Source organism: Rhipicephalus microplus, chromosome 5, assembly GCF_043290135.1.
Source record: "Rhipicephalus microplus isolate Deutch F79 chromosome 5, USDA_Rmic, whole genome shotgun sequence".
Classification (NCBI taxonomy): Eukaryota; Metazoa; Arthropoda; class Arachnida; order Ixodida; family Ixodidae; genus Rhipicephalus; species Rhipicephalus microplus.
Window position 1 is genome coordinate 105623231 of NC_134704.1, and position 144179 is coordinate 105767409.

The 144179-nt window shown below is 45.6% G+C and overlaps 1 protein-coding gene and 1 long non-coding RNA gene across 2 annotated transcripts; one reads left to right on the forward strand and one right to left on the reverse strand.

The window, feature by feature from the left end:
* Positions 1 to 22834: 22834 nt before the first annotated feature.
* On the forward strand, positions 22835 to 95922 carry LOC119173397 (uncharacterized). The gene is made up of 6 exons (XM_075895840.1): positions 22835 to 22978; positions 33795 to 33908; positions 43491 to 43548; positions 54074 to 54129; positions 85791 to 85851; positions 95743 to 95922. The coding sequence occupies exons 2-6, from the start codon at positions 33865 to 33867 to the stop codon at positions 95866 to 95868; spliced, it is 345 nt and encodes a 114-aa protein (XP_075751955.1). The 5' UTR covers positions 22835 to 22978; positions 33795 to 33864; the 3' UTR covers positions 95869 to 95922.
* A 7494-nt stretch (positions 95923 to 103416) lies between these two features.
* Positions 103417 to 108383, reverse strand: LOC142817340 (uncharacterized). Its single transcript, XR_012895180.1, has 3 exons — positions 108273 to 108383; positions 106732 to 106779; positions 103417 to 103606 (listed from the first exon to the last, which is right to left on the reverse strand). It is a non-coding gene; the product is annotated as an uncharacterized LOC142817340 (long non-coding RNA).
* Positions 108384 to 144179: the final 35796 nt, after the last annotated feature.

Below are 144179 nucleotides of genomic sequence, written 5' to 3' on the forward strand. Positions count from 1 at the left end.
CGCAAACCGCACCTAAGAAGCTTCAGAAGCTTCGAGGCTGCAGTAGATCGTTTTATTAAAAATACGCACGCTTCGTAAACATTGCAGATATTTCCGGAACATACGTCGCCGCTAGCGATACCGCCAGAATATTCGATGGCGAGGGTATAAATGCCGACACATTTCTCTGCTTGTAAGTTAATCGAAGGCCGACGCTCTGTTCACTGCTATTCGTTCCTGTGTGTATCGCTCTAATCTTACTTTTTGTTTGTTGACCACAAGTTCGGCCTGAATGAAGAGGTTCATCTGATCATCGAGCCTGCTGCGCTGGTCAGCGTCACGAACTCGTGACATCAGGTGAAGGTGCGGCTTTTTTGATGTGCCGGACGCCCCCGTCAAGCCGCGAACCCAGCCCAAGCGGCAAATAAGACGCCAACGCCGGTCAGTGTGCAAGCCGCAGGCAGCGGGTCTGCAGCCACAGTACATACCACTCCCCCCCCCCCCCCCCCCCAAAAAAAAGAACCAGGCAGCTTTGTATCACGAGAACGACGGCGGCTTTCATGACCAACCAGCGCATCCTGCCCCAATCGTTCTCCGGCAGTCTAAGAACCCGGAAAGGTCGCTCAAAGCATTCGGCTGAGTCACCGCTTTCAATGCTTGGACCACCGAAGATAAGCTTTGACACCTGTAATTCGCCTTGAAGGACGCACCTGGTTTGAAAACCAAATGTGAACGCGAACAGGGAAAATATTTTGCACCAAGTTTCTCGCACATTCACGAGCGTCGTCCGCAAGGAATTGATTGATTAATATGTGGGGTTTTACGTCCCAAAACTACCGTAAGATTATGAGAGACGCCGTAGTGGAGGACTCCGGAAATTTCGACCTCCTGGGGTGCTTAATCGGGCACCCACGTCTGAGTACACGGGCCTACAACTTTACCGCCTCCATCAAAAATGCAGCCGTTGCAGCCGGAGTTCGAACCCGCGACCTGCGGGTCAGCAGCCAACTACCTCAACCACTACACCACCGCGGTGGGGCAGATGGCCGAGGCACACCTAGAAACTCGTATCCAGCTGTCAAACAAAAGCATCACGCTATTCACTGAAGAAATGACGAAACTGTTACGCCATTCAGATCCAAATAATACCGAAGACAAGAAAGTCCACTTCCTCATGCGAGGAGTTAAGCAAGAGCTCTTTGCTGGGCTCTTGCTCCAAGAATTTGTCACGGAAGTGACGACGATTGAGAAGACGCTTGAAATGCGCACAAGAGAGTATAATCGGTAATTAACTCTAGACTTTGCAGCTGTTCAAGCCCTTGGCTCCGAAGACCTGCGCGAAACTGTCCGAGCCATCGTGCGAGAGGAGCTCCAAGAGCTGTCTTTGCCACAGCCAGGGGTGTCGTCGATTGCAGAAGCAGTACGTGAGGAGTATAAGCAGTCACTGGCTGTTCCTCAGCCAGAACAGCCGTAGACACCGGCTATAAGCTGCGCTGCTGCTGCCCACCGCTACCTCCCGCCGCCGCCACCACCACCGACGCCTTGCCGTTCTCCTCTAGGCCATCCTCTACACCGAGACAAACCAACGTTTGGTGCACACCGGACCACCGCCCACTGTGCTACCAATGCGGAGAAGCTGTCCACAACTACCGCCAGATGGGATTGCGTGGTTTTGTTATCGACGCGCCGGTTTCACAGTGAGGCGAAAGACCACGCAATATCGCCGATCACCTCGTGGGAGCACACTCCACACCCCGATGGCCCTATCGTTTGCCGTGGCCAGACTGCTACACCTGACCGCGTCACGATCAGTACACCAGTCCTGTTCGGGGCCGATATCAGATTGCTTACTCGGAAAACTAAGGGAAGCAACCGATGGAGGTGCGCTTGCTATACGACGAACTACTGAAAATCCTCCGCCGCCGCCGCTGACGACGCCACCGCGAAATCTAAAGCAACTGCTGCAATAAGAAAAGGGTCTTATTGTCGAACTTTCGCAGCCTGAAGAAGACGTCACGATGCAACGTGGAAGCAGCGGAGCAAGCAGACGTAGGTATCATCTGACGCCACGACCCAACCGCAACGCATGACCATGAACCATTAACCTCGACTTAATATTCGATGGCCATCCCGTCACTGCTCTTGTCCATACTGGAACCGACTATTCCATCGTCATTGAGTTTTTCGCGACGATGTTAAAAAAATGAGGACTGCATGGCGAGGCCCCGAAATCCGGACCGCTGTAGGTCCCTTATTACCGACTAGAGTCTTTGAGGCTAGAGTCACCATCAATAACCAGACTTATCCTGCGAGCTTTGTAATCTAACAACATTGCTCCTGGGATGTGATACTTGGAATGAACATTCGATGTCAGCATGGTGCTGTCAACGACCTGAGGTCTGGGTCAATCACACTCACCTCCGAAAACGCGCAGCCGACCCCTACAATGCCCAGTAATCACGCATTGAGTATGTTAGAACATCATGTGACCACGTCGCATTTCTCCGGTGTCATCATTTTTGTCGGCACTGAAAAAGCCAAAAACCTTGAAGGCATCGTCGAGGGTGATCAGCACCTTCTTCTGAACTGTCAGATATGCATTGCAAGAGGCATAGCTGAGCTACGTGACCGCAAAGCAAAGGTGGTGCTGACAAACTTCAGTAACGAATACAGACACAGCATACGTGGTATGACGGTCACCTACATCGATGAATTCGTGGAGGCCAGCAATTCATTCTTCCTCTTCGATGCTGCTGATGCTGCTTCAATGAACTAAGGTCCCGAACTAGATTTTGATGTCAGCTCGAGCCTTTCGAAGTGCAAGCAAGACCAGCTCAAGTTCCGGATCTTGCAATTCAAGAACTGCTTCTCGTCATCATGGCGAATTCGAAAAACCCCACTTGCGAGACATCGCATCGTAACAGAAGAATGTGCCCAACCTGTTCGACAAAGCCCGTACCGAGTCTAGATGCGCGAACGCCACGCTCTGAAGAAACAAATTGACGAAAAGCTACGTAATGACATTATTCAACCGTCCAAGAGTCCATGGGCGTCACCCATGGTATTAGTGAAGAAGAAGGACGGCACCTTACGTTTTTGCGTTGATTACCACCGCCTGAACAAAATCTCGAAGAAGCACATGTACGTTCTTCCACGTATAGACGACGCCCTGGACCAACTCCACAACGCGAGGTACTTTTACTCGATGGACATCAAAAAGGGCTATAGGAAAACTGAGGTTGACGAAAGATCGAGAAAAGACGGCCTTCATCACACTAGGCAGCCTCTTCGAGATTAAGGTCATGCCATTATGTCTTTGCTCAGCGTCTGTGCGTTCCAGCACGTTGTGAACACCGTTCCAGCTGCATTTAAATGGCAGACTCTCCTAGTGTACTTGGATGACGTCGTCGTGTTTTCCTCTAGCATCGACGAGCATCAGCGACGTCTTGAAGGGGTACTTGAAGCTGTCAGCTTCTTTGGACTAACCATGAAGCCAGAAAAGTGCCGCTTCACGTTCGAGGAGCTGTTGTTCCTGGGACACGTTATTAGCAAGTCTGGAGTCCATCCCGACTCACGAAAAAACAGCCGCCATCGCTGATTTCCCGCAGCCCACAGAGAAGAAGGCTGTACAACGACTCCTTGGATTGTGTGACTATTACAGGCATTTTGTCAAACGTTTTTTCCATAGATCGCCGAGCCTCTAACTCGCCTCTCAAAAACAACGTAAAATTAACGTGTGAAGGAGAACAAAAGGAAGTGATTCGGGTACTTAAACGACGCCTCCAGACACCACCGGTACTTGCGCATTTCGACGAATACGCCGAAACAGATGTATATGCTGACGCAAGCTGCGTAGGACTCGGCACCGTCCTTCAGCGGACTGACGGCGTGGAAAGGGTTATCAGTTACGCTAGCTGGTCGCTATCCAAGGCTGAAGCCAACTATTCCACAACAGAAAAGGAGTGCCTTGCCAACATGGGGGCAGCGTCAAAGTTTTGCCCCTACCTCTAAAGCAGGCCTTTCAAAGTTGGAAGCGACCACCGCGCCTTTTGTTGGCTAGGTAACTTGAAAAATTCTTCGGGTCGCCTCGCCCGGTGTTGCCTCAGACTTCAAGAGTTCAACGTGACCGTCGTTATAAGAGGGGAAGAAAAACTTTGACGCCAACTGCTTGTCTCGCGCCCCCGCAGAGCCACTGCTGCCCGACGGCCTGGATGAGGACAGCTTCTTAGGAATGATAACTTCCGACGTTTTGTGTGACACTATGATAACTTGCGATGACATCGCCTTGCAACGGTGAGCTGACCCGGAACTCAGAAGCCTTGTGGAATACCTTGAGGGTAACAGCGCGACTGTTCCGAATGTTTTCAAGAGAGGACTGCAGCCGTTCTTCTTGCGTAACGGAGTTACCTTAAAGAAGAACATCTCGCCCCTTTGAGCCGATCACTTTCTCGTGGTTCCTTCAGCGGTGAGACCAGAAGTACTCAAAGCTCTCAACGAGAACCCGATGGCTGGACACCTCGATGTTTCCTGTACGCTCACAAGAACACGAGAAAAGTACTACTAGCAACGGCTTGCCGCTGAAGTCACACGTTACGCTAGGACCTGGGGCGACTGTTAGCTACATAAGACACTACTGAGTAAGCCAGTGGGACTTCTCCAGCCCATCGAGCCACCTCACCGACCGTTCCAGCAAATCGGCATGAACCTACCGGGGCCATTCCCGACGTCAAACTCCGGTAACAGATGGATCGTCGCAGCTACTGACTACTTCACACGCTACGCCGAGACAAAGGCCCAGCACAAAGGCAGTGCTTAAGAGGTAGCAAGTTTCCTCGTCGAGAACATTGTTCTGCGTCAAGGAGCTCCACATGTCCTCTTTACTGATAGACGACTGGCCTCTACAGCGGACCTAACTCAGGCGATCCTGAGGTACAGCCAGGCAAATCACCGCTAGACCACTGCCTGCCATCCACAGACCAATGGTCTCACCGAACGTCATAAGAGCATCGCTGATATGCTGGCCATTAACTTTGATGTTGAGCACAAGACGTGGGATGAAATCCTCCCGTACGTGACCTTCGCATTGAATACGGCCGTTCAAGAAACGACGCGGATCGCACCGTACAAGCTGGTCTATGGAAGGATCCCGGCGACGGCGCTGGACGCTATGATTCGTAATGTCGCTGATGGAGAGAACCTCGACGTCACCACCTACAGTCAGCCCGCTGAAGAAGCTCGTCAACTCGCCAGCTTGCGCGTCAAGAATCAGCAGGCGATCGACAGCCGGCATTACAATCTTCGACGAAACTTCCTGGAGTACCAGCCCGGAAACATGTCTAGGTATGGACGTCAATACGCCGACGAGGTCTCAGTGAAAAACTTCTGCGACGGTACCTCGGACTGTACGGAGTAGTTCGACGTCTCTACCCACTACTACGAGGTTGTTCCACGCGGCATTACAAACTCGCAAGGGCGCCGTGCACGACCAGAGGTCGTCCATGTCGTGCGCTCCAAGCCATTTTATGCACGACCCGGACGACTGTATTTTGTGTTTGCTCTGTTTTATTGCTTGTATTAATTGTGTTTTGTCTTTATTATTGTATCTTCGTCGTTTGCTAAAGCATCTGGACGATGCCCTTTTCAGAGGGAAGAAATGCCACGTTCCTTTCTGAAGCTTTGTTATCGCCCATTACACTACGTTCAGCGCAAACTGCGCCTACGACGTTTGAGAAGCTTCGAGGATGTAGTTGATCGTTTTGTTAAAGTTAAGCCCACTTTGTGAACACAACAGATATTTCTAAAACATAGGTCGCCGCTAGAGATAACACTAGAATATTCAACGGCAATGGTATAAATGCCGACGCACGTTCGCCACTATCGGTGCCAGTGTGTATCGCTTTATTCTTACTCTTTGTTTGTTGGCCACAAGTTTGGCCCGAATAAAGTTTCATCTGATCATCGAGCCTGCAGCCTTGGACCATGCCATTACCTTACGACAATGTATATGAATATATATATATATATATATATATATATATATATATATATATATATATATATATATATATATATATATATATATATATATATATATATATATTGTCACAAGGACACTGGTACGCAGGTACAAAATACGGCGTTTACTTTCGTAACCCAAAGGCCAAAAACGCGAACACGAGAGCACGCGCAGCACACAGAACTACTTCGTTGTCCTCCTCAGAGGCTGGCTACTATAGTTGCCAGCCTACCTTGCGTCGATTCCCCCCTTTGAAGAGCGACCGTGTCGGTCGATTGACTGAGATGCTATAGATTGATTGATTGATATGTGGGGTTTAACGTCCCAAAACCACCATATGATTATGAGAAACGCCGTAGTGGAGGACTCCAGAAATTTCGACCACCTGGGGTTCTTCAACGTGCACCCAAATCTGAGCACACGGGCCTACAACATTTCCGCCTCCAACGTAAATGCATCCGTCGCAGCCGGGATTCGAACCCGCGACCTGCGGGTAAGCAGCCGAGTACCTTAGCCACTGGACCACCACGGCGGGGCGAGATGCTATAGAGGTGGCCATGAAAAGATATCAAGTCAACGAAAAAAAAGCCCACGCGGTTGTGGATAATAAAGAAAAAGTTAGAAGTGTTCATAACTCGCGGGCGTGGTACGGTTTCGTCCGTAATACATGGAATACTTCTGGACGTGGACGTCTTCGGTTTAAACTGGTGTCGGAGCTTTGGGGAACTACCTCGTAATTCACGTCACTGAGGCAGCGCACAACTTCGTACCGGCCAAAGTAGCGTCGCAATAGCTTCTCCGAAAGCCCATGATGTCGGACTGGTGTCCACACCCATACATATTCACCTGGTTGATAGTGAACGTTTCTTCGGCCTTGGTTGTAACGGCGAGCGTCGATATCTTGCTGCGCATGAATGCGGTTCCATGCAGGCTGGCGGGCTCCCTCGGCTTTCTCGACAAAGTCGTCAACGCTGTCATTTCCACTGTTGTCCCGGTCTACGGGGAACATAGCGTCTAACGGTGTTGTGACAAGACGGCCATAAACAAGCTTGAATTGTGTTCGGTCTGTAGTCTCTTGCACAGTGGTGTTATAAGCAAACGTGACGTACGGCAAAATTTCATCCCACGTTTTGCGCTCTACATCAACATCCATAGATAGCATGTCGGCCAGTGTTTTGTTTAACCTCTCCGTCAAGCCATTCGTTTGGGGATGATAAGCTGTTGTTTTCCGGTGGTTGGTGTGCGTCAGCTTGGTGACTTGTTGCAACAACTCTGCCGTAAATGCTGCTCCGCGATCGGTTATAAGAACAGCAGGTGCACCATGACGCGAAACAATGTCGTGGCCAAAGAATCTAGCGACTTCAACTGCAGTTCTCTTAGGCACAGCTTTGGTTTCTGCATAGCGAGTAAGATAGTCGTTTGCAACGATTATCCACTTATTTTCTGAGGATGACGTTGAAAAGGGAAGAAGATTCATTTCAACTTGCTGCAATGGTGCTCGAGGTGGATGTAAAGGTTGGAGGAAACCGGCGGGCTTTGCGGGTGGAACTTTACGCCTCTGACAGTCACGGCAGGTGCGGACATAGCGCTGAACGGACGAATACAGCTGTGGCCAGTAGTACTTCTGTAGGATGCGCGCTAATGTCCTAGCAAAGCCTAAGTGACCAGCCGAAGGTTCGTCGTGGCACGCCTGCAAAACTTCCTCACGCAGTGCCGTTGGAACGACGAGGAGAAAAGTTTCCTGGCTGGTCTCAAGATTTCTCTTGTAGAGAACATTGTTCCGCAGGCAATACGTTGTTAAACCACGTGAGAGCTGGCATGGGACAATAACGTCTTCTCCTTGAAGATGCTGAATGAAGCGAAGTAGCTCAGTGTCTTCACGTTGAAGCTCAGCCATCCGCACCACATCGACGATGCCAAGAAACAATAAGTCTTGTTCTATGTCAGATGACGTAGGAGAAATAGGAGCACGAGACAGGTAGTCAGCATCTGTATGCTTATGTCCTGAACGGTAGACCACCATTATGTCGTACTCTTGAAGGCGGAGGCTCCAGTGGGCGAGGCGGCCTGATGGATCCCGAAGATTGAAAAGCCAACAGAGCGAATGGTGGTCACTGACCGCTCGAAATGGCCGGCCGTATAGGTAGGGTCAAAACTTGCTATTGGCCCAAACGACTGCTAGGCACTCTTTTTCGGTGGTAGAGTAATTAGCCTCTGCTTTTGAGAGACTGCGGCTCGCGTAAGCGATCACAGGCTCTGCGCCGTTCTGCCATTGAACTAGAATGCCTCCGATGCCTACGTTGCTGGCGTATGGGTGGATCTCGGTGTCGGCAGTGTCGTTGAATTGTGCCAGCACTAGCGCGGTCTGCAGTCAATTGCGCAGCTCTACGAAGGCTTGTTGTTGCTCTTCCATTCATACGAAAGGTACATCTGGCCGTGTCAGTCTTGTAAGAGGTTCCGAAATTTTGAAAATCCTTCGACAAAACGGCGGTAGTACGCACAGAGTTCGAGGATTCGCTGAACAACCTTTTTGTCTCCAGGACGAGGGAAATCGGCAACGGCAGCCAACTTCTCCGGATCTCGTCGAACACCCGGCGGGCTCACCACGTGGCCGAGAAACTTGAGTTCCTAATAGCCGAAGTAGCACTTTTTGGGCTTGATAGTAAGGTTTGCTCTCCTAATTGCAGTGAGAACACTTTTTAGCCTTGAAAGATGCTCGTCAAACGTGCTTTAAAATACAACGACAGCATCCAAGTATACAAGACACGTCTGCCACTTTAGTCCAGCTAGTACAGTGTCCATCATGCGTTGAAACGTTGTGGGAGCGGAACAGAGACCGAAAGGCAGCACTTTAAATTCGTAGAGCCCGTCAGGCGTCACGAACGTGGTTTTCTCACGGTCGCCCTCGTCAACTTCAATTTGCCAGTACCCTGACTTGAGATCTAATAATGTAAAGAACTGGGCGTGGCGTAGACGGTCTAAGGCGTCATCAATCTGTGGCAGGGGGTAAACGTCGCGTTTTGTGACTTCGTTAAGCCGTCGATAGTCGACGCAGAAGCGTAGTGTGTTGTCTTTTTTCTTTACTGAGACAACAGTTGACGTCCACGGACTTGTCGAGGGTTGAAAGACGTCATCATTCACCAATTTTTACTTGACGCTTAATTACCTCTCTTTCCTTTAAGGACACACATATGGATGTTGGCGAAGAGGCCGCGCCAACTCCTCGGTAACAATGCGGTGTTTTGTAACGGTGGTACGCTGCACATTGGATGCTGTGGAGAAGCAGTCCGAGAATCCCCTCACAAGGTTTAGCAGCCGCTCTTTTCGTGAATCTGGCAAGTCTGGATTAACGTGAATGTGGCTTTCCAGGTCAGTACAAGCTTTTGCAGGCGGTGAAGTCGTATCCAATGTGCCGATATCGAAAAAGTCGGCATTTTACTGAGGAAAGCGACAGTAGTCCCTCTAGGGACGTGTTGGAACTCATTGCTGAAGTTGGTCAGCAGAACTTGAGAGCGTTTATTCTCTAACCAAACAAGGCATCGGGCTATGCATATGTTTTGTTTCAGCTGAAGCGGTATATTTGCCTCTGAAATACCTTCATAGTCGTTGAATTCATCAAAAACGTCGCAAGCTACCAAAGTGAACTTGCTACTTTTCAGCGGTAACGTGGTGTCATCGTCAACAATTCTCAAAGCATTGACGGTACTGCCGTGAGGATTGCGCGCTAAAGCTTGCGCCGTAGAAAGCGTCACCTGCGACTCTTGCGAATCAATCACGGCTCCATTATCACGCAGAAAGTTCAGTCCAGGAATTAGGTCGCTCGAGCAACTCAGCAGTATTACAAAATCTCCGTGATACGTAAATCCGTGAATACTGACTCGCGCTGTGCGCCTCCCCACCAAAGTGAGAAGATGGCCTCCTGTCGTACGTATCTGCGACCCAGCCCACTGAGTAGAAACCTTCTTCAGCCTGCAGGCAAAACCCATGCTCATAACGGAAGTGTCTGCTCCAGTGTCAGTTAGCGCCATTACTTCTTCGTCGTCCACATTTACCTCAATGTTTGATGTCACCACTCTTCGTACCACGTTTGACTACGTCTGTACATCTTTTTTCTGCCGTCACTGTCGTCGTAGTGGAGGATCTTCCGTAGAGTCAGCGTCAGCGACCTCACCTCCGGAGGTCGCTGAACTCAATTTTCCCGACTTGCAGGACTAGGTGAATGGCATGGCGGAGCGCCGTAAAAAAATAAATCCTAAAGTCCCTTGGATGAATCACACTCTACTGCATACATCACGTCGCGTTCGTCGTTTGTGGCGCCAAAAAATACGCAATATCCTGACAGTATCGTTCGATTTATAATAACGTGATGCAACTACGTACCGCATTGCAAAAAGCTAAATACTTTTATTCTGAAGTTGAGCTTCCAAGATTACTTCAATCTAACGCACGCAAGTTTTGCACTTCCATGTCACCAACTAAAACTCATACCATATCGTTTTTGCTAGACGGTAAAGCTATTTCAGACCCACTTGAAATAGCTAACGCTTTCAATGTCTACTTTCAGTCTGTATTCACACATGACAACAGTTCTTTCCCAGTATTCAGAAGCCCTAATCCTGAGCTCGCTATTGATGATGTGTTGATTAACGAGAACGGCATCCTTAACATGATACTTAAGTTAGACACAAAAAAGTGCACTGGTCCCGACGACATTCCAAACAGCTTTCTCGTACGATACTCTCTGTGGTGTGCACGTTATTCGTCAATCAATTTCTAAAATCCGTATTTTCAAGGACTGTCCACCAGTCCTTGAAACTAGCCTAAATCTTGCCCTTGTATATCTCCAGTAACAAGCAACTCCTGTCCAACTACAGACTGATATCACTTTTTTCATATTCCGGTAAACTGCTTGAGCATGTCATTCACAATAATATAACGGAATATCTTGAGTCAAATAACCTACTCTCGAACATTCAGCATGGCTTTCGTCGTGGTTTCAGCACACTAACACAACTGGTCGAATTGGCGCATGACATATCCAGCAATCTTGACATTGGCAATCAGATTGATGCGTTATTCATAGACTTTGCCAAGGCCTTCGGCACCGTTATACACAATATGCTGCTAAGTAAAATTTATGCTATTTTAAACAACCCTCGATTAACCAACTGGATAGCTGGCTTAAATCTCGATCTCAATATGTGTCATTCCACTCCACTTCGTCTTCAACTGTCGATGTAACTTCGGGTGTTCCACAGGGATCCGTTCTAGGACATTTATTATTTTTAGTATTTATAAATGACCTTCCGAACAATTTGAAGTCTCAGGTTCGTCTTTATGCCAACGACTGCGTCTTATATCAGGTAATTTCTTCTCCTAGCGATCATGTCTTACTTCAGGATTCCTTCACCAGCTTTTGCACATGGTACAGGCTTTGGCAGATGCGCATTAACTTTCAGAAAACTGTAGTGGTATCATTCACTAACAGCCATTCTCCGTTGCCTCATTATTACACTTCCGAGAACACAATAATTCCCCGGGCACAAGAGTATAAATACCTTGGGCTTATGTTATCACACAACTTACATTGGTCGCGGCATAATAATTACATCACATCCAAAGCACTGAAAAAATTAGGTTACCTGCGTCGTACGTCATCTAAATCTCCAAAATGCACCAAGTTACTACTGTGTAAAACGCTCATACGCCCTATACTAAAATATGCTTCATGTGTCTGGAACCCGCATATAACATGCGACGTCAACAAAATTGAATCTGTTTAAAGGAAGGCAGTTTGTTTTATTTGCCATTGCTACGATCATAACTTTTCAACTTAATCAGCAATGACTTCCTTCAAACTTCCTCTCCTATCCACCAGACGTGATACCGATTCTTTGAAGCTATTGCATTCATTTCGTCACTCATCTTCTCGACTATCTTCTGATGATTGCCTCTCATATGCTGGTACTCTTTCAACTAGATGTTACCACAGCCTCAACACAAAGCCTTTCTTTACATACGCGAACATTTTCAAGAACAGTTTTTTTCCTAAAGTTATTGAAATGTGGAATGACTTACCCGGTAGTATCCGTGAATTATCGTTGTCGGAAGTTGTAGACGCACTGTTATAATAATATTTGTCAACCTTGTAATCAGTGTATTTTGTTCATGCAAATGTACCCCACTCCTGCAATATCCCTGTATTGGGCTGCAGTATTTAAAAATAAAATAAATAAATCAAATATATAAGCTGGGTTCGGCGACCTGTAGCGAGCAGGCGACGACGAGCGAGGCTCTTGCGACCGATGTTCGATACTGCGACGCTTAGAGATGAAACTCTCTATTTCCTGTGATCGCTCGCCAGGTCGTAGACGAGAGCATTAGGCGAAAATCCACGGAGACCCACACGACGGTATGGACATGTTCGGTAGACGTGTCCGGCTTCTCCGCAGCGGAAACAAAGGGGCCTGTGGTCGGGTGTGCGCCAGATGTCACTCTTTCTCGGTCTTTCGTCCTCGCGAGCTGCGAGGACGAAAGCCTACATCCATTTGCTGAGCGTGTTGCTCATTGGGGTAAAATACGCTGGTTGAGCTGCACGATGGAGGACGTGGCACTGCTTCCGCATAGCTCATCTTGACGCTGTGCCTCTGTTGTGGTGCCTCGGAAGGTTGGAGAGCGTGAACGGCTTGCCGTAGCTCGGCGCGTACCATCTCCGCAAGGAAGAGCTGCTCTACAGGTGAAGCAGTCACCTGCATCTTTTGCAGCTCTTCCTTAATGAGAGCTCTGATAAGCTCTCGCAACGCGCTCATGTCATTGCCAAGAGTGACAGAAGTGCCCTCACTTGGGTGTACACTACGGTTATACTGCCTGTCACGCTGTTGAAGGGCCCTCTCCATGGCAGTGGCTTCGTCATGGAACTCCGCAAGTGTCGCAGGCGGGTTTCGAATCAGGCCGGCAAAAATTACTTCTTTAATACCCCGCATTAGGTGGCGAGCATTCTTGGATTCGGGCATAGAGGGCTCCGCACGCCTGAAAAGCCTATTCATGCCCTCTACGTAAGTCGTCATCCTTTCGTTAGAGCCTTGAACCCTTGCCTCTATAGCACGCTCCGCTGTCTCTTTCCTGTGCTCTCGGGCAAATGCCTTGAGAAACTGCCGGTGAGACTCATCCCATGATGTAAGCGCTGCTTCATGGTTCTCAAACCACCTTTTCGCGGAGTCCTCCAGGAAGCAGTACACATAGCGTAGCTTAGGCTCTGGGGTCCAATCGTTGATGACAGCGACCCGGTCGAAATGCTCGAGCCAGTCGTCGGCATCTTCAAAAGCAGCTCTGTGAAATGTCTTCGGCGTCTGGGGCTGGTTGATAACCAGGTGGGCTGGTGCTAGCGCGGTGACGTTAGGCGGTGTTTGATTCATAGTCCTCTGACGTTCAGGTAGCAAACCGGGCTGTGGCTCGAGTCCCTGGAGATGACGGCTGGAACGTACCTGCACAGGGGTAAGGTCGGCTGAGCTACTCGATGGACTTGCATCAGGGGTGCTCTCAAGGGACCGTATCATCTACCGTACCCCGCACTTCCACCAGAAAATGTCAAAATGACGCAGGTACACAGGTGCAAAGGGCGTTTAGTTTCGTAACCCTAGGGCCAAAAACGTGAACACGAGAGCACGCGCACGCAGAACTACTTCGTTGTCCTCCTCAGAGGCTGGCTACCATAGTTGCCAGCCTACCTTGCGTCAATATGAGATCCAAGAGACAGTAATGCTCGAGTGTACTAGAACTTTTGAGTGGTGCGACAGAAACGCTTTCCCCTTGCTTTCTTCATCTCCAACTTGTGGCGGAGTAGCCGCGGCGCTGCCATCGCCCAATCTTCCCACTTGGTTTACTCGGCTGGCTCGGCGGCATGGCCGGCATCTCGGTTTTAGTCGCGAAATGACGAAGAAGTAGCGTCTAAACCATTGTTACGCGCTAAGTTGCACAACTGGATATCCGCGTCTTTCAAAAACAAAAGATGGTTTGACCGCTTGCTCAGCACACATTTTTGTTTTTTGGTAGTATTATTTTAAGCTACCTTTTCAGATTGGCTTCATTTTCAGTTTAGTTTCATTTAAGTATCCTGCCGCCCGGTTCTTGGCCCATCCCCCTTTGTGGGTAAGCGCCATCCATCAAAGGTCATCAGCATCAGCATCAGCATATCCGCGTGTGCAACAAAGTCGGAAGTTATCACTTTTCAAGGCCCCGAAAGACGAAGAACGACGACTTCTTTGCGAGTGGAAGCTCCATCGGCTTGACAAGCCGTTTGACGCCGATTGTGCTATGTGCGATTTACATTTCAAACCGCATTTCATTGTTAGAGACTACGTACACGTTATCAATGGTGTTCAAGTCCGAATTTCGAGGGGAACGCCGACACTTGCCCCTGATGCTGTCCCGACGATCTTGCCCAACCTACCTGCATATTTGTCGCTCAAAACTCCGGCACCGCGGACCCAAACAAAGCGGCGTCATCAGTGTGTGCCGGCTGAAAATGACAACAGAAAACGGCGACGCATTAGCACTCCTGCACAGCTCCTTGTGAATACCAACGGCGCAACTTCTGCAGATGGCGACGAAGCTGACGAGGCAAGCTCAAGTTCCTCGTCTGACGCGGTTGTCACTCTCGGTGACCTTCGTGGTCTTGTCCTACCATCAAAGTCATGGGCGCTGCACGAGTTTCCTGGATTTGCCGGCGTGTCGTACGTAGCGTGCTCACTGAATCCTAGCACTCATGAACTTTGCATTCAACGAGACGTATACTTCACCTGTGCAGACAATAGAATCGTGCAATGTGAAGCATACGTGCAAGAGAAACTAATCTGCAAGTCCAGTTTAGTAACTGTTCGAGAAGCCTCAGATGCTCTGCAGCTTGTTGAAAGCGTCCCACTCTGTTGTGGAGCAGCAGAAACTTCATTTTTGCCACCATCGGACCTTACCCACGGTCTACACGCGCAAATGAAGTCAAGATGAGAAATCTTCTACAGTGTCAAAAGCGCACAGAAGCACCTAAAACTGAGTAGGCTATAAATTGCTACAGTGGCGTAAAAAGGATGTCATTTTTCGTGCATAATTTCTTACACTCTTAATTTTTTGACGGTACACCAAGAAGAAAAACAATTTTTCCTAGAAAAGGCTTGTAAGCGAGAGAACGTGCAAATAATGACGCGAAGTCTCAAAATAAATCTTTGATCTTGAATCTTTTTGTATTAAACCTGTGATGGTAAATTTAGCAGCATTAGGGATCTCGGTGCATAATTCATCGATCTAAGCCAATTCATTGTTGCACTTCAGTGTCTCTTCAAACGATCTTTCGACCATAACATCTTTTTTTAAAAATGCATTTTGGAAAGACAACCTTAACTCTGTCGTTCTGTTTCCTTTGCTTTATGTTATCTTTTGTATCCTGGCTCTATATTTTACGTTTTTACAATTTACCTAATTGCAAATGTATTGTTTTATAAATATGTAAACCTTGCATATTATGTTATCAATTATGATTAACATTAATTACGACTCTGCTTTGCAGTGTTGTTCCGTTTTTTAAACTCTTTAAATCTTCCACTACTATGTTTCACCTAAGACATTCTTTTGCAGTATTACGTATTTGCATTTCTGTGGGTGCTACAACAATGAATCTATTCCCATATTTCAAAACCAAAGGGAGGTTTGAAAAAACTCTGCTGTTCTTCAAATATATCAATAAGGCGTACTTTTTTGTCGTGTGTGCACGCAGCCACAAGCAATGAGCCTTTTATTTGAGTCCAGTTTTGGTGTTTTACGTGGAATGAACCAACAGTTCCTCGTTTCGTGTGCACAATATTCCTTTTTTTTTGGGGGGGGGGGCGCTTCCGGTGAGTACCGGCCAGCTGGTTTCTCATCTAAAATGTGTACACTTTAAAAACTTAAAAAAAACGCGCTCGTTATATTGTACAATGTGCTATGCTGCTTCGGGCTGCAGTGCGGTCAGCAGCAACTTCAATAACAATAATGTCAAATAACCTTTATTTGCACGAAAAAGGGGAGTTATGTGAATAAGAAAAAAAAGAGGGAGATCATCTTCACACTTGGCTCGACAGAGAGGTACCAACACGTACGCGGAACGCCTGCCAGCCATCCGCCCGGGTAGATTGGTCGACGCCAGCGCCACCGCATCATTCCACGCCGAAACGGCTGCTCCCAGGCAGCTGCTCGCGCCACTCAAAAGCTTCTAGTTCACTCTAGTAATGCCAAGGAATGTATAGGAGAAGTTATTAGAGCCAATGAATTGTAAATCTGAAGAAAGAAAAGTGGATGAAAAAATAACCAACCTGCTCACGGCTGGTTATTTTTCACCGTATATATATATATATATATATATATATATATATATATATATATATATATATATATATATATATATATATATATATATATATATATATATATATGTATATATATATATATATACGTATTGTCACGTTACTCCCGACAAACTTGATACAATGGGCTCGTTGAGGCGGCTAGCCAAGCAGCGGCACAGAGAGATCGTCTTTGTGCTCTTTCATTCTTCGATCTCACCCAAGCAAACGATGTGGCAATAGCTCCCCCCTACCCTTTGAAGCATCGACTCGATGCTTGTAAATAAAAAAAATGAAGGCATACACACGCAGATATAGAGAACCAAAAGAGGGAGAGTGCCAATACTCGCAGCGCAAGTGAGGGTTTCATCAACGCTTGCGCCAAGCGCAAAAAGAAAAGGCATAAAAACACAGGAGAACACAAACAGCAGCGGAAACGCAAAGTCACGGCATGTCGTAGCACGTGAAACCACAAGGGCTACTGTGTGAAGTAGGGCTTCAGCCGAACGACATGCACGGTTTCAGGCCGAAGCTGTCAACGAGAAGACGCTGCGCCGTCCGGAAATACCTCGTAGGTAACATCTGTGACTCGTCTAAGAACCTTGTACGGTTCAAAATAACGGCTTAGGAGTTTTTTGGATAAACCTGGTTGCCGGACAGAGATCCACACCCACACTTGGTCCCCAAGGTGGTAGGGGACAATTCGATGATGAAGGTTGTAACGTCGTGCGTCTGCATATTGTTGGTGACTGGTGTTTATGCGAGCTATTTGACGAGCTTCTTCGGCGTATTGAGTGTATTGCTCAGCGTCTTGAGCAAGTTCATTGCTTTGGTTACACGGAAGCACAGCATCGAGCATGGTTCGCACGTTGCGTCCGTAAACAAGTCGGAAAGGCGGAAATCGCGTTGTTTCTTGCGTTGCCGTATTGCAAGCAAACGTGATGTATGGAAGAATCTCGTCCCAGGTTTTGTGTTGTAAGTCCACGTACATTGACAGCATGTCTGCTATGGTCTTGTAAAGCCTCTCTGTCAGTCCATTGAATTGCGGGTGATCAGCTGTTGTTTTTCGATGACTTGTGCAGCTCAGTTTAAAAATGTCCTCCATCATTCGTGCTGTAAACGACGTCCCTCTGTCCGTAATCACGTATGACGGGGCACCATGCCGTAGGACTATTTGGTGTACGAAGAACTGCGCGACTTCAGATGCCTTGCCCCGGGGTAACGCTTTTGTTTCAGCACAACGAGTAAGATAATCTGTCGCAACTATAATCCATTTGTTCCCAGAGAACGACAAAGGGAAGGGCCTCAGAAGGTCCCTTCCCACGAGCTCAAACGGTGTCCGTGGTGGGGCGATCGGCTGGAGCAGGCCCGCGGGTCTCACATGCGGAGTCTTGCGGCGCTGGCACTCACGGCAGCCTTTCACATATCGATGTACACTAGTTGATAGTCGCGGTCAGTAACACTGTTGGCGTACTCTGGCGAGAGTTCGCGAATAGCCCAAATGTCCTGACGTAGGCTCGTCGTGGCACGCAGGGAGGATCTCATCACGCATATCTGTAGGAACAACGAGTAGGAAGGCTTTGTCGCTACCACGAGCATTTTTCTTGTATAGAATGCCTCTTCTTAGACAAAAAGAGGACAGTTCACGAGCAATGTGTTGAGGGACCTGAAAGTTGCGGCCTTCCAGGGAATCAATGTGGGCGTAATTCGACGTCTGCCCGCTGCTTTGACATCAATTCGAAGTCGCTAACTGCTTCGAGAAAGGCATCTTCATCTTCGGAGCCCCTGACAGCGTTCCCCACAGGCGCTCGAGAAAGCGCGTCGGCGCCTTCGTGTTTGCGCCCCGACCTGTACATAATCGTAATATCGAACTCCTGCAAACGCAAACTCCACCGTGCGAGACGGCCGGATGGATCTCTGAGATTTGCCAGCCAGCAGAGCGAGTGGTGGTCAATCACCACTTCGAAGGGACGACCGTAGAGGTAAGGCCGAAATTTGGTCGTCGCCCGCACGACTGCGAGGCATTCTTTTTCTGACGTAGAATAGTTGGTCTCGGCTCGAGAAAAAGTGCGACTGGCGTAAGCTATCACGTGCTCAACGCCGCCGTTTCGTTGTACAAGGACAGCGCCAAGTCCGACGTTGCTGGCATATGTATGAATTTCTGTAGCAGCTTCCTCACCAAGATGGGCAAGAACAGGGGCTGTTTGCATTCTCTGTCGTAACTCTGTGAACGCTGTATCTTGTTCTGCGCCCAAAGTAAAGGGCACGTTATCTCGGGTGAATCACGTAAGAGGTTCAGCTATCTTCGCGAAGTCGGCGATGAATCGGCGATAATACGCGCACAAGCAGTGGAAACGGCGTACTGCTCTTGTATCTGATGGAACAGGGAAGGCGGCGACAGCAGCAGTTTTGTCTGGATCAGGTCGCACTCTATCCGCATTAATGACATGTCCCAGAAAATTCAGCTCTTCATAGCCGAACTGGAATTTTTGAGGTTTCAGCGTGAGTTCAGCTGTGCGAATGGCTTCAAGAACCTTTCTCAGACGCTTGAAATGTTCTTCGAAGCTCTCGGGACAAATGACCACATCATCGATATAGACAAGGCAGCTTTGCCACTTCAAGCCAGCGAGTACTGTGTTCATCATCCTCTGAAAAGTGGCTGGTTCAGAACAGAGGCCGAAGGGAAGAACTCGGAATTCATAAAGTCCGTCTGGAGTTACAAACGTGTTTTTTTTCTCTGTCTCGTTCATCCACTTCAATTTGCCCTTAGCCACCCTTTAGATCGATGAACGAAAAATACTTCGTGCGTCGTAACCTGTCGAGGGAGTCGTCGACCCGTCGAAGCGGGTAGACGTCTTTTTTGTGGCGCTACTAAGCTTCCTGTAGTCAATACAGAATCACAGCGTTCCGTCTTTTTTCTTCACTAGAATGACTGGCGAGGACCAAGCGCTGCTGGATGGTTGAATAGTCCCGTCATCGAGCATCTCTTTTACTTGTGTCTGAATAGCCTCGCGTCTTTTGGTAGAAACGCGATAAGGCTGCTGCCGGATGGGGCGGACGTCATCGTCGGTAATAATTTAATGCTTCGTGAGGTGTGTTTGACGCACTTCAGAAGAAGAGGCGAAGCAAGATCAAAACTCCCTTAAAAGGTCATGAAGTGCAGCTTTTCTCTCGTCTGACAGCGTCGAATTAATGTCGATGCGGTCTAGAAATTTCTCATCCTCATGCGTTTCCTCGGACGCGAAGCCCTCCGTGACATCGGCAACAGGGTCTCCATAAGCTAGGGTGGTTCCGCGGAAATGATGCCGGTGCTCGTAATTGAAGTTCGTAACTAGTATCGTTGACAGCCTGTCACGGACGCGCACAGCACTTCGAGCTGCGCACACACCTTGGAGCAGCAGAAGTGATAGGTTGCTTTCAGCCACCATGTCGCCGTCTTGGAAGTCTTCACAAGTGACTTTGATGGGAACAGTTGCTCGAGGTGGCAGCGTCACACAGTCGTCAGCAACACGCAGCGCAGGTCTACGACAATTATCAGCGTCTAAATCTGCTGCGCCTTGTGTCGAAAAGGTCACGATGCACTCACGGAGATTTATGATGACACCGTATTCCCGAAGGAAGTTCATGCCGATAATCAGCTGACGCGAACAGTCGCGAAGAACGAGGCAGCTGAGCACAAACGTTGACGCACGAATTCTCACTCTTGCGGTACAGCGACCCAGCGGTGATACAACGTGTCCTCCAGCTGTTCGAATTCGCGTTCCATTCCACGGCGTGATCACTTTCCTGAGATCTTTCGCTGGCCTCCCGCTGATAATCGAATTGTCTGCACCGGTGTCTACCAATGCACTGACCTGAAGATCGTCAATCAGCACAGGTATGTCGAGTGACACGCGGTCACTAGGTTCAGATGTGGATGTCGGTGTTTCTTCGGTACTGCGATTATTCTCTGACGAAATGCCTTCGCAGTTGCGTGCAAGCGTCGATGGGAAGTCTTCCGCTCTTTACGTCCCCGCGACCTTGCCCCCGAAGGCCGCTGCTTTCAGGTTTCGCGACGACGGCTCGGGGAGCGTTCCCGCACCGTCACCCCGAAACGTGGCCTAGTGGCTGCGGGTCTCCTCGGAGATGGTGACCACGATCGCCGTCGTGTAAAGCGTTCACACTGTTGCGCGAGATTCTTTTCGATATCTCTTGGCCTATGACCGATTTGGGGACGAGGGGAATTGCCGGAAAATCCGCGCAGCCCAAGTTGCCGGTATGGGAATTCGCGGTAAATGTGACCAGCCTCACCGCAATGATGGCAGAGGGGTCGTCTGTCTGGCGTACGCCAGAGATCTGACTTGCGCGTTGGTGCACGGCGACTATAGATGTCCAAATCAGCGTGCGCTGACTGAATCGCGACTAACGGCATCATTGTCTTGAGCGTGACGTATGGCATTGTCTGGGTCGGGACGTGCGGCACTGTCTGGGTCGGGACTGCTTGGCCAGAAAGAGGCGTGGCAGATCGCAAGGCTTCTGCGTGCGTACGACGGTGACTGTCAGTAGACACAGGAGCGATTTCCGAATCAACCGACATGGGCGCAAAATGACGGGCGTGCAGCACCTGCTGGTCCTCGTCATGGATGACACTGGTGATAGAACCAACATCGATTTGCCTTGTCCCGTACATCTTTTCCATTTCTTCCCGGACGACAGATCGGATGATCTCACGAATCCATTCGAGGCTCTTGCTCAAAGGGGTGGCGAAAAATTCGGGAGTTGAGGCAGCATTCACTTGACGGTCAAACAGGGCAGACCATTGGTGCAGTACTCGCTCTATTGCTGCCGCTCCAGTAAGGAACTCAGCAACACTTTTGGGGGGACTGCGCACCAAACCAGCAAAAAGTTGTTCCTTCACACCACGCATTAGATGGCTCAACTTTTTTCTTCTGCCATAGCAGGATCCGCTCGCTTGAAAAGCCGTGCCATGCCCTCGACGTATATCGAGATGGTCTCGTTGGGCATCTGGATGCGTGATTGTAGTGCATGCTCCGCCCGTTCGCGCCGGTCGGGACTCCTGTAGGTCTCCAGGAGGCGACGCTGGAACTCGCGCCAAGATGTCAGAACATCATCCCTGTTCAAAAGCCACGTCTAGGCACCGTCTTTTAAGCAAGCGTACACATTCCGGAGCTTCGCGGCATCATCCCAGTAAGTGATCGCTGCGACACGTTCTAGCTAACTCAGCCAGTCGTCAACTTCTTCATGCTGCTCTCCGTGAAAGGGGCTAAGCATGAGCGGGTTCTGGACACTGCAGTAGATCGGCCTGGAAGGTGTCAGAGCTTGCACGGGATCTGGTGTCGAAGTCATAGTCGCTGCGTCAGTGGTTGGTGTCTCAGGCGGTAGGCCTCGTTGGCGGCAGCCTAATCTATGAACAGGAGTGTTCACGGGTGCAGGGCTTGTGTTCCGGCTGCTGGGTGGGGTCTTGGGCATCGGGTGGATCATGAGACGTTGTACCCAGCAACTCCATCAGTCTTGTCACTTTACTCAAGACAAACTTGATACAATACGCTCGTTGAGTCGACTAGCCAAACAGCGGCTCAGAAAGAACGTCTTTGCCCTCTTTCACTCTTCGATCTCACCCAAGCAAATCATGTGGCAATATATATAGATATATACATATATATATATATATATATATATATATATATATATATATATATATATATATATATATATATATATCCTGCCTGACCAGTGACGTAGGTTATTCGCCCCCCCACTCGCAAAATGTTGGTACGTCACCGATAGGTGTTAGATTTGTCATCTCGCTTACAGGCGATAGACTAGTACTTTAGGCAGGACATAAGCGTAGCCTTTTCAGATTGTCGATTAGGAGGAGTGACGATACGGCTCCACGAAATAACCTTAGCGTTGTATTTCACGTATGCTGCCATTTCTGCATGGCTATCACTCATGTCGAAGCTTCTTGCACATATAGGCTCGTCATATTAGGCTATGTAAGTGTAGTTATGTTGACCTTCACATATCCAGCTTCAAGGAATTCGGGCACTTCAGCACTGCATGACGTCACTGATAGGTGTTTTGGTAGCGTTCGTGTGTCAGATGTTTCGACTGGTAATTTCTAACTTTGACGCTTTGACTCTGAGTTCTGAACTGTTTTGTTGTTATGATGGTTGGAAGATTCTCTTTAATTAATTCAGCCTATGCTTAATTACCTATGCGTTGTATAACTATTGCGTCTTGGCTAATGAGATCGCAAGTTTTTCAATCTGCCATTTCTGCCTCACTCCAAGGAGTGCTTCGGAACAGATTCCGAGAACTGCAAAGGTGATATTTCAAGCTTTGCAATTCTTTACTGATTTTTTCTTTGTGGCATTTCGCTCCCGAAACTCGATATACTTCTTGCATTAAGTGGTTTCCACCATTCTTAACGTAGGATGCAATAAAAAGGGTCTGTTCATGACACTGACTTTATTTGTTACGGAGGTGCAGCTTCTTATCGGAGGCCAATCACGATTGTCAGAAGCCTAAGTACTACTTCACCTTTTGTACGTTTGTCTTGGGCGCCAGTTTAGGTCTTCTATAGGTCAAAGAAGCTGCTCTCTTCGCCTTGGTAAGGTCTTTGATATTTTACACTATACATTTAATGCCCATGCATTTGCCTATACATCTAATGTCCCTTTTAATGCCCATACTTCCCAATTATTTGCTAAATACAAAATAATCGAATTAAACCTGCTCTACGAATATTCTTTAGCAGTATCTTTTAGATCTGATTCTATAAAAAGTCGTGGCTATACACGTAGTTTAGCTAACTTGCAATTAAATCCTTCAACACGCCTAAACCAATACTCTGAATATTCGCATGTGCCGAGACCGCGCACAAATTATTGGTTTTAGACATTGAGTTATTGCTTGCCGAATATACTAAATAAATTAGGAATTAATTATGAAAATGTTCATGTGCTCTCTAATATTTTTATCTGAAATATGCTTTATTATTTTTGTGTGTAGAATTACTTTCTGTTTGATTACTTCTTTCTTTCGATGTATAGCATGTGCGTTTTCGGTTAGTATAGTTTATTTAAATTTTTTGCTCTGATGCAAAGCATATGCATTGCTGGTTTGAACTGTCCTGTGTTTAACTTGATTTTGCCATTTTCGTTGCCACAATTGCCATGGCGATATGGGGCTTTGTCAAGCTGTTTCATACAGCTTGTTTCTTTTGTCCCAGCCACTTACTGTACAATTGTACGTGGTAAAAAAACTAAACTCAAACTCAAACTCATTTGTGCAACCAAGAGGCCATCATTTTCCCACCTACGCGACTCGACAATTCCTGACTAGGAGTGGTAAGGCTCAAAGATACCCAATGCCGGGGCTCGTAGCGACGCACTCACCAAACACCTGGCGAAGCAGATACCCCTGCTAGAAGATAACGTGTTAAGTACTGATTTTTTCAAATCAAAATAAATGCGACTGAAATTGGCGCACCAGAATAGCATTATAGAACGGTCGCTTTTGAAACGGGGAACAAAGTCTCCCAGCGCAGTAACTTCATCGACTGACCTAGTGAGGAGGCTATGAGTAAATAGCATCATTACAAATGGATGAACATTTCATATCACGTCGATACAAAAGTGGATAATGAATCTTGTGAGATTACGCAATGACAAAGCAGAGCTACTTGAAGAACGATTGCCATCGAGCCGTTGGTAGAAGAAAGCTGCCAATAAAAAAGTATGTCTTTTTTGCTGAGAAAAAGCCTTTGATTTACAGGAGAAGCGTGTCAAGTCGCAGCTTCTGCCAAGCGTTCAATGCCTTTCTGGCGTGGTCGCTCCACCTTTCGTCTACGTTGTACAACTGATTATACTTACCCAGAGCCAATATCATTCACTCAGTGCATTATTTCACTTGTGTGCTGCTTAAGTCTTCAACGTTTTCAATTCGCGGAGGTACCTCTTCCAAAAGATGCTGGTCCCACATTCGAAGCACCAATGAGGTAAACTTCTTTGTCAACGAAGAAACTTTTTATTCTGATTGAATATGCTTTGTAATATAGCTATTTCCTAAAAATGCGTAGTCAATATTTTCTCTTGATCGCCTTTTAGGTGCTTGCATTGCCACTGGACAGGATTTATCTCACAAGACTAGTTACACAAAGCATTTTTATTCATACCCTTTGGCATACGATGGAAGGGCTAACGCATGTTATCTAGGAACTCTGCAGGGTTTCTCTTTATTCCCTTCACATGGGGTCTCATTCTCTGCAAAGTTTATAGATATGGACTTCTTCGTAGCGCGTAACGCAAGTTACTTGTTTAAAGAGAACATGCGCGCAGCTGCGACTGTCCAGTTTAACACGATCAGGGGTCACCTATCAGAAGCGGTCTGTAAAAGTGTCCTTTTGATATAGCGATGTTTCAAGGCACCCAGCCTTAAAGTTGCTACAAAATTCTGTCGTGTGGTAATTTATGCGTGCCATTGTAATCAATTCATGTTATTTATAAAAATAAAATAACTATTTATTATTAAGAAAACACCTAAAACAGTGATTGTGTCGAGCAGGTGTTTCGACAAGCAGACTTTGCTTTCTCAAGACTAGACAAGAAGAGTTCCGTTCTAGCCTTGTGCAGGACAAGGTAAATAGTCTAAATGTTGGCTCACCTCAATTCTTTTTTACTTATTTTTTCGTCAGACACTTCCATAATACCCTTTCTGCTGGTGCTTATGAAGTAAATCCAAGTTCTAATTCAGCATAATTAAAATGTGATGTGTAGTGCGAATTGCATTTTGGTTCTGTTCATTTCTTGCTGAACTGATTGGGCTTATTACGTTGATCGCAGGAAGCGGCACATTGAATGAATTGTAAAACGGGGTTGTACTTTCAGCAAAAAGATAATATGTAACAGTACACTTTGAAGTGTAGTTAAGTGAACACAACTTTAATATGAGGTGAGAGTTAGGGGGTTCGAACATATATCTTAGTTCTTTTTTAGATACTGTATTGTTACAAATGATAAGACCAAATTGTATACGAATTGTGTGCATACCACCACAAAAGGTTCATTGTACAGAAGCGTAAGTGAGATTGGAAACTTAGGTGTCGGTCATTATACATTTCGAGCGACGAAGAAAACGTACTTACGTACTTAGGGTTGTCCACAAAACGTATTTATTTTTCATTCAAGCACTTTACCAGAGTGACAAAGTTTTGCAAAGGTGAACTTTACAATGACCCTATGATAGTCGATGTGTTTTTCGTCAAATTCCCGTTAAAGGGAACCTTGTGTATATGCGAAGCAGAGGGCCCTAATGCTTACACTGGCGGTGACATAGAGGTTAGTATTCATTGTTGCGTTGCGTCTTAGAGAAACCTCAAGAGGCGCAAAGCACGCACTTATGAACCGGTGTTTCCTACTGGAACATGTGAATCGCTGCTAATGGGGAATGAGATACAAAAGACTCCGTTTGGACGCAAAGACCCACAGTCCGCTTTTAAGTGACGCGGACGCTGTGCATTTACATTGTTGAACAACGTAAAGTAGAGATCATCTACCTGCAGCCGCTTGAAGGTCAAGATACAGCGCCAATATATAAACACCATTCAGTCGAATTTTAGAGTGTGAGTGCAGTGCAAGAACGGAATGCCTAGCGGAGAATAAATGCAATAATTTTCGGGGTCAGTCAAAATGGAACGTGACGACCGCGTTTCCTTGCCCGGGTGAGTGGTTGGATTTCCGCAAGGATACACCGGGACGCGTGCGCGCAACTGTTTTCGACGTCCCCTATCGGCCAACGTCCGCACACGTAGGACGGACTAGTGCCAGCAACGCAGCACTCTCTAGTCAGCTGAAGGTGCCTATACGGGGTGGCCAGTGAGTGGTTGTGCAGCGCGAGCAGTCGGTTTTAAATGCGAAGCATTTCTCAGTGAACTTGGGCGATTTCAAGCGTATCTATCTATCTATCTATCTATCTATCTATCTATCTATCTATCTATCTATCTATCTATCTATCTATCTATCTATCAATCTATCTATCTATCTATCTATCTATCTATCTATCTATCTGCCTACGAAGTATAGCTCTACTGGCCGTTTCGTTAATAATATCGATACCAGATTATATATGGCATAACATGACTGTATGACGAGCATTATTGACTAGTCATAACATGACTATAAAGACATGTATGTAATGACTGTGATGGTATATATTTCATGGTCTTGCTGCTCTCACGGTGGTTTTGTTCACAAGACATGTTGCAAAACTGGTATGGCATGACTTATGACTGCATGGCGAACACAAGTGACAGGCCCAGACTTGGAAATAATGACATTCATGTCATCTAAGTCATGAGTCATGACTACATGCTACGCTGATGATGCACTTGCAGTCATTTTATTAGCGGTTTTTATTACTTACTTTTGCACATTGTACAATTACAATACTGTGCATAAACAGTACATACAGAGGTAACGAACAGAATTGTTACTTAGTGACTGGAATTTTTTCATACGGACAAAAGACTCAATAAGTTTGAGCCACACTGGAATGGGGTCTTTAGTTTTAGACTCTTCAATAAACTTCGTGATCATTTGGCGGAAATATTCACGAATGGGCAGTGTATTGGTGTCGGCATGGAGTACTGCTATATACTTTTCCCACATGCTGTGAAGGCCGAGCAACATAACAGTATCATGGGTGCTCCATCGTCTTCTTCATTAGAGAGTAAAAACCTGATCACATAGGCACCCACCGTTAAACATTTTTTGATAGTTCTCTGCAGAATGTCACAGAAGTACCCCTCTTACCAACAGTCCAGAAAGACCTTTCGTGGTTTCACGTTTACGAGAGAGAAAACAGTGCATTCTCTACGGTACAAACAGTCTCCTTCTTTGCATCCACAATTTAACTTCTGGAGTCCCTGTATGGAGCTTAAAAATCATTTTGAACTAGATGGGACAGCCATTTTTTTTTACTTAGGCCTGTACATTTTGGCCACGTCCAGCAGGATGCAAGCTCCTGTATCTTGGTACTGGTAAAGCAACGTCGAGAATGTCTCTATACAACCTTTTTCGTTTTACTCCGCTAGATATTCGCTGGAGAAGCGTGTCAATAAAAATTGATTGCACCAACTACTTCTTTTAGATAACCATAAAGCGCTCCATGCACATAGTCCGAGGTTACAACGAGTGAAGATAAAACTCTTCCGCATCCTAAAATTTAATATTACGGGACGTGAATGCATGATGAAGCTAGGTATATGACTGATGCAAGCATGATAATCATCTCATGGGTGTGATATAAGAACATGACAACATACAGCGGCCATGATGCGCTCGTTGTCGTTTCACTAGCTTCACAAATACCAAATTTGTTACTACGTGACGTGTGTGAATAACGAAGGTAAATGACACTTCCAAAAATGATAGTTATGAAATGCATGTCGTGTAACAACATGAATACATGCCACGCTCATGAGGCGCTTGCGGCCGTTTCACTAGCTTCACATATACAAAATTCGGTAATACAGGAAGTGAATGGATGACGAAGGTTCGTGACTGGTGAAAATAAGATAACCATAAAATGCGTGTCATGAACGAACAAGATTATGTGTCACGCTTATCATGCGCTAGCGACCATTTCGCTAGCTCACATATACCAAATGTGGTATCATGTGACGCGAATGGTCGAAGGAGGTAAATGACGTGTTCAAACATCATAATTAGGACATGCGTGACAGGTAAAACATGAATACTGGCTATGCTCATAGCGTGCTTGCGGCCGCTTCGCTAGCTCAACACATACCATATTTATTATCATGTGTCGTGAATAGACGATGAAGGTAAATGACATGTCCAAACATATTATTCATGACAAGGAAGTCATGTATAGCATTAATTCCGCCCGACTAGTAACGGTATGCTGATATTCAAGTGGTGCTTATATCAACCGTCCTCATTCGTGCTTCGCATATAATCTATTCTCACTGTACGTGGGATTTGCAATTTTTTTTAAATTATTTACTCGCTAGCAGACGCTGCCTGCGTCGGCGTTCCAAGACGAGAGATGGGGCAGCATAGGACAGGAGAGAGAAAGGAAAGTGACGCACATGCAAAATGAGGGTGAAAACACCGCAGGGAGGAATGCATAGAGGAGAGCAAGGCAGCGAGTGTCGGTCAGCAAACACTCGCTGCGTCGGCGTTGCGATGTGAAATAGGGTGAGAGTAGGAGAGGTGAAAGAGAGCGACAGATAAGGTGGGCGTACGCGCATGTGTAGTCAGGGTGCTCACACCACACACAGAATTGAGCTCGACCCTAACGTGCTTTACATCTGAAAAATGAAGAATGTTGCACTGACCATGAAAGATTTGAAACAGTGAAGCTGGTCAATCCTCTGGCGCTTCTTAGCTTAAGGTGAGCTTAAATTTTGTTGACGCAAAGTCTCAACCTGGCTGGTACCTTGTGTGAGGCCTGCTGTTACTAAGATTGCCATGCTGCGAATGTGGGTAGATTTTAACTGGCGACTTTGAGCATATCTATCTATCTATCTATCTATCTATCTATCTATCTATATATCTATCTATCTATCTATCTATCTGTCTATCTATCTATCTAGCCGCCTACGACTTTTAGCTCTCCTGGCCGTTATATTGGTATAGATACCAAACTTGGTGTGGCATAACATGACTGTATGAAAAATATATATGACAAGTGATAACATGAAAATCGTGACATTTATGGCATGAATATTATGGCATGAATAATATGGCATGAATTATTATGGCATGAAATATTATGGCATGAAATTATGGCATGAATATTATGATTTGCATTTCATGGTCCTGCTGTTCTTGCGGTGGTCTCGTTCACATGACATGTTGCAAAACTGGTATGGTATGACATGATTGCACGCGAACTCAAAAACAGACCCTAACATGAAAATTATGATATGCGTGTGATGTAGCAACATGGCTACGTGCCACGGTCATGATGCGCTCGTGACCAATTCGCTAGTGTCAAATATGCAAAATTTTGTATTACGGTACGTGAATGAATGAACGAGGTATGTGACTGGTGCAGACATGATAAGCATGAGATTCGTGTCTTGTAACAACGTGACAACATGCCACGCTCAAGATGCGCTGGCGGCCGTTTCGCTACCTTCACTTATACCAAATTTGGTGTTACGGTACGTAAATGGATGACGAATGTATGAGACTTGGGAAAACATGGTAAACATGAGATGCGTGTCATGTAACAACATGATTACAATCTATGCTTATAATGTGTCGCGGCCGTTTTACTAGCTTCGCATGTACGAAATACGGTATTACGTGACGCGAACGGACGACATAGGTGAATTGTTCATCCAAACATGATAATCACGACATGCGTGTCATGTAACAACATCACCACTTGCCACGCTCATGGTGCGCTCGCGGCCCTTTCATTAGCAGTATGATGGAAAGGTGGGCTAGCTGGTATTTCATGATGGTTCAGCGAACTGGGAGCGAGGGGGTAAACACAGACACAAAGCAAAGAGGAGGCACACAGCACGTGCTGTGCCGTGTGCCAGAGGATGAAGAAGGTATGTGACTGGTGCAAACATGAAAATCATGAGATGCGTGTCATGTCAGAATATGCCGCAGTCAAGGCGCCATTACATTTTGACGTAACTTGATGCGTGTGCTCGCCAGCGTTTTTTTCGTCGCGTCGTGCCTGCGTTGCCACACCAGGTGTTGGTCCTTCCACATACTCGCAGGCACGTGCCGCACTGCGTTTTTTTTACGCATCTGCGTTTCAGTACGTCCGGCATCCCTCCGTTATGAAAAGAAGGAGACGCAGTGTTGTCTCGGTAATGCCTAGTTCACACTGAAAGATCCGCTTTCTACAGCGACCGAAATTCCCCTACCGCCGAAATGCAGCGTCGTTCGCACTGGACGCGCCCCGCGCCGCCGAATATGCCATCTACTACGGGGCGAACGCGGGATGGATGCGCTGTCACACGGTTGTTGTCGCGGCTCGCAAACTTTACTACGCCATCCGGTGGTGTATACTTCGACGATTCTCGTACGCAAGAAGCAAGAAAAGACATTACTGCTTACTTTGCTGGCAAGTGGCTTTCTTGTAATGCACGAAAAGCAGAAAAACCACCGACGCCAGTGGCGTCAGTGGGTTCGTTCTGTTTTGCAAGACCGCAACAAGCTCGGTCACGCCAACAGCAAGCTTGGTCACCTCTTTCACGAAATACGGAGGCGAAGTAGGCACAGAGTAGGTTAAACTCCCGTTGGTTTAAACATTCAGTTCCGTGCACTGCGGCATAACAAGTGAGTAGCCACCATTTCACTGCGGCATAACAAGTGAGGAGCTTAGCCACCATTTTTCAAAATTCCTTGACTCGCGCTCCTATTGGTCCGCGGTGACCGATTCGGCGGCAGACGCCGCAAAAATCGGTCCGAGAGCGATCGGCGCGGAGAGGGCCCTTTCGGCGGATCTCACCGCCGCCGAACCGGATTCGGAGCACTTTCCGCGGCCGGAATGTTCAGTGTGAACGCGGCCTTAAGTATCGGCGCGAAATCTGGCATCTTGCCGTTCGCGGTGGTTGCCGTCGGCCCACGCCGACGGACGCTGGTCGCGCCTGGTGTAAGACTGTACAGTGCTCGCGTTTTGCTAACATAGTGTCATTGTGCCCAACGTGTGCACACGTCAACGCTACATTGAAGTATATTGTGCCCTTTATGATGCGCCCGCGGCCGTTTTACTAGCTCAACATACACCAATTTTGGTGTTACGGGACGTCCAAGGATGACGAAATATATTACTGGTGGAAAAATGATAATCCTGACACGCCTGTCATGTAGAAACATGACAACATACCACGCTCATAGTGTATACTCGTGACCGTTTCGGTATCGTCCCATATACTAAATTTTGTATCACGAGACGTGAATAGATGATGACGGTAAACGACACATTCAAACATGATAATCATAACGCGGAAGTTGTGTACGGCGTAATTTACTTCCTCCTGATAACGTTGTGGTGATTTGAAAGGAACATATCAACCTTCCTCATCCGTGCCTCGCATACCATTTAATTTCACTGTACGTGGAATCTGCCATTTTTTTATTCGCACACAATGGCCAAAGAATCGACCAGATTGTTTGTTTGAAGTCTTGCGTGGTCACTGCAAGATTATTCATTTTAGGAAACTTTACATAGTTCTTGACCTTGCAATGATCGGTCCAAGGCATTTAAATGAACATTCCGACTAGCTATGAGGACTAAGTATTTCCGTCGTTGACGGCTACTTGGCCCATGTAGGCCACGTATTTATGACAATAGCACTTGCAAAGTGGTTCCACTAGTAAATCTCAAGCAGTCTCTACACAGCTGCTGCGCAGTGCTAGCAGAGAATGTGTTGCTAGAAACATCATGCAATTTTTCTTCGCACAATTTTATTATTGCTCAGATTGTTTATTTATTGAGCAGCAGCTTCTAAAATAGGCTGTCATTTAGACAACGTCGGCTCAACGTCAAAACAAGGCTCCGAAATGACTTGTCACCCAGGATATATATGGTTGTGTCGTGACATAGGGTAAGAGCGCATAGCACAAAGACTGAGAAGAAGCTTGAATAAATACCAGTGCAGTGCTTGTAAGTCTCATTTCTCTGCTCAGTCCCGGTCTTATGCGCTTTAACCTTGTACTATGTCAAACTAACAATTCAAAACAGCTACCCCGGAGATGTTTCATTTACCTCTAAAAGCTGTAACATTTATCAATAGGGTACGGCTACGGCCTCCGCAATTATTCTATCACAGCATCAGGTGCATCATCACAGAGGCCAGTCTCTGCTTGTGAGAAATCCTTAGCTTTTTCTCACTGTGTCGGTGACCAGTGGCGTATCCTTTCATAGTGTAGCACAGAGGTATTCCTTTATCTTTAGAAAGCGATGAGCCCTTTTTTGAGAAAAAAGTAACGAGACATCCCTGTCCTGTGAAGTATCGCAATATAGAAGAAGCATATTTAAAGCGTTTTTCTACAGAGATACAAATGCATTTTGGAACGTATCACGATACAGACATACGGATTCCAAAAAACGCCAGGCCTGCGCGGCAGGCGCAGCAGAGTCACTTCAAAAGCTAGAAGAGTGGCCTTTCAGAGCTTTTTCAAAACACTCATTGAGCCACTACAGCAAGCACACTTGCTTGGTACCCACTAGGGCATTATTAATAAGCTTTTGGGTAGTAAGCTGGCTTTCGCCATGCTGTTTTTCGTCATTCTTCTCAGAAGCGTGGTATTCGCTAAACACTTGCAAGGAATTTTCTGCCTATTGTACATGCAGGTGCTGGCAAAGATGAGAAGTTTAGGCTCAAGTGGGTATGCGCCACAGTTAAAAGAGAAACAAGAACAAGACTTTGTAATAGGTATGAGCATTACACGGCCCACTCGTTACAGCATTAGCATTGTGTGACGACTGGTTGTTCTTTCACTGTTGTAGAACGCTTTATAAGTCATATTAACGCAATTGCTTTCCTGACATCAAGCCTGCCTCAGGCAAGTTTGGCAAACGTTTCAAGCACCGCTGTAGGTGAGTGGTAGAATACTGGGCTGGCACCCAGTGGACCCTAGTTCTAGCCCCACTGTGCCATTGGTGCTAGGTCAAGCCTGCCCTAAGGCAAGTTTGACAAGTTACAAGCACCGGTGCAAGATTTTTCTCATTTCATGTGATGTGGTTGCGAACACCGGCGGTGGCGGACAAAGATGCAACTGCGCCTGACCCAAAAAGTGATCTCATAACAGCTTTCGCTGTAAAATGGGCGTGACACAAATACAGATGCAAGCATTCGAAGGCGTGCTCAGATTTGGGTTGACGTATAAGAACCATAGGCGGTCGAAATTTCCGGAGCCTTCCACGTCAGTTTAGAACGTTAAACCCCACATATTATTCAGGAATTCGAAGGAGGAGGAACGCAGAGTGCAACGTTGAGTGCTTTGCAGAATAGCCAAGAAGAATGTTTAGGACCCATGTGAGACAGCGAACAGACAAAATTGTGGTATTCAGGTGTGGGTACTTCTTCGTCTACTCGATGGTGATGATATATTGTCAGTGCATGTACGGCTTGGTGCTAAAACAGTGATAAGGTAACCATTTCTCTGCGCATCTGCCCTTTTCATGATTTAACTAACAGCTTTTCTCTGAAAATAAGCTAAGGCTGCAGAGAATGAACACGACAAACTAAAATGAACGTAATGAGAACTACCAATAGACACCTCACACACTCTACTTCCGTTTATCAATAAGGCAAGTGAATGAACTGTCAATCAATAGTGAGTGACTGAACTTAAGTATGAATTGCTTGTGAATGAAATGACTCGAATTTTAGTGTTTTGTTTAATATTGTATAAATCTTTTTGCAGGTTAAGCCAATAAATTGACGTCTAAAACCCCCGATATCTGCCAACCTGTGGAAATCGCGTACCATTCATAATGAAAGCTGTATTATCTTTCACATTTATAAGCATTGTCTTGCGGTATGTATTCACGCAAATGGTCTTAAAAATCTGAATACAATGTTTGCCAACTGGGCTCATGTAGACGTCTGTGTGAACTTTGTTATCTGCCTCAAAAAAGATGACCTTTGAAGTATGCGCTAGTGCAATTACTTTTTTTTATGTAAAGGAAACGTTCAGAACAAAAATGTTAATCATTATCAACATCGTCATCGTCATCATCAGCTTGAGTGCGCCAACTACACGGCAAATGTCTCTCCCACGTTCCGCCAGCAATCGGGTTTTGCGCTTTCTGCTCATTTGAAAATGTCGTGCACCCACGCGTTGGCCTTTCGTTGAAGTCCGATCAGTTATCCTATATGAGGAGTGGATATCACGCCTATGTGATGCGTGGCCGGCCCATGTTCACTTTGCTGCATCTTTTGAGCGAGCTTGATCCGGTGGCATCCACGCTCCACTGCGCATGCGTCTACTTCTCATCCCTCTCTCGTCTTGCAATGCAGACGCAGGCAGCGTCTTCTGGTCATCGCTCACTCTCCCTCTCTCTCCTCTAGACATTCCTCCCAGAGGCTTTATACGTTCAATGCGAATGCTCGTTTCCTCCTTCTCTTCTACATTCACCACTCACTGATTGCGGGTAAGAGGAAGTAGTTTTGTATAGGGTTATAAAAACAAAAGTGCACCCCGAAACTGTCTCTGCATGAAAGGAAATGTTATCAGTAGTGCACAGGCGTAGGGGTGTGAAGAGTGATCGACATGTAAAGAGAGAAAAGGTAAGAGATTGAAAATTGGCCCCGTATCTGGATGTTACACTGCAGATGTCGTCGAAATACGATAGACTTGCATCTGGAGAGAGAGAGAAAACTTTTATTTGATGTCCTGCGCAAGAAAATTGGTAAATAGTATTCTCGAGGCACTGCGTTACAGTGCATCGAGCGCGCAGTAGAGGCGAACTAGCGCTTCAAGTCGCGTCACACGTGAGACATGAGCGCTATCTAGCAGTTATCTTAAAAAACAAAGCGCGCACGCCCTGCGTGCCCGTCTCAAAGGTGATAAGGTGGAGAAAGCAAGCGACAGCTCGGTGCCACCACCATGTCGTCTTAGCAAAGCGTTGGAAACACTTGCCTTTTCGTGCTAGCGTTGCTTGGTCAGCGCAACGTGATAAACGCTACAGTCTTCAGAAGTATTAAGTATGCCTTTCCTAGTGAGAGACACACCTACAGAATATTGAGCGGTTCTTATGGCGCCTCAGATGTGCACAATCATTGTTTTTAATTGACCATCGCACAAGTATGTACGCTGAATCATGAGCAATATTGGTTGGCGCTGCGGGTGGTTTCGGCCGTTTGGTGTATAGTTTGGGCGCTTTGGTGCCATTTACAATACCATTAAGGGCGGACAAACAGACTCATCCAAAGACAGATAGATAGACAGACAGGAAGACTAAATTTTTTCCGTCGAAGGTCCCCCAGAAAGACTATCATCTTTAAAAAGAAAGGGACCAATCATCCTTATGCACGGTTGAGTTGCAACGCACCGAATGCAGCTGAATGGAAGGCTCCGAGTAGGCCAAGAAAAATATTTGTCGAAGAAGAAGCACATTGGGACAGCGTGGCACGTTACAAAAACAGCAGTGTGCGAAGCACGTGCCTGAGTGCGTAGCACTGGTCCATCTGACTCTGCAAGACAGTTCATTCAAAAGCAGCCGCAGATGACGACACCATGCCGGGTTGACGACGAAGTCTGGTGGATGTGAAGAAGGGGTGGAGGTGGTCATAGGACTCAAGGAGGCGGCGTGCGCACTTGAGGAACGGTGCAAGGTGGGTGATTTGGCGGCTACCGGCGACAGCGTCGCGGAAAGAGAGGACCTTAAGAACAGCTGCACCACCCCGCTTGTTGGTGTTATTTACTGAAGTGTCGACACACTCCAGCGCTTGGCAGCGGGTCATGGAGCCATCTGACGAGGCGAGAACAACGGCGGCTTTGTGCTTGGCCTACCAGGAGGGGGAGCGCGGCTCGTTGCTGCGTGATTGCCACTTCAGTTCAGACAGCGCTGTGAAGTCGTAGTACAAGGTCCCTTACGGTGACTGCCACCATAGCCGAGGTGGTGGTGGTAAAAAACATTTATTTAAAAAAAAATCTACTAGAGAGTGCCGACGTGGCCCATCGGCCTGCTAGAGTGGCAAGACCCTATTCCGGGACGCCAGTGAAGCTGGAAGCTTCCCATGCACGCTCCACAAAGGAGCGTTGTGCAGCCAAGGTAGAGCAGCCGAGCAGGTGCTCCTCCCAAGCCTCTCTATTTGGGATAGCAAAAGGGGATGAAAAAGAGACTGGATTAACTGGGCACGATCCTACGACGTGATATGTGTCGGCGAGGACATGACAGGTCGAGCAGGTGCCATTGATTTTCGGCAAAAAGTGCCTGGCGCCCGCCGGACTGATAAAGGTGTTCGTCTGCAGGCGGCGTAGCAGTCGTTCGTCCGCTTTCTCCAAACCGCGTGCGGGGTCCGGGTAGAGGTGGCGCGAAGCCCGGTAATAAGCCGGGCTTCGCGCCCGGCTTATTACCGCGAAAGCGCGTCAGGTTGGTATTGCCAGATTTCGTCTCGGGACATGGAGGGGCAATGGCCCGGACAGGAGAAGCGCGGGCAGCGGCATTTGCCGCCTCGTTGCCGGGCAGGTCCGAGTGGCCTGGGGTCCAGACTATACGAATGGGATGAGGGTTAAAGCACCAAGAGGCTGCCTGTAGTAGGCTAGCCGCCAGCGGGGCTATGGAACCCTGAAGGTACTGAGAACAGGCCGAGCGCGAGACCGTCAGGATGGTGCGTGAGGCAGGGTGAGAGGCGGCCAAAGCTATGGCAACCTCTTCAACGTGCGTTACTGTGTCTGCTCGAAAGGAGAGGCCATCGACGTGTTTGCCCTCTGTAATAACGGCAGCCGTGAAGTGACCCGAGCGGGAGGGACCCGAGACGTCCACGTAGAAAACACCAGGACGATTGGAGTGTCGCGTGTGAAGGGCCGCGGTGCGTGCTAGTCTACGACCAGGATGGAGGTGGGGGTTCATATTACGGGGTAGAGGTTCCACCCATAGATTTTGACGCCAGAGCTCTGGTACCGGCTGCAGAGGGTCTTGGTCAGATATCAGGTTAAGGCCAAGTCTGTGTAGAAGACGGCGCCCTGAAGGCGTCTGCGACAGTCGATTGATTTGGTTAACGCGATGAGCTTCGCGCATCTCTGCAAAGGTGCTGTGTACCCCAGAGCCCCGAATCGGCTGTTGGAAGTTGAAATAGGTAGGTCCAGAGCGCGTTTGTATACTGAACGAAGAAGGACGTCCAGCTGGTGCTCGTGTCGACGACGCAGGCGAAGGTAAGGCAAGGCGTAGAGAACGCGACTGGTCACAAACGCGTAGACCAATCGGAGGGACTGAGACCCGCGGAGGCCACCGCGCTTGGTAGAAACTCGCCGTATCATGCGGCTCACCTGTTCGCTGGTGCGTCTGAGGCCTGCTATTGTGCCCTTTGGATCCAAGGACGATGTGAGGTGAAGGCCAAGAACCCGAATATTTTGCACTGACGGGACGGGCACGGACGGAAGAAAAATTTGAGGCGGCGGTAGCGGAGAGACTGAAAGAAGAGCCGATTTAGCTGGAGAGCACTCCAGGCCGCATGAACCAGCGTAGGTGTCCACCAGAAGGGCAGCCTTTTGCAGGCGTTCTTCGATTTGCGCTAAGGAGCCGGTGTTGGTCCAGATTGTGATATCGTCCGCATATAGTGCGTGTTGTATTCCCTCGACCTCGCTTAGAAGAGAGCGGAGGTTCATAATCGCCAGGTTAAAAAGCAGAGGAGACAGGACTGCCCCTTATTGTCAAACAATAAAAATTGGCAGATCCCACGTACAGTGGGACTTGATGATATGCGAAGCACGAATGAGAAATGTTGTACTTTAAAATGAGTACAACATTAAGAAGTGGAGGTAAATGATGCCGTACTTGACTTCCGTGCCACGATTACCATGTTTGTTAGAGTCTTTTATCTTCGTCATCTATTCACGTCATGTCATACCAAATTTAGTATATGTGGAGCTAGCAAAGTGGCCGCGAGCACGCTATGAGAGTGGTATGTTGTTGTGTTCCTGCATGAAACGCGTGTCAAGATTATCATGTTTGCACCAGCCATATATTTCGTCATCCATTAACGACACGTAACACCAAAGTTACGTAACACCAAAGTTAGTGGAGCTAGCAAAACGGCAGGGAGCGCATCATGAAGGGCCAAATATACTCAAATATAGCGGCGACGCGCGTGCACGCTGGGCACAGCGACGCTACATGTGCAAAACGCGAGCATTTATAGTGTGACGCTAGGTGCGACCGGCGTCCGTCGGCGCAGCCCGACGGCAATCGGCGGGAGAAGGCGACATTCGCTGCATTTCGCGCCGATTTGTTAGGCAGACAACACTGAGTTTCTCCGTTTCGTGACAGAGGGACACCGGACGAACTGAAACGCGCATCCGTCTAAGCAATGTAGCGCAGTGCGCGCCTGCGAGCATACGGCAGGACCGGCGCCTGGCGTGGCAACGCCGGCGCGACGCGACAAAATGAACGCCGGAGTCTGGCCGGCGTGCACGTGCACCGCGTCACGTCGAAATGTATTGGCGTCTTGACTTTGGCATGACGTCATGTACTCACGTGACACGCATCTCATGATCATGTTTGCACATGTCACCTACTTTCGTCATCCATTGGCATCGCGTAATACCGAGTTTGCTACATATGGAGCTATCGGAACGGCCGTGAGCGCATCATGAGTGTAGCATGTAGTAATGTTTTACATTACACGCATCTCATGTTTGTCAATTTAACACCAGTATCATACCTTCGTCATTCACTCTCGTCCCGTAGTACCGAATTTGGTATATGTGAAGCTAGCTAAACGGCCGCAAGCGCATCATGAGCGTGGCAGGTTCACATGTTAGTACATGACACGCATGCCATGATTACAATGTTTGCAACATTTACATCCCTTCGCCATTCTTTCACGTACCATAATACCGAATTTAGTATATGTGACGCAAGCGAAACGGCCGCGAGCGCGTCAAGAGCGCGTAACGTAGTCATGTTGTTACATGACACGCATGTCATGATTTTTAAGAAAGGGTCTGTCACTTGTGTTCGCCATGCAATCAAGTCATACCATACCAGTTTTGCAGCATGCCATGTGAACGGAACCACCGCAAGAGCTGCAGGACCATGGAATGTAAATAATGACACTTATGACACAAATTTCATGATTTTTTTGTTATGACTTGTCATGAATGTTTTACATACAGTCATGTTATTTCATACCAAGTTTGGTATCGATATCATTATCAGAACGGCCAGGAGAGCTAAAAGTCGTAGGCGGCTAGATAGATAGATAGATAGATAGATAGATAGATAGATAGATAGATAGATAGATAGATAGATAGATAGATAGGCTCAATGTCGCCGAAGTTCGCTAAGAAATGCTTCGGATTCTAAATTAGCAGCATGCGCGTTAACTAAATATGGACTGTGGATCTGTGTGTCCAAGCGGAGTATTCTCTTTCTCATTGCCTATTAGTAGCGATTGGCATGTTCGAGTAGCAAACACAGGTCCATCACTGAGTTCTTCGCCCCTCCTTAGGTTTTCCTCCTGCGCGACGCTGCGATGAGCACCAGCGTGAACGCCACCACCAGTGTCAGCGTTAGCGTCCACTGCTTCGCATCTACACATGGATTGCTGTAGCTGAAGATGATGCAATTCTTGTGCTTTTGATTTCAGCTGTGATATCCTCAAACCGCGTTGTCCCCTGACTCGCTATTCTTTCTTCCTGTCACTTAAGGTAACAAATTTTCTTAACATAGTGAGTGGGACAATCATAGCTCATGTTGAACCAGTTCCGTTTCCGGCGTCTCATGTAACTGTCAGCAAGATGCACATGAACCTCTTCAAAGATAATGCACTTCATAATGGGACGGCAGTACAGCCACACACGTACAGAGGAAATGACATACATGAAACAGGCTTTCTCCGAATGAGAGCCCTATTCAGGATTTGGCTAACAGGTGCACTTTCCTAACACCTTGATCTGTTCATGTGCTAACAGGTGCACTGTCCTAACACCTTGATCTGTAACACCTTGATCTAACAGGTGCACTGTCCTAACACCTTGATCTCCACAATCGATCAGACTAATATTATCATTCAAGTATAAAGAAATAGGTATAAGTCACACAGGTCCCGTTAATTAGGGAGGCATCATTTAGGGAGGCATCTACGGCATCATTTACCTCAACCTCGAAAAGTTGTGCTGATTTGTTTGTTTGTTTGTCTGTTTGTTAGTTTGTTTGTTTGTAGCCTCTAGTCCATAGCGCATACCCAGTCTGGGAGATTGTGCAAGAGAATATATAGTCTCATATGGACGATAACTGCACTATTTCGTACAAGAAAAAAAAGAAATATTTGTAGAATGAAGACAGTATAATGAAGAGACTATTTTAACTATTTCAAAAATTATTTGAAAAAATTATTTTATTGTGACTTATCTACCTGTGTCATCCGTGCTTCGCATATCATTGATACCCACCGTAAGTGCGATCTGCCATTTTTTCCGCTAGGTGTCACGGGCACCGTTAATTCAGGAGGCGATCGCCGGGCCGATTCCAAGGGCCGAGGTATCGGCCCCCCGAACCGCACCACGAAAGCGTGGACAATTTAGAAGTGGTCCTATTTGGTGCGCCAGCGGACGCCGGCTGTGGCCCAAAGAACAAGTCAGAGCCGAGAGTTGGTAAACAAACGAAATTATATTTTCAATAATGGCAGATCAAAACAACACACAAGTATGCACACTCCACAATGGTTGAGTACACTATGTCACCAAACAAACAACGTACTACAGTACATTCAGCCACACTCGAAACAACGGACACAGACAACAATACGCACTACAATGCAGTCGCATACATTGAACAACCAAGGCATTTAAAGACTAAAAAATTAAAAAAAATGTCTTTAAAGACATTTAAAGACATTTAAAGACCTTTTCAGTCGAAAGTTTTTGGAACAAATGTCTGGATGATACTCGTCCCAGAATCACTCACTCAAAGTCCAGCGTTGTTGTCGTTCCGCTGCCCTCAAAGTTTCTCTTCCAGGAAACCTCGCCGAAGTTTCTCTTCCAGGAAACCTCGCGTCTTCAAGTGGCCACTCTTCAAGCTTCCAACTTTTTTGCCGGAAACACGTCGGCTTCACACACGCAGCTGTTGCCACGCGTCTTCGCTCGATAGTCGTAAACACACACTCTTGCCTGTAGCTCGAGTCGTCACCCCTCAGGTGCAAATCATCTTCTTCTCCTGCGTTGTCTCTACGGACAAAACCTTCGCCGACTACATGGCGGAATTTCTACGCGCTCTGGCGCTAACTTCCGTCTTCTCCTGATCTCTCACCTCGGCTGCCCCTATAAATACCTTCCGCGCGAGATTCCAGAAAGTTCTCCTCATTTCGTCGGCGCGATACGCAGCGAAGGCTGGGGAGAGGGCGAGATGGTTCGAATGCCGCCCGCGACGGATGACTCAACCCGGCAGCACCACGCCCCTTTCCATCTAGAAAGTTCCAGTGCTTGCTCGGCGCCGATGAGAGGAGGTTCGTCGGCGAACCCACGCTTCCGAGGCGAGAAGGACGCGCGTGCCCGGGGAGTCCCTGTATGCTTTTTTTCTTTCTATTTTTTCGTTGACCTCGCGGCGTCTCTCCCGCGCGTTATCGCGAGAATTTGGCGGCGCGCCCTTTTTGAGAGCTCGTTTTGTGAGAGTGTACTACAACCTACTCATCTACAAGCTTTTGCCCTACGAGACGATCATATCTTAGAATATGGCTTTGTGGCATGGTTCCCATCCACCTAAAATCAGATTGCTATTATTGAGGATTTGCAACAAAAAGCTATGCGTTTTATCTCTATCAGATGCAGACGCACCGACTAGCTCATGCAGATGCTATCAGTGCTGAATGGTAATACAATAACTAGTCGTGTAGTGCTATTCCGACTCAAATTTTAAGTACCTCATCATGCATAACAAAAATGAAGTAGATTCAAATGGCTTGATTTTCTACAACAGTTCCAACGAAACCCGTCATAAGGAGCACTTCAAACTCCCAGACTACGTTTGCTCCAACAATGCGCTTAGCTTCTTGTCCTTTCTGCGAATGTTAGGGAGTGGAACGTCTTATCCGAAACGGCGGTTACAGAGCCCCCTGTTTAAAAATTTGCGGAACTTGCTGGTGAAGCCGTTCTATCAACACCTAAGCTACGCTGTATTTATTGTGTTCATCATTGTCTTTCTGATCTGCTTGTGTAATGGTGGTGATGCAAACTGATAGTTATTTTTGTATCATATGTTTGTCTTTTTTTCAAATTTTAATCTATTATTACGCTGATTATGAAACTGAGACAATGTTATTGCGTTAACTTTTCGTATTGTTTAACAAATAGAGGGATAATGATGTAACGCCTTACTGTTAGTTTTGTAACCCTATAGATGCAATTTAAACCTTTCTGCGTAAGCAGCACTACGTTTGTATTTTCGCAAAACCACTCCTGTGGAATCCTAGACGGGATTAAAAAATCCCTAAACAAGTTATAAAACAAATAACTTAATATAATTTGTGAAGGTAATTGATTCGGTCGATGTACAAGCAGTCATGGACACACATTGGATTCAGGCCGTCCACGAAAGACATAAAAATACAGCGAAAGAATCCAAGAATGTATGAACAACCACCGAAGTTTTTTTTTTCATTTAAGAAAGTGACAAAATCCTAATAAAGAGTTTAAGGCAAAGAGACGTGGTCTCAAAAATTCTACCAACCGCATGTTTACGAGTTTTGAGGGCTCTAGAGAGGGAAGAGTAAGAGATAGGAGCGAATGGAGAGTACTTTTGCAAATTGCAGTGCACCGATGACAATGAATTGATGAGCAACTGAGGAGATGAAATACAAGTCATGGTAACTGCATTAGATATAAAAAGCAGAAAAAGAGACCTCAGAATAATTACGCATAAAACTGTAGTAACCAGGAACAGTCTCGCGAGAGAACTGCGCTTTGCGATACGTTGCAAAACACTAAAGTTCGTAGAAGAATATGTTTGTTTAATTCAGTTAGTATCCGTTGTGCTTAACCATTGCAGTGAAGTATCATAAATAAAGGCGTAATAGACGAATATTTCATAAAATAAATGCTTGAATACCAAGGAGCCCAGATATCAGCGGTCGTAGCCGGAAATATTATAATCATTTCGTATTTTTTTTAACAAAATTGACACACATGGAAGCCACTAGTATAAGGGAACTACAAGACTTAACCAAAAGCGCATTCACATTCAACATGACAAACAACAATGATGGACGCCTGTGAAAGTTTGGGGATCAGGAGAACAAAAGTCATGATTTGTTTCATCACTGGGAAAATTTTGGGGATTGTTGCTTTTGAATTGCGGAACATTACTTCGAGAATGAACATGTACTTTTTACGAAGAGCACTTTTAGTGGGAAAACGAATTCAAGACATTTTTGGTGAAAGCACTTTTTTCCGTCACAGATGCCTCTTGTTGGTTGGGGACGATAAAAGTGCGATTGTTGCAGCCAGTAATTGCGAGGTGAGTAGATAACAGTGTTGTTGTTTTTTGTCCCAGCCTGTCGGCATGCATCATCCTTCCTGTGGTGCCGTGACGTCGATTTACATGAGCGCAGCAAGACAGAGTACACCTTGTCCCACCAAGAAATAAGTTCGCTCTCTCTCACTCTCTCGACTCAACGCTCGATGCGTTGCCAGAGACTGGAACGGTGCTCGTCCACTATAGTTACGTTCCATCACCCACGTGAGACTACACACTGCACAACCTTTTACCATCCACCCCGTATATATAGGCACAGGATGCTGACATTCAGTGTAGTGCTAGTGGAATAGTTTTTGTGCGTAGTTGAACAATATGAATCCACAGCGTGTGCGTACGACGTCCTTAGGACGTCTTTATTCATTCATCCCCAGGTGTAAGGTCAATGGTGGGGTGACATTCCCGACATGCTTTCCCGACATGCTTCGCACCTCCCTAGTTTCGTAGCTCGCGCTCTGCTCGTGCAGCTGGCCGACTCGGCGTGGCTGCTGCGGGGCTTGTGCCAATCGGCGAAAGTAGATGAGAAGCCAAAGCTTTGGATAAGCCAGGCTCGGCTGTTTTAATGTTTGTTTCTTGATGAGCAAAGCTGCAAACAACTCATACCGGTTGTTGGATACACAAATTACTCAGTGAGTGAGAACGTGTGTGGCTAATATTTATAGTTGCTGCTGTTTCGGTTACTCTTAAACTGCCGCGAACCTATTAACTCTTTGCCACCTATTACTGGGTTTTTCTCAACAAAGTTTTAAAGTATTCGTATACGGGAAGCAGATATGTCGATGCCACAGCATACTTTATATTGGGCAGGGTTCTCTAACACTGGCCTATACAAGGTACATGATTGAGTTAGCACTTCGCCGCTGCGGTAATCGGTCTACCGTCACCTGCTACTCAACATGCGACCATGCTTAGCTATGTGGCATTTTAACTGCGGAACTGCCAAGTCGAGCAAGTTAATGTGCTATGAGAACTTTGGCATAAGTTGACCTACCAAAAAGCAATTAGAAACTAATATAAGCTCATCACATCACAGCATTTTTGCGTTTCGTTGTCTGTGTTCTTCAAACGCTTTCGTGCATTGCGTACTTCATTCTCTGAATGGTGTTGGAATTTAACAAAAACACCCAAGAAGTCTATACTGAGTGCATAAACACAGATGTAAACAGATAGCTCCAAAAAATATCCTGCTAGACTCATTCTGGTTTTGGACAAAATATATAGCAAAGCAAAAGTCGGTGCTGCAGCCGGCAAAAAAAGCAACTCTGAGCCGTATCAGGCACTCCTTCAGCTGGACTTCCCTTAGAACTGGAATTTTCTCATCGCCTGATCTGACTAAGACTTTTTTATGGCGTAGATCGGCACATGTGCGTGCATATTAAGCGGCAATCATGTTCGGACATTATAGATGCGGTAATAAGGGTTTTCTGCGGCGGCTGCGTTTCCTATGGAGGCGGAAACGTTGTAGACCTGTGTGCTCAGATTTGGGCGCACGTTAAAGAACCCCAGGTGGTCAAAATTTCCGGAGCCCTCCACTAAGGCGTCTCTCATGATCATATGGTGGTTTTGGGACGTTAATCCCCACATATAAATACGGCTTCTTTACCAGCACGTCATGAGGTGTCTCTGCATGTCAGAGTTATTGAAGTAATTGCTCGGGGCTTTATGTTTCTAACTCATGATTTGACTCTGAGGAACGCTGTACAGGCGGCCAACGCAAATTTTCACTATATTCTGTTCTTTAACGCGCACTTAAATCGAACTAGTTTAGATCATATCATATCTCCACCGTTAAATCGAAATACTGTAACCTTCCGTGAGCAGTCGAGCACGCGAACCGCTAAATCTACGTGGTGGTTAATATGTAAGCGTTAAAGACTTCGCTTGGATGTCGACCTCTGCATCGTTCTTAGTTACTTTTTTTGTAGTGTGTGGCTTCTTTGCATTTTTTCATTCAGTAGAGTTACTGAACGAAACCATAAGTGGGAAAATCGTGACAGTCACTCTTTCTTCGCACCTCTGAGTTGATATTACGAGATGCCTCCTAGACTTGCGCATTCGCAGACAGTCCTTCCCAATTCCAAGTTTATCTAACCGTAGTCAATGTTACCCGCTCATGATTGATTATTCGACTCTGTTGTTGAGCTGCCACAAACTTGTAAATTTTAAAGCTGTGAAAAAGGTGTCACTAAATATACATTTTCGACAAATATTGCAGTGTAATTCACCAGCGATTCACCTGCCAAGCATTCATCAATATTCTGCTTCTTTGGACGAAGATTTATCTATCTATCTATCTATCTATCTATCTATCTATCTATCTATCTATCTATCTATCTATCTATATATATATATATCTATCTATCTATCTATCTAGCCACCTACGACTCTTAGATCTCCTGGCTGTTTAGATAATGGTATCTATACCAAACTTGGTATGGCATAACGTGACTACATGATGAGCATATTTGACTAGTCATAACATGAATATCACGAAATGTATATCATGAATGTCATAATTTACATTTCATGTTCCTGCTGCTCTTGCGGTGGTTTCGTTCACATGAAGTTGCAAAACTGGTGTGGATAGACATAATTGCATGACGAACACAAGCGACAGACTCTAACAAGAAAATCATGACTTGCGTGTCATGTGAGAACATGACTACATGCCACGCTCATGATGAGCTTGCGGCTGTTTTGCTAGCGTCAAATACACCAAATTTGGCATTACGGTACGTGAATAGATGCGTAGGTATGTGACCGCTGCAAACATGATAATCATGAGATGCGTTGTCATGTAAAGACATGACTACATGCCACGCTCATGATGCGCTGGTGGCCGTTTCGCTAGCGCCACATATACCGAATTCGGTATTACGGTACCTGAATGGATGACAACGGCATTTGACTGGTCAAAACATGATAATCATGAATTGCGTGTCATGTAACAACATGACAACTTGCTACGCTCATGATGTGCTCGCGGCCGATTCGCTAGCTTCACATGTACCTAATTTGGTATTACGTGACACGAACGTAAGACAGAGGTAAATGACACATCCAATTTTATATAAACACAACAAGCGTGTCACGTAACAATATGGCTACATGCAGCACTCATGATGCGCTCGCGACCGTTTCGCTAGATTCAAATATGTCAAATTTGGCATTAAGTGATGTCAATAGATGACGAAGGATTGTGACGGGGTGCAAACATGATAATCATCAGGTGCGTGTCATGCGAGAACATGACATCATGCCAAAGTCAAGACGCCAATACATTTTGGCGTTCATTTCGTCGCGCCACGCCGGCGTCGCGCCAGTTGCCGGTCCTGCCATATACTTGCAGGCGTACGCCACTCTGCGTTGCTTTGACGCATGCATGTTTCAGCGCGTCCAGCGTCCCTCCATCACGAAAAGAGGCCGACTCCGTGCTGTCTGGGTAACGCATCTGTGCGAAGTGCAGCATGTCGCATTCCGCGCCGGTTGCAATCGGGCGGTGCCGGTGGACGCTAGTCGCGCCTGGCAAGAGACTACAGAGTTCTCGCGTTTAACTAACGTATAACGTCGCTGTGCCCAGCTTGCGCCCACGTCAACGTCACGTTAGAGTATATTGGGCCCTTCATGATGCACTCGCGGTCATTTCGTGAGCTCCACATATACCAAATTGAGTGTTACGTGACGTTAATGAATGACGAAGGTATATCACTGGTGCAAACATGATAATCATGCCACGCGTGTCATGCAGGAACATGACAACATACCACGTTTATAGCGTGCTCGCCGCCGTTTCGCTAGCTTCACATACACTAAATTTGGCATCACGTGACGTGAATAAATGACGAAGGTATACGACACATCCAAGCATGATAACGATGACACGGAAGTAGTGTACGGCATAATTTACCTCCACCTCGTAGCGTTTGGTGATTTTAAAGTGGCATGTCAACCTTCCTCATTCGTGCTTTGCATATCATCGATTCCTACTTTACATAAGATCTGCCTAATTTTTAGTGTTCTTTAGTTAGTGTTTCTGTACAATAGTATGAATGGGGGAATATACAAAGGTGGGTCTGTATAAATAAATATTTAAAGATGGAATTCCGCATAGCGATTCAGCAAATGTCTGTTCAAAATGTCTTGTTGCACACCATGCAGGTACCAAAGAAACTTAAGGTACTTAAAGTTTGCGCCGTATACAAGAATTCGTGTGTTCGTGTCGTATGCAGAAACTTACATATAGGCAGCAGGGTCTTAAAATATCTAGATGGGGCCCTGAATTGACGCTGCCGCCAGTGTGTCCGCCGCTTCATTTCGTGTTAGTGCAGTGTGACTCGGCACTCAAACCAAACGAACAAGAAGAACTTGATTGGATATATCTGTATAAAATTGTACTGAACAAGGCGATGTCATCGGTACTCTCAGAGCAGTGCAAACAAACAAAAAACGGTTAGTGTAACACGGTTAGTGAAGAGATATAAGCTGAGAGCTTGCGTATGGTCAGACTCACTGCCATTAATTCTGCCTGGAATACCAGCGTAAGTTTGGGTAGTCACAGTGAATAAGACCGATTGATAGCTGTGAATAGATGCCTTCTCCTGCTTTCTTGGCATTATCGGAAGCATTTGTGGCTATAACTGAACTTATCAGGGGGCTATCAAGGTGGTCTTCGAGCAACTCATTCAATGATTTGATCAGCAAAAGTTTGCCATGAGCCCACCCGCGATCGTCATTCTCCTCTATTCCCCCCGATCAGCACTTGCTGTCGCCGCTCTTATACTGTCCTGTCCCTTTCGACGAAAGTGGAGAAAGTCTGGTGATGCGGTAGCTGCAAGCCCTGGCCACGACGGACCGCACGTGGCACACAACACAACATGCCAGCTCAGTCAATCCACGCAGAGGGGCCAACTCCACCACCACCCAACGATGGAGGCACACCGAACTCGCTCAGGTTGACAAACATAGTCGTCGGAGATAGCATAACATAACGGCGATGCTTATGGTGCAGCGTTAGTCCATACAAGTCTTAAACTGTTGTGTCGTTTCTGTTGTAGCTCTCCAGACAGGTTGCGTATCGGTGGTGGTTATTCTTTAATGTGGCAGTTGTCGAACGCTTGAAATCAGCTGCGTGTTCACGCTCTTTCTGTGTGTGTCTTCTTCTTGTGGTGTTTTTTACGCGTCTAGAAGTTCCCTAAGTTTGAATGCTTTTCTTCAAGGAAACACTCACTCAAATTTTAGCGCTTGTTGTTGACCCATTGCACCTAAGGCTTCTCTTCCAGGAAACTTTCGCGTCGTAAATCTCGGCACTTCACTAACGACACTTCTTCGCCGTAGCACGTCGGCCACTCAAGTACTGCGACTGCAGATCACGTTTTCACCCACGGGTGTGAAGACAAACACTTTTCTCCAGCTTGTAATAAAAGGATTCACCCGCGAGTAGAAAACATTTTCATTTTTTTCGCACGCTGGCACGAAACTCATCTCCTGATCACCGTCATCAGCTGCTCACTTATATATACAGTTCTCTTGGGTTGTGGAAGTTTTGTTGGTGCACTGCACAGCAAACGCTAGAAAAGGGGCAAGACTTTTCTCGAACCTTCTGCGACCCGTGACACAACCAGGCAATGACTCGCGTCTTCCTTCTCTATGTTCATGGAGTTCGCTTGGCGATAGGTGAAAGAAGGTTGTTCGCTGTAGAGGCGGCGCCTTCGGCAAAGAGAGAAGGCACGCACGTGATGCCTTTGATGCTTGTTTCATCATTGTGCCACCTTCTGTCGGTGCGGAATGGCGCCCGGTATTGTCCCAGCCGCTAGCACTCAGCGGCGCGCACTTTTTGTAGTCGTTTGCGACCACCTCACCACCACTTCGCTTGTCTTCACGAAGGGCCGCCCAGGAGGACGAGCTTGCCACGTCCTCCAATGCCTGCACGGGTAGCCTGACGCCGATGAAAGGAGCGACATATTGCATCGCGACTGAGACGTGCCACATCTCCTCGGGCATCATCGCCGTGGTGTAATAAAGGCCCCGAAGTATCTGAAGCAGCCGGTGCAGCCAATACTGGTCGCTAGTTACGAAGCGGGATATCGAGGCAGGCCGACTCTAGTTGTCAGAGCTCCTTGCAGCCGCTATATATACGAAGGGGCTAATAACGGGAGCTGAGTAGAACTGCCTGATGGATGTCGAGGAGCACACTTTGGAGCCGCGTCCTTATTGTCGGGCTCAATGTCCATGGCCCGGGGGCGGGGAACTTTCCGTTCGGCACCAAATTTAGGGGTTTCGAGGCGGCTCGGCCCGGAACCTGTAGGAAAGACGAGGAGCCAGACCAGGAACCTTGTTCACTCCTCTAAGCTTCTGGCCCAACTGCCCGCTGCCAGCGGCAGTCACGTGTCACGAGCGCACCCGCGGTCATTGTTTTTCTGTTTTACCTTTGATCGGCATGCACGCAGTCGCCGCTCCCATATTTTGTTTTTTAATGCGACAGGTATTAAATGGACACTCTCGGCTGGATTTTCCCACTGGCGACCGCGTCGACGTCATCCACCCTATATGTATGCGTATATATATATATATATATATATATATATATATATATATATATATATATATATATATATATATGAAAACACAAGAAAGAAAAAAATCCAGATACAAAAATTGGCAGATCCCACGTACAGTTGAAATCGATGCTATTCGAAGCACAAATTAGGAAGGTTCTTATGTCACTTCAAAATCACAACAACGCTACGAGGTGGAGGTAAATTATGCCGTACAAGACTTCCGTGTCGTGATTATCATGTTCAGGTGCGTCGTTCACTTTCGTCATCTATTCACGTAACGTGATGCCAAAGTGTGTGTATTTAAAGCTAGCGAAACGGCCGCGGGCACGATATCAACGTGATATGTTGTCATGTTCTTGCATGACACGCGTGTCATGATTATTATGTTTGCACCAGTGATATACCTTCGTCATACATTAACATCACGTAACACCAATTTTGCTATATGTGGAGTTGGCGAAACAGCCGTGATTGCATAATGAAGGGCCCAATTTACTCCGATGCGACGTTGACGCGCGTGCACGCAGGGAACAGTGACACTATACGTTAGCAAAACGCGAGAACTCCATAGTCTCACGCCAGGCGCGACCGACGCGACCACTGTCAATCGAAGCGGTCCGATGTGAACCAGTGCGGAATGCTACATGCTGCAATTCACACTGATGCGTTCCTCAGACTGCACTACGTCTGTCTCCCTTTGTGACGGAGGGACGTCGGACGCGCTGAAACGTGCATGCGTCAAAGCAACGCAGTGCGGCGCACGCCTTCGAGTATTTGGCAGGAGCAGCGCCTGACGTGGCAACACCAGCGTGACGCTACGAAACAAACGCCGGCGCGCACGCGCATCGTGTCACATCGCAGTGTATTGGAACCTTGACTGTGGTATGTAGTCATGTTGTCACACGACACGCATCTCAAGATTATCATGTTTGCACCAGGCACATACCTTCGTCATCCCTTGACGTCACGTAATACCGAATTTGGCATGTGTTGACGTCACGTAATACCAGTCACTGATAACACCTAATACCGAATTTGGCACGGCTGCTAGCGCATCGTGAGTATGGCATTTATTCATGTTGTTACATGACACGCACGTCGTGATTATCCTGTTTGGATGTGTTATTCATCTACGCTAGCCATTCGCGTCACGTAATTCCAAATCTGGTACATGTGAAGCTAGTGAAATGGCCGTGAGAGCATTATGAGCGTAGTATGAAGTCATGTTTTTACATGACACGCATGACAATTTTATTATGTTTGCATCACTCTCATACTTTCGTCACCCATTCACGTCCCGCAATACCAAATTTGGTATCAGTGAAGCTAGTGTAACGGCCGCAAGCGCATCATGAGCATGGCATGTAGTCATGGTGTTCCATGACACCCATCTCATGATTGACATGTTTGCACCCATCACACACTTTTGTCATTTATTCACGTACTGCAATACCAATTTTTGTATATGTGACACTAGCGAAATAGGTGTGAGCGCATCATGAGTGTGACTTGAATGTAAACATTCGACAGAAGTCTGTCTGGTTGGGTACGAAAGTGAGAGATTAGTAGGGGCGAGGCACCCGTTTGTCCATCGTTGTCCAAGTGTATAACAATTGTTACATTTTGACCTCCAAGGTGGTGCTGGTGGGAGATTTTTTCTTTGCGTTGCCGAATAATAAAAAATAATGCTGAATGTACATGCCAATGGCTGCTAATGGGGAATGAGAGACAGGAGCATTAGGCTTTTAGTTAACGCGCATACTGCGATCCCCATTAGCAGCCATAGGCATGTGAATTGAGCACTATCTTTCAAAAAAAGATTGCTACGTTGTACTCGCTGGGTGTAACCTTCTTGGTTTTAGAAAGGTTCAACGAGCGTTGAGCCGCAGTGCCATGAATACAGTGAACTAGTACATACCATAAAGTCGAGGTGGTTAAAGGTGGGAAGTAGAAACGAAGCGCAAGCCATAAGAAAGTAAAAGCCGAATTCTCCTGTATCTCATTTCCCATTAGCAGCCATTGGCATGTACATTGAGCACTATCTGACAGGAAAAGGTTGCTACGTTATACTCGCTGGGCGTAACCTCCTTGGTTTTAGAAAGATTTAGTGAGCGTTGGGCCGCAGTGCCGTGAATACAGTGAACTAGTATATACCTAAAACTCGAGGTGGTTAAAGAGGGAAGTAGACCCGAAGCGCAAGCCGTAAGAAAGTGTACGTGTGGCACCTCTCAATTAGCCCTTGGAACGTCCGCTGGATGGCGGTGTTTCTATATGGGGAATATATGATGAAAAGATGCGAGATGGTGGTACTTAGAGTGTTGAATAAATGGACGAACGGACCCACAGACAGATGCATGGATGGACGTATGAATGGACGCAGGGGCGGATGCATAGGCGAACGCAGAATGGTCGCATGAACAGACGCATGCACGGACGGGCGGATGGACGAATGGACGGTCTCACAGATGGACGCATGGACGGCCGGAAGCAAGAACGATTGGACGGACGAATGCTTCGCCCCACTCTCCATCATTCACTCCGTGGAGATGCTGCCAATTTTTTATACTCCAAACAAAAGCTTTGGGTGTGGCATGTAGTCATGTTGTTGCATGACACGCATGTCATAATTTTTATTTTAGGATCTTTCATTGGTGTTCGCCATGCAATCATGTCATACCACACTTGTTTTGCGACACGTCATGTCAACGAGGCCACCGCTAGAGCAGCAAGACCATGAAATGTATATGATGATGTTCATGACATACATGTCATTATTTTAATGTATGACTGGTCAAGTATGCCCTTCATGCAGTCATATATGCCGTAGCAAGTTTGGTATCGATACCATTGTTCAAACGGTCTGTAGAGTCGTAGGCGGCTAGATAGGTAGATAGATAGTCACGCTCAAAGTTGCCGAAGTTCGCAAAGTAATGCTTCGCATTTAAAAAAACAATCTGGCGCGCGCAATCGAACGTCCGACCTCTACGTCTTGAAGTTGAGGGGTTAACCACTGAGCCATCCCGGAGCACACCTTTCACCATTCTAATGGCAAGCTATTTTTATCTACCACTCACCGCTTTTCACGAGTATCTCGGGGGCGAATTGCTCTTTCAGCATTACCAGCAAAATGGCGCAAAGAGCGCGCGTCGCGACATCGCGCTTCGACGCGTGCTCTATTCTCCTACGCGTACTTTGCCCGGAGAGATAAATGGGCGTGAGGGAGTCGCATCTCACGGGTTCTTATCTCGCAGCAGTGAGAAGGGGAATGTCGTATGCCTTGGCTGGCCTTGGGTTATAGTTGGAACAATTCTGCTGTAGTTACCGGGTGCACAAATGTCACTGCAATCATTGCAGTTTTCGTTTGCGAAAAGCGCACGCTTTTCAGACACAGCAAAGTATCAAATAAGACATTCATTTGCTTGCATCCGTACCTGTGAGTACGTTTTGTCAGTCATTTGTGCGTGAGGAACACGGAGCATGTTTCGATCTGCTTTCAAATCTGCGCGTGACCTTCCAATGTGTTGCTATCGCCTTCATTGCTTTGCTTTTCTGGCAATGCTGTGAGTTTTTCTCTATTAGTCAAGTGTTTTTTCTCTCCCGCTCTCTCATTACTCGTGCTCTCACTCATCAAAGTCACTGCACCTAATGCCTTACAAGTAGGCGCATGTGTCTTGGGAGTGCAGTCGAAGCGGAGTTGCTGAAGGGACCTTGCTGACTCATCATTATACTTATTTTGGTTCACTCATGATAGACTAATGATGAGTTTAAACAGCTCTGGCGATAAACAGCCATGAATCTGAGTGGCTGCTGTTTGATCTCCACATTGAATGCAGTCTAACAAGAGAGACAAATTTTAGCTACATACACAAAACTACTGTGTCCATCACAAAACATGTTCAAAACATGCATGTCTGCAAGTTCTCACAGAGCCTTTTTCCACTGTCTTACAGCACAAAGGATTGAAAATTGTAGATCAACTTGTGCAACTACAAAATCAGTCAGTAAGGTGAGTTATGGTTGAGCTGTTAACAAATTGATGCTCACTGTGATTATTTGTTAGCCAAGAAAAGATTACATCTATCTATCTATCTATCTATCTATCTATAAATCTATCTATCTATCTATTTATCTATCTATCTATCTATTTATCTATCTATTTATATATATCTCCGCCAGTGACTTTTATGTTCTTCTGGCTACTTTGATAGCTTAAACTATAGAAAACCTTCAGTGCATCTTTTGAAGTTATGAAGAACCTAAACGACATGCTACAGCAACAAAACCAAGAAAGGCATGCCGTGTAAAACATAATTTTTGTCTACTTCTTGGGGAACTCGTGTGCATTTCAAAGAGAATGTGTGCCGAAAGTTTTGTAGCGTAGTTCACACAAATGAGAACGACAAACCATGGACGAGTTGACTACAATTGTGCTAAGTATGTCTGATAATTTATGATCTAGCCGCTTCTACCTTTTGGCTGTCACGGCTGTTTGATAAACTTTATACATTCGACTATAAAACGCGTATAGCATGCAAGCTGCCTATAAGCAGCATGAATGTCATTTCTTTAAAAACGTATGACATACATGGCACACAGTTCAATATTGAGGTTGTCGTCAGCACCTTCTTGCTGCTGTGGCCCTTTTAAACATAGTGTATGCATAAAGAATAGCGTGACTGGAGCGTACAAAGCACACGCATCGTGAAGTGATATTGACCATCATTGCACAAAAATTTAACTTGCCTTTTGTGTCTGTTTGCTCTAATAGTCATTTCAGTAACTTGAAGTTCCAAACTAAATTTGCATATCATGGCATCAACGTATGAGCAGCGTGACCGATAGGTCGTGACAGGGATGATTCATTATGCATGGCATGTAACAAGTAGTTTGGTCGCCTGCGCCTTGTCGCTCACGTACCTTATTGTGGACTTAATGTATACCAAGCTTCCTTTATCAGGATATGAAAGCGTGAAAGACATGAATTACAATTGATAGCATCGCGTGTAAATCGCCGTCTATCTCACTGCTTCTACGTGCTTCCTGACCATTTCTTCAGCGTGAATGTGAAAGATTCGGTCCCTACCCGTAATATGATAATGCGTGTTATCCGAAGCATGTGAAGTGAAGCGCTTGTGTAATAATTTTGTACTGAGTGAAATGTTATGAAATGGAGCTAAACATATTGTAAGCAGATTTCAGGCACTTCATTGCTCTCACTTGTACATACCAATCATCATCGTCTCTTCTCTTGTACGAATCAATGCACAGACATATGTTAACTATCGTATATATTTTATATAACCAGTTGTTCACAAATATGCGCAATGATATTCACTACACCATTCGTATTCACAACACCTGGAGTGGTAAGCTGATATGTAGCACTTGTGCTGGCAAGCATGATGGCCCTCGACACTGCTTCCTAAAGCGAATTGATTGGATGGTGCTTTGCTACAAATAACGTTAAAGCAACAGGGCTGTATCACAGGAGTACACATGCATTGTTAATAAAATGGTATAAACATCCCTGCAAGCAAAATGTCATATCACGGACATTAGCGTTCACTCCAAAGGCACTTCGGATACCTAGCATAGCTCTGTGGTAGAACACTTGATTGCTGCGCGGAATGCTGGGGTTTGGTTCCTGCTGGAATTCTGATATTTATTAATTGCATTGGTTGGTTCAGTTGTTCCAATTCCCACTTTTGCTGAAGACTCTTGCATCAAAACTACAAATGCTTGTTCTCACTGACCCGCGGTAGATATATGCTTCCACTTCCTCGCGGCACACATCTGCATGCCTGCGGCACATGTCCCCCGTGACATGCGTGTATGTGCCACACATATCTGGTGATAAGGATGTGACACTAATGCGACGGGATTCTATGAATATTTATCTCATAACAATTGAGTCGTATTTGTCAAGCAATATTACCCTTTTCTACTTTTTTTTTTGATTACCCATTGTTAAGGGGGTCGTCACAAGAGCATTCAGGCGATGGCGGCAAACTAGATAGATAGATAGATAGATAGATAGATAGATAGATAGATAGATAGATGACTTGGCGTAATTAGCTTGGTCATAGCATGTCCTGCCCTAACTACCGTATACTGCCCAGCCAAAAAGCCAATTAGCCGGCCGCACGTGCTCGGGTGCCCAGCAGGTTATGACAACATAGACGACACGTGCACCGGCCGAGCAGTGCGCTTGAAGTACAAGCTGATACCTGGCTTCGCTTGAATGTACAGACTGACACGTGGCCTCGGATTTAGCTGTGATCGTGATGTTGTAAGATGCTCGGCCAGTACTGATCTTAGAGGCCACCGTGCTGATTATCTAAAATAGACTTAGTGCAAGCATTACAAGCTTCAAAATATTTGTAGGCACCCCTGCCTCTAAAAATATCATCACGAAAATTTCGGACACAATTATTGCATAGGTGCACTTCTGCAGTCAGTGGAGCGACAAACAAATGAACGAAGATGCCTCTGGTTTGAAAACATCACCCGACTTAGTCGACCGTGCTTGACACGATGACTGGTTTCATGGTAACCAATGAAACTCAGTGCACTAAGAGGTCGATTTGACTTTTCGTCCTGTTGGCTCGTTCATAGGGGGGTGTCGCCAGAGCTCGTAAATATTTCGAGTTTCGCGAAACTTGGCAAATCTTGCATAGGGCGTCTGGTTGTGAAACGAAAGAATAACCAAAATAACAACGCAGCACCACTGTTTCATAGGGAATATTTGAGTTATGGGACAACAACCGACTTGCTTAGTGTAAATATACTGCACCGTTCAGGATCGACAGACAGACAGAAGGAAGGACGAAGAAAGCCGTGGCATGATTTATTTATTTATTTCATACTCTCAGTGCTATGGGCATTATATAGAGGAGTGGTGTAACTACAATACATCACTAATCGCAATTTTTATGCTGGCAGGCTCTTCGTTTGCAACAAACGAAGCAGGAAGGGGGTTTCAGTCACTACTTGTTGGCGGCAAAAAATAAGCATAACAAGTGTTAGTGTGGTGTAAGGGAACTTTAACATTAAGATGATGGTCAAAACGTGGGGAACCGTAAGCTGGGGCAGGAAAAAGCTCAATTCTGGTGTTGGATTTGTGTAAATAATTCTGTGAAAGAGGTTTAAGTGGTAGAACTTACGACGCTATTTAAATTTTTGTTGACCTAAGGTACCTTTTATTGTGGAAACACTGGCACAGCGGCAATATTAGGAAGCATCGAACGACGTGCACGATTCTGAACGGACTCAAGGGCTGGGGTTGAGATGGAACTAGATGGATCCCATATAGAAGGGTCTAGATCGATCTGCTCAAGCTAGCTGCTCTGTTCTCCCTGGAATATCTGATCATCAGGCTGTGCTACTTACGCTTTCTGATGTTGTTTTAAAGAAAAATTGCAAGAGGGTCTCATTCCCAAACTTTTCACGTGCAGATGATACTTCAATAATGGACTTACTGTCTTTTGAATTTGATTCTTTTTCGCGTTGCACTGCTCATATTCATTATTTGTGTGAGCGTTTCAAGGAACTTATAAATGTGTGTATTGAACGATTTGTACCACGCATTGTAAAAAAATCGAAAGGAAAGAACCCCTGGATTTCTCGGGAAACGTTGCAGTTGCAAAGACGGCTCAAACATATAAAAAATCAGAGACGGTACTTTAAAGACGTAGGTATTCTCCAACAAAAAGTTTCTGAACTCGCATCTTAAATAAAAGCAAACGTATTGTCTGACAAGGAACGCTATTACGGCCAACAACTCCCGGGTCTCATGTCTTCGTCTCCCGAGAGGTTCTGGAGTTTAATTTCGCCTAATCTTGTGACTACTGATGTTTTTGAAATTGACGGTGTGGAAACTAGTGATTCTTCTGTTATTTCTAATGCTTTCAATGATAATTTTTAGTCTGTTTTACGAAGTATAATGGAGTCCTGGAATCATTTGATGTGGCAGGCCCACCGCTATCGGATATTGTCATAAGTGGAGAGGGAGTTTTTAATTTACTTTTGAAGCTTGATGTTAAAAAATTTGATGAAGTACCGAAAGATTTCTTAAAATGCTATGCACAATAGGTTTCAAAGTACCTAACAATTCTTTTTTCTAAATCTCTGAAAGATGGTCAAGTTCCGGATGTCTGGGTAACTGATAAAGTCAAGCCCCTACATAAGAGTGGAAATCCCCATTCTGTTATTACCTATCAGCCGATCTTATTAATTTCAACTTCCTGTAAACTACTTGAGCATATAATACATAAGCATATTTAAGAATTCCTACATAAGCAGAATATTTTGTCAGGTTCACAACACGGATTCAGGAAAGGATTTTCTACTTGTACTCAGCTGGTAACTACAGTTCTTGACTTCGCACTATCTATAAATTCCGGAAAACAGGTAGATGCAATTTTTATAGATTTTGCTAAAGCTTTCGATACGGTCTCACAAAATAAATTACTCTTCAAATTGAATTTAATTTTTAAGAATACTCAGCTTCTAAATTGAATTTCCGGTTATCTTTCGAATCGAAAACAGTACGTCTTTTTCAATGACCATTGTTCTCGTACAGTACCGGTTGACTCGGGTGTTCCCCAAGGCTCTGTGCTCAGACCCCTCCTCTTATTATTGATTTTAAGTGATATATCACATCATATACCTGTAAAAGTTAAGGTATATGCGGATGATTGCATCCTGTACTCGGAAATAGAAAACCGTACTGATCAAATTCATTTAAACGATGCATTTCAAAAGGTCATTCGTTGGTGCGATAAATGGCAGATGTCAGTTAATTTTAAAAGGACCGTTTTTATGAAAATTTCTCGCAAACGTAACACTCTTCATTTTGCATATTCAGCCAATAATGTTTTTTGCAGGAGGTACAACACTACAAGTACCTTGGTCTTTGGATTTCGAATGACCTTAACTGGGCGAGACATATTAACACTGTAATAAGCTCGTGCAATTACAAAATATTTTATCTTAGACGAGCTCTTAAGCACGCCACTCCCGCCGTTCGCCTTGTTGCATTTAATGCAATTTTACAACCTACCTTGGATTATGCATCCATAATTTGGTACCCTTACACCAGAAAAAAATATCAGCGAAATGGGAAAAATTCAAAAGAAAGCTGTTAGGTTTATTTATAGCAGTTTTGGTCGTACTTGAATAACATGTTTATTAGCAAAAGCTAACCTCCCAACACCTACACAAAGATATAAAGTATTGAGATTGAAATGTTTTGTTTCAGTTAATTAAAGGTTATTTTAAGTTAGACTTATTACATATACTTCATTTGTCCACAGGATATACCACAAGGCAGAGGCATGTTTTTAGAATAACCCCATTTTCCACCCGTAATAACACGTTCAAGTATTCGTTCTTCACTATGACAATTACCGAATGAGATAACCTTAGTAACGAAGTTGTTTCCCAGTCATCCTTGAAACCTTTTGCTGCGTAGCTCTAGCAGTGAGAGTCTAAATTCTATGACATGTGCTCCTGTTGTTTATTTCAATCACCGCAACCATTCTCCACTTGTGATCACCTTGATTCTAGCGCTCATTTATCTATATATTCTTAGGCCGGTTTTTACAAAGCACTGTTCTTTTTTTTTGTTCTGAAAGTGTGTAAATGCCTTACCTGTTTATTTGTTTGCCGATTTGTAAATTTATCAAATGTATATCTACCCTGCCAAAACCCTAAGTTAGGGTTGCAGGATTCAAAAATAAAAATAAAATAAATAAGAGGCGTGTTCCAATTTAGATCTAACGAGTATTGTGCACAGTTTAAGCCTGATATATAGAGGAACGGATGAAAATTTACGGCAAAAAGTAGTGGCTAGCATGCGATGAGCGTTAATTATTACATGGTGAACGTGCACACTTCAAGAGAGGTTGTGGGTCATATGCACGGCAAGATAACGATAACTGGCTACGGAAATAAAAAAACGTTAATGGTGCAAGAAAAGTTGTTATTAGCTCTATTAACATGTATTGCTCTCATTACTTCACACTTGCTAATGTTCAGTTTATTGAGCCGCTTGTCGCACCTGTTAAAAACAGTATCGATGTCTGACTGTAAATAGAAACATAATGCGTCTTATACATGACACAATACAGCACGCAATTGTCAGCGACAAGTCTGTACTAGAATTAGTTGCTACAGTTATATCAATAACATAAATTGGAGAACGTAATCAGCGTAAAATAAAATCCTGTGCTACGCCTGATGGAACAGGAACGGTAGGAGAGTTATAACTATTAGCATGAACATAATATAAGCGGTTAGTTAGAAAACAGTGAATCCATTCCAGGATGTTAGGGCCTATACTGAGCTTCCTCATTTTATAAAAGAGCAGAGTATGTGAAACCGCGTTGAAGGCTTTAGGGTAATATAACAATATTTAGTCGGAAATAAATTATTGTCAAAAGCACGAAAAGGATCGTTGGTAAAAATGAGTAACAGCGTAATATTAAAGGTATATCTTTTATGCCACTGTTGAGTGAGTGTCGGTGTTTTCGCGTGTCATTGAAGGGAAGAGCGAATACCCCATGGCAAGCCGCACAAAATTTAGTTGTGTTGAAACTATGCAGGAGTACAAGAGGGGAGACGCTGCGACCGCCGAGGCGAGCGGACGCGTCCGCTACGGCTCCGTCTTTTGCGATTGTTTCCGCAGCATTTTATTGCGATAGCAATTATATGAACACTCTCGGCTGGATTTTGCCGCCGGCGTCGGCGTCGATGTCATTCACCGTATCTGTACGTATCTATATAGATGAAAACGCAACAAAGAAATGAAATTCAGAAAAAACCACAACGGCGCACGGAATCAAACACGGGACCTCTGCGTCGTGAGAGCGAGGTGTTAACCAGTGAGTTACCCCGGAGGACGTTTCTCACCGTTCAAACGTTAAGCTATTTATTTCTACCCCTTACAGTTGCTGCGTTTTTGGCATTAGGAAAAAAATGGCGGAATGAGCGCACGTTGCCACATCACGCAGCGGCACCCGCTCTAATCTCCAGCGCGTACTTTTCCCGGCTTGGAGAAGGGGATCGACGCTACCTCACGCGCTCTAGTCTCGCGGTGGTGAATAGGGGAGGATCGTACACCTTGGCTGGCTTCGGGCTTTACGTGGATTAATTTTGCTGCAGTTACCGGGCATAGATATTTCCAAAATTAACTGGAGGGCACTCTGGCGCTGCGATCGCTCAGCGACCATGGGAATGATGGATAGTACACACATTTGCCTAGTCTTCGTACTTGTGGGTGGCGAATCGTACTTGCGGCTTTGTTTATTACTGGTTACGGTTTTGTTTTGAAAGAAAGAACAAACGCTTTCGAACTTAGGTTTTTGATTCGAAATAGTAAGCTTAAAAAAATAAGGTTGTGAAGCGCAAATGGTGAACATTTGCTAATTTATGTTTTCGTGAAAAAATAGCTCCAAGCCACACGAACACACACGGAGCCAGAAGCAGGCCAGAAGTACAAAAATAGACAAATGTGTGTACTACCCATCATTCACATGCTCACTGAAGCGTCGTGTGTTGCAACTCCCATAGACACTAGCGCCAGAGTTCCCTCTAGTAGTATTGTGGGAAACTCTATGTTACCGGGCCCACAAAGTTCAGTGCAATCAGTGCAGTCTCCATTCGCAAAAAGCGCGCACGTTTCAGACTCCGCGAACATATGAGACGCTTATTCGCGTGAATCTGTACCTGTGAGTACGTTATTTGCATAATTTGTGAGCGAGAAACGCGGGGCACGTATAGGTCTGCTTTTCATTCTGCGCGTGATCTTTCAAATTGTTGCTATCGTGTTCATTGCTTCGCCTTTGCGGCAAAGCTGTGATTTTTTGTCACTGTGTTGTGCATATATGAGATCATCCGATCCGTGAAGAGACAGTACTCGGCTGATACCAAACTTTGGGGTGGGCCGGTGCTCCTGACGAAGACGAAGAAGTGTGTTTTGAATAGGAGCTACTTCTGCTAACTCCGGCGTATTTCTGTTGTAATTTAAGTCTGCTGATCAGTTTTCGCACCTCCCTTAGAGGGAGGTGCGAAAACTGATCAGCAGACTTAAATTACAACAGACCACCCCGGGTGCCTGCCGGCACCAGCGGCGTCAGCGGCGGCCGCCTCCAGGAAGCGGATGGGACAAGCGAGTGACAGCGACAGTGAAGATACTATTGCTTACTATCTAGGCAGTGAGGACTTTTCAGATGACGGTTTCCAACCTGTGCTGAGCCGCAAAGCGAAGAGGAGGAACATGAGGACATCCTCATCTTCAAATATTCAAACTGTAAGTGAAGCGCCAAAATCGAACACTTATACCATCCTGTTTCTGCCTGCACTTCCTACCGTCAGCATGAAACGCCTTAACAGACAGTCTGTGTCGAGGTCTCTGGGAACGCTCGTGCCAAATGAGATCACGGACATAAGAGTGAACGCCAGAAAGAATATACTGGCTGTGGACGTTTTGCACGCAAGTGCATTGGGCGTTCTGCGCAGTGTAACTGACTTGGACGGCAACCAGGTGCGCTCTCATGTTCCCTTGGGATGTGATGTAGTAACCGGCGTGATCTACGACATAGATGTGGCTATTTGCAATAATGACTTACAATTTCTTATCAAGTCAACAACTCATACTCCGATTGTTGATGTCACCCGGCTAGGCAAGTCTCGCTGTGTGAAGATTGCGTTTAAGAGCACATCACTCTCCCCTCATAAGAAGGTGGGGTACTTCAGACATGCTGTGCGGCCTTTCATTCCAAAGCCTCTCCAGTGCCGTAAATGCATGAAACTTGGACATGTGAGCAGCGCCTGCGAGAACTCGGTGGTATGCCACTGCTGCGCCGAGCCCCATGAAGCGGATAAGTGCGTCGCAACTGTCAAGAAATGCTCTGATTGCAATGGATCCCATGAAGCCACATCGAAGGACTGCCCGCGGATTCAGAAGGAAATTGCCATCTTGAAGGAGATGGTGCGCGATCACTCATCTCATTGAGAAGCCGTAGCTAAAGTCAGAAGGCGTCGTTCACGTCGACGTTGGTCTTCAAGGACGCCCTCTACCTCCTTGACACGTTTGCCAGATCCCTCATCAGTACCACCTCCTTTGCCTCCCAGACCACATGCCGTGGGAAAGGCTGTAAAGGACAAAGCCAGTGAGCACACCCTAACTGCGACAAAGTGGCCCGCACTTCAAAGGGAAGCAGCATCAAGCGAACCGAAGGAGTTTCATGACGGCCAGTCCGCGATCCCGGTTTGAGATCTTTTTAACCAAGACAAGCAAGTGACTGCAATGGTGCAATCATTATTTGCCACGATTCACACGCTACTGAGCAGCATACAATCTCCGTCTGCAAAGAGTGCACTGCAAATACTGGATGCACTGAATCCAGTTTTTGCTAACGTCGTATAAGCACAATGGCTCAACAAAATCTTATCTTCCGCACTGAAGTTAAAAGTGCGTCGATTTTTCAGTGGAATGCCAGAGGCATGAAGTCCCGTATCTCAGGCTTTCGCCAATTTGTTCGGGCCAATCAATTCCCCATACTTGTCATATGTGAACCAAACGTATCAACGCCTTATAGATTGTCCGGTTATGAAGCTTTTTGTTCAGCCGCTTGCGAAGAACAAAGCAAAGTAATTGTTTACCATCGCACAGGCTTGACTTATCTTTCGCACCCAATAAGTTCAAATGACGACAATCAGTACGTGTGTCTTCGTGTAAAGAAGAATGCAGTTTCGTTCACGCTTATTGGTGGATATATATCTCCGTCATCGCGATTTGACTGCGACAGATTAAAAGACATCCTAATAAGGACCGATGGGTCTTGGATCATCACCGGTGACTTCAACGCCCATAGCATGCTTTGGGGGAGCACTAGGATGAATGCCAGAGGCAGGAACATTATTACATTCGCTTCCAATTACGACCTTTCTATCATGAACGATGGTACCCCCACATATCTGCGGGGTCTCACGTATGGCAGTTGCCTTGACCTGACATTGGTGTCACGGTGCTTCTCTCAGAAAGTTAAATGATTTCGCGATATTGAGATTCATGGGAGTGATCACATACCCACCTACGTGACGATCGATGGTATCATAAAAAACTTCTCTTCCGGTGTTGTATTTGGCACTGACTAGTCGATGTTTACATCGCGTGTTGAGGACGCTTGCCAAGAAGGCCTCGCCTGCAGCCTCGAAAATACCATAGCGGATGCTATGCAAGCGTCCAAATGTAAATTACCATTTTCGTCTAAAATAACAAAGTTTGACATCGAACTGGAAAGATTAGGAGCTATACGAAGGCGTGCTGAACGAGGATACAGACGCACAAGATCAATTTACGATCTGAGGGAAGAAAGGCGGCTCTAGAAAAAGATTCAACGACGCATTTACAAGCTAGAGAGCGAACGCTGGAAAGCATTCTGCGAATCTCTAGACCCTCATAAACGACTGTCATATATCTGGAGAACAGTTAATGGTCTTCGCTCCTTTCCGCAACAACGGCACCCTTTGAAAGCTTTGGCACTCCATCTTGGAAAAACAGAACTCGAGGTGGCTGAAGATTTTGGCACGAGAGTTGCCGGGAATATTATGAACGAGAGCATCGACGCTGTGGTCGTTCCTGAGACGCGATTACCAGAAATGGACATTCCATTCACCACGGAAGAACTGGAAGGTGCGTTAGTCGCTTCTAAGCGCATGTCATCGCCAGGTCCTGATGGTATTACTTATAGTGCGTTGGGACACCTTAGACAAAAAGCCAGAAAAGAACCTTTAACATGCTTCAACAACTCTTGGCTCAGCGGCAGTGTTCCCCGAGAATGGAAAATAAGCCGATTAATACCACTTTTGAAATCGGGAAAATCACCATTGGATTTGACAGCGTATCGCCCTATTGCCCTCGCAAGCTGCCTCGAAAAAGTGATGGAAAAAATGGTTCTATTTCGTCTCGAGTGGTACTTAGAACGATACACCAAATACCCTTCTTGCATGGCAGGCTTTCGTCGGGCCGCTCCTCCATCGACTGTGTCCTTGACTTATCGACATTTGTTCAACAAGAAAAAAGTCGCAAGCGCATATCAGTGGCACTCTTTCTTGACGTGAAGGGTGCCTATGATATTGTAGCTCACGATGCCATCCTCACTTCTCTCGCAGCAATGGGCATTGGTGGACGAATATTTCAATGTATAAAAGATTATATAAAACTGGCAGGGGTTTCCTTGTGCAAACATATCAGGGTACAACTGCTTAACATTACACCTACTGCGGAGTACCTCAGGGAGGTGTTTTAAGCCCAACATTGTTCAATGTTGCCCTCATTGGTCTGGTGAAGGTTCTGCCAAAGTCGGTGTGCTTATCCATACACGCCGATGATATTTGCCTCTGGAGTGCTGCAGTTACTCGCCCTCAGGTGCGTGCACGAACACAGTGGGCAGCAACCCTCACAACAGCCTACCTTCAGAAACAAGGCCTAACTATATATATTGTGAAGTGCGCGTTGATGGCGTTTACACGCAAACCAATGACGCCATACCCTGTTTACATCAATGGGCAGAGTGTCAAATATGCACGGACGCATCGTTTCCTGGGCGTAACAATCGACAGAAGTCTTTCGTGGAGCCCACATTGTGCGTACTTGAAGAAGAGACTGCTATCTATTGTGCATATAATGAAACTCATGTGCGGGAAAGCATGGGGAACTTCTGTGGCCTCCATGCTACAGCTGTACAGGGCCTTATTTCTGGGTCTATTGCGCTACAGCTTGCCGGTACTGACTAACACTTGCAAATACAATACTCAATCAATGCAATGTTTGCAGGGTCAGGCACTGCGTATCTGCCTAGGACTGCCCCGATTCGCTTCTACTTATGCCACAATCGTGCTTGCCAAAGACCTTCCGGTCAGGACATATAGAGTTGTGGATTGCCTCACAGCGCACATTCGACATGCTAGCCGTGTCCCCGACCACCACTTGGCCCTTATACCCTCCGGAAGACCACGTGCTACGTTTTCAGACGTCATAGCCAAGCACCTAAACAGCATTCCATCAGGATATACGCCAGCTGCGAGAATGGCATGTCCTTTGTGGTGCCTCGACCAGCCGCAAGTACGTCTAACAATTCCGGGAATCAAAAAGAAAACAATCACTCCAGAGTAGCATTGAAGCAAGCAACACTGCTATTATTACATGAGTTGTACTTAGACCGAACGCAGATATACACCGATGGGTCCGTCTCGTTCAGCAGCTTATCAGATGCCGCTGTAATTCCGGCTGCAGCAATGACAGTCAAGTTTAAGTTGTCGCATATGACTACATCTACGGCATGAGAGCTTGCTGCTATAAGGGCTGCTTTACAATATCTCGTTCAAGAACGTCCAGGAAAAGGGGTCATATTCTGTGATTGGAAGGCAACGCTTCAGAATTTGCAGTCTGCCATGCGTAGGAGGAGTCATGACCAATTGGTACAAGAAATAAGACATTGCCATCATGAAGCTCTAGCACGAGGGCATGATATTATATATCAATGGCTGCCTGGACATATCGGTATTACCGGAAATCAATTAGCCGATGATGCAGCCCGCTCAGCCCATGAAGGAACCCGTGTAGTCCCGATTTCTCTATCAAGGAATGATGCAGCAAGATAACTTTACCTGCTGGCTCGAGATATCACAAGCACGTTCTGGTCGTCTACAAGCTTACAAAGGTGTCAATTTTATTACAAAGGTGTACAAAGGTGTACTGGATCCTTCGCTGACGCTAAAGCTACCATCACAACTTTCCCGCTCCGATTCGACACTGTTATGCCGCCTTTGGTTGGGTGTTGCATTTACAAAGGTGCACACCTTTTGCATTGTTATGGCAGACACTCCTACATGCGACTACTGCGGAGCTCAAGAGACCATCGAACACGTCCTGTGCAGCTGCGCTTGCTACGACACACAGCGATGCTAGCACCGGATGGTTTTGAATCAACTTGACCCCGGACCATTTTGTGTGCAGAAGATACTAGGACCTTGGGCAACTGCCTCAGTTGCGCAGAAAGCAACTAAAACACTGCTACTTTACCTAAAGTCAACAAACCTGAGCGACCGCCTGTAGACTGTGTGTGCTCCCCGAGTGTGCTCGTGATTGTGTGTACCTTCTCATCACTCTGCAACCTCTTTTCTCCCCTTTATCCCTTCCCCAGTGCAGGGTAGCAAACCGGATGTGTGTCTGGTTAACCTCCCTGCCTTTCCTTGCATCTTTATCTATCTCTCTCTTGGGGTGGGCCACTGCTTTTCTGGACATTATCTCAACTTTTGTGCTGCCGTCATGTTGATCAAGCGCTCGGCACAGTGTCTGGCAGCTCCACCTGACAGGATGCTCGCGTCTGGCAAGGCAGCTATGCAATTAGGAGGAGAATTGCTGTCGGCAAAAGAATTTACCGAAGATCTAGGATGGCGGACGGTGTCCAACTGAAAATGAAGACTTCCGACAAAGCCTGCACGAGGTGATTATGGTTCACAGGGCGAGCTGGCTGAACGACGGGGCACAGATAGACGATACAGAGGCTTCGCAATTAAACAACGCATTGTGAAAGCGTTTGGAATGCCACCGATACCAAAAGAGCATGTTACGATTACGATTCGCTCATGGGGTGAAGTGAATTCGGAGAAAGTCGGTTGCACAACTGTAGGCAAGGCTATCGTCGAGGTGGCAGGCCTCACTACTGAGCAGGTTAAAGAACACGTTATTTGCCCCAACTTCAAACAACGAAATCGGGGGAACCTTAAGCTTCGCCTTTAAGAGTTGAACGCGATAGCGAAATCCGGCCCCTAGTGCTCTCTTCAACAGCTAAGTGCATACTTCTAATATGTTTTGTTACATACACACGCACGCACTCAAACACGCACATAGTAGATTGGACCAGCGCGCTATTATCGCTAAACGAGCTCGTTTTAGTCATCACACCTGTCGAACAAAATGCGTTAAAGGAGCCCTGAAACACTTTATCAAGTAACCATGGAATCAATTCATTAGAAGAGCTTATTGCCTCACTAATAAACGCTGAGAAAATTATAAGAATCCGGCTGGTGCGAGTGAAGTTAAAAAAGCTTGTCGCATCCTGCAATTGCAATTCCTCTTCTCTCGTTCCGACGAAAGCGCTGGAGGCTTAGCAGGGAGGAGTGGCAGGGCAAAGAAACTACCGCGCCTCGCGACCTTGAACAGTTTTTTTCTTTGATTCTGCAGTTCTTTCAGTGTGATGTCGCGTGCACACGTAGAAAAGAAGGGGATTCCCGCTGCCTTATTGGCAACCTGATTTTTCCGTCACAGACGCACAGACAATTTTTCGCTCACAACTGACGGGATCCATGCCAGTGGCGGGTTTTGTGCGATACGAGCTCCCTAATACTATCATATTAAACTATCTCGGTGGCTAGTACGCCAGAAAGGAGCAACGTCGAACGGTATGCCAAAATTAATTCAGCAAGATTGGCGGACAAGGATTAAAGTCAGAGCACACGAGACTGCCCCCCACTCTACGTTTAAAGAAGCCTTTCGCCATGTGCACATTATAGATGGACCTGCTGCACTTGAGCGGAACATCGTTAATGATCGCAATCTACTAACACTGGCCGTCAAAAAAATGAAGAATACTTGATTGTGCTCGACGGCTTAAGAATCCCAATGTTTGTAAGGTATGGGCCAACTTTGGTTCATTGTTACTTGTGCCGCAAGTGAATCGACGTATGCTACGTGTGTGGGAAGCTTGGACACCGGGTGGATGTCTTTCCTGCACCTGATTGCCTTGAGTGTCATGAATGCGGTGCCCGGAATCCTGCAGAGGACCATAACTGTGAGCCTTGCAAGCTTTGTGAGGGTGACACCTGACGTCGGATAAACAATGCAGACGAAGGTACCAGGTTTCCTACGTCGTGCGTGCTCGCCGACAGGAGAGAGACAGGGTGGAACTCTGTGTCGTGAAGGCGAAGCGTTAGCCACTTAGCGACCCCGGAGCACTCCAGGGTGGAGTAGCAGTGGAACAAGAAGCAATAGAGGCGGTGCAGCCAGCAAGCGTCTCTCAACACTTTGGGAAACGCTCGCGCTCTCGGAGCCGTTTGAAGTCGGCACGACGGTCATTGTATGAGAGTCCAGCCTCATGAACCACTCTGCCTCTATTGGTTGAGGCGGCAGTGCAGCTGAAAGGTGGATCATCTGGGCTGACAAGGTCAAGGGTGGACCCATCACTGGCCGAATACGCAAGAAGAACCAAGAGCGTGTGTGTTGTAATCGGAATAAGGACAGGATTGCACAATTGAAGAAAGAAAATCATAGCTTAAAATAGCCATTGAAGGTCTTGTAAAAGAGGTAGCTGACCTTGAGAAAAATTTACAGTCCGGTAACAACACTAGCCAGGGTAGCAAACCTAATAGTCCGGTTGATGTACCAAGGTCTGTGGAGGTTCCCAAAGAGAACGTGACTGACGAAAAGATACCGGCTCCTAAAAAGAGGTTGCTCTCCATTGCGCTGGCCCAGGCCAATGTTGATTCTGAGCTTAAACAAATGATTGGGACATTGTAGGTAAGTATCAATTAGATCATTATTAGATTGGAGCGGATAGAAGAGAGAGAAAACTTCACAATAAGACATTACATAAAATTGAAGTATACCTTAACAAGACGGAGGTTCCTGCTATGGAGCGGGAATGCCCTCAGCCGCTGGCCCAGCAGGACAAGTCCCCTAGTGTAAATAAACTCAACGTGTCTAAAACAAACCCACACAGTCAATATGGCGGCTTCATTAAATAGCTCATTCAGTATTTGGCAGTCAAATAATCGGGGGTTCAATCATAAGAAGGCGTCGTTGCAGCAGTTTATTAGAACGGGCAATGTGAAACCTCGGGTTATCATGTTGCAGGAAACTCTGACATCTAGCGTAACCTTAACTGGTTTCAAAGCGGAGGTTAAAGATAATAAGAAAAGCAGAGGGCTCGCAACACTCATCAGCAAAAGGTTGGCGTACGTTAGGCATGATCTTCACATGGTGGATTGTAGGATTGAATATAGTATGGTCGAGGTGATTTTAGGTGGGCAATGAAAAAGTCAGATGAGCGTTTACCTGCTTAACTTGTACAGCAGCCTCAACAACACGAAGCAGAGTTTCAAAGGTCTCTTGAGAAAGGTAGCCAATCTCGCTAAGGATACACCGTTGCTTGTTGGAGGGGATTTTAATGCACCCTATGATGCGTGAAAGTATGTCTATAGCACAACAAAAAGTGAGAGACTAGGGCAACAGGCTCTAGACATAAACTAACCTCTCATTACAGTCCCTTCGTATTCTACTGGTTGCGGCACGTCGATATGTAAATATTCGACACCAGATCTTACTTTTGTTGGTGGGCTGGTGGATTCATCCTGGTAAAAGTTTTATTCATATTTTAGCGTCGATCACTACATATGTTTAATTTAGAGGTGGCTCCTATAAGGGAGCGAACATTTAATCTTGTTGACTGGGATGCATTTGGGAAACGGAGAGAACAGAGAAACGGAGGTCAGGGGAAAGAGTTGATCTTGGAACAGTGTACTAGTCAGCTCAAGAGTGACGTTGAGGCAACCACTAAGGAACTTAAGAGATATATTGACACGAATAAAATGGATAGTCGTCTGGCACACTTGTTGAAAGCAAGGCAGTCACTGTTGGTGAGATGGAAGGGTGACGGGCTGAACAGAAGGCTTAAAAAGCTTATCGCAATGAATAATCAAGAAATTGAAGACCACTGTCGGGTATTGTGCAAGCAGCAATAGGATAAGGTATGTCATTCTGTGGCTGGTGGTAATAAAGAGGGGGGGGGGCGCCTGAAACTTACTCAGACATTTGCTGAATGAGGCTAATCATATGTCTAATCAGAGGATGGTTATAGGTAAGCTGGTCTATGAGGCGTGCCGAAGTTCATCAGAGGAAGAGGTGCTGACGAATTTGGCTGAGAGATACCTTCCACTGCAAACCTGGCAGGACATACCTGACGTTCATGTGGATTATTGTGGGGATGAGAATATATTTATGAATAAGGAACTTACTGAAAGTGATATAGGAATGTCATTGCAGGATCTTAATAGTGGAATGACATGATGACTGCATGACATTTCTAATGAAATTTTCGGAATTTAGACAAGGGGTCTACTGGGTTTCTTACACGGGAGATAAATAGCCGATAAAAGGAAAGATCTTTCCCAGAAGAGTGGAAACTTTTGGCTACTGTTCTCATACTAACACCGGGCAAGAGCGTAGGGCTGGAAAATCTTAGACCACTTTCACTAACATCATGTTTGGGAAGAGTCGCTGAGCATGTGATTTTTAATAGGCTAACGCGTTATGTTGAGAAAAATGGGCTCTTCTTACAATCGATGATATCTTTTCGTCCCGGCCTGTCTGCTCAGAATGCCATGGTTAGGGTTAAACATCCCCTATTTGACCGACAGACAAGAGATACTAATGTACTACTTGCTCTTGATGTGAAAAAAGCATTCGAAAATTTCCAAAACTTCTTCATTCTACAGGTGGTGTCAGACTTGAATGTGGCGCAATTGCCCTTTTTCTTTGTTAATGATTTCCTTGAGGTTAAAAGGACATGTCTCAGGTTGGGCGAAATCAACTCTTTACTCTTCAAATTAAATTGTCGTGGTACACCACAAGGATCCGTAATATCGCCAATGTTGTTCAATCTGGCGATGTCAAAGTTAGCTAACGTACTGGACACTGTCGAGGGTATTGGCTATTCTATCTACGCGGACGACGTCACGATGTAGAGTGTCGGTGGTAGTGACGGAGAGCTTGAGGTTAGACTTCAGTAAGTGGTAACGTTTACGGAAAACTGTTTGGCTCGTATGGGACTCAAGTGCTTCTCTGAAAAGTCAGAGTTGTTATTTTTCGAATCCAAGAAGTTAGGTCATAGGCCGAAGACTTCGGTATCGGAAGTTAAGACGCAGTTCGTACTAAAAATGGATTATTGGTACCAAAGGCCGATGCTATTACGGTCCTTGGTTTTGTATTTAAAGCAAATGGATCGAATGATATAAATATTCAGTGCATTAACAAGAAGAGACCCGAGGCCATAATACTTATCCGGAGGATCTCTCACCGGCATAGAGGATGATGAGAATAAGGTGCGATGTGCTCGGCTCCCGCATTTATTTTGTGCCATTTTTTGTGCGTAGCTGCTGTGCTAAGTTCAAAACAGGAGAGAAAGACAAATTGGGAGCTTTCATTCGAAAATTCGTTAACGCGGCGCTCGGTTTGCCTGTTAGTACATGAAATGATATGTTGTTGCGGCTGGGCTTGCATAATACTTTTGATAAAAGTGCCGAGGATCAGTGTACAGCACAGAGTGAGCGATTGCTGGGTACGCCAGCTGGTAGGTATGTCTTAGAGTCAATCGCAGAATTGGTGGCGACTCGTGATGGTGCCCGCCTATACGAGTTTACAGTGAACATCAGGGCTAATATCGTGGTTTAACCGTTTCCGCAAAATGTGCGCCCTGTGCATAAGGTAGGGAGGAAGATGGCGAGAGCTATGGCTTTGTTGCGCAAGGCCAAGGATCAGGAGGGAGAGTCTGCGTTTGTTGACGCAGCTTGGATTAACAGGAACGATGCTTACTCGGTGGTGGTGGTAGATGGGAGGGGAGAGTTCGAAATGCCGCATCTGTTTATACGAAAAATGTGGAAGTCGCTGGGCAGGGGGTTATTGCCCTAGCACTCATTGAATCAGTAAGAGATTTTGCATTAAGGGACTCTCGCTCTGCAAGCGAGGCCTTCTTGAGGGAAGTTATAGCGGACTGGCTTACAAATTGCTGCAGGGTAAGGACATCACTCCGCATACGATTACTTGGTTTCTGGCGCACATAGGTTCAGTGAAGAAGCCCCACGTAACCTCAATGAGGTAGCGCACAGGGAGGCACGAGGGTTAGTGTGCCATGCAATCCCTGAAGCAGCGGAATTTCTCGCTTCGGAGTTTAGGGACCAGCTGTTAATGTACAAAGATATAACCAAACATTACTACTTAGAGCACGGGGGATTCCTCTTGCCACATGCACAGTGCAAACAGTGCACAGGCTGTCACACTGGGACCTTCAGACGTGAACGTGCCTCAACCTGGTCGTCAAGAATAAAATTATTACTTATCGTGGAGTTTCAATTTATTGTAGTAAGTGTGGGGGCTTGCCTGATTCTAAACACATGCTCTGACGCTGCTCGGTAATGGCCGGTGCAGCTTCTCACGGCGAATAGCCATGGCAGCGAATGCTGCACAGTGACGCGCTGGCGGACCAACTCAGGGCTGTTCAGAGGGCCCGCGTGGCGGCAGGGGGGCTTGACCTCTTTGTTGCGATGTGAGAGCAGCCAGCATCAGTCCTGGACTGATCCTCAAGCCTTCAATAAAATTCTCGATACCGTCCCACACAAGAGTCTACAGGGAACGCGTTCGTCCACTTGTATGTCTACCTCCATAAATGCCGTTCCTCAGCGACCAAGGTGAAAGGGCCGGAACGCGAACATCTGCCAACACAGAAAGACGGGAACGCGAGCGCCTGTTGGTGGTTTGCGGGCTTGGCGTTAATCGCGACGAATGCGGCGATGGCTTCGGAAACCAATAAAATGGAAACAGTGAATACTTGCTGGACCACATTTTCGACTAGTCATATAACTCGATTGCGAACTGCGCTTCGACTACGAGGATAAACAAGCATACTAAAGTTAGCCAACTTGCGCTCACATAACCAGGTGTAGCTGAATGAAGCTTGACCCATTTTTAGGGGCGAAGCTCCTTATAGCAGCACCCGTTCGCTCCTCGTAGTCGTAGTAGTAGTGTGTAACCAGTCTTACATTTTGACCTCCAAGGAGGTGCAGTGGGAGATTTATTCTTTGCATTGTTGAAAAATAAAAAATTCGCAGCGTGCGCGTTAGCTTAAAGCCGAATTCTCCTGTCTCTCATTCCCCCTTAGCAACCATTGGCAAGTACATTGAGCACTATCTGACAAGAAAGCGTTGCTACGTTATACTCCCTGGGCGAGACCTCCTTGGTTTTAGAAATGTTTATCGAGCGTTGGGCCGCAGCATTGGGCCGCAGGGCCATGAATACAGTCAACTAGTATGTACCATGAGCTCGAGGTGGTTAAAGGTGGGAATAGACACGAAGTGCAAGCCTAAGAAATTGTGCGTGTGCCTCGTCTAGTTCAGTCGTTGAAATGTCCGCTGGATGGCGGTGCTTCATTATGAGGAATATATGATGAAAAGATGCAAGATGGTGGTACTTGGAGTGTTGAATGGGTGGATGAACGGGCACGCAGACAGATGCATGAACGGACGCACGGATGGCTGTTTGGACGGATGGACGCATGGACGGACGCAGGAGCGGATGCATGGACGAACGCAGGGACTGACGCACAGATGGACGTGCGGACGAACGAACAGACGAACGCACGGACGGGCGGATGGACGCACGGGTGGCAACACAGACACACGCACGGACGGACGGAAGCAAGAAGAAATGGACGGACGGATGCTTCGCCCCACTCTCCATCATTCACTCCGTGAATATGCTGCTATTTTTTTTACTATGCAAGTTGTCGTGTTCACTTTGCTCTCAACTGCTTTTCATCGCATGACTAATTCAGCCATTTTATTAAATATGCGGTTACATACTCCAACCATTCGCAATACAACAGGTACTCACCTCATAACACGGGGCGAAGTAGTCCGCTCCAAGCAATCTCGCTTCACTTCCAGCGTTTCCGTTGGCTAGAGCAGGTCGGGAAGCGGGACCTTCACCAGAAGTTTTGTAGTGCTGCATGCAGCACCCTGCCATTTACGCTATAAAATGCTCTAAAGCTCTTCTAGGCGCGCTTAGCCCGAGGATGGTGTCTTACCGGAAGCTAGGTCTACAGTGTAGTCAAACGCAGCTCGTATACCGCAGCTATCACACCAGCGCCAACAAGCAGCTGGTGCAATGCGGCACAGCAAGAATGCCTGGCCGCGAGAACCAACACGGCGCTTGTTTCCATGGAAGCCGGGACTGGCAACATTATGTTTTAGCGGGTGGCGGCAAGTGGTGGGTCAAAAACTGACACCAAACTAAAACACGAATACGCGTGCACATGAAGGCTCCCTTCGGGAGCCGCAACACGTGGTGCTTCAGAGAGCATGGGAATTATGGGGATGACAAAAGTTCGCCCTGTCTTCGTACTATACGATTGTTCAAGTTGCTTTGTTACAAAAAAAAACAATCGGCAATTGTTCGGTAGTTACGCTTCACTACTTTAATATTTTAGGCTTAGAACTTCAAATGGGGTCACGAAGTGAAAAACGGCTTCTTACGTTTGAAGCAAAACCGAAACACAGCAACAAACGAAGCCACAAGTGCTACGCACCACCCCAAGCACGAAGACTAGACAAATCCATATCATACCCATAATTCTCATGGTCGCTTAACTATAGCAGCGGCAGTGTCTCCTCTGACTACTTTTTGGAAACTCTATGCCTTTAACCAGTAGTGGGGCACTACCCAACATCATTGTCCCGCCACTCGTTGAAAGCAACGCTTCTCCTTTATTGAATAAATGAGACTAATAAAGAAATAAAGACGGTATAACAAATAGGCATTCCCAAACCATTCCCACTACGCAACATTGTCACGATACTCCTCTCTGCGACGCATTTACTCTAGTTCGCCCCGTGAAAAGAGGGGGGCGGCTTTTAAATGGGTAGCAATTCTTAGCGAACGTCGGCGACATTGGGCGTATTTATCTATCCATCGATCTATCCAGCCGCCTACGACTTTCAGGTGTACTGGCCGTTTCGATAATGGTATCGATACCAAACTTAAAATGGTATAACATGATTGTAAGAGGAACCTATTCGGCTAGTCATAACATAAAATTATGAAATATATATCTTGAATGTCATGATTTACATTTCATGGTCCTGCAGCTGTTGTGTTGATTTCGTTCTAATGGCATGTTGAAAAACTGGTATGGTATGTCATATTTGCATGGCAAACACAAGCGACAGACCCTAACATGAAAATCATGACATGTGCATCATGTAACATCATGACTACATGCCACGCTCATGATGTGCTCGCGGCAATTGCGCTAGCGTCACATATACCGAATTCAGTATTACAATACGTGAATGGATGACGAAGGTATGTGACTAGTGCGAACACGATAATCTTGAGATACGTGTCATGTAACCAAATAACTACATTTCACGCTCATGATGCGCTGGTGGCCGTTTCGCTAGCTTCACTTGTGCCAAATTTGGTGTTGCGTGGCGCCAATGGAGGACGAAGGTATGTGACTGGCGCAAACATGACAGTCATGAGATGCGTGTCATGTGAGAACACGACAACATGCCACAGTCAAGCCGCCAATACATTTCGACATGACACAGCGCGCATGCTCGCCGGCGTTCATTTCGTCGCAACACGCCAGTTTCGCCATGCCAGGCGCCGGTCCTGCAATATACTGGCAGGCGCGCGCCGCGCTGCATTGTTTTTACGCATGCGCGTTTCAGCGCGTCCGGCATCCCCCCGTCACGAAAAGAGGGAGATGCTGTGTTGTCTGGATGGTGGTGAAATATTTAATAACCATTAATTGGTTTCAGAGAGGTGATTGGGTTGGGGCCTTATTGGCCTCCTACCCTCGCAGCACTAGGTGGAACCCATATTCCGGATCTCCATTGGCAAACAACGCCGCCCGCGCCCGTTGAACCAGGGCCTTTAGGGCCTTCAGATCTTCGCAGCCGAGCAGGGCCACCTCCCAGTGCTCTCTCGCGGGGTTGAGGTTGGGGGAGATACATGGATTAGACTGGCACGCCCAGATGATGGGGAAAGTGTCAGCCACCTCAACACAGAACTGGCACATGCCATCAAAAGATGAATTGAAGTGTTTCAGCACCGCCGGGCACAGTACAGTATTGGTAAGCAGTTTTAAAAGGAGGCGCTCGTAAGCGTAATGCAGTTCCTTACAAGGGTCTGGATAGCACCGGTGCTCCTCCTTGTAGTACTTGGTAATATCTTTGAATGAAAGGGCCGAGTTGTCTGATTGGGAGTAGACTTCCAAAGACAGGGAAAGCCCGGGAAGAGAGTGCGCGGGTGGCCTGATCGGCCTGTTTGTTACCCCTGAGTTCTTCGTGACCGGGTACCCAAGCCAGATTTCACGGAGTTGGATTAACGTATCGGCAGCTAGGTTTCAGTATGCGCTGAACGAACGGCGAAGCCCACCCTAGCTGATAGTTCCGACAGGCCCCTCGTGAGTCGGTGATGGTATGTTTAGAAGAGGGATAGGCGAGAGCCAGAGCGATGGCATTCTCCTCCGCGTGTGTTGCGCTGTAGGATTTGAAAGTGAGCCCATTTACGGTGTTTGTATTGTGTACGACTGCGGCCGTATGCGACCCCCCATGGTGCGGGCCGGCAACGTCCACGAAGCACACGTGTTCCTCTTGACCAAAGTGTCGCTGCAACGCTTCCGCGCGCGCCTGGCGGCAACCACTGTGGTTTTCTTTGGACATGTTGAGGAGAAGGGGTCGGACCCGGAGGGCGCGTCTCCAAGGTTTTGGCACTCTCACCCTTTTCTCAATATAGTAATCGTGTTTGATGTCTGTTCGGTCCAAGAGGCGGCGACCGGAATGGGTCTGTGCAAGGCGCGTGTTTTGGTTAACGGGGTGGGCTTCTCGAAGTTCCCGGTAGGTATTCATCACGCCTAGGGCCAGAAGTCTCTGGTTGGACGTGGTGATAGGGAGGTTGAGAGCCCGCTTGGTAACTTTGTGGTGGATGACCTCGAGTTGTTCATCCTCGTGTTTGCGTAGGTGCAAGTAGGGAGTCGAGTATAGTATTCTACTCGTTACGATAGCATGGGCAAGCCGCATTGCATCCCTGCTTCGCAATCCGCCCCGCTTGTTGGAGACCCGGTGGACAATACGGTCCCTCTGGTCTCCCACCGTGCGAAGTTTGGCTATTGTGGTGTCAGCCTTGCGTTGGTGGTGTATGAAGAGGCCAAGGACGCGGATCTCCTTGGCCTCACGGATCGGTCCCGAGGGAAGATTGATATGGAGCCGAGTTGTGTCCTGAGAGGAGGGACGTACGTGCACAAATTCTGACTTAGCCGGGGCACACTGGAGTCCGCAGTAGGTTGGGTAGTCGTCGACTACAGTTGCTGCTGCTTGCAGACATGACTCCATGTGACCCAGGTTACCTTGCGAGGCCCACATCGTGATATCATCCGCGTAAAGAGCGTCATATATCCCTGGTAGAGAAGCCAATTTGGGGGGAAGATGAAGGATGGCTATATTGAATAGGAGGGGAGAGAGGACCGCGCTTTGAGAAGTTCCCTTCGAGCCGATGACGTAAGACCCATGTTCCTCATCTTGTATGCGTATGTAGGCTTGACAGTCTGTGAGAAACTTTTCATTTTAATTGAATGTTTTATAACCATAGTTGGTCTGACTGAGATGGTCAAGGATTACTTCAAGCTTCAGGTTGTCGAATGACCCTTTAAGATCCAAGCCCACAGGACTACCTTGTCATTGTGGATGCATTCACAAGGATCTAATATGTCATGGTGGAGCAGTAGAAGTATATCCTGGGCTGCCTTCTGAGGGCGGAAACCAAACATGGTGTCCGCAAAAGTGTGATGTGTTTCTAGAAGCTCGTGAGTCTGTCGCGCACCATCGTTTCCATCAGCTTGCCGACACAAGACGCGAGGAAGATGGGGCGAAAGTTCTCCACGTCAAAAGGTTTACCTGCCTTCGGGATGAAGGTCACGAGAGCTGATTTCTATTCAAGAGGGAGAGGAGTTTCTCCGTCCCGAATGATATTGATGTATTTGAGGAGCGTGGCGTAGGCTGCGTTGGGAAGTTTGGCCAACAGTTGGACCGTAACCTGGTCCCGCCCGGGTGCAGTGTCACGCTTCATCTTGCGTAAGGCCGCCTGGAGGTCGTGAAGCTGGAACGGGGTGTCCAACTGCGTGTTCTTTTTGCCTGCGTAAGATTATATGGCCGTCCGGGGGTCCTTGGTGGTGCACAGGTATCGGTCCCTGAGAGTGTGTGCCAGCTGTGTTGCGTTCCTGTAAAGTTGTGCATGACTTTATGTAAGTGACGTTGAGTTTCCGTGCGTGTTTGTGTTGGATCAATGAGAGCGCGAAACAGGCGCCACGTGTTGCAACCAGACATCTGGCGTGCAGCCGTGTTGCACCTGTCCACACAATTAGTGTCGGCTAGCTGAGGAGCATACTCCGCAGCTTCCTCCGTGAGTTCTAGGATGCGTTTCTTGAGGCGTCTGTTATGTTTCTGTTTTTTCCATCGTTTTGTGAGGCTGTGGTGGGCCTGCCAAAGATGAAGGAGGTGGTTGTCCACGTCAGTTTGAGTTTCCGTCAGCTGTTTTAGCCGTTTTTGTTGTTTCAGTGTAGACGTCACTGATTTAGACCAGGTGTCGTATCCCGACTGGAGAGGGTCTACAATAGGTAGAGTGGTAAGGAAAGTTGTGCAGTCTGGGATATGAGCTTGTGTAAGTGGGCGTTTTAAGGGACGCATGTACACGGTTGTGTTTAATACACAATGATCCCTACCGAGAGTGTCCTGGTGTTCAGCTAGTCGGCATGGCGTATGTTGCGTGTAATTGTGAGGTCCGGGCAAGTATCTCTTTGAACAGAGTTGCCTACACGTATTGGGCTGGCGGGATCAGTGTGGAGGGTGAGTCCAAGTGTAGAAAGAAGTTCCGCAAGCTTCCTTCCACGCGTGTCCTCTGGTGGGTAACCCCATAACCTGCTTGGGGCATTGAAGTTGCCGACGATCAGGAGGGGGTCTCTTCCTGCCACCTGCATACCTTGAGTGAAAGTTGCGCTGAACGTGATGTTCTTAAGCTTTGGTGGACAGTAAATGTTTAAAATATGAACAGGTGAGTCAGATAGCCTCATAGGCAGCATTGACACCATCGTGTATGGGAAAGGCGTTGTTTTGGGGAGTGTGACTTCCTGGGCGGTATATTGCTTGTGAACAAGTATACATGTCTCCGGGTTGTGTTGAAAGGTAGTGTATTTTGTGAGTTTGACGTCCGTGCCAGGTTCCTGAAAGGCAACCACAGCAACGAGGAACTCAAATGTCTAAAGATAGAGGCGGAACTGAGCCCACTTCTTGCGGTTCTTGAGACCTCTGCGGTTCCATTGTGTTAGTAACAACGGCTGACTTGCTCTGGCTCGCGACCTATGGTTGGGGGCCATTTTTGGAGATGGAAAGTGGGGTTGTGTTGTTAAGATTACTCAGTTCACTAGCACCCCGTGCTGACGTGCTAGAGTCTTCAGAAAAGTCAGACTCATTAGGAGTGACTCTGTTAAGTTTTGTGAGGCGATTAACGTCCCTAATGGGCCCTACGCACTTAAGGACGCGTTGATTGTATTGTATCCACTTTTGGATAATGTGAGTTACAGTTTGTGTCACCTGTGCGATGACAGTCTCCATCTGACGCCCGATGGTGTCGTGGATAATTTCGGGGAGGTCAGCCAATTGTGTTTCTATTTCATTCACCTGGGCCTCCAGGGCTGCGACGTGACTCTCTACAGTAGTAGGAATCTCCCTGTCTGTTATATTTTCCTCTTCGTCGGTCAACGAGGGCTGAGTAGCGGGATTGGTTCTGAGCGAATCAAGTTCGCTGGCTAGTTTTTCCTTCTGAGATCGCAAAAGGTCGAGCTTGTGCCGGAGTTTTTGTGTTTTGGTAGTACTAGTGGGAGAAGAAGGTGAAGGAGAGGGAGAGGACGCGACCTCCGCCGAATTGCCTACCTTGGGTTGTTTGCGTGCAGCGTTGCCAGATGGAGCACCGAGAGCTAGAGATTCCGTCGCGCCAGGTGGTAGCGTTGCCGTTACTGCTTTGTCAGGGGTTGGCGCCTTGCCAGTTGACCGGCGCTGCGGTTTTGTTGAGGTCCCCGATGTCCTGCACCCTTGTCGCTAAAGCCTGATGAATTTTTCGGTGCGTTCGCGGGAGCTGGGGAGGTGCGGACCCCCGAAAACTACGCACGTTGGGTTGCATTCGTGGGGGGTCATCCCCTCAGGATCAGCGCCCACGTTTTGGCTACAAAGGCTGCATCATTCGGTGAACGGGTTGGGACAGATATCCGCCTGGTGCCCCAGTGCGCCACAGCGGTAGTACGCTGGCACTGTCTTCTTGTACTCCCTGACGGGAGTCAGTTCTGCGTTATGGTGGACGAAACGCGGAACGTTCCTTTCTGCCAAAGTCAACACAGTTATGTTGGAGTTCTCCAGCTTGCGCGCATAGACTAGTTCACTGCCACGCCACTGCACTAATGTTTCAGGGACGCACTGGTTTTGAGGTTGTTTACAGAAATCACGCCACGACACACGTCACCGGTGAGCTTGAGGTGACTGCGAAGCGGCAGCGGTCCTTTGCTGCTGTTGATTTGAAAGTCCGACAGCAGTTTCTGAACCACCTCGTTATTCTGCGTGCCACAGATGATGATGTTTTGCTCCCAATGGGGAAAAATGGTGATGTCATTCATGTGCTGTCTTCTGATGAGTTGGAAAATGGCGGCGCCGAGCTCACTTTGGAGAAACGCTGTCTTGAGAGCTACTGTGATGCGTGGCTTGTGCACGATCACGTAGTCGCCGGGATTCATCCTGACTGTTGGTTTCGGCGTCCACATGGAGACTGGTGAAGTCTTTTGTGGAGCTTTAGGAGATGGAGCGCGAGCGTCTCCAGTGGTTGGATTGTTGAGAGGAGTTTTCAGTGCAGACGCTCCTTCCACGTTTCTTCGGCGGCGACGCCGTCCCTCGACGAGTTGAAAAATGTCGGCTTGCTCTACCGAAATGGTGGGTGGGCCGTCGTCTGATTGATTCGTCGGGATATATGACCACGACAGAGTCGTAGGGTCGTAGCCACGTTGTTCAGGCAGTGCCATGTTGAGGAGTTGACCGAGGGGCGTCTCCGTATCCACCAGTGGCGGTGCCGCAGCCGTGAGGCTTAGCTCGTTCGCTACGTCGTGATGCGAAGTTGCTCAAAGTGGCGGAAAATTGGGCGCAAGTGGGTAAGATGAGTGTCTCTAAAATCTTGCTGACTTTGTAAATGCAGTCGCACAAGTTTTAGAGCAGCAACACTGAAAAGAGCACGGTTCAAGCTGAAACAAATAGCACCATATCCACGGAGTGAATGATGGGGAGTGGGGCGAAGCATTCGTCCGTCCATTCGTTCTTGCTTCCGTCCGTTCATGCGTACGTCTGTGTGACCGTCCAAGCGTCCATCCACCCGTCCGTGCGTGCGTCGGTTCGTGCGTCCGTCCCTGCGTTCGTCCATGCATCCGCGCCTGCGTCCGTTCATGCGTCCATCCATGCATCTGTCTGTGTGTCCGTTCGTCCATCTATTCAGCACTCCAAGTACCACCATCTCGCATCTTTTCATCATATATTCTCCATATAGAAGCACCGCCATCCAGCGGACATTTCAAGGACTAAACGGGAGGTGGCACATGCACACTTTCTTACGGCTTGCGCTTCGGGTTTACTTCCCAACTTTAACCACCTCGAGTTCATGGTATATACTAGTTCACTGTGATCATGGCTATGCGGCCAAAGCTCGCTAAACCTTTCTAAAACCAAGGAGGTTACACCCAGCGAGTATAATATAGCAACCCTTTCTTGTCAGATCGTGCTCAATGTACATGCCAATAGCTGCTAATGGGGATCGCAGCGTGCGCGTTACCTAAAGGCCGAATGCTCCTGTCTCTCGTTCCCCCTTAGCAGCCATTAACATGTGCATTGAGCACTATCTTTTATTGTTCAACAACGCACACAAGAAATCTCACACCGAAACCACCTTGGAGGTCAAAAATTTTCCACCGGCACCACCTTGCAGGTCTAAGCGTAAGACTGGTTACATACTACGAAAGGACGCGGGACGAACGGGTGCCGCTATAAGGAGCTTCGCCCCTAAAAAATTCCCAAGCATTTCTCCGAGGGTGAACATGGTTAAGTGCGAATGCACGGGGTGATGCTATGAGGGGTATTTATTAATTCGCACTATTATATTTATTAATCACACTATGGTGCCTTGATGGTGTAATGGTTCCTGGGAATCGCAATTTGATCACACGGGGGAGTTTACGTTAACTCACTGGCGAATGCCAACGGATTTTAACTTTACTCCCCCTCATAGCATCACCCCGTGCATTCGCACTTAACCATGTTCACCCTCGGGGAAATGCTTGGGAGTTTTATTACTGATGATGATGATTAAAGTGTAAATAATGAATTTGAGTGTTGTTTGTCATGAAGCGTTTGTACACAGATACATTATATACGAAGTATTATTTATTTACACTTCACGACGCGTCCGGACGAGCAAAGTCCAGGGCTGGCACCCTCTCCCGCTCGGCACGTTCACTGGCTGGAACGGCTTCGGGAACGTCCACTCCCCGTTGACGATTGCGAGCGGCGTCTTGACGCCGGCCTTCATCGCCCTTCTTCGCCTGACGCTTGCATTGTCGTTCCGCTTCTTGGGCCGCGTTCGCGGCTCGATGCTGACGCCTCATCTCGGCCTCGCAAGCGCGCAGTTCACCATCCGCTGCACGCTTCGCCCGCTTGTCCTCGGCCTCGCGAGTGCGCAGTTCGGCATCCGCTGCACGCTTCGCCCGCTTGCACTCGGCCTCGCGAGCACGCAGTTCGGCATCCGCTGTACGCTTCGCCCGCTTACGTTCGGTCTCACGAGCCCTTCGCAGCGCCGCCTTGTCTTCCAACGTCGGCGAAACCACCGCGCTACCGTCACCTCCAACGACGGGTGCAGTGCTGGCATTCGGTTGTACTGCATTCGTTGTTGATGGTAGCGTTGCCTCCGGGATATTCATCGCACGACCCGCTCTCGGCGGGAGACTGAGAGAGAAGGCGGGTGCGCGAGAGAGAGGGGTGCGCGCGCAGCTGCAGCGAGCGAGGAGAGCGGAGGAGTGAGCGAAGGGGGAGGGGGTATAAGGCGCGTTACTGACACCGATATCAAAGTTGCGTCCGTGGCTTATTCGGTAGAGCGTCGCGCTGCGGCCCGCCAAGTCTTCTTTCTTTTGAAGATAGAGAGAAGGCTGCGGACGCCGCCGACGGCGGTGGATGGTTTGGGGTCGCTTATAAAGTGTATTCACACTTAAAACGACAGAGCCGATGAGCGTCGCGTCCGATCTCCGCCGTCTGCCGTGTTGTCTGGGTAACGCACGGGCACGAAATGCAGCATGCCGCATTTCGCGCCGGTTGTCGTCGGGCCGCGCCGACGGACGCTGGTCGCGCCTGGCGTCAGACTATAGAGTGCTCGCGTTTTGCTAACGTACCATCGCTGTGCCCAGTGTGCGCGCGCATCAACGCTACATTGGAGTACATTGAGCCCTTAATCAAGCGCTCGCGACGGTTTTGTTAGCTCAACATATCCCAAATTCGGTGTATAGATGACGAAATGTATGACTAGTGCAAACATGATAATGCTGACACGTGTGTCAAGTAAGAACATGACAACATACCAGGCTCATAGCATGCTCACGGCCGTTTCGCTAGCTCCACATTTGCTAAATTTGGTATCACGTGACGTTAATAGATGACGAGTGTAAACTACACATGCAAACATGATATTCATGACGCGGAATTCATGTGCGGCATCGTTTACATCCACCTCGTAACGTTGTGCTGGTTTTAAGGTGACATATCAACATTTCTTATTAGTGCTTCGCAATTGATCGATTGCCATTGTACCTGGAATCTGCCAATTTTTGTTTACTAATATTTGAGGGAAGTTTCAAGCGTGGAACAGTTGACGAGCCCGGACTGTCGTCTTATTATATTTTGTGTCATAAACTGGTCGACTACTTGGTGCGAAACATCTCGTATCATGACATAAAGTTTTCAAGTATAGTATAGCACGGTGGCAAAAAATTGAATTGTGTGAATGTCAAGAGGATATACAGAAGTAAGACCGAGCATAAATCGTAGCCGAGTCAAGTGCAATATGAAGTGCAAGAAGGTTAAGCATCTGCCTGAAAAGTACACAGTGTACAACAGAACGACAAGAACAAGCACTATCCATGTCGTTTTGTTGTCAACTGTGTCCTTTCGAGCTGGAGGTTAACATAATAGAATACTAACTACCCACTCCCACACCTTCCTTGCTCAATCAAGAAAGGCAATGAAAGTAAATGTGAGAAGCGGTTCATGAGCCCTAGGAGAAGTCAAATGGAGGTGGGCAAGTGATAAAGCACTGAGTTGGTTTGGTATGGTACAGAAAACGTTGGAAAGGTAAACTACGGGTGAGAGACAGAGATGCTAGTGTGGTGAAAAAGGAAAGTAGGAGGGGAGAGTGAAGCATAGCATAACCATATAAAGTTTAATCTAGCAACGCAGAGACAAAGGGTAATGTGAGTTAGGAAGGGGAATGTGAAGACAAAGGAACGAAGAGGCTTATAGGAGGAGGGTAAAAAGGGCTGCTGCGTCCCAGATTATGATTTCCTTTCGCACCATGTACCTCGAGGAGGCTGAATGATTTTGACAGCAACGTCGCCGAAGGACAGGAGAATAACTGTTATGCACTTCCTGCAACTTTCACGTTGAGTGTATTATTAAAATATTATTGCACATCTCTTACAGAAAAGCAAGGTCAACACATGGCGGTAGCCCTTTACATTTTGCGGAGGTTTGCCCTGGTGCTGTAAGTTGAATATTAAGTTTTTTATACAGTTTATTTATGCTATGTTTCAGAATACAGCCAACCCCTAAACATAGCTTTCATAGATCCAAGAAGGCGTTTGACTCAGTGGAGACATCAGCGAGATTGCAGGCACTATGAAATCAGGGCATAGACAAACCCTACATAAAAATACTGGAAGAAATCTACAGTAGATCCGCAATGACCATAGTTCTCCACGAAGAAAGCGACATAATCTTATTAAAGAATGTAAGGCAGGAAGCCATAATCTATGCCTGCCTGCCTGCCTGCCTGCCTGCCTGCCTGCCTGCCTGCCTGCCTGTCTGTCTGTCTGTCTGTCTGTCTGTCTGTCTGTCTGTCTGTCTGTCTGTCTGTCTGTCTGTCTGTCTCGTCAGCTGCCAGTGGGCTAGGTAGGTATGTCTTGGCGTTTTTGGTGATTATTTGGGAAATACGTACGGCCCCTTCCGTGCGTGTCAAGTGACAACTACGGGCGCTAATCTTTCACTTTTATCTGCTCAATTGACATCTAACCACTTTTACAGCATGAAACTGTCTCGGTATTTCTAGTGGCGTCAAAACAAAAAGCGGTCATATCAGTGACAAAAGATACCTTAGGCTTCACCCTCCGCATCAGACTTGACTAAGCGTTGACAGATTACACTAATTCTGATTTACTGTCTGGAGGGAGATCAAGTGAGAAGCAGGATTACCGATGGAACTCGGTGGTCTTGACTGTTTGGTCGGGGCGTGCGATTGGGGAGTAAGAGAATCAAATTTGAAATAAACAGTAATTACTCCGAATCAAATACGAATAATATTTGAAACATGTTTTAACAGTTTTTGAATGGGCTGTAAATCATATTTAGAACAGTCCTGAAACACCACACTTCATTTTAAATAAATATTCACAAACTTTCACCAAAAACATAAGAGTAGTGTTATTCGACTAAAAACATCACAGCTACGAAAACTAAGGTAAGCTTGTATGTTGCAGAGACTAGAGCCTTCGTGATATTTTTACCGGTGGGCTCAATCAAAAAATGCACTAACGCCTTGAAGGTCACATTTAGTCCCCTAATTTTCAATAAAATTAGGACCTAAAAACCAAATATTTTTCAACAAACATAACGTATATAGGCAAAAATGTGATGAAGCGATCAACCTGTAATTACGACAAGGCGTATGCACTGAAAGCATGTAACAAGCCACAACAAAAATTACGCGAATGCATTTGTTGTTAGTAAAGAAAACTGAAGCAGTCGTTGTCCCCTCATTCAATTATCACAAGATTAAGACAGGAGCTGATTAGTGCTAAGTAGTTTAAGCTTAGTAAAAAGAATTGAAGTGGAGTTTGAAGAAGAAATACGTTCATTTGGCAATAAATATAGTGTCGGTAGTCTCGTAAATGCATAGGATTCGTGTAGATCATTTAGGTAGTAAAAGAAGAAAAAAATACCTATAATTGCTCACAGACTTTTGTTTCGGGGTGGACTTGTCAGTGCTGACTATTCAAACGTTATACGCAAAATATTTAATATTTTGAATACTTTCAAGTTTTCACTATTCCATTGTTGCACCGAATCAAATATAACACCAATCAATTAGTTATTCGAAATAATCGAATATTTGCGCACCTCCTACTTTCTGAAGGCTGCCATCTTCGTGCGTCTTTGTGCTTCCGGTGGATATTACGGAAACCGGCAGGTTATCTCTGCAATGTTTAAAAATAAAGAATTTCACACGCGAAGGGCCCACATACCAACCATTGCTGTAAGTTATCATGCAAGAAGCACAGCTAGAGTCCTTGTAGCGTTGATTTTAACACAGTCACGCCCGCATTAGTACTATCTGCTGCGTAAAGACACTGCCTGGGTACCTTTCGTATCTTCGACAGTGCTGCAAGGTAGTTGTCAGATGGAATATATATTAGTAATGCAGTGGGGCTTTTACCACCTTCATTTTCTTCTTCTAATTATAACATCAGTCTTGCAGGCTCTCACAGTCATTTTCCTCCATTTTGCTGTACATTACTAAAAAAAACCTTATTCGTGCCTCATTTGCCCTTCTCTTTTTCTACATTCTCGCACTTCAATCTTTCCTCCCCAGTCTGACGTACTTACCCGCACCGTCAGTATAAAATATAGTAGGAGGGTATTCTGTGCATGCTTTTCAAGCTCCGCGAATTTCTTTATAGCTATGTTACACTATTTCCTCTCTCATTTCTACCTTCCTACGTAACTTCTGCTCACCTTCACTTCTCTTTACCGCCTCTTCCTAAAGAGAGCTATATTTTAAAGTATTATGCTGTATACGGTTCTGTGCTGAAAGACGCTAAGCGACATTATATACGACGAGAACTCGGGTACCTGAGCTGCTCCGCAATTAAAGGAAAAGAACGAGCCCTCGTTACTAAAGTAACCAGCAGCTCGTGCGCTTGAGCGATGCTACCATCCATAACGGCTTCGCGTCTGTCACGACCCCATCCTGTGAGCAACTCTCTTCGCTCTACCTTCATGACAAAACCAAAGACGACTTCAAGAGGCTTGTTGACAGTCAGCAAGCGAGAGGTTAGAAATACAATACATTAACAGCGGACAAGAACAGCCGGCCGAATTTCTAGCCAGGAAACTGGCGTTGTACGTACTTTTTATTTCGTTTCATCTATCAGCTTTGAGCGTATCTATCTATCTATCTATCTATCTATCTATCTATCTATCTATCTATCTATCTATCTATCTATCTATCTATCTATCTAGCTATCTACGACTATTAGCTTTCCTGGCTGTTTCGATAATATCAATAATACCAAAATTGGTAAGGCATAACATGACTGTATGACGAGCAATAGTGAGAAATCATAAGAAAAAATCTTATAAATAGTATATCATGACTGTCATATTTTCATTTCATGGTCTTGCTGTTATTGTGGTAGTTACGTTATCATGATATGCTGACGAAAAATTCAGCAGATCCCACGTAACTGGCAATTGGCGTTATGCGAAGCACGCGGAGGAAGGTCGACCGTGTTGCAATTTTTTCATTGAGTGACAAGTCATCAAATGGCGTAAATATATGTACAAATTTTGCAGGAATAGACATAAGTTGAAGAGTTGCAGTTGTTTATATAAACAGTTCTTTCTACCTGTGCAAGATGCCAATTAAAACATGCATATTTGCAAAAGCAGAAGCTGAATTAAAGCGCTGATGCTCGCGAGGATCCTGGCCCTGCACATTGGTACATTGATCATCTTCAGCGCGTGACAGCTAACCAAAATTGACGTTATTGCGACGTGACGGCTCTATCGCAGGAGTACATATGTAATGTTTATAAAATTGGCTTGGCAGCTCTGCAACCATTTTTGACATTTACTGAAGATAAGATTAGTATCTATTTAAGAGTACTTCTGAGACTTAGCTCTGTGGTAAAACGCATCATTTGCCAAACAGAATGCTTGGGTTTGATTCCAGCTTGGAGTCTGACATTTATTCCTTGCATTCGTCGGGTCGGCGCTACCGATGTCGAGTATATCTTTGCGCTTCCGCGTTAAAATGGCCCATGCTTGCTCTCGTCGTTCCTGGGTACAAAATAAGTGTCAATCACCTGCGGCACATAACCGCATACCAACGGCACATACCCACCCGTAGATTTGTGCCACTGTCTGGCGGGAAATGTCTTGAGACATACGCGATGAGATTTTGACATTATTCAATTCTTGACCAGTGCGTAATCTTAGTTAAACCATCTTACCCTCCCATGCTAATTCTGGTTGACGCCGAGTTAAGGGGTGACCACGAGAGCACCAAACATGAGTGGTGAGATAGATAGATAGATAGATAGATAGATAGATAGATAGATAGATCCAAGTCGTTGAAGATGGCTTAGAAATGCTACGCATTTAAAACTGGTGGGGTCAGACATAACTGCCTTGCGAGCCCAAGTGATGGACCCTGACGTGAAAATCATGACATGCATGTCATGTAAATCGTGCCTACACGCCGTGCTCACGGTGCGCTTGCAGTCATTTCGCTAGTTTCACGTATACCAAATGTGGTATTACGGGACGGGAATGTAGGACGAAGGTGTATGACTGGTTCATACATAATACTCATGACATGCGTTTCATGTAAGAAGAAGACAACATGCAAGGCTCATTATGCGCTCGCGAAATTTCCGCAATTTTCACATATACCGAATTTGGTATTACGTGAGGCGAACGGACGACAAAGATATATGACACGCTCAAACATGATAATCAGGACATGCGTGTCATGAACAACCTGACTACATGCGACGCTCATGATACGCTCGTGGCGTTTTCGATAACTTAACATATACCCAATTCGGTACTACACCACATGACTGAATGACGAAGATACTTGACATGTGAAAACATGATAATCATGAGTGTCTTGTCATGTAAGAACATGGCTACATTTCACGCTCATCACGCACTCACCGCCGTTTCGCTAGCTTCAAATATAACAAATTGGGTGTTACGTTCTGCTAACGGATGACAAAGGTAAATGACACGTTGAACCAAGGTAATCATAACATGCGTGTCAGGTAAAACATAACTACATGCTACGCTTATAGCACGCTCGCGGCCGTTTCGCTGGCTCCACAGATACAAAATTTTGGTATCACGTGACGTAAAACGACGACTGTTTTAAATGACACGTCCAAACATGATAATATGGCATGGAAGTCATGTACGGCATAATTTATGTCTGTTTCGTAATGTTGGGCTGATTTTAAAGTGACATATTGCCCTTCCTATTCGTGCTTCCCGTATCAACGATTTCAACTAGATGTGGGATGTGACAACTTTTTGACTCTGGTGCCACAGTGCCTGTTTGTGGTTGGCTATAGCTCAGTAGCCACTGTCCCGCCATGCATTCTATTTAATGTGTTTTGTGAACGAGGTGGACACATCATGCGAGCCAGTTCAAATACATTGTTACCTGTCCACATCGTTAGCCTATTTCAGCATTTTTGTATGGTCTTTCTGGTCCACTACAGTGACAGGTTTTTCATTTGAGGTGACTGTCTGAAACCTCATTTACTTTTCAAGGCTACGACTCTCTGTTCTAAAGCTGTCTAAGACCAAATCACATGCACGCAATTTTCGTGCGACAGCAACAAACTTGCTCCGTCGCGACGGCTGAAACCACTCGTCGGCACCATTGCGTGTATACTCATGGTCGCTAAGATGGTCAATAACATCCTGCCAGATTTACTACTATTTTGTGTGGTTTTATAAGAAAGTCACAAATGCCTTTCATGACCTTCTTCTTTTTTGCGACATTTGGTTTAACCCCGACGAGATGCCCTGAAACATACGCCACGATGGCTGCGACGCACTTCACTTGATGATTTTACATTGTGTTGAGCTAACCTAATATTCACAAGCTATCATGGAAACATCCAAACTAACCTTCAAAAACAAGATTTAGTACAAGATATTGTCGGTGTTACTCTACGCGTGAGATGCGATTTTAAAAAGTTTCAGCATGTCTACAGAGTGAATGATGATGAGAATGGTGGAACGTCCATCCATCCGTCCATCCATGATTTCGCCCGTCCGTTCATGCTTCCATTCATCTATCCGTCCACGCTAACGTCTGTCCATCTGTCCGTGCTGCTGTTGGTTCCTCCATCCACCCATCGATCCGTCGGTCGTCGTGCTTCTATCGGTCCATTCATCCGTGCTTCCATCCATCTGTCCATTCATGCTTCCGTCCACCTCACCATGCTACAATCCGTCTGTCTTTCCGTGCCTCTGTCTGTTCCGTCCGTACGTGATTTTGGCCGTCTGTACATCCATGCTGCCGTTCATCTGTCTGCCCACGCGTCCATCAGCCCGTATGTCCGTCCTTCCGTCCGTCGATGCTTTCGCCCATCTGTCCGCCCGTGTGCCCACCTATGCGTCCATTCATCCGTGCTTACGTGTCGCTTAGTCTGTTTCTGTGTCTGTCTGTGTTTCTGTCCGTCTGTCTGTCATTTGTGTCTTTCCGCCCATTTTTCTGTCTGCCTGCCTGTCTGTCTGTCTGTCTGTCTGTCTGTCTGTCCGTCCGTCCGTCCGTCCATCTGTGTGTCTGTCTGTCTGTCTGTCTGTCTGTCTGTCTGTCTGTCTTACCGACTGTCCGTGCACCTATTTGTCTGTCTATCTACATATCTGTCTGTCTGTTAGTTCACCCGCCCGTGTCTCTGTCTGTTCATCCCTCCGTGAACTATACATCGTGAACTATACAAAAACCACTAATGCCATCAAGTGATATGATCTCTAAGGACATATACACACGCCATCTATTGACATATTCATAAACTAGACGTGGCTACATACTACTACTACTACCACTACTACTACTACTACTACTACTACTACTACTACTACTACTACTACTACTACTACTACAGATGAGAGAACGACCGGCTGCCAGAGAAAGATTTTACGAATGAAAATCACAGCATATCCAAGGAGTGAATGTTGAGAGGGGGGGGCCAAACATCTTTCAGCCCGTGCGTGCTTTCAACCGTCCGTTCATTCTTGCTCCCTTCTGTTAATGCATCCGCATGTGTGTCCGTCCATGCGACCGTACGTGCCTTGATGCATCCGTTCATCTTTGTGTCCCTATGTGTGTCGGTCCATCCGCGCGTGCGTCCGCCCGTTCGTCCGTGTGTGCATCCTTCCTTGCTTTCATCTGCCATCCGTCCGCGTATTCGCCCGTCCATTCATCCGTGCGTCTATCCGTTCGTGCGTGCGTCCGTTCATCCACCCATGCGTCGACCCGTCAGTCCGCGCACCCGATCTTGCGTACATCCATGCATCCATGTGTCTGTATGTGCGACTATTTGTCTGTCTGTCTGTCCGTCCGTCACCTCGTCTGTTTGTTCGTGCTAGCGTCCATCCATCCATAAAGTTAACACTCCGAGTACCACTATCTCACACCTTTTTATCATATATTCATCATCATATACAAGCACCGTCATCCAGCAGACATTTTAAGGAATTAACGAGAGGTAGCTACCTACTACGACGAAGATGTAGTCGCAGGCTACCTACTACTACTACTACTATTACATACATCGGGAACGTACGTCCCAAGCACAAATGAGTAAGTTTGATATGTCACTTTAAAATTAAAAAATAATTACGAGTCTTGCCCTGTGCAAATATGTTGATTCCCGATCCCCCCATAGCACAAGCAGCTGTCTTATCAAGTTATGAGGCGGACGTAAATTATGCCGTACATTATTTCCACGTCATCAATCATGTTTGCGCCTATAGCAGGTGTATTCGTCATCCGTTCCCGTCACTTAAAACGAACTTTGGTATATACGAAGCGAGAAACATGGTCGCCAGCACGCTGTGTGGGCAGCACATAATTGTCATGCTTGTACGTGTCATTTACCTTCATCGTCTATTGATGTTACGTGATGCCTAATTTGGTATATCTGAAGCTAGAAAATTAGCCACAGCGCACCATGTAGTCATAATTAGCATGACGTACATGTCAAAATTATCGTGATTGCATGTGTCATTTACATTTGTCCTCAATTCATGCCACGTAATACCAAATTTGATACATGTGAAGCTAGCCAAACGACCGCAAGCGCATCATGGGTGTGGCATTTAGTCATGTTTGTACATGACACGCATCTTATTAATATAACAGAAGGGTATCTTGAAGAGAGAGTTAGTACATGATACTGAGAGAACAGCGCTAGCAGCGGAACAGTTATATAACGATTTTCATGTTATAACTAGTCACTTATGCTCATCATGCGGTGATGTTATGCAATACTAATTTTGTTGTAGATAGTATATAACGAAATGTCTAGGAGAGCTAAATGTAGGTGGCTAGATAGGTAGAAAGATAGATAGATAGAATGATAGATAGATAGATAGATAGATAGATAGATAGATAGATAGATAGATAGATAGATAGATAGATAGATGGATAGATAGATAGATTCCTAAGAATTTTCTACCCTCCATGGAAATTTAGCCTCCAAGGCACTCGGCTGCAGACCTGCAGGTGGCTGGATGAAATCCCGGCTGTGCGGTCACATTTTCGATGAAGGCGGATATGCATGAGGCCTGTGCGCTTAGATTGACGTGCACGTTAAAAAACCCCAATTTCCGGAGCCCTCCACTACGGTGTCTCTGATAATCATAAGGTAGTTTTGTGATAACAAACACCAACAATTATTATACCTTCCGATGATCGATTGCCAGCTTGCAAGGAAAGCTACACACTTGGTTGATGCCATGTATGAAGGTAATACTAGAAATAATGATTTTGCCTTGGATTTACTTCACTGCTCTACGACAGGTTTAAGCGAAATAACGCTAATCTTGAAGATTTGAAGTCAAATTCAGTGACGTTTTTTACATAAGCTTTGACGCGTCTGTACTTGCCAATTTGGTGATGAAAAATTTAATTTGGCATATTAGAGTGGCATCACAAAATATTTGATCCTTTTTGTAAGAACAGAAGTTTCTGGAGAAATATTTATTATGTCATGGTTTGGTAGGCCACACCATAAACAATAGAAAGTGAGCGTAACTCATGATTTGGTGCAAACTTTTATAGTACAAATATTTCTGTCCTGGCAGTCACGGTTCAAAATAAAGACATTCCACATAGAGAAAGCGTGCCAACTTTACATGATCATATTTTTGCCGGGCGATCTATGTATGCTCTTGTTATGTTAGATGTTAATTGTACCCCAACAGCTACGATGCCGGTCAACATTCTGAAAGAAACTCATTTCGCATAATATTATCTGTAAGGCTATACAGTGTGCTCGCATTCATTCCTAGCGGAATTCGCAAATACTTGAAGATACGTGGGACCTATTTAGCATAGCTTTCACAAGATATTCGAATACCAATGGTTCTTGTAGCTGTGCTTCAAGTCTGAAACTTTTTTAGATGTTTTATCAACGCACATAACCTAGTTTGCTGCAAAGTGGCTGCTTAATATAAACGGAATGCTGTTGCGCAAACGTCAAAAGTTAGTAGTCGCCATCACTATAGCACGAGGAAAACGGGCAGTATTGCCACACGCGCTTCTGTCTATGTTTTACGTTGCCGTTCTATTGCAGGTGTATATACTGTCTTGGGCAAGGCACTCCAGAATTTCTAGGATCATGTCAGAATGCTTAATTATCATCTATATAATGTAATGTGCGAACACATACAGCTCAGTTTATTCTAGTTCACACGGAAACACAACCGATAACGTGCCTTTTTTTAGTCCATGCAGCACCTCAAGTGCAGATGACCGAAATGAAAACTGGTGGCACCAGGACTCCAAAACTGTCCACCGCATGCCGGTAGGCGGTTTCGGAAGCCTGCAATCGCGCCTGTTTTGAAGAAAACTTTTGCATATTTGTGATACCAGATGACGCTTAGCCCGCAAACTTTGTTGCGTTTTCGCTAGCAGAAATAATAGCACGTGCCTCCTCGAAGTAAGCGCGCATGCGCAGGCCACCTGCGCGTGAAAAAGGCTCATTGTCTAATGATCGGTGCCGCATATATAATTGCCGACACGGCATGCCATCAATTGGATTATTGACGGATAACGTGGTATTCGCCGCTCTCGGCGCACAGTCGGTGTCGCTCACAGTTTGACTATCCGTTTCTCTTCCCCAAGTTCAGCAAAATAAAGAATTCATTGTTAAACGTACCAACTGCTTCGTTCGTCCTATTCACGACTCCAGGACAATTTTTTGGTCGCTACGAGTGTGCTTATTTGTCAGAGGTTTGAAATATGCCTATTGGTCTGAGCGGTATTGTTTAGACCTATAAGAGAAAATTTGATTGTTTGCCGAATGTCGTTGTGTTATGGTGTGTATTCATTGTGTTTGTTTCTTCATTCTTTCAGTGTGAGGAACACAAAGACGGAGTGTGGTGTTCACCCGGCTGCGTTTGTCGCGTAATGGATGCCATTGGCGAACCCCTATTTTTGTGCTTTGAAGATGGCAAACCACTTCCACTGGGCTTTCACTGAGCGTGACACAAGTTGCCTTTCTGTATCAGATGAATGTGCTTATTTATTGTATTATGACTGAATCCAAATAAACATCTTTATGTCTGAATGACACGGGTCATTTCAATAGACCGGTACATGGACAAACACACCTACAAAAACAAACACCGCTTCGCTTGAGGCATCTGAAACACTGTTTTTTTCTCTGTTGAAGTAGGAAAATAAGTATAGAAGTTAATACCATAGGTTCGCGACGGCTACCTCTCTTTACTCGGCTGTTGCTATAAAAAATACACGAATAAAATATATTTTATATAACAATTCTACATCGGGAAGTTTCAAAATTATCGTTTGGTTAGAGCAAGGAAGCAGTCATGGTACACACTTCCAATACAGTTCCCCCACTACTCACCACCAATCGTTTCGTCCTTAAAGAAACGTTAAAGAGCTTTGATCATTTTGCCATGCATGTATGATTGCTGGTTGTTTTACTAGCGTTTTCACAAACGAAAATCTTCTTTCTGAGTATAGCATGTGGAGTTCTTGTGCGAGTCGCCTTGTATGTGTGGCGTATTTGAGGCCGTAGAACAGTAGAATCAACACATTCTCAACGTCGTGAACGCATGAATATTTTGATGATGGTGCACGTTGTATCCAAAGAAGTGCTTTGTGATAGCCTTTCTGAGTTTTTAACGATGCATGGACGTGTTGATATGGCTTGTGAGCGTCTGATTAGCACTCAAAATCACCAACAAGGACGTACGGCATTGATTCCTACGGCGTTTAGGCGCTTTAACTTAGTCCAGCACTATAATTTTTTTTCGCAGTCACGTGCATTTTTTTTTACAGAAAAACCTGTAAAGGCTACAAGAAAAAAAGTTTTCGGCAGTGGTGTCACGAGTGGTCTCTATTGACTTTACTATAAGTTGCGCCGTTCCCAGCGTCGTACCCAAGAACGTGTGCCATTGGCTGCGTTGTGAGGGAGGTCTCAGCGTCGTACCCAAGAACGCGTGCCAGTGGCTGCGTTGTGAGTGAGGTCATTTGTATTGTCGCTGCCGAGGCGTCAAGGACGCTCTCTTAGGTTTCTAGTACAACCTTCCACATGGGTGTTCCACGGACAATCCTAGAAGAGTGCCAACAGTGAAAACATGAGAGAACTCGCATTTGCCTGGCCGATGGTACAGTCCCGGCACGAAAAGAGGACCGGCAGGCTGAGTGCTGGCAGAAACTGCGTACCGACGATGCGGCAGCCTCACAAGACGTGCTAAATTGTGGATTCTGCAAACCATGCCGCCTTGGTAACCCGCAATGACAACTGCTTGGATTAACGCCGTGCCTAACAAGTGCCGTTGCGGGATGTACAGCGTCAACGTGACGATTGCAGGAGCACGTTCGCCGGGGAGAACATGCGCTTTCGGGAGTGAGTTTCTGCAGCGGCTCTTTGGCTTCGGCTGTGACGTCTGTGACCACCTGTGGCTCGAGAAAAATCACTGTGATCTATGCATTGCGAAACAAATTTAGCCACTCAATACACTCCTCCCTAACCATGGTCATGCGCGGCACAATGTGTGGCGTATGAAATAAACAGTGTGGTAAACTCAAGCCAGTGCCTCCTTGCCCAAGCCAAGCGTATATCTAAGCTGAATAACAAGCATGAACATGTAGCCAATAATTGTGAAAGGATTCAGCGCAACGTCGGGTAAAACCCATTGCTAAGCACCGGGGCCACATAGTTCAGCATTTGCTGGTTTACCATTCGTACCGAGTGCTAGGGAGGTAACTTTTTCACATAAACACTCAAAAAGACATGCACAAGCATACGTTAGATCTAAGCTAACACACTCTACTTTCACCCCCTGACGCCCTTCTCTGGCCCCGCCGCGGTGGTCTAGTGGTTAAGGTACTCGGCTGCTGACCCGCAGGTCGCGGGTTCGATTCCCGGCTCGGCGGCTGCATTTCCGATGGAGGCGGAAATGTTGTAGGCCCGTGTGCTCAGAATTGGGTGTACGTTAAAGAACCCCAGGTGGTCGAAATTTCTGGAGCCCTCTACTACAGGGTCTCTCATAATCATATGATGGTATTGGGACGTTAAACCCCACAAATCAATCAATCAACTGATGCCCTTCTCTTCGCGAGAGAACTTGCTCGTTACGGCTCTTCAAGGTTCCATGATTGAAGATTGAGGTAGGTTACAAAAAGTATGGCGGCATATTTATACAAGGTTTGGAAGGTGAAATATAAACATTTTCGATGAAGTATCTCCGGGTAGAACATTTGGGTTGTTGAAATGGCCTTACCCAAATTCGTAAAGAGCCCGACAATTCGGGACCGACTTGGTGCCTTACTCAGGGGGTAACTTTGTTCGTCATAAAAACATTGCCGTGTTTTCTTTCACCAAAGCTCCAGCTTTCCGCTTTTCCTACGTTTCGGGAAAATTGGACGTATAATGAAGGCATTCCTCCCAGCGAGTGGTTCAGGTTTGCAGGTTTATTCTAAATATGCCTGGACTAGAGAAAGAGGCTTTTCCGTTGACTATTATCTGACGGCATGAAGACTTGAAATTGCCAATACCTGACTTTTTTATAGTTATTCAGACCTAATATCTATGCAGTATGAACAGTAAACTTCGGTATTAGAGGAGTACTGCATGTGTATACATAAATATGGACATTAGTATGTGCTCTTTTGAATGTGGTGTCATGTTTTAGAAAAATAGGCACTTTGAAAGTTGGGGTCCCAAATTTTTTTGCACAGAAGTGGTGCTTTGGACACTCCCCTTCTGATAGGTCAATATAGTCTTGCACAAGGGCCATCGCTTCAGTGAGTATTGTCTTCTTCGTTTGATGCAAAGCTTTTGGAGAAAACTTTGAAGCTTCCGCTCAACTCTGATGTAAACGTAAGACCTTTATTGACCAAATCGACTGAAACCAACAATAATTTATGCTGTAACTCAGTGACATCTCCATTTGAGTGCACTTATCTAGGGCTCTACGGCGCGAACTATTTTAAGTAAACGAGAAGTGCTCCAAAGAAGAGCTGTTGGTCCTCTTGAACAAATCTCATTCACTGATACCACACTTCCATATCAAATAAGCAGAAACTAGTTCCACCAGGTCCGCTTTACATAGAAAAGCTCTCACAATATATGTTAAGGAGAATGAAAAAAAATATCAAATTGTGAGCTAGGCTAACTACCACTAACCGCAAATAAAAAGTTAACTACCACTAACCGCAAGCTACGTGTGATCAACTCTACAGAACATATGGGCAGAACAAATTATTGAGAGCAATCCTTGAGATACGAATTTGTGTGTTCCGAAAGGCAAACAAAATTTCGGTATAATAAACGAATAACGTTCTTTGAGAGTGTATCGAAGACAAACCTGCAAAAGTCGTTAAATGTGTCGCATACTCTTCTTCTTGCACGCTGTTGCTGTCAAGGTGGCTGCAAACTGAATATAATACTCTATTGTTCTTTAGGCTATCTTTAATGATTGGTTGGTAACAACTTTATTGTGGCTATTCCTTTCACCTATGTTTTTTATTTTAATATGTTTTTCACGATGATTACGTTCATTACTCGATCATAGGTTTAGCGTCTACATAAGCTGTCTTTTTTTTTTGCTTTTTCAAATCGTATCCTTACCGAGCACTGGATTGCACAGGCGTCAGCACCTCAATCAGCTGAACACTCACGCTTGACTGAGCATTCATCTGATTGAGGCCTGACTGAGTAAGAAAATGATCAGATTTGTTTATTTATTACTATACCCTTAACATACAGGCGGTGTAATAGAAGTGGAGGGCACGCTATGAACGTGGCAAAAGTTATAATGACAGCAGTGAAGGAAACACAACAAATCGAAATTGTGAAAAAAAAGACACAAAATAAGACAAGAGCAGTCATACCATAAACTGAACTGCTGACTTGAAAAGCCCTTGGTTTTTAGTGGCAGCAATGCAGGGGAAAAAGCGGTTCTAGTCTCTCCCTGTCTTCGGAAGAAAGAAATGCAGAAAGTTCTGAGTGCAGTAGAAGAGCATTGCTACTTGGGTGGTCAACACGGCATCAAAAATATGCAGGTTCTGAGATTAATTCCTCTCTAAATACTTGATTACGTGACATAATTTTGTAAAAGAATGACAGACGAAAGATTATTCTTCTAGTAGCAAAATTAGAAAGTTGTAGAGTAGCTTTTATCAAGATCACACAGGTAGTACGAGCATAGATATTAAGAATAAAGCGAGCTGAGTGGTATCGGACAGCTTCTAAAACTGCAATTAACGCTGATTGAGCTGGTTACCGAATAGCAGACACGTACTTCAGTTTTTGGTTGGACTAATGCTTGGTAGAGTTATAACTTAAGGTGTGAGGGGTGCTTGGCGGAAGTTTCTGCTGAGGTAACGAAGAGAACGCTTAGTGTTGTTAGTACTGCATGTAACGTAAGAATGCTATGAAAGATCATCTTTATGTAAACACCAAGGTATTTGTATCTATATACTAGCTTAACTTAGTTCCATTTGTAGCTGAAACTTTTTGGAGTGATACAAGAACGTGGGATTGTCATGATTTTACACTTAGTTACGGCGAAACCTATTAACCACATGTTGCACCAACTAGACACCTTATTAGAATATGCTTCAATAAGTAATTTGTCGTCTCTTTTAGCTATTTTTTGGACCAAAACGCACTCGTCTGCAAACAGTTTCTTGGTCGATTGTATATTATTTGCCAGATCGTTGAAGCAAACAAAACAAAAATTAAACTACTCAAACCTGAACCTTGCGGTACGCGAGGTCTAACTACACAAGAATTGGGATGTGGGAGTTAAAAATAAGGACGAGAAATAGCAAGTCAAACACAAAACACTAGTCCAGCTTGGGTCTCACGCACGCGCAGTAGACTTGGTGCTACTTTTTCGGGACCACAAAGCTGTTGGAGCCCTTATTTGAAAGCTCCTATTATTCATTGCGGTTTAACGTACCAAAACTGCAGTGTATATAAAAGGGACACTGTCGGGGAGCCCCAGGAAGATTTCTACAACCTGCGGTTTTTAGCGTGCACCTATACTCACATGCATGGGCCTGAATATTTAAGCCGCCTTCCAAAATGCATCCCCTGCAGCCAAGATTCGCTCCCGCCTTCTTCAAATCAGCAGTCGATCACCATAGCGGGTGTACTCTCGCCAAGTCAAAAGCGTAATGCAGCAGCCATTTCAGGATTCAAAGCTATTGCTGGAACCAGCATGAAAGTCACTTCATGTCCGTTCCGCAGTATCCATCCGTGTAAGCCACTTGAAGGGTGACCTCTCCTACCCTTAGAGAACGCAACGCTACGATTAGTCATCAGTGAACATGCGAAACCGGACGCTTTAGAGGTACCTGCCATATAAAGACATTGTCAATATTATTCTTATGACCAGCCTGGATCTACCTTTCTTTGTCAAGTGGCTAGCACGAGAACCTTCATGGTGTCGATAGCAGTAAACAGGTTGTCAATACCCTAAATTGCAACAGCCTTGTAATTTTCGCATGTGGCCTTTCTGTTTCCGAGAAAACGTGTCTGTATTGTCGCACACAATGTCCCTCACAATCATCCTCCGGATCACAAAGCATATGGGAAAGCATTTCAATAAATGCGTAGGTTTTAACCAGCTATTTGCTCAGTGCAATGCATGCTGGGTGAACCAGTAAATGGTTTATGAGTGGCTCTTACTAGGTCTTTCCTTATTAGCCTACATCTTAATTGTGCAGGCTGTTCCAGGCTAGCCTAAATAGTTTTTTCATGCCTTGGTAGTCAAACCTTTAACCATATAGGCATGAAGGGTTCTACCTTTTCGTCGGAATGTGCCCATATAAATAAATTGTCAATTAGAATTCATTTGTTAATAATAATATTAATACTAATAGTAATAATAATAATAATAATAATAATAATAATAATAATAATAATAATAATAATAATAATATTAATAATAATAATAATAATAATATACTGACGTGTTATCAGTTATATTAATAAAATAATAACATTATAGGAATAGATAGGATTGAACGTTAGAAATCCACAAATTCATTTTACATACCACTACATACCGATGCAGTTGAAACGGCTACAACTTCTGAGAGTAGTCTCACGATAACCTAAATGTGCTAGTGTGAATTCCTATCAACCTAAACAGCTCAATATTGCCCTAAAAAGAAGACACGTGTACAGCTCTGGCCACGTCTGTGTAGAGCCCGCGAACAACCGTTTTTTGCTCTTCGGGGCGAAACCTTGGGACAGTATCAGGCTCTCACGTGATCAGCCTGACAACTAGGCTGGGCATGCTCCTGATACATCACTTCAGAGCCCAAAACTGCCTCAAGCTCTCGGCCCGCAGAGCAAGAACTGGCTGCTCGAGCGTTCTACACATACGTGGCTGCTGCCGTATGTCATTGAAAATTAAACTGGGCTCTCTTTAGTAATATGCTTTGCGAATAAACAATAATTGACACACTATGTGCACTTTATGTGCACAGGCATTTTGAACTAGTAATACATAAATTCCTAAAAAAACTCCGTTGTTTTGGCAAAAAATAAGGTCTCTTAAGTTCTAGTTAAGACTGCACCAGTGCATGCATTGCCTCTCTTCGTTGTACGATAAGGCGTAAGAAATTAGCCGTACCTTGATTGCGGTAGCAGTGATACGGACAATGTCGGCTGTATTTTGCCAACGAAGTCAGCGTCGACGTCCCCGTAACTCATCGTATATGTACGTTATCTATATATATGAAAATTCGCAAAAACAAAACAGGAAAAGACTGCGGCACGGGGAAACGAAGTTTGGTCCTCTCAATCATGAGTGCGAGGCGTTAAGCACTGAGCCACAGAGGAGCACATTCTCCACAGTTCAGATGGCAGGCAATTTATATCTACCAGTTACCACTGTTGACAGGCATCTCGGAAGAAATTATTGTGTTTTCAGCATTATTATCAAGATGGCGCAATGAGCGCGTGTCACCACATTGCGTAGTGGCGCGCTATCTAATCTCCAACGCGTACTTTGCCCCGCTTAAAAGAGGGGAGTGACGCTCTCTCGCAAGCCCTTATTTCGCAGTGGAAAGAAGGGGAAGATGATAAGTCTAGCTGGCATTGGGTTTTACCTGGAAGAATTCTGTTGTAGTTACCGGGCGCACAAAGGTCACTGCAATCATTGCAGACTCCATTTGCGAAAAGCGTGCGCTTTCAAGACACAGCGAAGTAACAACTGAAACGCTTATTCCACGCATCTGTACCTGTTAGTATACGTTTCATGCGTAATTTGTGCGTGAGAAACGCGGGGCACATTTCGATCTTCTTTCCATTCTGCGCGTGACCTTTCAATTTGTTGCTATCACTTTCATTCTTCACTTCTGAAGCGAAGCTGTGACTTTGTTTTGTCATGTAGAGTTATTTTCCTAGGTACTTGGGTACGTTGCCGTGTTTCACCTTGAATTGTATGCCAACTCGCCCAGCTATCGACATTGCTGCTACACATTGACTGATGCCACGTTAAAACAGTGTCGTGATCAGCATTCACTTCACAATGCTTTTCTCGGTTATCAATTTCGCTTAACTTTATTAGACTTGCATGTCGAAGTACGCTTTGTCATACGAGAGCAAGAAAGCCAGCGTGTCACTCTTCAAACTTCTCTCCGTTTCTTCCAAATAGGTTTGCCATTGCTGCAGCAAATTCCGGAGTGATTTCTTCAGCATGGTAGGATCCAATGTTCAGCGTAACTGGAAAGTGATAAGTCAGAGAATCAGGTTCACTTGTATGCGGATTACTTTAGGAACATATTCTTAAATATACAATTTCCAGTTAATAAAATTGTGTATTTTTTTGTTGTGCCACGGTTATTTTTTGTAATATTTCAAGTGCATATCAGAGCCAGAAACTTTAAAACAAATGAAACGAATCGCCAGCCCGGATCGCTTTTCGCTTTTTCGTCACAAAAAAGTGCGTCTGCTTGAAGCAAAAGTGTCTGCAGCGAAATGCTGTAGTCTTTAGTAACGTAGTGTTCATCTATTTATCTTTCTTTTCTTTTTATTTCAAGGCATTCTTAAGAGGTTACAACCTATAAAGGGTGTAGCTAATGAATGAATACTGCAATATGGGAGTTGAAAATTGGTAAACGTAATGTTTATACGAAACGAAGGGATTACCCAAATAAACGTCAACAATAAAATCAGACTAGAGACATCAAAAATAAATGAAAAAATAACAAGTAACAATGCATGTGGCCGCATATAGGGCTCTAAAAACGTGCCAGAATTTTTTTCAAAAAGGTAAAGCATGCACGCTATAGAATGAACTAAACAAAGAGCGTACACAATCATTACGCTTATTATTTAAAAAAACTACATACTTTGCATCAAGATATCTGGGAAACGAAATTGCTAAGAGGAAAAACAATGGCTAAGAGGAAAAAATCTCTAAGAGCAAATAAACAAGATTCTGTGCAAGCCAGTCTTGAACCTAGCTATGAAGCACCTGCCGAAAAATTACGAGATGTTCCCGGCAGAATAGACTATGCTATTATGTGTTGTCAAGAAGAATATGATAGCTACATACTGAACTCTTCAAATTAAGCTGACAATGATTGGGGAGAAATTTCTAGAACAAGACAAAAGAAAACTGTTCGCACTATTTGGATCAACCTAACAATTGTCTACCTACGAAACACTGGCCGTTTTGCTGTGAAGGCACTAGTTTCCTTCGCAAAGTTGGCTTCTGGGTTGATGCTAACCAAATTAAAGCATAAATCTAACAAAGCTTTTCTACACAAATTCAATGGTACTATAAACTAAATGATGGCAACTTAAGGAGTTTACAGAAGTTCTGTCTTGATGACAGAAGCGTGGTTGCCAATCACATCCACCAAATGAAAATACTATGTTCAAATCATGTACTTCACAGTGCTTTCTTACGGCGTGGTTTCCGGCAATTCTGCTCAGGACGGAAATATGCTGTGCCAGATAATTTGTCTTTGAATATGTTATGTTTCTTTACATATTAGCATCTGCTTTCAATGCTAAATCCTGTGCGCTAATTAAGATTCATGTTAATTACGTATACTTTGTCTCATTGTTGTGCGTATTATGCCTGCGAATAGCTTGCTTCATGGAGTATATGACTTGAAACAAAAAGCGAACGGTTTTAAACCACGCCATCTATTCTAACAGGGAAACTTATATTAACGAACAATTAAAAGCTGGTGTGCTTGTGATGACGAAAGCATGCCTACGCGTTATTTAAATCCGTTTTGATGATACAATAATAAAATATCTTTAGACTTTCCTAAATAGAAAATAACATTTCTATCTAAGGAGCGTACCTATGAGAACCAACAGACAATTATTCACAGGAAAACGTCGTTGTCATTTTTTGTGTTTTCTCAGCTATATTGCAATACGATGCTTTCTACGTCACAGCATTGTTCCCACCAAGCCAATTTCTTTCTCTTCCCACCTATGTATACGACCTATTAAACATTCGGAGGCGAACCAGCTGGGCTGCTCTACTTGGTGGTACGCGCTCGGGCCACGCCCACATTCAGTAGGCTCCAATTATAGGGTCTGGTCACTCAACTATGCACTAGTATAATGCTGATGATGTATATGTTTCTATCTATTTCTCTTTCTCCAATAAAAATATTTTTACCACCAGCACTTCCGTTCGCTTACTTTGTTTTGCAGAGCTTAGTAAGTTGTGCTCGAGCTTATGTCTCGAAGAAGATTTGGCATGTCGCTCATAACTTCGTACGTCTTCTGCTTTAACCGTGCAGTTCACGTTACAGACATATACTTCATGAAGGACACTTTCCTTACTGCAGCGGGAGTGATTGCTGCAGAAGTGAGCTGACATAATTTATTTGTATGACACAACATTGCGTTGACGGGTTGCAATGTCTTATTTTTGCGAAGAAAAGGACTTAACTCAAGCCTGCTTTATGCCTGGCTGCACCCCGGCTCCATTGATCTATTTCCGTCATGGCGATGAAAATTATGTATATTTTGACGTTGCAAAACTAACAGATATGATGTCGTAAAGATATGACATTGTAAAAATAAGAGCTTGCAAATAAAAAAGCACAAGAAAACACCTGACCGCCTGGCGTTCAACCCGCGACTTTTTTGCTCACAGCGCTTACGTTGTCTAGATTATTAACGTCAAGCCGTTTATATGCACGATATACCGTTGTTCGTCCTCTGAGCTAAGCATCTTCAGAGCGCTTTCGTCATAAATAGCAATATGGCACAAAGACCATGCGTTCGGGGCACCCTGAATGTCGTCACTCGCCACATTACGATGTGGAGAGTGATGACCCTCACAGGGCATGTTCACCCGTGCACGTGCGCTTCACTCGCAATTCAGGCGCTTCGTTTGTCTCGTGTTTCCACCAGAAGCTTGCTTTGAAGTTACCGTGGTTAAAGAGAGAACGAAGGTGACTGCTCTCAGTGTCGTGGCTGTGTTTACGAGAGAAGCACGCTGCTCACGTACGAAGTGATAATTGGGACAGTTGTGGGTTCTTCTTGTGTGTATACCTGTGGGTCCATGTCTTGCGTCTCTCTTTGTGCTTGAGCAACACGTTTTTAGTGGCGAACTGCGAAGGTTATTAGTCCGCGTTGGTCTTGTGCACGCTAATTTTGTGCGTGCTTTCTTCAAGCTGGGCGCAGCAAATTTCGAGATGCTTGCCGCTCTTCGCGTGACTTTACAATTTGTTGCTTTAGCATTCATTCGTTTGCCCTTGTGACAAAAAATACAAAGTACACGATCAACTGCCTCAATGAAGACACTGGTTGTTACACCAATTTTTATACTGAAGAATGAGCCACGAATTTTTAAGTATGTTTATACTTACAGATTACCATTGCAAGCCCCAAGTACTTGGCAAGGAAGCAGTTCATGTCTGCAAATGCAGAGATGCAGAAATAAGACAGGAATGTCTGAAGAGATGCACATTGGCTTAAGTATGCGACTTCAACGAAACTCAGCCGGCAGGTTAATTAAGAAGCAACGAGGTGCTGTTGTTGCTATTAACTGCAACTAAAGACGCAAAGGTCGCCATCACCTTAATATTATTTCACGTCTGCAAAAAAAGCCTCACAGAAGCGATACGTGTTTAACACTTTCAAGGGCCGTTATTTTATGGAGCATAATTTTTTTTCATTTACTCCACAGAGTAGTGCCCCCCATTGCAAATTTTCGAGAACCGTTTATTGATAGAGAATCTTTCCTTCAATTTACTTCATTGTAAAAATAAAAGTATGCAATGACATTCTAAGATAATAAAATATACTGAATTTCATCATTGGAGGACTTTTTGTGACGTAAAGAAACTAATATTACCCGAAACACAAATTACCAGCTGCAGAAACTGGATTGCTCATGTCCTCAGGCTGGTCATATGTCTTTAAGTTGTTTTCAACTGAAACATTTCAAGAAGAGTTTTCACCAGTGAACGTAACGTAAGAAATTCAACCTCAACAAGTGCGCGACGTTGGAGATCTTTTTTTTTCAGCCACAGAGATGCAGCAAGCAACAGTCTTTTAGTCTAAACTTTCAAAAAATTCAATAGAAATGACTAAGCATTAGCGCTTTTCTAGCCAAAAATGACCGTACGCCTTCACCTTCATTCAGGCTACTGAAACCTTCTCTTGCTTAAGCAATCAAGCATTGAAAAAGAAAACAGTATGTGAGACACTTTACTCACCTAATGAAATATTTACATAATGCGTGATCTGTGCCCTAAATATTTTTTGTCAATCTTAACACTCGGCAAACGGAAGCCATTTCGTTTGAAAGAATATTACTATTCTACTAGTTACACATAATCTGCTGCGCGTTTCTGGCAGATCTTGTTGCACAAGTGGCTGTTTGAATAAGCCAGTGAGATGTTCGAGGTCTCAATGTATATTGACCCGGAAAATATTTATATAGTATGCTTGTACTAAGCATTTTCTTTATTCTATAACCGTAATTCAACTATGGTGCAGTAATTCTACAGCATTTTACTAAAAGTTCTTGTTTAAAGAAGGTACGTAACATGACTCTAAATTCTGCACTAACTTGACGGGTGCTTCTCGAAGCAGCATTGCAACAAAGATTAAGGTCTCTTTAACATACCTTATGAACTCATTCACACTACTTGATATTTCAGAGATTTGCACCAAAGCAAGTACCGTAACAAAAAATGAAAATAAAAATTTATGGTTATTTACATACGCATTTTTACTAGCTGGCTCAACCATCATTGGCCAATTTAGCTCTGGACAATGGCTTCAAACTGTTCATTTAGGTTGCTCTTCGGTAACAGCGTTCTAAATATACTTCTTTTTTTTTGGGCGAATGAAGTGGCTTTTAAACATAAAAAATGACAATATTCAAAAGTTGCTGGCTTACCGTTGAATTATCTGATGAGCAAGCTTGTGCGACCTACAAGTATCGGTGCTTTCGCAAAAATACAGATCCGCAGCTTGTTTTTTATACCGCGCACAAACGATTTCTATGAACCAATATGTCTAGTGTTGATAAAAAACAGAGGCTGCTGGAAATAGAATTGTCCGAGTAGACAAGTAATGCACGCACATAAGTTTTTTTTTTTATATATCATAATATGAGGCAACCTCTAATCACTTTTGTACTTTTAAAATATATGACTCCTATGAAATGCATGACAAGAAATGTCAAAACAGACGTTGCGAAAACAGTGTCCTTTATTTGACTCACTTCAACATTCCGTTGGCTGTGATGAATACCCTTTTGCAGAAATAATTCTAATCATCCGACAAGTTTAATCGCATCAGCCGCACGTGGCAAAACAAACGGGGGAGGTCGAACAGTTGATCGAGCCAAAATGGTCCAAATATATCTCGGCAACCAATTCTGAAAACTGTTGTGAGTGACGCACTAATCGCTCGCACAGTAACAAGCAGTGATGCGAACACACGATAAAGTAGGTCAGCGAAATGACGGAAATACCACTGTCAAACCTAAATGGGGCAGCGTTATTTGATACGAAGATATGAAAGATTGTTCATAAATGAGTTTGATAGATTGTTCTCGGCTTTTCATTACTGGTGTTGTTCTCCAGCATAAAACGTTTTTCCATTACAACGAAAATAGTGTGATCAAAAAGCTTGGTGTTTGCTGTACAAGCCTCTGTTAACAACACTAAGTGTAAGCTGAAACGTTTTAACGTGAAATTCCATAATTGAATGTCTTGTATGGTTTTCAGGAAGACACACTGCGCTTAAAGCAATTAGAATTTGGTGCTGGCGTCAATGAATAAACCAAAATCATATTAATATGAATATATTTTTTGTTTTTTCTTCTTTCTTTCTTTTCTCTTTTTTTCAACGGAAAATACTATTCAATGGGTTTCGAGGATGCAATGTACTTGATGTCTGCGAATTCTTGTGTTGGATTCTGATAAGCCGTTTCTGAACTGTAAGTAAAAAGTTTAATTCCGCAAGTTATGTGGTTACTTCCTCGCGTAACGCCGTCGACGCAAAAAAATACTAGCGAATACTCGGCAGTTGTACAGCACTCATTTATCTAGTTTTGTTGGCGTACCAAGTACGAGAAAGATAAAACAGAAAGTTCTGACATGCACAGAACATCAGCTGCAGTTAGCCACGCCGAACTAGTCAGCCAAGCGTTACGCGAAGGTGGCTAAATCGGTTCTCAAATCTTTCTTGTGTCTCTGCCATTTGTTATCCCTGTGATCGAAGTTTCCTATCGGAAACAGGTCAGCGCAAGTATTTGGGTGCATTATTTCCGCCTTCCATATTTTAGCATGCTTACATCACTGCAGTGAGCCTAATTCTTTGCAAGCCTGACTACACTGACGAAATCACAGTGCCACTAGAATAATTGACCAAAACTGCAGCCTCCCATCAGTCAGACAAATACGTTTAATGAAAGGCTTGTCTGCGTAATTGGTGAGCTGCATAGTTTTATCGTGTTATATTTTTAGAGTATACTTCAACTGACGTGAAGCCATTAGAGGCTGCTTCATGTATGTGACTACAGTGACACACTTTGTAGGGACTTACGTCTTATACTGTCACTGAAATTATTGTAGTGGACTCGGTGCTTTGAGTGGTAGTTTAAAAGGGACGGTCGATAGAGCCCACACTTTGACAAGTGGACTATTCTTCGTGAAATCAACGTTGGTGCCCTCACGAAGACAAGTCAACTTGCTGAAACATTGCTTCCTATGACGTTCTCTGATAACTTCTCGTCGGTTCAAGCCTCTACATTCCTCTAAACTACTGTCTTGTTTGGCACTTAATTTTAGTGAGAAAACTGTGCCCGCTGTCATAACAAGCGTTAATAAGTCGAATACGGCGGGTCCAGCTTGTGACTTTTGATGATTTTCGCATGCGTTCAGGTATTCCGAGTTCCATGTTTGGTAAATATGCCCATATTTCAGTTGGTAATTAAATCTGTTTTCAAAGATTAACCCTTTCATACTACGTGTATGTGTGTGCTTTTTTAATCCAAAATGTACAATAAAAAGATTTCATCTTTGTAATTATAATTTTGTCATACATAGGAATTGGGCAGCTAAGTTTCCCAGCTTCAGAACGCGTGAAGAAAAGCAAATAACAAATGGTTAACGATTTTTCGCGAGTGGCAGCACCGCCGAAGTGGCCTATGGACCTGAAACAAGGTTCGAGTGCATTCCGTTTTCAAGCGAAGTGGCAAGAAGTAGTGGCAGACTGGGATTTTTGATTAGACGTATTGCAAGTTCAAGGCACGAATGCGACACAGGCGAAGAAAGATAACACACACACACGCACACGCGCGCACACACACGCACACACACGGAGTGCCACTTCCAACAAACATTTATTTCGAAAGAGCACATAACACATACCAGCACCACGCGCACCATCACCCCGCCTGAATTCACAGTCGCATTCAAGTAACGTAACTCTTTTGGCGATAATGACGAGTTGCATATTGTTGTGGTGAGGTAGCGTAACTCTTTTGTTGATACTGATGAGAAGCGTATGCACCCCAGAAAAGGCTCATATGGTTGTCAGTTGAGTGAGGAGTGAGAAAGTTGGGAAGAAGCGCCAGCCACGGAGCCAATATTTCAAGAATGTAAGTTAGCGTCTGCAAGGTTGTAACTGGCAGTTCTCTGAATTGCCGTGGCGATTACAATATATATATATATATATATATATATATATATATATATATATATATATATATATATATATATATATATATATATATATATATATATATATATATATATATATATATATATATATACCCTTCAGGCGCGAATTAAATCTGGCAACGTGAAAGTTTTTTTTTGTTCATAATTTCAATATTTAAGCCTTTTAAAGTAAGAAACTAGAAACAAATGCAAAATATGTTTAATGGTTTAACTTTTGCTCAGCGTCCACATTTGTGGACATTGCGCCTCAAAGCAGTAATATTAGTGAAAAGTGACAAAGAAGAAAACACGCTTTCCATTTAAATTCAAAATAACTTCTTTCAAAGTAATGTTGAGAGAAGTTCCCAGAAAAAGTCTATTTAGTGTGAAAGAGGTAGAAGCAGTCATTCTGCGATGTCAGGCAAAGAAAAATGTCACACTTCCTGCAGCGGACGCGGCTCTTGGATGAGCATCCATCCCTCCTGCAGCGTTGTGCGTTGGGTATGTTCATTTGCTGTGGCCAGTGCTGGATGCCGTCATAGCGAACAGTGCTCACTGGCAGGGGTGACGCATTGGGTGCCTTCCTTTTCATCACCTGGGGGTTCTCACAGCTTGGTCGCACACGCTTTTTCTGGGGCTTGTTGACGCTCAGCTGATGATGATGATGATGATGATAATGATCCTTGATAGTCTGGCGCACACCCACAAAGGGGGATCGGCCAAGAACCGGGCGGCAGGATCTTAACTAAAAGGCTAATGGTTTTTCAAACAAAACGTAATTTTGTGTTCTCTTCATTCTCTTCCTCCTTTTCGTCGTCCGAAATGTCTCCATCGGAAACATCTCCATTGGCTATTCTTTAAGGACGTCTTCTGCTGTTTCACCGTCGACTTTTTGTCGTCTCGATGCATGATCTTGAACTCCTGGTGACAAAGATTATTAACGTAAACATCATTTGATGCTGCCGGAAGTGAAACACAGAGAAATAGCAGCCTTTCAACAAAGGAGGCACTGAAGCGCAGTGTCCACGTTCGTGGACGCGAAATTTAGCTGAACCTTTCTGTCATTACAAATGATTTCCTATTGCCAAAATATTGTTAAAAGGCATGCGGGATATCTTAGTTATTACTGACAAATGCAAAATTTCACGCCAGCTAAAAAGGTACGAAGTAAACGATAAAAACATCAGAGCCACTTACGCATCCCGCCATAGAAAGTGGAGGCGTCCATTTTGACTTTTGTTTACGATGTTATTTTGAACCAGGTGCAAGAGATGGCGCCACGCGTCCTTGCAGCAAGATGCAGAGGTTGTGGGAGCATTGTTTGCGCGCGAGATTCAAGACCTATTTTCGAAACACCTAGGTGTTAACTTGGCGTCCACAAATGTGGACGTTGCGCCTGAAGGGGATATATATATAAGTACCCCTTTACATTCTTTGGCCTTGTTGTCTGCCAGATCTCCTTATTATTGTGTCAAAACACGGAAAAACAAGCCCTTAAGTGTACGCTTTTTCCCATATATATATATATATATATATATATATATATATATATATATATATATCAAGCGAGTGTCTTCTGTGAATCCGGTGATAAATAGAAATTGGCTTAAGCGGACAAACGTACGAAAACTTTTATTACTCCTACGGTCCGGCCTTCGTCAGGAAATGCATTGAAAACGTCAACGTGCTGCTTATATAGAATGGGGGCCCCCAACAAATGTCTATTTAGTGTCAAATGTCGCATATATGACAGTGGCACATAAATCAATATGTGAAACAGCACGATGTGATAATGACCGGACTATATCACGAATTGATAATATACGGTGAAGTCTGCGCAGCATAAAAGGGCGTTTTTCACAGTCACGGAAAGGATCAACAAAACAAGGGTGATTATGTACAGCGAATGCATTCAACAACAATGCGTTAAAGCAACTCGATGAACTAACAAGAAACATAGGTAAACAACCAGCAACAATGCCGCCGGACCCCGGCCGAAACGTAGGAGTAATAAAAGTTTTCGTACGTTTGTCCGCTGAAGCCAATCTCTCTCTCTCTCTCTCTCTCTCTCTATATATATATATATATATATATATATATGTATGTATATATATATATATATATATATATATATATATATATATATATATATATGTGTGTGTGTGTGTGTGTGTGTGTGTGTGTGTGTGTGCATCATGGCATTTCAGATACGTTTTCTGCATCACCACGGTACCGTGTCCTAATTGTATTTACTGCAATAAAGACTTCGCATATTTGAAGTGGTCCTCAACTATTTTCAGGATTCTTTTTGCTCGACGCTCTGTCCGTCTTCTTTTTCCAGTACTATGTCTCTAAGTAAACACAACTTGCTCTAAATGTTGTAAACAGACATATATATAGCTTGTTTTTTCCATATATGCATGATAGTGTTTAGAGTAGGATCTGAAAAAACACAACACCTGGCTGGGTGTCTATGCATTATTTCAAGCATTTCGTGATGGCGTGGCGGCAGAGAAAATTGCGAAGAAACGGCCTTGTGAGAAGACTGAAGTTAGACTGATGTTCTTAAGTGGTAAGTGCTGGTTGTGGTGAAGTTCCACCTGCGAAAATATCGTTTTTCATTCGATGCGACGCCAATGTTTTGCGGTAATAGAAGCGCGGTTCTTCATTGATATAGTTCCGGCTCCGAAGCAGTCAATGACGCGTGGGTTGAAATGTGCTGACTCGAGCCTTACAGGTCTCTTGGGAAATCTCGCCAAGCGCTGAGTTATAGCCGCATATCGAGTGGCTCTGGAAGGAAAGCTTCCGAGCAAGGGAAACAATGTTCGTCCAAAGTCAATGAACCGCAGCGGCAGGAGAGACAATAATAAAACAAGACGTCTCCATCTGCAGAAGCCATCATCATCTCGGAAAAAAGGGCAAAACTGCCCTAACTCGACAAAAAAACAAACAAGAGATAGGAGGCAACATTTCTGAGAGATGATCAATTATGACAGAGCTTCTACCACATAAAATGTTTCTTACTTGGGTGTGCATTCTCGCTTCTTTAGCGGTTTTTTTTGCATGCAAGCGATAGTAAAGTACGCTTAAACGATTGAGACAGGAGATCTATTTAGTGGCTAAAATGTAGTGTCAAGAAATGACTCCGCGCAATTCACCTTAACGCACTTGATTGTTACTTAATGCGGCTGGCTAGAGAAAATCTTTTTTAGTGGCTCTAAGTTTGCAATGTTTAAGGGGTGTTGCACTTAACTGTAACTGTCGTAGGTGACCGTAGATTACCGAGTTGCTTTGCGTGACCCAAGTGGTTTAAAAGATTACATTGCCTTGCCTCCTCACACAATTTAGGCTGACACACTGGTTCTGCTTTGGAACGAGACGTTACCTAATTTTGTCGTTTCAACCAAAAGGCTCTCTACTCAGAAAGCAATAATAATGTGTATTCTGTAGATGCAAGTATAGCGAGATACATGGCACGTTCTTGTTATGGTCATGGCAATACAAAGTTTGTATGACATAGGCAAACACACAAGTGACGTGTGTTCACACAGTACAACGTTTTTGCCTTTAGTTAGTGGTGCAGCGGGCTCATCTTCTGTAGTATTCTGGCTCAACGCACTAATCAGGCTTGCTTTGTATCTGTTATTGACTGGCCGATAAAAATATACTGGTCTAGGACAATGTACATCTTTATATTTTTCAAAACTTGAGGTACCGGCGTACTTCATTAAAAAGAAGGAAAAGCATGGGCTTTTTCTGTGGAATCTAACAGGCGCAATTGTAGCACGTCGTGGCAAACATATAGCGAGAAACCGGGATGGCGCTGAAAATCTGTCGAAAGTTTTCACCTCTGGGTTGGAGTCTCAGATCTGAAGCAAAGCCCAGAATGGGAATGCAGCTGCGCTCAACGTATATCACTACACCTCGTGCGTCATGCCCACGTCTTTTACGTCATATACGTAGCTTGGAGAGAAGAGAGAGCAAAAATCTATGAAACAATGTTAACTATGTGAAGCGTTTTAGGGACTACAGAACACTCTAACATTGCTGTTCTCGTGTCATAACTTGCGTTGGCGTCATGAATATCTCACGTTTGGTGCGAATAGGCTCACAGGCTCCAGGTTCGGGAACGCCAGCGTAGACTTGCCCGTAAACGACAGCGTTGTGAAAAGGCTAAGGTGTCTGTACGAGCCAGCTCAGCGACAGCCAAACAGAATTTGGTTTTCAACACACGCCTATAGAGCGATAAGCGGAGGAGAAACCTCAGCGCCAGGAGTTACACGCGTTGCGTTTGGAAGAGGAAATAGTGGAAGAACCGTACGAAGAAAACCACTGAACAAAAAAAATGCCAGATTTCACGTACCTTTGGAATCGACGTTATGCGATGCATGCCGAGGGAAGGTGAGTTTGTTGCAATTTTAAAATCCGAAGCATTTCTTAGCGAATTTCGGTGGCTTTGAGCGTATCTATCTATCTATCTATGTATCTATCTATCTATCTATCTATCTATCATTCTATCTATGTATCTATCTGTCTATCTATCTATCTATCTATCTATCTATCTATCTATCTATCTATCTATCTATCTATCTATCTATATATCTATCTATCTAGCCGCTCCTCGCCGTTCCGTTAATGGTATCAATACCAAACGTCGTATGGCATAACATGACTGTACGAAGAGCATCTTTGACTAGTCACACTATGAAAATGATGACATGTATGTCATGAATGTCATGATTTAGATTTCAAGTTCTTGCAGGTGTTGGTGCGGTTCCGTTCACATGGCATGAGGCAAAACTGGTATGGTTAGACATTATTGCATGGCGAACACAAGCGACAGACCCTAACATAAATATTGTGACATGCGTGTCATGTCCCGTGCTCATGATGCGCCCGCGGCCGTTTCGCTAGCGTCGCATATGCCAAATTAGGAATTACCGTACGTGAATGGATGACGAGGGTATGTGACTGGTGCAAACATGATAATTATGAGATGCATGTCATGTAGCAAAATGACTACATGCAACGCTAATGGTGCACTGGCGGCCGTTTCGCTTGCTTCACTTATACCAAATTTGGTATAACGCGACGAGAATGAATAACAAAGGTATTATACTGGTGCAAACATGATAATCATGAGGTGCTGTCATGTAACCACATTAATACATGCCACACTCATGATCTTCACACATGCCAAGTTTGTTATTACGTAACGTCGATGGTTGACGAAGGTATGTGACTGGTGCAAACAAGATAATCATGAGATGTGTGTTATGTGAGAACAAGACTACACGCCACAGTCAAAGGCGCCAATACATTTCGACGTGACGCGGTGCGCGTGCTCGCCGGCGTTCGTTTCGTCGCGTCACGCCAGCGTTGCCTCGCAGGTGCGCGCCACTCTGCGTTGCTTCGATGCCTGCGCGTTTCAGTTCGTTCGGCGTCCATCCACCACGAAAAGAGGGAGACGCAGTGTTCTTTGGGTAATGCATCGGCGCGAAATGCGGCATGTCGCATTTCACACCGGTTGCCGTCCAGCCGCACCGATGGACGCTGGTCGCACGGTAGCGCCTGGCGTCAAACTGTAGAGTGCTCGCTTTTTGCTAACATAGCGTCGCTGTGCCCAGCGTGCGCGCGCGTAAACGCTAAATTGGAGTATATAGGGCCTTCATGATGTGCTGATTCCCAATGTACGTGGGATCTGCCATTTTTTATTGAGCGACACTTCATGAAATGACGCTAAATATATGTATGAATGTAGCACGCACAGACATATGTCGAAGGGGTGGAGATGTTTATATAACCAGTTGTTGGCACTTGAGCAACGATTCCATTAGGAACGTGCGTATAAGCAACAGCAGAAACTAACATGAAGCGTTGATGCTCGCGAGGATGCTGGCCTTAAGCACTGCTACTTAAATCAATTTCAGCGCAAGGCATCTAACCACAATTTTGTTATTCCGACGTGACGGCTGTATCAAAAAAGTACATATGTGTTGTTTATAAAATAAATATGTAGCACCCTAGCCACAATTGACGTTTCACGAAAATCAGCGTCTATTTGAAAAGTAGTTGTTAGACCTGGCGTAGCTCTGTGGTAGAATCCTTCATTGCAACGCAGAATGCTTGGGTTCCATTCCAGCTGAGACTTTCACGCTTATTTGCATTCGTCGGGTCGATGCTACCGATATCGGGTATTGCTTAACGTTCGTGCGTTAAAATTGCCCATGTTTGTTCTCATTGTTCCAGGGTAGATAATAAGTGTCAATCACTTGTGGTACATACATGCATATGAGTGGCACCATGTCGCCTGTGGGTATGTGCCACTGATACTGATATGTGAGAAGTAACGTCCCAAAGCCACCATATCAATCCATCAATCAATCAATCAATCAATCATTCAATGTTTCTTTATTTGCGTCAGAAATGTACATTGTGAGTAAATATGCAGGAGGAGGTCCCAAGGTAGTAAGCTGCAGGTGGGACCGCCTATGTTAAACAAAGAAAAAGATGAAATACGAATAACGAAGGAGCAAGTTACAAGAACATTTCGACCTTTTTTTTTACAAACAAAGCAAGATGACAAAAATTTTAAAAATGCAGCAGTTATACGTTTTTTAGAGACTTTTTTTAAGTTTGTCCCGAAAACCTGAATGAGCACTAAGTCTTTCATATCATGTGATAAAAAATTCCATAATGAAATTCATAAACAACAATGCTCACTTTTCCATAATTAGTGGGAACTTTAGGCAATAACAGGTTATGGGCGACCGCGAATCTCGTTTTCTTTGAATTATTTGACAAGGCAACCGGAAATATGTCGATAGGGAGGGTGCGGTGGAAAATTTTCAAAATGAAAACACACACATTATAAACGTACATTTGGGAGAGGGGTAATACGTCAAGCTGGCGAAAAATCGCATGTGATGGCGTTTGACGTGAACCGAAATGTATGAGTCACATTGCTTCTTTTTGTAATACCTTTAACGGCCAAATGTGCACTGAATATGAATTACCCTATGATTTAATGCAATAACTGAGATGACCGTGTATCAATGCATAATACAATGCCTTCAGACTTTCGATGTTAGAACACATTCGTGACTTGACAAATGCCCTGATACCGTATAAAATCTTTTTACAAACATAATTGATATGTTGCTAAAGTTTCAGATGTGTGTCCATTATAACTCCTAAAAATGGCGTAAGATCACCTAAAGGAATTACTACTGAGCTTACAAAAAGGGGAGGAAAGAATGCTAGTTTTTTGTTTCGTGAATGAAAAAGCGTAAAACAGGTTTCGGAATAATTAATCAATAATCTATTATTGTTGCACCAGTCAACAAGACATCTAAGGTCAGCTTGAAATCTTGACACGAGAGTCGCTAAACTCAAGCGATGAGAAAAGAGAGTCGTGTCAACAGCGTAAAGAAGAAGAATAATCAAGGCAACGTGGTAAATTATTTATGAATAATAAAATAATAACGGACCCAGAATGGAACCTTGCGGAACACCTCTGGTAATGGGGTTTGGATTGGATGTAAAACTTTTGACCGAGACCACCTGAAGCCTATTAAGAAAAAAGCTCTGTAATAGCGTTATTGCGGGACCAGTTATGCCATAGTACTCAAGTTTACGAAATTGGATGAAATGATCCATACTATCAAATGGTTTAGTAAAGTCGACGAAGACAGATCCTGCAATCTTACCATTATCAATGAATGATCTGATTTTGTCAGTCAAACAAGAAATTGCAGTATCAGTAGAAAGACCAGCCCTAAAACAAAACTGACAAAGAGAATGTATGTTAAATATACCTAAATGTTTAGATATTTTTCTTTCAGTTTGTTTTTCCAAAATTTCATCCAGTAAGAGAAGGACAAATATGGATTTGTAATCACATGCTTAGGGGATCATTTTTTTTAAATACTGGCACCACCTTCAAAACTTTTAATTTATCCGGGAAAACACCGTTTTTTAAACAGCGGTTAAAAATGTGGCTTAATATAGGCGCTACAAGAGATCTTACATGATATCTGATTATGAGACACGCGGAGCTCCGGAAACTTCGACCACCTGGGCTTTCTTAACGTGCACCCAATTCTGAGCAAACGGGTCTACAGCATTGCCGCCTTCACCGGAAATGCAGCCGCCTCAGCTGGGATTCTATCCCATGACCTGCAGGTCAGCAGCCGAGTACCTTAGCCACTAGACCACCACTGTGGGGCGGGTATGTGCCTCTGTCTGGCGGGAAGTGCTTAACAACGTACGCGACGGGAATGTTAATTTATTCATGTTTTCACCAGCACTTCATATTTGTCAAACCATCTTACCCTCTCATGCTAATTTTGGTTCACGCCAGTTTAAGGGGGGTGATCAGGAGAGCTCGTTTGAGTGGATTAGCCCGACAAAAGAGAGCAGGCCTGAGAAAAATTAATTGTGCATTTGACCTCGTCACCTTTTGCGATGCTAACTATGAATACTTATCCTGAATAATTGGTGTCAATAACAATGCGAGCCAGCGCTTCAACCAGCCCCGTCGCAGCTGATACGTAAAAGAACGGCACAGAGTCGATGGAGCAAGGAAAGCGACACCCAGTTGTCGTTTTGGCTACTAGTGCCGTAAACACGTCCAAATAAGCGGTATGCGAAGCGGAGTGATTAGACGGGACGCGCATGAGCGCTGCAGCAGGTCTTGAAGCGTCAATGCAATCTGCCACGCGATCCCGGGGTCTGCACACTTTTGATCGCACTTTTACATATAGGTAGATTACCACAAGGTTTTGAGGCAGCTGTTGTGTGCTCATCAGGGCACAACAGCAGTTCGCGCCACACAGCCAACCCAACAGATTCACATCCTTAGTGCCTCATGCATTTACCACAGACGCACGAGCCCTTCTACAATTTTTGAGGGCAACATCAATGTGCGACTGCTTTTGAAACTTGCACTGCGTGTGCGGTGTGTGTGTTTTGTGCAATGTGTACCTTCTCCTCCTCCTCTTCGTCATCCTCCTCCTACTTTTCATACTCCCCTCTCTCTGTTCTTTACTCCCTCATTTTTTTCTCTCCCGTGTTCTGCAGTAAACTAGACTTAGTCTAGTTAACCCCACTACCTTTTCTATAATTTTTCTCTCTCTCTCTCTCTGCCGCAGACGCACGCAACCCTTCAGATTTCAACATCTTCCAACAAAACTCGGTCCCTATCGGCACTGCCATGTAGAACACCAACACAAGAAAAGTCACTGCAATATTCAAAAGTTGAGTGTTGCTACGAAAGTTGGCTCGGAGATTATCGGGTAGCACGCAAATTCCTAGACATTTCTCTACCACCAGAAAAAAAAATTGGCTGAGTCTGTATCTTACACTGCAAATGTCGTCGAAAGACGATAGGATTGCGTCTAGAGAGAGTGAGCAAAACGTTTATTTGATGTTCTGCGCAAGAAAATTGGTGAATGGTATTCTGGAGGCGCTGCATTTGAGTGCTTCGAGCGTGTAGCGGAGGCGAACGAGCGCATCGAGGCACGTTAGAGTTACTGAATATGTTACCTTTATGTAGCAGAGTTGCGCCACTGTTTACCGGACGCCGCTCACCCCGCCTGCAGGAGTTCAGCGCCCCTATTCGCCGAGCGCCATCCTGTGGTCGTAAGTGGTTCAACTGCGCTGTGGAGAAGCCAGCGCTACAATGATTTTGGGCAGACAGAGCTTGTTTGACATCGGCTGTTGTTATTCTCGCCACACTTCTTCGGTACTGTAGTCATGTTGATCAAGAAAAATGTAGTATCAAGTATATTCTGTAATAAATTGTACTATTACAGCCCATGTGATTAGACGTGGGTGCAGCGGGTGTTGCTAGAGAAAGGTAAGTGATCTGTGAGGAAGGAATAAATGTTTGACTTCTTTTTATCTATCCATGTCACTCCAAACTTGCTAAATTTGTATTACCCACAGATGCAGTGATTACGTTATACATGCAGAGTTCGTCAGCGTGTGTCGGCTGCATACATCCCAATTGGTCTGACTGGTATAACACTAAAATAGAGGAAGAATAAGTTAAACTAGGCTTATGCAAATCGGCAAAGTGTTGCAGCTAGCGCGTAAACTATGTTAATTCAATGCAGATTTCAGACCTTACGCGGAAGGAATGTTGGGCGCGACTGGGCTGTTGATGAAAGATTCACATCAGCTGTCGTGAGCCACGACTGTTATATACGAGTGTAATAGAGGGCCGCGCGTAATATGGGCGTCGCACAGATACTCTCGATCGCTATCCAGCTCGATTCAGTTGAGGGCAATAAAACTACACTTGGCTCCCTCACACAGTTAACAAAAGAGTCCAGCACGTTGAAAAAAATGCATCCCTAACTGGTTCGATCACGATCGAAAGTGCAAAAATATTTTCATATTTGTAAATTGCAAAACGAGCGGAAAAGAAGTGAACCTAGTGTAACCAACCATAAATAAAAAGCTAGTATAAACCAATCATCTTACTGGTTACACGAGCAGACGCACTTTGTTTTATTATTACATACAAAGAACATAAGCATCCAATCAAGGCTTCTAGGCGTGACCGGAGCAACCCAGTTTTACTCATACCTTTCAAAAATGGAAAAAAGCGAAAACATAAATAAAACCAAGCTAATACCATAGTCGATCTATGAATATTGAGGGAGAATGTAGCACTCTGAAGAGCGAGCGTGGCTGCGTCGTGGGTGCGAGTGGCTTTCCCGCAAGACAGTTGAACCCAAGATGGCGTACCTTGGCGTAACTCTGCTACCTAAAGGTAGCATATGCAGTAGCTCTAAAGATGGATGGATGGATGAATGAATGGATATGGCTGTACCCTTTAGATCGGGCAGTGGCTAGCGCCACCAAGCCGTAATACTTATTGAACCTAAAACTAGATTTATTTTTTTTCTTTTAAATAGTGAGGTTGAGGATTCGTACTTTGCACTGAGGGGTTTAATTTTCACTCATGCCTTGACTTTAGCCACCAATCAGATAACCTTCTTCTAGGTATTTCTACCCGCTTAAAGTCTATTTTGCCCTCCCTGTCCCTAAACCCCAGTGCTTTGAAGAACTCTGCGCCATCATCCTGAACTACAGGGTGAAGCCCTTTACAGAACATTATCAAGTGTTCGGCAGTTTCTTCTTCCTCTCCAAACGCACTGCATACCGTGTCTAATCCTTCGTATTTGGCCCGGTATGTCTTGGTTCACAATACCCCTGTCCTGGCCTCAAACAATAGAGAACTACTCCGAGTATTATCATAGATCCTTTCCATGGTGTAAAAGTTCGATAGATCTCTAGTGCGGACTTCTTAATCGTGTAATTCTCCACATGTCGGTCTCAGCTTCCTTCACCTTCTTCTTAACCGATAATTCTTTTCGGTTTGGCCCCCTGCTGTTTTCTAAGTATTTACCAGTCAATTTTCTTGTTCGCTTTCTCCAATTTGTATCGACATTCTTCATGTACAAGTAACTGAAAACCTTCCTTGCCCAACGCTCCTCCCCCATTTCTCTCAATCACTTCTCAAATTTTATCTTGCTGCTGGCTTCCCTGCCCTCAAATGATGTTCATCTCATATCACCTTGTACTCCCTGATTTGGTGTATTCCCGTGAGCTCCTTAGGCAAGCCAACTTATTCCACGTTGCTTAATTTCTAATCTTGCTTGAACGTCTGATCTCATGCACAAGACTGCATTGCCGAACGTCATACCAGGAACCATGACCCCTTTTCATATTCCTCTCCCAACATCATACCTATAGTAATTCCACAGTGCTTTGTTTTTCATTACCGCTGCATTCCTGTTAACTTTAGTCGTCACGTATGTTTCGTGCTCCCTTATGAACTCGGCCCTATTGCTTATCCATACGACCAGATATTTCTATTTATCTGTTATCTCTAGCATGACCTCCTGGATTCTAAGCTCACTACCTTCATTGTCATTAAAAATCATGACTGCTGATTTTTCCTTACTCAATCTGAATATAACCTATCTCCTTCATTACCGCAGATGTCCACCAATCTCTGCAAATCTTCTTTGTGGTCGGCCATTAGCACTATATCATCTGCGTACATCAACGCTGGTAGTGCCTGTTCAATTCGTTTTTCTTGTTTAACGAAAGAGAGGTTGAAGCCCACTCCACTTCCCTCTAATTTGGCCTCTAATCCTTGTAGGTACATCATGAATAATAAGGGTGACAGGGGACAACCATGCCTAAGCCCCCGTTTTACCTCTGCAGGCTCGGATACCTGTTTTTCCCACTTTATTTCTACCTTGTTACCTTTATAGATACATTTTAAAAGACTACTTACTACGTCTTCCACGCCTAGTGTGTCCAGTATTCCCCACAATTCCTCTTGAACCACGCAATCGTACGCTCCCTTGATATCCAAAAATGCTAGTAGCAACAGGGGCCTGCGTTCCTTTTCTGCTATTTCGATGCACTGCATCAGTAACAGCAGATTGTCTTCCAACCTCCTGTGTTTTCGAAACCCATTCTGCAGTTCTCCCAGCCCACCCTCATCCTCTAACCATGCCTGCACTCTTTCCTTTATAATCTGCATCGCCAGCCTGTAGGTCACTGATGTCACTGTTATAGGACGGTAGTTGTTTATGTCAGCTTTGTCCCCCTTTCCTTCATAGATCATGCTCATCCTGCTAAGTTTCCATCCATCGGGGACTTCTCCATCAATTATTATTTTGATCACTGCCTCTCTCAAAGCCTGCTCAGACTTCAGACCTAATGTCTTTATCAGCATAATTGGAATGCCATCTGGGCCTGTTGATGTACTACTAGGAACCCTTTTCTGAGCCCTTTCCCACTCTCGTTGTGAAAATGGAGCCATTGTGCACTTGATTCATCCTTGTCTATTGTGGTGCATAAAGAACCTGTTTGTTGAAACTTTTTTGTCACCCTTGTTCTTATATATTCAATAGCTTCGCCCCTTCTAGCCTAGCACCTTGAGCTGTAGTTATGAACCTCTGCTTTAGGCTCGTCTCATTTTTAGCGAGTTTAGATGGTTCCAAAATTTCGCAGCTGCCTTTCTATATTTTTTATGTACTTCTGGCAGCCACTGAACTCCCTTTCTTCTAATCTTTTCATTGATCAGAAGGGATGCATCCCTTCTCCAGCTTAGAAAGATTTCCCATTTTCTCTCAACATCATCGGTCGGTTCACCCCACTGCTTAGCATGTCTGTGTTCCCTAGAGGCTTCCTGACGTTTGGGTATGGCTCTCTTAACTTCCTAATCCCTCCAACTTTTGGGTTTGTGTCTTCTTTTTCGGGGTGACTAGTCACCTGTCTTAGCAAGAGGGATTTGATATGTGGGGTTTAACGTCCCGAAACCACCATATGATTATGAGAGACGCCATAGTGGAGGGCTCCGGAAATTTCGACTACCTGGGGTTCTTTAACGTGCACCCAAATCTGAGCATACGGGCCTACAACATTTCCGCCTCCATCGGAAATGCAGCCGCCGCAGCCGGGATTGGATCCCGTGACCTGCGGGTCACGTCCCTTAGCAAGCTCTAGCTCAAACAGTCTAATTAGATTCGTGTATGTCCACACTGTTTTATTATCCTCAGTGATTACTTTCTCAATTTGTTTTGTGGTTATTTCTATTCGCCTTTCTTAATCAAAATTTTCCTGTAGTTGCTCATCTTTTCTCCTTCGCACTTTCACTGCTCTGCCAAAACTTAGCTTGATACGTTTGTGATCACTACCCAGACCTCTAGAGCCACCTTCATCTATGTGCATTGCCCTGAGCTTATCATACATCCTATGTGACATTAGTGCGTAACCTATCGTCGACTGCAGTCTTCTTACCTCCCATGTTATTTGCCCTTCACACTTCTCGGTACTGTTGCAAATGATCAAATCAAGCCTTTCACACATATCCATGGTCATTTTGCCTGTCGGGTCGGTATACCCATCTATATCTTCTATGTGCGCATTCATATCTCCTAGTATAGTTATCTCGCCCTCTCCTCCTATTTCCTGAATGTCATTTGATATACACTCTACTATTGCCTGGTTTTCCTCCCTGGCTTTTGCTCCCGCCCACAAGTACACGAAACCAAGAAGTGTCATTTGCCCTGGCACTTTCCCTTTCACCCATAAATGTTCCTTGCACTCCTGCTTGACCCTTTGACAGTCAGTACTTTCATGAATGAATGCCCCAATACCGCCCCTTTTTCGGCTGCCTTCTGTTCTATTACAATATTCCAATGCGTAGTCTGTATTACTAGAAGGTTGTTCCATATCCTTGAGATGTGTTTCTACAAAACCGTATACCATCGGCCTCTCCTCCCTTAGCTGTTCTTCTATCTCTTCCCACTTCAGCCTGTTCCTACCACCCTGCATGTTAATATACCCTATGTCTGAATTGGCTGGGCGCTCGTGGCTACGTCTAATTCTGCCCCGGACAATACCTATCTTAGATACTGGTGCCACTTTGGAATCGTATCTGTCCATACCGCCTGTCAAAGAGTCTGCCTGGTTGTTTACCTCGTTACTAGCTATTCTGCACCCCGAAGCGTCCGCTTGCCCCCAAAAAAGCTACTGCGCGTCCTGAAAGTCGCCAATCCACCTCATGACCTAGCCGCCCAGAGAGAGAGAGAGAGAGAAAACTTTATTTGCGCATAACGCGGAGCATTCCAAATGGTCGGGCCCCTATTCCAGGGCTCCGCTGGCCCTAGCCATCATCTCTACCCGTTGGACCAGCCAGCGCTGATCAACAATGGCCGAGCTGGACAGCAGCGCCTCCCATTGTTCCTCTGTGTTGTTCATGTTGTGGTGTTCCTCATTGTGATGCGTACACTCCCACGTGATGTGAAACAGAGTTGGTGTGGCCCCACACCACGGACATATATCTTTGTATGCTGTGGGGTAGAATACATGCAGCCTAAGTTCGTGTATGTGTTTATTTGGATTCTGCGTAATGCCGCCGATTCCATTGCTGTAAGTTTCTTATGCGGTGCTGGATACACTTTTCTATTGTCCCTGTAATGCTGAACAATTGCACCAAAGTTAGGGTCTAGGGGCATGGATCCTCTATTGCAGTGTGCAAGTAAGCTCGGTAATCTGTGAAGCCTCGAGCCGCCTCATCCGCAAACTGGTTCCCGGTGACGCCCTCGTGCCCTGGCGCCCAGATAATGGTTTGGGTGTATTCAATTGGGAAGTCCTTGTGAGCTTTGGTTAGAATTTGGAAGGCCTTCATACATATTCTACCTTTTTCGTAATTTCTACATGCAGCCTTCGAGTCTGTGATTATTGTCATTGGGGCTTTTCGCTCCCTGCCCTCCTTGATTGCCAGCGCGATCGCTACCTCCTCCGCTTCTGTGATAGAGGCTTGGGCTATGGAGGCACAACTTGTGACGTTTCCTTTTCGGTCTGTGACCACGGCCACCATGTTCTTTGCATTAGCCTGATATGGTGCAGCGTCAGTAAATCTCGCCGTATTCAGATATTTTGTCTGTTTATCTATGTAGACGGCTCTTGCTTTACGTCTTCCAGCATGTATAAAGTGGGTCCATGTTCTTCGGTAGGGGGCATAATTTGTACCAGGCTCTCACTGAGCACGAATATTCCTTAGCTCTTCCATGTGCCTGTACTTGTTCGCCGAGGGCGATCCTCTGAAGAAGTTTTCTGCCGGTTGTCGTCTGTAGCAGGCGGTTAATCTGGGTGGTTACTTGTGCCTTAGCCAACTCATCAAATGTATTGTGAAGTCCGAGCGCTAATAGCTTCGCAGTTGAAGTGCTTTGTGGTAGTCGCAGAGCCGCTTTATACGCCATTCTTACTATTTTGTCTGCTTTTAGATGCGGAGCATCTAATACTCGAGGCTTGTAGTGCGGCGCCGTCCGCAAGCTTCCTCCTCCTTCTTCCACCATCTGTGCATCCCTTCCTCCTCTACACACCGCGCGTGCTTCACTTCTCCACCATCTGTGCACCCTTCCTCCTCTACACACCGCGTGTGCTTCTCCTCTTCACGAACATTCGCTAGCTGTATAATGTAGCGCGCATGCGCCGTCACGCTTCGAGAACATCTGCAGCTGACGCGCGCGCATGCGCCGTCGCGCTTCGAGAACATCGGCAGCTGACACGCGCGCACGCGCCGTTGCGCTTCTCCCCCTTCTCGAACATTCGACAGCTGACGCGCGCATGCACCGTCACCCACCATCTGTGCCGAGCGCGCTTCTCCCCTTCGAGAACATTCAATTCTCCTGATTCTCCAGTGGACGCGCATGCGCCGTCGCGCTTCGAGAACATTCAACAGCTGACAGTACATGCGCCGTCGCGCTGTATATATACTCAAGGTCGGCGCTCGCTCGCTCAGTTGCCGCTCGTCGGTTGGTTTGTACGGCGCGTCGACGTCCAAGGTCGCGGTGAAATGAATTCCAACGAATCCACAAACACAATGAACGACGTCCCTTCGACCAGCGCCGCCCTTTCGCATACGTGTGTACGTGTTCACTCATTTAACACCCCCTCCTACAACCACGTTAACCAATTTAGCCATCGACCCAAGTAAGTCGCAATTTAACACCCCATTTCAAAACCACGTTAACCAATTTAGCCATCGACCCAAGTAAGTCGCACTTTAAAACCCCGTTAACCAATTATATGCTCCGCAATCTCCTCAGAGTTCCCCCGAGGGAAGCTGCGGGCAATTTTTTAGATGCGGAAGCATCTTATACTCGCGCCTTGTAGTGCGCCGTCCGCACCGATTCTCGAACATTCGACAGCTGACGCGCGCGGATGCGCCGTCGCGCCGTCGCCCACCATCTGTGCCGCGCGCGCTTCTCCTTCGAGAACATTCGACAGCTGACAGCGCATGCGCCGTCGCGCTGTATATATACTCAAGGTCGGCGCTCGCTCGCTCAGTTGCCGCTCGTCGGTTGGTTTGTACGGCGCGTCGACGTCCAAGGTCGCGGTGAAATGAATTCCAACGAATCCACAAACACAATGATCGACGTCCCTTCAACCAGCGCCGCCCTTTCGCATACGTGTGTACGTGTTCACTCTTTTAACACCCCCTCCTACAACCACGTTAACCAATTTAGCCATCGACCCAAGTAAGTCGCAATTTAACACCCCATTTCACAACCACGTTAACCAATTTAGCCATCGACCCAAGTAAGTCGCACTTTAACACCCCGTTAACCAATTATATGCTCCGCATCCTCCTCAGTGTTCCCCCGAGGGAAGCTGCGGGCAATTTTTTTCTTTCTCCTCTCTATTCATGTTGTGGTAGGGTAGCGAGTATGTTAGTCTGCTGATGACTAAGCTCTTTACCAAACGAAGCACGTCTTGTTCTTTCAGTCCAGCACGATTGTTCGTTATTCGAACTATCATACGAACAATTTGTTGAGCTGTTAGTTTAAGCATATTCAGTGTGTTGGAGACATCGCTGATTGGACTGTAACCACATCCCTAAGATCCAAACAGTTGTTTTCTCTGGTATAATATTGCCGTTTAGCTTGACCTCAAGGCGGAGGCTCGGGTCTGTCCTTTGTTTTTTACTCTTGGAGAACCGAATGAGTTCCGATTTGTCTGCTGAGCACTGAAGCCCCCTTTCTTTAGTGTAATCTTCGATGGTTTTAGCTGCCAGTTGAAGCCGCTCTTCTTTTTCCGCCAAGCTACCCTTGGTTACCCACACAGTGATGTCATCCGCATAGAAGGAGTGTCGGATGTTGGGAATACCTTCCAGTTTTTTGGCTAGACTAATCATGGCTATGTTGAAAAGCGTAGGCGAGATCACAGCGCCTTGTGGTGTGCCTTCGCTCGGTGGGTGGAAGACATTGGATTCGTGTTCTCCTAATCTGATAACAGCGGTTCTTTTAGTAAGGAAGTTCTGTACATATTCGTACGTCCTTTGACCGCAGTTTGTCGCTGCTAGCCCATCTAATATGGCCTTATGGCTTACGTTGTCAAAAGCGCCTTTTATGTCGATGGCCATGACAATATTTTCTCCTGCTTTTGGAACATTTGTTAGTACTTCCTCCTTTAAAAGCAGAAGGATGTCCTGTGTCGAAAGGTTCAAGCGGAACCCAAACATGGTGTTTGGCAACAAGTTATTTTGTTCAAGGTGCCGTTGAAGTCTGGCATTTATTAATCTCTCAAACACTTTGCCTAAGCACGAGGTAAGAGAGATTGGCCTGAGGTTTTCTATTGCCAATTTCTTTCCTGGTTTGGGTATCATAATTATTACAGCATGCTTCCATTGCTGTGGTATAGTGCCATTCACCCAGTGTTTGTTAATGAAGTTTAGAAGCGCTGTTATGGCTTCGTCATTCATGTTGCGAATCATGGCATTGGTGATTTGGTCCGCCCCAGGCGCTGTGTTGCGTTTCATGCTGACGATTGCCGCTCTGACCTCGGCATGCGTGAAAGGTGCATCCAGTTCTGAGTTTGGGAGCCCAGTGTATTTAGCCTGGTATGGGGCTGTGATGGCTCGGGCGCCGAAACACTTAATATAGATGTCTTGAAGCAGGTCATCTCTTGTGCCTGGATATGTGTGCAATAATCTTTCTAGAGATTTTTGTCCTTCGCGTTTAGTTTTCAGAGGGTCAATCATGGCTCTTAGGATATTCCATGTCTTTGCTGTTCTTAGGGTTCCATTTAGTGAATCGCAAAATTGTTCCCAGTTGGCTGTCGCGAGTTGATTAGCGTACTGTTCGGCTTGCTGCGTTATTTCTTCAATTTCCGCTTTGAGTTTCTTATTTCGCTTTTGCCTTTTCCATCTTTTAGTGAGGTTTCTTCTTGCTTCCCACAGGTGGAGAAGGTGAGCGTCTACTTCAGGGGTATCATCTGTTCTGGCGACACTTTTGGTGTACATTTGCTTTTCATTTCGAATTACTTTGCACCACTCATCCAAGTCGTCTATGGAGGTCACGTGCGCTTTTAGCGCTTTTCTATATGCGTGCCAGTCTGTAATTTTCGCTGTGCCGATGTGCTTGCGGATTCGGCCGGTGCGGATTGTGGTGCTTAGTATGTAATGATCACTGCCCAGGTTTTCAAGGGTGTTGTACCAGTCCACGCTGTGGCAGTTTTGTACTATCGTCAAGTCCGGACTTGTGTCCATGGATACGCTGTTGCCTATCCTCGTTGGTATTGCAGGGTCAGTTAACAGAGTCATTTTCAGTTTCTCTATTTGTCTTGCGATATTCTTGCATTATGTCTTGCATCTTATATCCCCAGCTTGCATGCCTGGCATTAAAGTCCCCAACTATGATTAATGGATTCCCTATCGCCAGTTTTGCCGTCTCTTGAAAGAGCTTGTCGAACGTTGCTCTCTTTTGTCTTGGGGGACTATAGATATTAAGTATGAAGGCGCTCTTTCCATGGCTTCCTTTGTAGGTTATTTCTGTTATGATATGCGGGATATCCGCCTCTTCAATGGGCTGATGACATATTGCTGTAATTGAGTTATCGACTAATGTAGCAACTTTCCATTCTGCGTCCCCGGTACTATAAGTTTCGTAGCCCCGTAATTTTGGTTGTGTTCCGGCTTCCTGGACTGCAATGACAGCAGGTGGCTTTTGTTGCAACGCCACCAGCTGCAACAGTTGCCCTCTTTTCCGCCGGAAACCACGGCAGTTCCACTGCCATATTTCGCACTTTTCTGACCGCTGCGTTTGATGATTAGCCATTATGCGTCTCCTGGTTCATGGCCGATAATCCGGGCCTGTTGTAAATTTTCTCAGCTTTTTCTCTCATGTTGATGCCTGTGGCATGCTTTCGCAAGGCTTTCGTGAATTCGACGTGTTGTGCCTGGATTTTCTTGTCCAGAATCTCGAACTTTCTATCTACATTTATCATTACTTGCTCTATAAATGTTGGTATAACTTCCTTTAATGTTTCTTTCAGCATCGACGACGTAATCATTGAGTCACCTCCTGCATTCGGTTGCGTCTGCGATTTCTGGCCACTCTGGGTGGGTATAGAGTTTTGTTGCGGGTGCTGCGTTTGTTGCTTTTTTAGTTCCCTATTTTCGCGTTCTAGGTCACCTATTCTCACCCGCATTATCTCTAACTCACGTTCTAAACGCGTGAGTTGTGGTGTTTGGTGTGAGTGTTGGGAGGATTTTGCTGCCCAGCTCACTTGGTTCTTCGCTTCCTTTTTCTGCGCCTTCTTGCCCTTGTGCTGTTGTTGCTTTGCTTGGGCCTGCTTGTGGCCACCATTCCTGGAGTTGGAGCAGTCTCGAGAGCTGGACCTGGATCGGGATGTAGATCGAGATCTGGATCCGGAACTGGAACGGGCCCTGCTTGGCGGTGCAGAGTCCTCGCGGTCCATGCTGAACCAGCGTATCTTGAGTATGCCAGTGGTTTTTGGTGTGCTGTGTGGGTGCGACAGCAGCGACCGGCCCTTTTGAGGGACGCGTTTGAGTTTCTTGGTGCACTCCGATGCCGCCGTGGGATGGCGTCCGCCGCACAGGGCACATTCCGGATCGCAAGTGTGGTCCTCAGGTGGGTCTCTTAGGCGACAGTTACTGCACGCCTTTGTTATTGGTGTGGGACAAACATCCGTCCTATGTCCCTGGCTCTTGCAGAGTTTACAGTACTGCCGTGTGGGTTGATAAGGCACGCACGGCATTTCGCCACCGTAATAATACACGAAGCGCGGCAGTATTGGTCCATCGAACGTGATCACTGCAGTTTGTGACTGTCCGAGCATGCGGGCTTGAACAATTGTCACTCCTTGAGTGCGCACTCGGAGATGGCTCAGGAGTTCAGCTACTGGCGTTTCGCGTTCTAATCCGTGTACCACTCCTTTCAGGTATCCAGCAGGAGTGGATATGTAGGTGTTCACGGGATAGTTGGTGCCATTGAGTTCCAGTGTCTTTATCTTCAAGATCCTTTTTGCTACATCTTCGTACGGAGTGCTTGCAATAATTATGTTTGATCCGTTGCGAAGGCGAAGCAGAAATTTGTGGCTGTTACAGGCCTCCGGGTCACCGCTCGCATGTTCTATCGCTCGCGCAACCTGGTATGCTTTCAGTTCCTTCACAACTAACCCTGGTCTCGGCCGCATGACAATCTTCATATCGTTTTTGGGCAGCGGCGCCGCGCGCGTTCGTCGCCGGCCCCTGTCAGATGCTCTTCCGCGTTGCTCTTCTGCACGCGTTCTAGCGCCGGAGTTGTTGCTCTCAGTTTCGCCTCGAGCAACGCTGTCATCACTCGCGGCGCGTTCTTGTTTCCTGATGCGTTTTCGCTGTCGCAATGACATAGCTACCTGCCAATGACCATTCTTGGCTTCGTCGTCGCGTTCCTCCGCAGAGTCTTTTTCCTTGTTCTCGGCGTCGCTAGTAGATTCCCCTTGTAGCACCTCGTCAGGTGAACAGAAATCTTTGTTGGCGTCCACCGCAGAGCTCACTTGGGTTTCGATGTCTTGGTCATCCATGTCCATAAGTGCCTGGGCTAGTTCCGGGTCGTTGTCCGTTGGGGTTCGGGCAGGTGCAGCGCAACGCGTCGGCCGAGAGCTGGCTGCCAGGACTCCGCGTTCCGCTTCGCCGCGAGGCTTAGCGTGGCGGGTTGGCATGCTCTGCCGAAGTTCTTCACTTCCCAGAAGAAACCGGATCGCTTGTCCAAAAAGGTGGTGTCAGCGTGTACCTGACGTCTTCCTGCACAATTCCCGTAGTTTCACTGGTAGTCACATGATTTTAACCGCTGCTAGGTACGATGATTGACGGAGCCAATGTGAACGCGTGTGCACTCCTCGGCGCCACCTGGCGGTCTCTAGCCGCCCATCGAAGTGAATTCTGTCTCGTTGAAAACCACCCCACCTATGCACCTCTCTGTTTATTTCCACCACCTCAAAGCCTTTTTCTCGACTTATCCGCCATGTTTCTTTTGTTTGCGTTGACAACGGCTCTTTGCAGGTTGCTATCAAGCACCGGTACCTCCGGTATTGTGCATATCGCTACCTGTATCTGAGGAGAAGTGGAGCGCATGTCATCGACGCCTTTCACCAGTGTGGCTGCTAGTCCTGCTGTATCTTCATTCAAGACATCGTTTAAACCACCTGAAATCATCACGAGGTTTCGTCTATCAGCTGTAGTTTTAAGTTTTGTGCTCGCTTGCCTCGTGACTGCTTCCAGCTTTCTTCCTTGGAACGCCCCTACTGCAACCCTCTTGCCACCTCTCACCCTCTCTTTGATGGCTTCTATGCATCGATTGAAGGCATGTTAGACACGACGCCGCTTGGCAGTTATCTTCGAAAACGAAGGCATGCACGCCCGCAGAGAAAGATGCACGCCTGTCTCGGAAGTTATAAAGTTTAGAACGCAAAGCGACGTGCAGCTGCCAGCACCGTGTTGTCGTAGCAAAGCGTTGGAAACGCTTACCTTTCTGGGCATAGCGTTGCACTGTCCGCGCAGCGCGATAAACGCTACAGTCCTTAGAGTTACTTGTGTGTGCTTTTTCTGGTATAAAGGCAGACATACAAGACATCGACGTGTTGTTACGACGCCTCAGAGATGCGCAATAATTGCTTTTTATTTGACAATCGCACAACTATGTACCCTAAATCTTGAGCAATATTGGTGGGCCGTGCGGATGGGGTTCGCCGTTAGATGCCGTTTGAGGTATCGTTAAGTACAGACAAACAGACAAATGTACAAGCAGGCAGGCAGGCAGGCAGGCAGGCAGGCAGGCAGGCAGGCAGGCAGACAGACAGACAGACCAAAGTTTTTCCGTCGAAGGTTCCCAAGAAAGACTGTCGTCTTAAAAGACGTGATTGATTTGCCTGACGGTGCGCCCTCTTCACTTTGGTCTCCTGGGCTCTCATTGAAATTCTTGGCGGAGAATCCGAGCTGCTGCAGCATTGCGAGGCCACGCTGCTGCCCTGGCTTCAAGGATATTCATGCTTCTGAGCGGTAACAAAGAGTGTTCACTGAGTGAGTTCTAAGCGACGAAAAAGGAAGCTCGGTGGCTAAACACGAGCGCTGTATACAGGCGCGACCCTCTAGCGGTCACCAATCCGACTAGAGGCAGCGGCCCTAACAGCACGCGGCACCGCTTGCGTGACTGACCTGAGAAAACACAGCTGCGATAGAACACAGTGGCCTCTTTAGCGGGAAAAATTAGAGCTGGAGCGCATGCCACCAGCAACGGATAAGGCGCGAGCACAAGAAGCCTCAAGAACAAGCTCGTAAAACCACCCAGGCCCTCTTGTGCCTCCACCTAATATGACTGGAAAGCCTATGTGGTCTTTTTTATTTTCTTACTTTGCACTAAAATACATTTCCCCGCCCATCCGCGAAAGCTCTCTGCAACTTGCATGGTTTTGCACTGCCTCCTGCTCACGAGGCATTGGGAGCTTTCTGTTCCTTATCTATGTCTCCCGTTCCTTCTGCAGCGGCCCCTCTATTAAGTAGTGACGCTGGTGTGTGTCTACGTAATAATCTACAGTTAATTTTTGCGACGCTACAACGGTGTCACTATGACGTAAAAAAGATGAGACACGAGGACGCCCCGGTTGACATCACTACGTATTCATTAATTTTGCACAGAATGAAGTGGAATGATTACTGTAATATTACCTATTGCTAACAGTGTGCGAATTTCGTCATAGTCGTGTTTTTTAGGTAAGTCAAAGAGAAGGGCTCCACTAGTCATCTTTGTAACCTTGTATCCTGGGCCAAAGACTTCAGTCAGTGATTCAGCAGCAACAAACGAAGATATTGTTCTGCCTAGTTTAACTGGTTTTTTGCTGTGGACGACAGAGAATTTCGGAAAGGAAGGTCTTCGTTGGTTGAAACATACAAATTCATCAGTGCATCCCCTCTTATGAGGGAGGCGACCAAGCACACGGGAAAATACAGGCGTTGATAATGATGATGCCTCCACTACAGCTCTTGCCCACTCAGATGGATTGGCCGAAATGGAGGATATGAAATTTAAGGCCTTTCAAGTGATGCGTCATCCTAACAGAAGGATGATCGAGCACACGTAAATACAGAAGGGGTGCACTAATTCCTTTTTGCCATTTCGACCAGACAGAATAATACATATCTTGAATTGAAATTGCAGTAAATTCGAAAGAGTTTAAAATTGATGTTTACAATTTGCTTAAGGATACCATAATACCAAATATACAAATAGGCTTTAGAGGTGCGTTCATTTTGTTTTGTGTAGATAACTGCAAACGGCATCAAAAGCATTCCTGTGGCTGTAGCCTAGAACCCGTTATGTAAGCACCAAAGGAGAGTATATTCTCAATGGAGAAGGGCAGCCTAAGGTTAGCAAATGAGATGACAAGGAGACGTTTTTTAATACTCTGTAACGGTTACATGACCAAAAAATAATTCTCTATTCATTCCAGATTTGTACAAAAGCTGCATAGGGGTGATAATTCCTGTGTGAATATAGATATTAAGGGTTAACATGACATCGTTATCTTGTTAGCATGACTTCCAGTTGTCTAGTACGACACCAGTCGAATTTCCATCGATATTTCACATTGCTAAATTCAGTGCATGGTGTTATTGATTCTATGGCCCCATAGTAGTGTTATTTCTTTTCGTAGCAATGGCGACCACCCACTCTGGAGTCTAATAGGGGACGCTGAAGCATTCAAGATTAGAAAGCTGCAGATGCCAGCCGCAAATTCTTATATACCCAATATACCTATTCAAGATTAATTAAAAACAGAAGGTTAACCCTTACCACCATAAAAAAAGAGATGTAAATGGAAAAAAAGTTTGAAAAAAGACGAAGATGTAGAGAGAGAGAGAGAGATAAAAAAGGGTGACTGCCGATTTCCCCTGGGTGGGTCAGCTCACGGATGCCGTCTATGTGAAGTTTGGGAGAAAGGGGTGTCCTCCCTATGCAATAAGTCCTTAAAGGGCCACTCACCAGGTTTGACAATTTTGAGCTGACAAGCGCAATGTGTAGACGAGGCGTTCATGATCACGTCTGCCAAAATTCGCAACGCTACGCGCCGGGAAATGGGTCAAATTTCAAGATGAAAGCTTCTCCCCCTCCCTTCTGCCGGTGCGCGCCCAGATATTGAGGGCAAGACGTGGGCGTATGAATGGCCCTACATACACGGCAATGCAGTGACGTTGGTCCTCTACGTAGACGACTCTGCTCTGACGTTGCAAACAGTGGCGCGTGACATGGCGAAAATCATTCAACACGGCATACGTAGTTTATATAATTTGTTGCTTGAAGAGAATAATGAAACTCTAGATAAATAATGACACGCATTAACGGAATGTGAGCATCTTTCTAAATGCGAAGCATTTATTAGTGAACTTCGGTGACTTTGAGCTTATCTATCTATCTATCTATCTATCTATCTATCTATCTATCTATCTATCTATCTATCTAGCCACATATGACTTCTAGCTCTCCTGGCCGTTTCGACAATGGTATCAATACCAAACTTGGTATGGCATAACGCGACTGTATGAAGAACATATTTGACTGGTCATAACATGGAAATCATGACGTGTATGTCGTGAATGTCATGATTAACATTTCATGGTCTTGCAGCTTTTGCGGTGGTTTCGTTCACATGGTAAGCGTCGAAACAGGTGTGGTATAACATGAATGCAAGGCGAACACAAGCGACTGACTCTAACCTGAAAACCATCACATGCGTGTAGTTTAACAACACGACTACAGGCCACGCTCATGATGCGCTCGCGGCTGTTTCGCTAGCGTCACATACACCAAATTTGGTATTATGATACGTGAATGGATAATGAAGGTATGTGACTGGTGCAAACATGATAATCATGAGATGCGTGTCATATAACAACATGACTACATGCCACGCTCATGATGCGCTGGCGGCTATTTCGCTAGATTCACTTATCCCAAATTTTGTATTACGGGACGTGAATGAATGACGAAGGAATGATTTGAGGCAAACATGATAAACATGAGATGAAAGTAATGTAACAACATCACTACATTCTACGCTCATGATGCGCTTATGGCCTTTCACTAGCTTCACATGTAGCAAACTCGGTATTACGCGATGCGAATGGACGACATAGGTAAAGACACACTCAAACATGCTAATCACGACATGCCTGCCACGTAACAACATGACTACATGGCACCCTCATAACACACTCGTGACCGTTTCGCTAGCTTCACATATGGCAAATTTGGTATTAAGTGACGCGAATGGATGACGAAGGTATGTGACTGGTGCAAACATGGTAATCATGAGATGCGTGTCATGTGAGAACATAACTACATGCCGCAGTCATGTCACCAATAAATTTTGACGTGACGCGGCGCGCGTGCTCACCAGCGTTCATTTTGTCGCGTCTTGCCGGCGTTGCCACGACAGGCGACGGTCCTACCATATACTCGCATGCAGGCGCGCGCCGCGCTGCGTTGCTTCGACGCGTGTGCATTTCACACGTCCGGCGTCCCTCTCTCACAAAAAGAGGGAGAAGCAGTGTTCTTTGGGTAACGCATCGTTGCTAAACGCAGCATGTTGCATTTCGCACCGGTTGTCGTCGAGCCGCGCCGACGGACGCTGGTCGCGCGTGGCGTCAGACTGGTATCTCGCGTTTTGCTAACGTAGCGTCGCTGTGCCCAGCGTGCGCGTGCATCAAAGTTACATTGGAGTGTATTGGGCCCTTCATGATGTGCTCGCGGCCGTTTTGCTAGCTCCAGAAGTACCAAAGTTGGTGTTACGTGCCATCAATGGATGACGAAATATATGACTGTTGCAAACATGATAATCCTGACACGCGTGTCTTGTAAGAGCATGACAACATGCCACGCTCATAGCGTGCTCACGGCCGTTTTGCTAGCTCCACATATACTAAATTTTGTATCACGTGACGTGAATGTATGGCGAAGGTAACCCTATCAGAAAAAAAACGAATGGTGGGCATGGTGTAAACCACCACCCACCATTATAGTAGATTAATGTAGTGGGTGAATGGTGGGAAACGCCCACCATGGCACATGGTGGGATATGGTGGATGCTGCAGTGCCGGCAACGCTTGAGCGCGAAATGGCGTCCGAATCACCGTGACAAGCTGCCACAAAAAATAAAAAAGAATTCTGTAAAAACGGTACAAAAAACACCCGTCCCGTAAAAAATAAATACAACGTGCCGCGGAGGATCGAACGCGCAACCTGCTGATTCCCATCCGGAGACACTAACCACTGCGCCATACTATTTTGTTTTTGCTTTATTGCCTGTTTACAGGCGCATACATCAAACCACAAGCAGAACAAACACAAGCAGTAACAGTCCGACAGAAATTTAAAATTCCCTAAGTGCTGCCAAGGGCTCCACCCTCGACAACCACTCAGGTAAAATCTCCTGAGTTTTCTGCAGTTCAACATACTTGGCCATACATTCACGGAAATACATTCGTGCAGGCCGTGCATCCTGATCACGATAGAAACCCGCCATACGGGCCCGCCATAAACAGTGAAGTCCACATAGCATAATCAGAATAAATCAAAAGGCATTACCTCTTCGTCCACTATTGGCAGAAATCTTCTACCATATGAATTTAAAGGTAATTCTTTCTGTAACGTCCTTTGAAGTACATCCCAAAAATATACTCCTTCCCAACAATGTAAGAAAACATGGTCAGTATTTTCCGGTTTTTTACAGATAAGTCAATTTGTCCCCCAAGGTAAGTAAAAACCACGGTCTGCCTGAATTGTCCTGACTGATAATGTACCTGTGTGCAGCTTGAAAAAGAAAGACTTCGCGCCAGGAGCCACTTGCATTCTCTTCACTCGTTTAAGCACATCTTTCCCTTCACCTCCAGCGTACATGGCACGGTACAGCGGTTCAGGTAAAACAACACCACATACACCTTTGTACAACTTCTTTCGAGTCACTGAAAACAAATATTCATTGGAAAATCTAACAGATAAAAACTGTACACTTAGAATAACCTTTTTAAGATACCCGCGCACAGCACCGGTCATGTCATTCGTGCTAACCACATATCCAGGTAAAGCCCGCATCAGTCTCATTTGGCACACTGTACGTAAAAAAGGGTCCCTTTTGTAGCGAAAAAAAAAGAACCTATTTACGACTTGGCGTATGAAAAGGTGTGCTAAACCAAGCCCTCCATGTTTCACTTTTCGAAACAGATTTGTTTGACTACATCTCTCCCAGTTCGAAGCCCACACGAACACTGCGAAGACACGATGGAACTTCTGTATGTTTGCCCTTGAACAATGCAGTTCTTGCATCACGTACCAAAGTTTTGAGGCAAAGAAAAGATTACAGACAGTCGCCCTAGCAAACACTGACAGATGATTACCATTGCGTCTATTAGCTTTCGTCCGGATTTCTTTCGCTTGTTCTTGCCAGTGGTTCTCATTATCTTTATAAAGTTCCAGTGGCACGCCTAAGTACTTGACAGGTGTGGTCATCCATTTAACATTGGCAAAATAGTCTGGTTTTGACGACCACTCTCCATGCCAGAAACCCAGACACTTTCCCCAGTATACTAGACTGCCAGTTGCTTTGCCGAACCTTTTAACCACACTGATGGTAGTGGTAACACTATCTTAATCGATACAACAACCAGCCACATCGTCGGCATATGCCAAAATTTTAACTTCGGATTCTTGTAATCTAAAGCCACGAATGCAACTGTTTTGAGCTATTGCTAAGCACAACGATTCTATATATAAACTGAAAAGTAGGGGGCTCAGCGGACAGCCCTGACGGACAGAACGCTTTTTGTTAATTGTATCTCCTAGCGTCTTATTGATTACCAGTCGGGTTGTGCAGTTCCGGTGTGCCATAGATACTCCATCTCTGATTACAAAACCAACGTTGACATGGTCAAGATGGCAAGCAGAAGGTTGTGGAAAACACAATCAAAAGCTTTCTCGAGATCAATCTGTAGAATGGCTACCCCTACTTGACTGGCATCGCTACACTCGAGCACGCAGCGCATCTTGTGTATATTAGTCACAATGGAGCGTCCCATAATCCATCATGTTTGGTGAGGCCCTACTAATTCTTTGATTACCCCTTGAAGTCGCCGTGCTAGTACTTTCATTAAAATTTTGTAATCACAATTAGTTAGTGATATCGGTCTATACGAAGAAACTAATTTTAACTTCTCCGAGTGTTCTGTCTTGGGTATCAAAACTGTATGTGCTTCACTAAAGAACCTAGGGAGGCCAATAAGTTTATAAGCTTGATTGAAGACATCTGCAAGTACTTGGGATAATTCATTTTTGAACTCCTTATAAAACGAAGCACTAAGCCCGTCCGGCCCTGGAGATTTACCAGGATTCATTTTATCTATAGCCCTTTCTCCTTCCGTTGGCGTTATAGATAGCTCTAAAGCTGATTTGGTGTTATCTGACAACTTCGGCATTCTGCTAAGGAACTCCTGCTTAAATGCCTCTGAATCAATGGGCGTGGCAGCGAAGAGTCCTTCGTAGTGTTTGCCAAACGCTCGTCCTATGCTCTCATTGTCTGAAACTTCGATACCGTTGACTTCAATGGCATCTATGTGATTTCGTCTGGCATGACTCTTCTCTAATCCAAGCGCTCGCTTCGTCGGCCGATCATCCACTGTCATTGATGTTGCTCTGGCTCGCACTAGCGCTCCGCGATAGCGTTCCTCCTCATATACCTCTATCCTCTGTTTGATTCTCCGCAAATTGTCACCATATACTCCAGGTTTTTCACATTCAATGCTGTTAGTCTCTCAAGTGTTCGTCTAAGCTCTTTCTCATTCTTCTTAAATTCAAAAGATAAAACGCTAGATCTCTCTATTGCTTTTATTTTGATTCGCTGCTTGAATAGCTCCCATTCTTCTCCTATTTTGTCCACACACTGTATGGTAATATTACTTATTTCTTTAATAACTGATGCGCTAAAGGGCTCATTCCTTAAGAGGTTAGAGTTCATTTTCCACTGTTCCAAAGAAAAGGCGTTCCTTTCTTTTTTTTGACCCGATATTGCATTTTACAAGACAGTGATCGGAAAAGGAAACAGGGACAACATTATAACTGCTACACTGGGATATCGCATCTGCAGTAAGGTAAAGTCGATCCGATCGGGCATTACTTGTGCCTTGAAAGTGGGTATACTTCACATCTCGGGAGCTATGCAAACACTCCGCTACATCTACTAATTCGTGTTCAATAATCACCTGTGCCAGGACATCGCTGCTTCTATCTTCAACGTTGCGCCTGCTTGATCTATCACTTTCATCCAAGACGCAGTTGAAATCACCCACCAATAAGAGTTTCCTACCGGTATACATATGGCGTCGTAAATTGGAAAAAAAAACCAATCTTTCCTGGCCAATAGTTGGAGCGTAAACACATATAATGCGCCATTCAGTGTCACGATAACCAATATCACACCATACTACTCGGCCTGAAGAGCAAGAAAAGACATTTTCTATGACTAATCCTGGCGGTTTTCTAACAAAAAGAACACATCCCTCTGATGTGCCTATGGCCTGGCTCACAGTGGCAAAATACCGTGATGTAAACTTAAGCACCATGCTCCCAGTCTGCTCCTCGCCTTCAACTTTCGTCTCCTGCACTGCAAGCACATCCAGATTTTCTTCCAATAACAACCGGTAGACTTTGCTTTGCTTCTTCTTTGAAGCCAAGCCTCTAACATTCAGCGTGGCGAAGCTAAATAATACTTGAGGCGCCATTACAACCATGTGGAGGAGTTAGGCCCGGAGCATGGCGCTTACCTTGCACGTCTAGCGCTACGCTAGACGCCTCCAGGACCGTCCGACCGCCCGGTTTCACTGCACAGTAGAATTTAATTGTTCACAGCTTTTTTGTCCGTGGTGCCACCAGCTCTTGCTCTGATGCTGGTGCGTCTGCCAGTCGGCGTCTTTGCCGGTGGTTCTTCCACGCTACTTACACTGTTCTTGTCTCCCGTCTTCACAGGTTCTTCCAATGGTCTTTTAATGGCTGAAACGGCACCGCTGGGCCTAGAGACGCGGCTGGCGTTGCACGTGTTTCCGTCTATCTTCATGTCGAAACCAACGCTACAGGAGGCACCATCGACAACTTGGCCTTGCTCCGACGCATGGGCAGACGCTCCAGCAACTTCACAGCCTGCGTCTGTCACTGCATTGTCAGCTGTCTCGGTCGATACAGCTGCAGAACCTGGTCGAGTGTCCACAGGTGCCGGTGTAGATTCGTCTACTGATGTTGCAGATGTGCAGATCGAATTTTCTGCGACTTGATCTCCGCAACTCTTAGCCGCGTCCTCTGCTTCTGTCACGTCCATAATGTGTTCTGACGCATCTTCGGCCTCCGCTGACACGGTCACTGCAGCGTACGAACGGACGCATTCCGCGTCCCCATGCCCGAAACGCCGGCAGCGAGAGCACCGAGGCACCTTACACTCGCGACGCACATGTCCTGTTCCGCTGCAACGCAGGCATGGCATAGGCCAACCTGGGGCTACCACTAAGGCTAATTCACCGGCGACTCGTATCTGATGAGGTAGGTCCTCGACTTTCATACCGCTTTTCAGCTTAATGAAAACAGTGCGGGTCGTCGAATTCTTCTCATTTACTCCTTCCACACGCCAGCGTTCCAGGGTCACTTCTGTAACTTTCCCGAACGCTGCCAACGCCGTGCGGACATCTTCGTCCGAAACGTCGTGTAACAGCCAATGAAGCCGTAGCCTCACCTTCTGCTCCTGAGCGTCGATAACGAGGCAGCGGCGTCCCTTGACCTGGAGTTCTTTCAGATCAGTCAACCTCTTCGTCGCCTCCTGGCTGTTAAAGGTGACGGCCCACACATGGTTGATCTGGTAGGCGCCCAATGCAATTACGTCGGGAAGCAGTCGTTCCTTGTCCAGGGCATCTCGGAAATCTTTGAACTTGAAAGGCCTCACTCGAATATCACCGTGCAAAAACACTGTGTTCACAACAATACGTCCTGTTGGCAGATTCGGCAAGATGATCTCATAATCCTTGTCACTTTCGTCTGTAATCCTGTTTCCGCGGCCACCAAGGACCGCCTTTGCCGCTTCGCGGGAGCCCATGATTCCTGCGTCCAACGCGTGCGAGTGCCGGCGAAAGAATGACCACTGCGTCATACTAACACGAGGTTGGTTGTGTGTTAAATAGTTAGTTGTCGTACAAATTTACGGTTCAACATCAGTTATGTTTGTCGTGTACACAACATAGACGAGATCTGCACCTGCCACTGAAAGTTGCACTTTTATTAAACACAAGCAACTGCTGCCTGTAACGATTGCCACTGTGTTAATGGCACCAGTGCTATTTTTTTACAATTAACAACTGCAAGAAAAAAAACCAAGTGGACTGGGGAGCAGCAAAAGTTTACCGGCGGGATCTGCCAAGTTTATTATCCGCTTCGCCCTTGTTCTGAAGGGCGACATCTGTTCATGCTTTATGACGCTTCTAGGCTCTTTCCATAGATACGCCCACCTAATTTATTTGATTGAGTATTGGGATGCTTTTCGCGCAATGTAGAGGGCAGTCGTGCCAGCGCAATGCTGTAGCTCTTTCACTAAAGCAACAACTACATAACGGTTTGGCCAAAACGAATGCAGTGTGCTGGAAACATTAGGCTATCATATTGGTTCCCCAAGCATACGAATTGCCACGTCTGAGTTCTCGCACAAAAGCTAGAGAAGTGCCGGCAAGTGCGACCGGCGGCTGTCGGTGAGAAGAGACGTACGTTCTCTGGGAGTGCTTGAATCGCGTCGCATCGATGTTTTTTGTTTCTTGAGCGGACACCATACACAATGAGAAATGCTTCATTTAGGTTAATTGATGCCATGGCTGTGCTGTATTGTCATTCTTAATTGTCGAAGTCGTGTATTCTGAAACCCGGAAGCACGGATAACACAATTGTACGGGCTCGGTCGGTAGGCCTAACCTTTGGTGGAAATCATGGTGGTAGAACATGTAGTCTACAAATCTCAGCTTGGTACACTATATAAATTGCCCGCCATTATAAGCCCACCCATCATCTGCTTACTGCTTCCCAGCATTATCGCAATTGTGGGCAGAGCGTCTCAGCTTGGAACACCATGTGGCCCACCATAACAAGCAGCACCCATCATCTGCTTAGTGCTTCCCAGCATTATCGCAATGGTGGGAAGAGTTTCTCAGCTTGGTACACCATGTGGCCCACCATAATAAGCAC

Bases quoted from the DNA above. Each gene is read 5' to 3' on its own strand.
- LOC119173397 (XM_075895840.1), top strand. From the start codon at position 33,865: ATGAAAGCTGTATTATCTTTCACATTTATAAGCATTGTCTTGCG. The intron at 54,130-85,790 runs GTGAGTTATGGT...CATCTCTTACAG, and splicing joins CTACAAAATCAGTCAGTAAG to AAAAGCAAGGTCAACACATG. The intron at 85,852-95,742 runs GTAAGTTGAATA...TCATTCTTTCAG, and splicing joins CGGAGGTTTGCCCTGGTGCT to TGTGAGGAACACAAAGACGG.